At 38.4% G+C, this 144179-nt stretch overlaps 2 protein-coding genes across 9 annotated transcripts in view; both read right to left on the bottom strand.

Annotated features, from left to right (window-relative positions):
- GNG4 (G protein subunit gamma 4) overlaps nt 1-8860 on the bottom strand; it is a 16388-nt gene extending 7528 nt beyond the window's left edge. The window contains exons 1-2 of one of the 3 annotated variants that reach the window (XM_027657426.1): nt 8805-8860; nt 1103-1208 (exon numbers count right to left, since the gene is read on the bottom strand). In XM_027657426.1, coding sequence (XP_027513227.1) covers nt 1103-1208; nt 8805-8842 — 144 coding nt within the window. In that variant the 5' untranslated portion in view covers nt 8843-8860. Of the gene's footprint in view, nt 1-1102; nt 1210-7412; nt 7611-7730; nt 7807-8804 lie in introns of those variants that run through there. The other 2 variants (XM_027657427.1, XM_027657428.1) reach the window with 2 other exon arrangements.
- A 2429-nt stretch (nt 8861-11289) lies between these two features.
- On the bottom strand, nt 11290-99140 carry LYST (lysosomal trafficking regulator). Of its 6 annotated transcripts, XM_027657275.1 has the most exons (54): nt 91208-91306; nt 77436-77521; nt 75408-75493; nt 74446-74644; nt 72024-72114; nt 67738-69826; nt 65741-66770; nt 64648-64809; nt 63844-64000; nt 61236-61453; nt 60405-60471; nt 59473-59582; nt 58008-58431; nt 56747-56891; nt 55786-55959; nt 54239-54399; nt 53478-53668; nt 51724-51969; nt 49980-50153; nt 49566-49715; nt 48813-48950; nt 47557-47755; nt 46205-46336; nt 42958-43603; nt 42294-42471; nt 41290-41459; nt 39646-39876; nt 38608-38774; nt 37981-38133; nt 36605-36796; nt 35908-36086; nt 34687-34893; nt 33218-33394; nt 32634-32710; nt 31286-31474; nt 30448-30593; nt 30277-30373; nt 29590-29651; nt 29178-29233; nt 28038-28190; nt 27454-27698; nt 26663-26729; nt 25606-25762; nt 25071-25211; nt 24471-24688; nt 22889-23119; nt 22007-22196; nt 21002-21138; nt 20165-20263; nt 16580-16719; nt 16215-16312; nt 15048-15204; nt 14766-14837; nt 11290-13431 (listed from the first exon to the last, which is right to left on the bottom strand). In XM_027657275.1, exons 4-54 carry the CDS (start codon nt 74635-74637, stop codon nt 13293-13295), a joined length of 11421 nt encoding a protein of 3806 aa, XP_027513076.1. In that variant the 5' UTR covers nt 74638-74644; nt 75408-75493; nt 77436-77521; nt 91208-91306; the 3' UTR covers nt 11290-13292. The 6 variants fall into 6 exon arrangements, with proteins under 6 accessions (XP_027513076.1, XP_027513077.1, XP_027513079.1 ...); XM_027657276.1 differs by lacking the exons at nt 77436-77521; nt 91208-91306 and adding an exon at nt 99044-99140; XM_027657278.1 differs by lacking the exon at nt 77436-77521 and having other exon boundaries at nt 61236-61447.
- Nucleotides 99141-144179: the final 45039 nt, after the last annotated feature.

Below are 144179 nucleotides of genomic sequence, written 5' to 3' on the forward strand. Positions count from 1 at the left end.
TTTTAAAAATCATAATTATATGCTATTGTCCCCATGCTCATTACATGCAAAATTTCAGCACACAGGATGGATGGACAAACAGACTGTGTTAAGACTATATGATAATTTTAATGTACAATATTTCTAAACTGTCTTACTGAGTTAGTAATCTCAGTTACAAACAGTTACAGTTTGTAACAATTCAGGTACAGTTGTTTGCAGAAAATTGGATAATTTAAATGTATTCCTTTTCAGAGATTGTCAGACTACAAACTGTTCTTACTTGGAGAGACTGGATTTTTTAATGCAAATAATTATTCTCTATTTTCAGAGGCAAATAGCAAAAGAAATTAGCATTGTTTTCTTAAAACTTTCTATGGCATTATTAGGTTTTAGGTGCTTGATTTATTCATAAAATTTTAGCCTAGTGGAAGGCACAACGACAGGCAAGAATAATCCACAGACTATGCTCATTAAAAATGTTGAGAATCTCTGTTTAATAGTGCCATTAGTAAAGATATTTAATCCACACATATTTAGAGGTGTGATAAAATGAAATCTTATCATACAACAAGTTATCAAGTGTGAAAAATCATAACTGCACACTGCAATCATACAAATTTTTTGTGCAATGATGTCTGCACTAAAACAAAACAAATCAAAGCAATTCATCTTGTCTCATCACTGTTCAAAAGTATTGCAATATCTTAAAGACTTATTCCAGGTCTTAAAGAAGAAAAACTGAGAAATCTGAGCTGCTACAGGTGACAAGGAAGAGCACCCCTGCATCTGCCAGATGATTTTAAGTATTTCACAAAATACAACTTCTGACAGACCTAAAAGACACTCACACAGGAGGAAACCATAAGCCAGGCTTTGGAAATCGCTTCACTAGAACCTACCAGTTAGTGGCTCATTTACAGTAGTTAGCAGGAGTAGTTAGTAGTTAGTTATTTGCAGTAGTTAGTAGGAGTTAGTGACTCATTTACAGTACTGAATATTGATTTATAGTTCAACAAGGATTTTTGATTTCAGCTGGTTGAGTCTTTCTACAATATTAAAGAGACACTGTAACACGAGCTAGTCAGTGAATTCAAAATATCAACAATAAGTCTAAGTTTACCTTCATTCTATCCATGTATGCTTCCATTTTTAATTGCTCCACAGCTTTCCTGGCTTGAGATATATTGGTTGTACTGTTCGATACTAGTTCCTTCATTTTGTTTTTCCTAGAAGAGACAAAGTTGAAAACATTTAAAAGTACAGGTAGCAAATACAGCAATCACTGAGAAGACAGTTCTCTGAACCTTAATCAACCCTCACCCACCACATCAACACTGCCAGGGTGTAGGTCACAAATACAGACCAGACACCATTTATTTCTGTCCTCTTGCTCAACAGCACCTTATTGCATTACATATTTGCACTCTCCATCATCAGTACTCAAACTGAATCCTGCAAACAACATACAAACACAGAGCACAGGACCATTACTTCAGTGTAGAAATGGGTGCCCTGGTTTAGACTGCCAACTCAGAACAGCTGTTCACAAACAGACCTTGCAGCCATTGCACAGTTTGGCTCCATGCCCCAGTTACACCTTGTAACATCAAAACAAGTTCAGAAATATGCACAGTGGAAATGAATGTCACACTGCTCTCACTGAGCATCAAAGAGAAATTTTAAGATAGAGAACGAGTCAAAATTCTGACTATCAATATAAGGGGTTTAGAAATTAAGTAACAGATTAAGAAAAATAATGCAGTGGTTTCCAACTTTTTGCTTAGACATGCCTAGCAAATTTAAAGATGATTAAAACCTGGTACAGTACACTGTGCAGGATAGGAATGCATTATTTTTTAAGAGATCTGCAGCTCTTGGGAAGGGACATCTAATTAAGGTATGACAGTGTTTGGGTTTCTTGCATTGCTACTCCCTGAGGGATTAAATCAACTCTTTATCACACAGTCCTCAGCACTGTTACCAGATTAGTCAACATGACCACATTCAGACCTTGAATAACTTACAATATATATGCCAAGGTGGTCTGTATGTTAAACCACCTTGTGCTGACACCACTACATAGCGCTGGTCCAGCACAAGTAACAGTTCCTATTTCAAAGCCATTGGAAGTTAGACTAAAGCCGCATGGAAAGATGATAGGATCACAGATGACCTAGACAGGTCCTGGGCTAGTTATACTATCCAGTAAGATGAGGTGCTGAGGTTTCAATCAGCCAAAACACTCCCCTGTGGTCTTCACCACAAGTGCCACTTGAAGCAAGATTAGTCAAGCACCAAGAGTCAGAAACCAATACAAAGTTTGGCAATGCAAAGGACACGGGGTGTGAGAGGCAGATGGGACATGGGAGAAAAACACACAAAAGCATTCATTTTGTATTGCTGCCAGAAGAGTTTTTGGCTCAAGTCTTTCAAAATGAATACTTCCAGCTTATTTCTGGATAAGAAGCAAACACCTAGAACTACACAAATTTCCCTTCTTGAACGTTGATAGCTTACCTGATCCAGACACTGGGGGATAAGATACAAACAGGAAATTAAGTAGGACACAGGAAATGCTCTTGTAAAAAAAATTGTATATACAATGTCTTAACCCTGTTATACTCAACAGAAGTACATACTCTAGAGCACAAAAAGAATGAAGGAATAACTTTTTAACTGTTTTGATTTCACAAAATACATGCTCCAAGACAAGGCAAAAAACATCTGTTTCTTCTCCTTTCTAAAAATCAGTAACCTGTGCTGTAAAACAAGATAGTGGAATACCAATGCATTGGTGAGCCGTGCTCAACACTCATTTGAAGAAACAAAAGAATCTTATTCTTTCAAGTCTAGTGTAAGTCTAGGCAGGGGAAAAGATACCTTAAAATACATTAATTGTGCTAAGTAAACAAGAGCTTTAACATTTGCCAAGACAAAGAACAGGTTTTTGGGGTTTTTTTGTGCATCATTTGAATGGAACACAAGTTTCCCCCTTGTATGCTCCAATGAAATAAAACCGTGTCAGAACACAGCAGCTTCTTATTTTTTTGACTTTGTTTACAATCTTTTAACTCATATTCTTCATAAGGCACAGGATTGAATACATGTGGAGGAACTGGCTTTGCATAAAATGCCATGTACAGTACAAAAACCCACAACCAACCAACAGCCTTCAATCAATTTTCAGATGTGTTTTGACTTGCAGTGGAAAGTCAAACAGCAGAAAGGATATGAGACATTCACAAGAGGAGGAGGCTCTGAATTACAGCTCATCTCTGGACTTTTTGTTTGACAACTCCCTACCTTTTAAGCATTGACCTAGCCATAAAAATGAGAATAAACACATTTATCTTTGTTTACAAAATGATACTCCCACAAGTATGAATCATTTAAATTTTGTTATCATCTCCACAGCTAAACTCTAATGACCATAAAGCCAAAAAAAGTCAAAGCTAAATCAATCAACAGGGCCCTTTCTACACTTGCCGCAGCCCAAGTCCAGAGGCAAATTGGAAATTTAATATTGAATAAGAGATGTAAATTAAACTGAATTAAGCAACTGAAACTGCTTGAACAGTCCAGAGAATTCCAGATCTCCCAAGCTTTTCTGGCAGTTCATTCATTCAAATCATGCTTAAATATTTAACTACCATATTTCTGGAAGAGCTTCGCATCCATTTAATCTCTACTTTTCATACACACTGCTCTGGTTCAAGAACTTTTTGTAAGAGTGATATCCCCTGTTTCACATTTCACCTACCAAGCTACATATACCTCTACTTTCTCTAACTCTCTGCAAATACAGTACATATCTGTGCATCAGTTATATATGATGTGGCTTTTTTGCAGACAAAACTTTGGATGACACCTGGTTCTGCTCTCCTTAGCACCTATGATATTCTCTAATAACCTGAAGCTTAACATTCTTTAATGAAATGAAATATTTGCTTAGAAATAAAGCTCTAGGAAGAAAGACATTTTAATAACAAATCAGGCTGTGCTAAAGGTCATTTTTGCAGACAAAGCTTTGGATGACATCTGATTCTGTTCTCATTAGGATCTATGATACTCTTTAATAACCTTAAGCTTAATATTCTTTAATGAAATAAAATTCTTACTTAGAAATAAAGCTCCGGAGAGAAAAGAAATTTCAATAACAAGAGAATCTATTACACACCCATCCCCTGGAATGTGAGGAAGCCTCCTCCTTAAAACACCCTCTTGCAGGACCTGTTTCCTCTGAAGTGCTTCCTCTGAGGCTGCAGCCTGACAAACAGTTCTTAATCTTTCTCTTAAGACATCTCCTCAGAAACAGTTCAAGTATTCTCAAGGCCTTTAGTCCCACAGGAAGGCACATCTAGCTTTATATTGTACCTGAGGGGCAGTCTGCAGGATCACAGAATGGTTTGTTTTGGAAGGCACCTTTAAAGGTCATCTAGTCCAAGGCCCCTGCAATGAGCAGTAGCAACTTCTACTACAACGAGTTGCTCAGGGCATCCAACCACATCTTGAATGTTTCCAGGGATGGGGCATCCACCACCTCTCTGGGCAACCTGTTACAGTGCTTCACCACACACGATACAATTTTTTCCCATATATCTAGTCTATATCAACCCTCTTTTAGTTTAAAATCATTACCCTTTGCCCTATCGCAACAGGCCCTGCTAAAAAGTCTGTCCCATCTTTCTTACAAGCCCCTTTCAATTACTGAAAGGCTGCAATAAGGTCTCCCTGGAGAGTTTGCTTCTCCAGGCTGAACAATTCCAACTCTTTCAGACGTTCCTCATAGGAGAGGTACTCCAGCCCCTTGATATGTGTGTGGTCCTCCTCTGCACTCGCTCTGACAGGTTGATGTCCATGCTGTGCTACAGACCCAAGAGCTGGTGAGGTAGCAGCTGGGAGCTGCAGCACTGCAGGTGGGGTATCAACAGAGTGGAGTAGAGGGGCAGAATCACCTCCCTTGCCCTGCTGGTGATACTCAAAAGGAATAACTTCTCCCTATTTTAAAATTATCTAAACTCCCTTGAACCAGAAATTACTCAGCTGGGTTCATTCCTGGCTGTGTTTCCAGCAGCCCCCCATTAAGTTAGATCGATATAGACATACAGAGGTCCTGAAAATCACCGTAGTTACAGTAACTATGTTAATGGTCAGACTACACGCAGTCTACGTGTCACTGATGCACAGCAGTGGACCTAGATTACATAGGAGCTCCCTTATCCAGTATATTTTTGTGCAGCATATGGAATTCGTTAGCCTAGTCTCTATTGATTCTTTTCTATTAGGGGAACACCGATCACACTACCAAAGAATAGTGACAGCAGCTACACAGCCTTTTTCAGCCAAGTAGTTTCTGCTGACTGGCACATCATACTAGACAACCGTTTCCTAAAGCATCACTCCTGAAAGCTTTGTATTGACAGCCTCCCAGCCAGATGAATTTTCTGAGGTTTTGTGGCTTTTTAGGTCACTTGAACTTCATCCTTTCTCTGGGTGCAGTTAACGCATGTGCGCTGAAGTTCATCACCTCCAGGGCTCCTCAAAATTGCCTTGTGAAGAGCAACTTTTCTTTATTTGTTTCTACAATTGATTAGATTGTACCCAATAGCACTTCAAAGGCAAACTTATCTTATGACAACCCAGGAAGCTACACAAATATTTGCAGGTATAGCTTGACCCTGCACCAGGGTAAGGAGCGCAACTAACATTTACTAAACATTATAAATACTTATTAGTAAAATGCAGGAGAAGTTTGAAAATTTGAGTAACAGAGAAACAAAATATAATTTTCAAGCTTTTTGGTATGGATTTCAACAAGCAACAGGAATGAAAAGCTGCATGGCAATTTCTTCCCCTCTAGTTCCAAGTACAACCTTAAAATGCAATACCAGAAGAGTGACCTGAAGAATTCAACCTAAAAAGCCCTAAACCAAATTTCTTTCACCAATCTAAAGTGATGAACCTGAAATTACTAAATTAGAAAATCTGGAGTTGACAACTATGTAGAACACCTTCCACATAAGCTCTGCACTTCTTGGACATATAGCACAATAGAAAACGCAATCATGCAACAAAGTCCCATTAGCAGGACATTAGCAGGAATCATCTCTGGACACTGACCTGCAAATCACATACTAAATTGTGGAAGATCCTCACATTTCATTATCCACTTGCAAGAACACAAACAGCAAAATTTAGACACTCAGAGCTGTTTGATAAAAACCTGGCATACCAAAGAAATTTAAAAAAAAAAAAAAAAGAAAAAAGAAAAGAAAAAAATAGAGTTTTACAGTTGCTGTTTAGGCAAGAGAAACCTAACAACTACTCCTGCACTAAGAGCACTAGTTATTTGTGCTAGCATCACTATCCATACAACATGGGTAATTTTCCTCTTTATCTGCAGGTCACAAAGGAGAGGAATAACTTCCTCTCCCGTCTCAGTTCTTACTCCAAGATTCACCACAACTGATGTAGCTCTGTAAACAGAGAGGGCAGGTAAGGAATCCTTTTACTTTCTCTATCTCGTGGCTGCACAAAGAAATACTAGAAAATTACTACAGCTTTTCATTCCATCTACTAAGGAGAGACTTAGTAGTACGAGCAGAAATGAGTAGGTTAAAGGCAAGACTATTGTTCACGATAAGGAAAGAATGTAATTTTCATACCATAAACACGGTGACTTTGAAAGTATATAACTGCTAATCATGTTACTGCAAACCAGCCAAACTCCAGCAGCTCAGTTCTTATCCAACATATTCGGTACTATATTCAGTCCGCCTGTCAAGTTCCAAAAATTCTTGCCACTATGCCCAAATTTTTATTCAAAAATATCATCTTGCTTCTCGGCATTTAAAAAAATCAAAGAAAACAATGGTTGAACTAATGTGACATTTCACAAGGACAATCTTTTCATCCAATATTATTTATCATACAAGGTTATATGCACATACAGCCCAGCAAACTACCAGAGATCCAGAAACTCTGAGGCAGGAAGATGATTCCTGTCTACTGTTTCACCTCTTTGGTTAACTTTTTAAAGACAGTTGTGAGCTTCTAAGAAATGTACGAGGAAATTTAATTATTCCACTTAAACCTTGCTTAAAATGTATTAAACTGAATTGTAACACACAAGGTAGGAAGAGTGCCTCCGGGAAGCTCGGCACTGCATCACCTGCAGTGTTTTTCAAGTTGTTATTCCGAGTTTTCTGTCCCTCTGAGCTGCCCTAATGGCTCTGCTGTGCAGCGGCTCCAAGCACAGCACATCAATAATTATGGCCAGCAGCCGACGGGCAGTAAGTGTTATTCCTCCGGCAGCGCGAGCCAGTCTGCAGGAAAAGCGGCCGCTTCCCCTGCGCCTTCACACCAGGCAGCTGGCGGCGGAGGAACGAGCACACAGAACAGAGAGTCCCCCCCTGCCGCCCGCGGGGTACCTGGACTTGGGGGCAGCTTTTCCACGGAAGGACGTCCCCCGCCGATGCAGCGACAGCAGAGCCCAAAGCACGGCGCCGACTATTGCGGGTACCCGGGAACCTCCGACTGGCGCGGCCACCGCCGGGCGCTGTTTACCCGCAGCCCACGGAACCACCGGGATGCCGGGCGGAGCAGCCGCGGGTTTCCCAGGACACCAGCGCCGATAGCAGCGAGGGAGAAAGCCCCGGCCCGCCCTGCCCGGGCCGCCCCCGCCCCAATCCCTGATCCCGCCCCACCCGGCACCTTCTCCCGCCCGGCGCCTGCGGCTCCCCCTCAGCGTGCGGGGCGGTGGCCAGGAGCACGGGAAGCTCCGAGCAGCCCGGGGAGGCGCCCGGCAGCAGCACGGGCACATGGCCCGCGGGGCGGGGTGGCCGCGGCCCCGGCTGCCACCGCCCTCCCGCTCCGCCCCCCTCCGACCTCTTTCTCTTTACTGCTGCAGCCTCCTCCTGTCCCGTCTCCAGCAGGATTTAGGGATCAGAGGGTCGTCCAGGTATTTCTCAAACAGGATCACAGATCAATTAGGTTGGAAAAGACCTCTGAGACCATCGAGTCCAACCTATGACTGAACACCACCATGTCAACTAGACCATGACATGTCCAGTCTTTCCTTAAACACTTCCAGGGACAGTGATGCCACTATCTCCCAGGGCAATCCATTCCAATATTTAATTACATTTTATGTTAAGGAATTCCTCCTATTGTCCAACCTGAACCTCCTCTGGAGCAGCTTGAGACTACATCCTCTTATCCTGTCACTGGTTGCCTGGGAGAAGAGGCCGACCCCAACGTGGCTACAACCTCCTTTCAGATGGTTGTAGAAAGTGATAAGGTATGCCCCGAGTCTCTCCTTCTCCAAGCTAAACAACCTCAGTTCCCTCAGCTGCTCCTCATCAGACGTGTGCTCCACAGCCTTCACCAGCTCCATTGCCCCACTCTGGATTCACTCCAGCACCTCAATTTCTTTCCTGAATTGAGAGGCCCAGAACCAGACACAGTACTGGAGGTGTAGCCTCACCAATGCTGAGTACAGAAGGACAATCACTTCCCTGGTCCTGCTGACCACACTATTGCTGATACAGGCTAGGATGTCACTAGCCTTGTTGGTCTCCCAGGCACACACTGGCTCATGTTCAGCCGGCTGTTGACCATCACCCCCAGGGCCTTTTCCCACTGGGCTGCCTTCCAGTCTCCACGTCCAGCCTGCAGCACTGTACCTGGAACTGGAAAACTTGCATGACCCACGGGTTTGGGGTGAGAGCCCACACTGCCTGTCCCACTGAACAAAGGAAGGATGAAGGAAAAAGCTGCCCTGAGGAAAGGAACTGCCATGGGAAAGGGGCACTTAGACTCACCTTGGCGGGGTTAGTACATCAGAAAACTTCAGCTTCATAGATCAATATTTATATACTTTTCTATATAAAACCCATACAGGTCAGCAGCAGTTAAAAGTGCCAATTAACATTTTTAACTGAAAAAATTAACATGTTGGCAGGACCATCATCACCACAGTCTCATTTATTTTATTCCCCAGTAAGGTGCTGTTCCTTCTGGAGGGGTGTATGCTGGTCACCCTTTTCTCCTACCTGGCCATCAGCACTTCTTCTCATTCTGTCATAATAGAGCAGAAGCATTTCCAACTCACATTCATTTTCTATGCAAAAGAGAACAGGGAAGAGCCCCATTTTCAAAGGTGACTTGGAACAAGGGCAGCTTCTTTTGAGACTGAGTCAATGGCTCTTGGGGTGGTGGCTTGGTAAAAGGAAATGCAGCAGGAAGAAGGTAAACATTACTAAATAAGTAAGTTCAGAAGCTTCCCCTAACTAGAGTTCCAGAAACTGACTGGAAACCTCATTGGCTCATGCTGCTGCTCTTTCATTCATGTTCAACAAAAGATTCCGTTTACCAGACAAAGAACTTATGAGCTGCTGGACAAAGAGCCCGTTCTAGCAATCAGACAGTTGGTCACTCATTTACACAAAATTTTTACCTCTGGATTCTAACAATTTTATTATTAAAGCTAAAATATGAGGGTGGGGAATGGCTGTTTTAAAATGTATTTTCATAATTACAGAGTCATGCTTGCTTTTAATCTGCAAACTCTTACCTTCCACCACAACCAGGAGTCTCCTATCAGAGTTGGCCCATAGGTTCCGAAGGCAATATCCATACAGCTAACATGAACTTCTATTCCTTGAATTTATATGAACTAGCCCCTAATGAAGATTATATGGCCTTCAGTAATTTGCATTAGAGAATCAAGATTTAATTTTTTGTTTTCTGGGAATGCTAGCTCAAAGCTGGAAACAGTGAGCAAACTCCTGTTTTTACTCAACTGCTTTCTGCTGTGTAGTCTAGAATAGCTTAGAAGTCTAATTGGAGCAGTCACATTTAATTTTTAATCCTTGTTCAAAATTGTGAAATGCACAACACAACCTATTACAGGGATCCAGATGCAAAATCAGTGGCTTTCTGACCCCATTCCAGAGCAGTAATGGCAAATAAATCTCTACACAGAGGTCATTTGTCAGTAGTTTGTAACTTACTACAGTAGCAAAAGAAATAGTACTGTCTGTATGTATGGAGACCTAAAAAATATCCACTGGAATATTAGGTAAGGCAAGCAGAAATTTTAAGTAGTAATTGCTTTGGGGGGGTTTTTTTAGGGGTTTTTTGGCTTTGTTGTTTGTTTTTGTGATAGAGTAGCAGCATAGTGTGATTTCTGTTTCCACATTCAAGGAAGAAAAACATATAACCCAATACAGCTTTAAACAAAAGAAAGTGTGAAGAAACTAAAAGGTAAACTAAAGTTAGTAGCAAGCCAGGTGATAATTCCCCCACTGCTCTCTAGAATTATCTCTGCAAAATGCATAGTAAATCCTGCAAGTGTAGTCAAGAAATCCTGGAAGTAGGGAGGGAGAGGACTCTTGCTCAGTATAAGAAACTCTTTCAACTCTTTCTTCAAAGATCAATGTAGTTTAAATGCAAAAATGATCTTTAAAGTTGATGTTTCAGAGTAAAAGTTGAAAGGTATTTTTAATTTCTCACAGAAACTGTTTTTCCAGCAGAAAATTGCCTCATTTAATTCACTTCACAGATATCAGTTCTCTACTGATTTTTTTTTTTTTTGTTTCTCCTATTCGTTGTCATGGGTTTGCCTAAACATCTCTAAATGCAAGATCAGGGTTCCCTTTTTCAGTAATGGTTTAGAGACTCCCTCTCTCCACCACGAGTAACAATTTGAGTATTGCCTCCCCTTCTCTTTCTCACCAGGTCTCTCCACAATCAGAACATAAAGGTCTGGGTTTACCACAGAATCCTGCAAGTGGTATCAGGTAGACAGGCCTTGCCACATGAACCTCTCCCCAAACCCTGGCTTCCAACAGAGAGAGCCTTGCATCCTATCAGATGCCTAACAGACATCCCAGGCTCCCAGTTTCCACCCATCTCTCAGAGAAGCCAGAGAGGAATTCCTTTTCTGCCTTTTCAGTTCAGACAGGTTTTCAGGGACAAGGCAGCAGGAAGGAAGGGGAATGTCTCTGCTTTGAGAGACATCACTTCATCCAAATTCTAGTCATGCATCCTATGGGAAGGAAGGACAAATGCACACGTGTGCAAAGTGATACACCTAGAGTTTCCCACTTCCCGTCTTACACTCACCACCTTCAGTTCGACACGCACATGACATAGTCCATAAATAGAACTTCCCCACCTCATGAATTTTAAAATAAGAAAGAATTTCTGAGAATCACAGAAATTGATCTGGACAAAGGTGTGAAAGATCTCTAAAAGAGAAAGGTGCAACTGAGCCAGAACATGTTTCTAATAATCTCAAAATTATTTGGTATAAAGATCTGTTTATTACCCGACAATGTGACAGTGTATATACAAAGACAACGTGGAATGTGACATTTACAGGAAATTTCAGTACATCATGCACAGACACTATTGCAATGTTATTTTAATAGTTCCAGAATGTTAAGCTGAATAAATATTCCTTGCTTCAAAAAAATCATTTTTTACTTTTACATAAAAATATATAATATTGCACTCTTTACAAGGCCAGCAATTTTGCATATTGGTTTGTAACAAGTGGAATTCTACTTTATAAAAAATAAGCCTTTGTGAGCAACACCCCAAACCAGGGAGCACAAAAGCACCCCAAAACCACAATGTTTGTCTTTTTTATCTTAAACAAAGCACATCACTTCAACATGAGCCAGGAAGCTTTCAGCTCTTCGGTCTGTATTAGGACCTTACGTTACATTTAGATAGAGAAAAACATGACTAAAGCCATCCCATACAAGGCTGCTACAATATACACAGTTTAAAAGTCAATTCATACAGTATGTAGCCACTTGCTTAACTGAACCAAGAGGAGACTTTATGTCATGAACTATGAGAACACATTTCTTAAGTGTTTCTAGTTTGCGAAGTTCTTCAGCCGGGAATTTGCAAGAATTTCAGAAGATTGACTGGAATATTCAAAAACATGAAGATTTTTTGTGTGTGTGACCTTTGTCACAACTTGACAATTTCACATACAGTGTTTTGAAAAGAGATGAACTTTAAAAGGAGATGAACTTCAAACATGAGAAGGTACAGCAGTTTGACTGTATGGAAATTGCAGAACACGTCAGGGATGAAAAAGTAAAGCAATTTAAAAGAAAAATGTAACTACATCAGACTTGTGTACCATTCTTGTTTTACCATTTGCATGACTAGTAGGCACTCATTCATGGTGTCAGGTTTAGAGGTCTTCAAATCCATCGCCTGAAACACTAATTTTTCATCTGACCCAAGAATTTAATTTGTTAAGCCTTTTACAATGGAGGCTTATTTCCCTCCTCAAAAAAAAATAGCACCTAGGAATAAATAACAAATTTGCACAGTGTATCTGTGTAAACCTTTCCAAGTCATCTGATGCCTATGAACATTGATTATTCAAACAGTTAGATTCAAACATTTTGCAGTGTATTGAATCTCAATGACACTAGAACAGAAGAACATCTGTGCCTTTAACACCTCTTTACAGAGCTCTGGAAGATAAGCTGTGTGTGTTCATAATAGATATTCTGCCACATAATTGCAATAGCTAACTATTACAAAGTTAGGGAGTTAACTCTGCATTGTGATCTAACAATTGTTTCATGATGCTATGAGCTGTTGACCCGTCACTAAGACAAATATTTTATTTTTGTCTGTTGCAAAGACTATTACATTAATAGAGAAGATGTCAAAAGTTACAAATATAGAGATAACAGAAATTCAATTTTTAGCATTACAATACCATAAGATGGTGCAAAAAGCACCTACTAAGTTCTTTGCTTCTCAAAAAAAGCAATTTTAAGTGGTCTTTGATTTTTAAGTTTTGGATTGCTTATTCCAGAGCTAACCATACGATGCTCAACTAATCAGATATACACATGCTGACATTTGAATAGATATTTACAGAACTTGATGCTGCTGATATTTTACAGCCTAAGAGAGGGAATAAGCATAATCGATTTTTTAAAATCACTTCTGTCCAAGAAGCGATTTAAAAATTACTGCTGTGTTTTTACATTGCAGCATTTTGACTTGTATGTTAGAGCATTTTTGAGTCATTTTGCTGGTATTGGAGAATATGATCAGAGCTTCCTGCTGACCTGAATATGCTTCAAGTTTGTGCATGCACATATGCAATTTTACAGCCACCTTAGACTGTTCTTAAAAAAAAAAAAATCTGTTCAGTTATTCTAGAGACATTCAAAGTACTCCAAAGTCCAGTTAAATAAGAGATTCTATAATATATTTTAGATTTAAAGTGCATCAGAGACATAAGTTAGCAGCAAAAGTAGTCATCACCCAGCCGCGTAGCTGCTAAGGAATGAATAGAACATGGGGAGCTTCAAGCGCTGCTGGTCCTTGCGACACCAGGCTATGACATTTCCATCACTATTGGCTGTGAACAAGTGATGGCCATCACAGGAAAACGTAAGGCTGAAAAACAAGAAGATAGCCTACTTTTATATCAATTGTGGCTATTTAAAATGCTAGAAGACATTAAAAACCCATGAGGGTTTAGCCAACAAAGATCAACTGTCCAGGGAGACCGATACCTGCTTACTCATTTTTGTAACCAAACAGGCTGAACTACAGCTTTGGCCAGCACTTCAACATTCCCCACAGCTTACTGTGCACTTCTTTGCAGTGTCAAAGAAAAGGGCAAGATCAGTAGGAGCATCCTACTCTCCCTGGGCTGTACCCCTTCTGGTTCTGAAAAGAAGGCTTTTCAGCAACAGAGCTCAGAACTTGCTTGCTGACAATTGCAGAAACTAAATCAATCAGATTTCATAGCACAGCACTAGACTTCTGTTCAGATAAGCATTTCTTGAGCTATGACAGGGCTAGTAAAGCCCTTCAGTCATGCCATGGATAATGTTATAGAGCATGAAGGTCAGCATTCATCCTGCATTTAAGCAGGGAACTTTAAATTATTCAATAGCTACTAATTCATTATCAACAAGCTTTGTGAATTATGCTTCTTAAGGAAGGCAACAAAGACAGTAACTGCTATCAGACAATCTTTTTCATTTCTAAAAAAAATGGTAGTTTAGATTTTAAATATTTCAGCAAGGGTCAAAACAAATTTTTTCATAGTGATTTGTTACTGCACTAGCATTAAGATGATAAAATTCTGCCATGACTCTAAAACCTCTGTGCAGACTACTGTACCACTGGGGATATCAAAGATTCAATCCTTTCACTGTGTTCTGAAAACACTTTGGCATGAGAATAATTCTGCTTATATAAACCAAGGGGACTCAGAAAACGAACTACACAAGCACTCCAAAATGGCAGCTTCCAGGCTCCTCTGAGTTTACCCCTTTCTCCACCATTTCCCTCCAGTTTCAGAAAAAAATGGTGAGGGAAAATGCAGTGTTTTCATTTAATTCTGAGGAAGTAACATTCTGTTTATTTAAGTCCAGCAAAGTTAAGATCATCTCATTTTAACACAGATTCTGGGGAAAAATATTAAATTTAAGAATAAGAAGAGTAGCTATTGTTCAGTTCTCAAGGGAATCCTGCTAATTTCCATCTGCCAGCAGCAGAACCTAGTTATTACTGTCATTACAAATACAGTACAGTTGTGCTCATTTTGCTTTCATGAATAATTAGTAGGTTTACATTGCTCTTTTTAGACATGGGTGTTTACCTCCTGTTTGCACATCAAATTCATGTTCAACATTCAAGACTATTTTGTTGTGGTTTTGTTTTTTTTTCCCCCCCAGGAAAAAAAAAATCTGTTTATTATATGCTTAAGATCTTTTTACCTTACAATAGGTTTGGCTGACTTCGAAAATGTTATTTCTCGTACTGGCTTCAAGTCCCACGTACTCCACAGTCTGAAAGAAAGTCATTTTTCTTCACACTTAATTTTACAAATATCTCAGTGATAAACATAACCTATTTAGCAACTAACAAGACTGCAAGCTGAGTAACAGCTTGTCCATCTTCTTTAAAGCCAAATATCAGCATGATGTTTGGCTATATGCTCTCAAACTGTAAGCCTAAGTTACAGAGCATTTTAATAAATAAACATTTCTAATACTTACCTTACAACTCCATTTTCAAGGCCCCCTGCAATCACGTTGACAGACACACCTTCAGGCTGATTAGAGAAAGCAACAGAGCAAATACTTTCCCTGCAGTGTACGTGTCCAACAAGATCACCATTAACTGTCCAAAGTCTCAAATCACTACCTCCTCCAACTGCAATAGAACACAGCACGGGAGTATTAAAAAAAAAATAAGTCTAGACCACAGATAAGCCTATAATACTTAAATGTTCTGCTGCAAAGAATTTAACTTCTTGAAAGATCATAAGGTTTAAATGACTGAATGATGTGTGCTACAGCAAACTACTACTTCATCCCTCCTTCTGTGACAGGGAGCACACAAATTACCAGCCACTGCAATAATTTAGAAGACATCACATCATACTTATGGAACATTTTACTTACAAAATGCTATGTGAATTTACTTTGTAAATGACCAATTTTCATGTACTAATAGAGAAGGCACTAAGATGGAATTCATACTAGTGACTTTAAGCATCTGTTTCTTGTACCTTGGCTTGCATTTTAAGCAAAATACTTAAAAAGTAGCAAGCACAGTTCTCTTACCTGGTTATCTGCCATTATTTGATTCTGTCAAAGAACTAATAACCCAATTACTGCTTTGTCTTAAAAGGAACTGAAATTCACGTCCCTTACTAATTAAAGAACATAATCTTTTGCAGAAAAAAATGGTTTGTAAGCTACAGAAATGGAGTTCATAGTCTCCATGTAAGTTTAAAAACTAAATATTACATTTCTGAAAACGTCAGAATCATTTCCCCTTGTCCTTTAATACCCTTTGCCTGTGCTCTGTAATACACTGTACTCCACTGAAGACCTGTTCCTTTGACAACAAACCTCTGTTAAAATGAAAGCAGTCAACTTCACAGAATGTGGGTCGCCCGGGAATCTGTTGAAATTTCAAGTCTCCTATGAAGAGATCAAGCTATTAACTAGCCTTTGTATCTCTACATTGTACTCAAACTCCTGCCTAATCATTTGTGAAGCAATTTCTATGTTACTACGTAAAAAAAGCAAAACATTGCTTCTATTTGACCCAATGCATCCATGATTAATACATGCTCAGTAGCTAATTTAATAACAAAAGTGTCATGGTTTATTTGGTTTGTAAGTCAAAACAGCTTTCTTGACTGACAAATATACCTGAATCACAAACTGTTGCAATATCACCAGTTGTTTCACTAGCTGAAACGGCAGTCACAGGACTCTTGTGTCCAGCCAGACTCTGGACATAGCACAGCCTGAAGAAAACAAAGGGAACAAGCCTAAAGTTCAGACTCACACACAAAATAGGTTCTTAGAGGAAAATATTAAAAAAAGCTATATTAATTTCAATTCTGGTATTTTTCATATTCACTGTAGAATTTCAGCCCTCCATGGGAAAAAACAGTAAGGGTTTGACTTCACAGAACAAATTCAATTAGCTTTAAAAGGGCAAAGATACCCAAAAGTTGGAAAGCCAGTACTTATAAGAAAGCTAGTGGAAAGAGTTACATATATACTTGTACCTGTTCAAATCCCATATTATGCAGGTACCATCTTTGCTGACACTTATCATTATACTGTATGGTTTGCACACAAACAAGCTTGTTATTTCTGCTGTGTGTCCATACAGATGGACTTGCGACTCCATTTCTATCTCTGAAGGCTGAAAAACAGCAAGACAAAACAGGAACTCTCATGAAAAAGAAAATTAATGTCTCTTTCTGAAAAAGATAAGCCTAGGGACAAGTTTAATTCTTGGATTTCAAAAAGTGGATATCATCAGTTTAGCAACTGATGTTAATGCTTTATTATGTTTAATGCCTTACAATACGGTAAGACAGATATCATTAACGTTCAACTTTTTGCTTCGAGTGCTGTAGTCTAAGTAAACATTTTGATGTGATCCAATGAAATGAAGACTACAGTACTTCTGTCTCTATTACACACCTTGAAATTGGCTGATTTGTTTTCTGCAAGACTGCTATTTCCACACAACAGTGAAACAACAGTTCTCAGTATTTTAGCATCTCATGGAAGCACTTAGAAATGTAAAGGAAAACCTAGCTCAGCAGTTGTCATTCTCCTTACAGTAAATTAGTAGGAACTTCTCAAATTGGTGCCAAGTTCTTCAGTGACAACAAGTTGGAAAAACATGCAGGAAGTCAAGTGTAAATCTAGAAAGTGTTAGCACTTTAATAAAAATCAAAGCAGCAAAATTTAACACCAAACAACACTTCTTATTTGACTTATATAATTTTAAATGATTCAGACTTCCTGAAAACTGGCTAAGTTGGAGGAGCTGCTTAATCAGAATACTAATGCTTTATTTAAGACAACTTGCTGTACAGGGATTAGAATAATCTTTGTAAAAGAACAGAACATTTTTCTGCTTGTTTTCTCATGTGTCAAAGCATATCATCTGCATTTTTGTATGAGGGTACAGGATGCATACAGCAGTTCTACAAAAAAAAAAATTGAAAGTTGAAACAGGAGAGAAAAATATACATATGCTCAACTCACAGGTTGCAGAAAATCTGCATGTCTTTCTGCACTAACAGGGACAATATAATCTATGTAACACTGCAAAAAGTAATGAATTTTGACTACAGGAAGACCTGCTAGTTTGCTCTTGTTACTGAGCATCTAAATAAGACATTTATGAAAGCACCCAGCTGTCATTCTCAGAACAGTGTGGCACCTCACATATAAAAATCCTTCTTAAATCCTTGTTCAGTTTAGAGAAAAAAAATTATACCAAAATTTTTCCATAACAGCAACAAATAAGACTTGTGATTTTATGAAGAACTGATTTTGATAACCCTTCTACTGTGCTCCTCCCATCAAGTGATGCTCTTGATCTGCCTTTCAACACTTGAACCAAAAGCAGCCTTCACCTTTAGCAGCTTCTCTCTTCAGTACTAATAGCAACACTTTATTGATCTTCTTTGCAATGAGATATGCTGGAATTTTAATACAACTTAATACAATTGGTTTAAAGTTCTAAAAAGTTATGAAATAGTTATCTCATGCCTGAAGCAATGTCCTGTTTTTACTTACCACCTGCTTTTAGATGACAACCCCTAAAACAGTATCTAGATGTGGGAAAACATGCACATAATATATCTACCTTTAAATAGTTCTTTCTGCTGGTTGCCCTAAATGACTGCTTGCAGCACTTGAGTGGAAAATTTAAATGATTCCTTACCAGTTTTACTCAAACAGATCATGAAAGTGCTCTTTCTGTTTGCAAGACAACCCTAACAGTCAGCAAGTGAAGGCTGGAGTAATACGTACAACCAGAAACCTGTGACCAAGGTTTTCCTGAAGGTATGACATTGCCAACAGGGATCACAGTTTCAAAGCAGTACCTCATTGGTTTTTGACCATCATAAAGGCCAGGAAAAACAGAGCACGTGAAGCATACTGTGGAGCCATTTTTGAATTCTGACTGCATGCCTTTGAATTCCCATATCCAATTAACAACATAGTATCTGCTTTATGCCTATGCATTGCATTTATACAAATGTGAAACAGGGCAAAATAGTCACATTTCAAGTCCTGCTCTATAACAGACAGTTCACTTCACCACTGATCAGCTGACAGATGGATACAGAGCAGATGCTAGGAAGCACATTTGCATTCCCTGCAGCCCTGACTTGGGTAACTGACTCAATTGATTCCTACAAAATTGGCACAAGGTCAGTCTGCCTGGGGCATGTAAAATTGTCAGTGCTGAGAAATTCAGCAAAGGTGGTCTCAAAGACAATAACATCTGTACGGCTGAACAAAAGTCAGTTGTTTTTAGGAAATAGAAGGAACTGAAGAATTGTAACCTCATTAACTGGAGTTCCTTTTCAGCTTTGCAGAAGGCAAGTACGTTGCATTTGTATTTTTAAAAATTTTAGCTGGAATTGAAAGTCTCATTACAGGTTATTTACAAGCTGACTATTCTTGTGAGCAGCTAAGGTGTCTGACTTAAGATCAAACCGACTGAAATTTGCAGGCTTCAAGCTCTACTTCATTTTTTATACTCTAAGTGCTGCTGAACTCAGGAAATCTGAGTGACAGATCACCAGAAACTGGAGGAAAGCCAAAGAAAAGAAATAAATTCTTGTGTTTGTGCTCTTCTTAGTCTAAGCATCTGCTGTTTGCCACTAGTGAAAAGAGAAAACTGGGTAGGTATAGCAGATTATACCAAGGTTCTTCTCCAGCTCACGCTAATGCAGTAATTCAAGAGCACTAAGGAGTACAATACCACAAATGTGGTAAATTTGCCAATATCTGTATCAAGCTAAATTTGAGAAATCAGCTTAGTTCATTTGTTGCTATGGGTAATCCTGCAGATACACCTAAAATAAGCTGTTAGGAAAGTTGTATACTCTCTGTTAAAACTATGAAGATTAGAAGTTACTGCTAAAGAAAGACAGATAGAAGCTTAGAAACTCAGTCAAAAATCAGATGATTGAGTTCTATTTATGCTTTCATATCATGCTTATTAGAAAACAATATCAAGGGAATTTCTAGTAGTCTCAGTATTTTCCACTAACACATTAAGTAATGCAAGATACGTTCTGCCTTCCCTCCTCACAGCTTTTCCCCTTGGAGAATATGACAAAGTAAAGAGGCTTGGTGGTTAATATAAACAGTGTCTGAGATTTCATCCTGGCTCTCTGTGCCTTCTGCATTTGAATTGTTATTTACTTTGGGGAATTGCATTCCAAAGTTTCAGTTAAGGCATGAAAAGGCTCTGTCTCCTTCACAGAAAAAATTACTCCTTAATGCAGGGAGCTTTACTGTGCCAGAGAGCTTCAATTTCAAGCCCTGAAATGAATATAGTCAGAGCTGTGTACGTAACCAGTTATTCACTTAGATGATGAGGGCTGATTAAAGGCTAGCAGTATGTGAACAAGAGCTTAAGAAAAGCACACAAACATGCTGAGATATCAAAGAGGATCCTTCAAAAATACATACAAAGAAAGCACATGACTTTTTTTAGCAATTGTCTAGAATATAAGCCAGGCCCCTTTTCTCACTTTTCCTATTTAAAAAAAGACTAATAGCAAACACACCTAAATCCTTTAATATAAATTTTATGCAATGTAACTTACCGTACTGCTAGTGAATCTGTTCATATACGCTGTGATGACACCAGACTTACTACCTGTGAACAGCTGACAACTGTCTGGCACCCAAGCACAACTTGTTACCTTGGAAATACAAAACAAAGCCAGAAAAAGTTAGAACAGAAACTATTCTAACTGCTGTTTTAATTATGCCATAGCATTTGGTCAAACTGATTCTTTATTGGTTATCCTAAGAAAAGCCACGTAAAATACCTAAGTTAAAGAAATCCAAGAGTTAAAATATAGCTGCTCTAGGTTATATTTGTTATTACTTAAGAAACCAAAGAGAGAAATCTTATTTAGCCTGGAATTCACCACTAGTGAGCAGTGAGCTAGTGCAGACTTCTAGATCTACAGCCACATCAGCCAAAAACATTTTGGCAGAATCGCACCAATCACTGAAGTGTGACGGAGTTTATGCAATGTTCCCTAACAATCTTTTAAATAATCTTTTTCAGAATAATCCTAAACTATAGAGGAGTTCTGCTTCTAACATGAGGCATCTCTGATTTTTTTCTGTATTAGTTTTTCCTAGCACACAACTTTTTAAAATCCACAGCAATATTCCATAGGAAGGAAAAGCTACAAAAATCAAATGCATTCAAAAGGAATCTTTACCTAGTACAAGAAAACACCCAGGAACAAGATACAGTGGAGCCATGAGGAACACATTCCAAAGGAAATCAAAAAGATTAAAGACAGTTGTGTTTGGATACTCATCTCCAAGAAAAACAAAAGCAAGATGACCTACTGCCAAGTCAAGCCACCACTTAAACAACCAACGTTAAATCAAAGACTAAGAGACTGATTTTTTTTTTTTACCTGATGGAGTTGTGAACTCTGTATAAAATTTACTGGAGGTTCACTTTGCTTGCTTTTCAGTCGTAAAATATTATCAGCATACCCCCAGCTCAGGATAGCTGACCACTGAATATCAGTACTGTGCATGCTTCTCACACCTGAAGGAAGACATATAATATTGTGTCATATATGCAAGCAGACTTGACCACTTTACTAGCCAACAATAAAAATCTCAGACTCATGTTTTATCTCGAGCTAGAATATAAAAAACCCTCAAAGTTTCAAAATAAGATACTTTCTCTTAGGCTATGTAATCTGTAATGTATTATAAACAAATAGACTTTTCAGAGACTCCATAAACATTCAGTCTTCTCCAAAGACAGTTTGCAACCTGGACAATGCTTTTTTGAAGTGCTGCATATCTTGAGAGTGGAGAAAAGGGTAAAAGGCTAGAGAAATTACTGCTCATAACTTCAAGGAGAATGTTACTTACTTTTGTTGACTAAATGTGAAGCCAACTGTTTTTAAAAAACCTTCACTAGTACACATTACCATAAATACAAAAGAGGTTATGAGATAGGAATCCCTCTGAGAAGTTTGTCTGAAAGCAGATCATCCTTCACCTCTGCTTTTTCACTGATAACTTTCCTCATTCTCTGCCTCAAAAAAACATGCCTTAAATTTTCCTTCCTGTTGCCACATGTGGTTTTTCATCTGTTTTTCAGTTCTTGGACTCAATCTGCTGGCAAGTTCTAAAGTTAAATCCTCATGCTTCAGTCACGTTAATGGAAAATATTAACTTAATTATAGAATGCCTCTACTGTAGTACTGAAAATTACAAGTCAAATACACTCTCCAGGAAAGACACCACACACACGGAAACTGTTAATGGATTTATAAATTAATCTTTGGCACAAGCAACTAAATTTGGGAAGTTTGCTGGAAAGCAATAGTAGCATTAGATTTAATTTTTTTAATTATTCATTTTGTGTGTATTGTGCATATAGAGAATAAACAAATTCATACCTTGTTCCTTGCTATATATCATCAATAGGCAAAACTTGCTGGACAAACCACAGATAGCTTTAGTTGGTAAAGCCTGGAGAGAGCCAAACCTTTCTCCATGTGGTTGGCTAAAGCAGACAACTGGGTCTGGAGCACTTGGGGAACCAACATATTCTCCCCACTTTAAGCCTTTTATCCATGGTAATGGACTCTAAAACAAGCACAGATAAGGTTCAAATTAAAGATTTTTCAGAAAAATATTATTTCATTAGTATTGAAGAATGATTTATATCACTTTCCCATAAGCAATCGTATGGTAAGAACAGCCGAAGTATTCTAAAAATACTAGAAAGTCAAGTTCAAAGCACTGCAGTACCATCACCCAAACTCTCTACTTTAAGGAAGTACTGCTACTTCTGTAAGGGCAGAGATAGCAACCTTGTATTTCAGGTAGTTTAGTGAAAAATACAGATTTCTCTAAATGCAAGGATTCAGCTTCTCACTGGACTTTAGGGAAAAAAGTGTCTGAAGCAAAGAAAGTTTAATTGTCCTACAGGCATTAAAAAGCAGAGGATGGTAGAAAGCACAGTATGTGTTTGCCTACTGTAGGTCTGCATACAGATTCCAGGATTCATCACTGAAAGTATAAAACTGGTTAAGTGAAATGCTTTCCAACACCTTTTTTCCATAACCAAAATAAACTCAGATCTTAGTTTGACACAAAAATACATCACAAATGCATGAAAATAATTTTCATTTACTAATCAGTTATTAATTTTGTGTATTTTTTTTACAGTACAGTATAGGTAACAAGATGTAGTTTTAGGAAGGAAACTGTAAATCAAGGGTACAACAATTACAGCATATGAATATTAAATTATCTTGCAAATCAAAATTACGTACTGGATAGATTATTTCTTTAGTGTGTTCTCTGGTTTCTCTGAAAGCAAATTGCACTAGTAATCCCATGGCAGCAGGAAGTTCTCCTTCCATGATAAGTCTGGATCCAGGTCTACTAACATGTGCTGCATGGAACAGCTGACGAGGTGTTTGCCCATATGTTTTTATCATTGTTTCAAGGGCTCTCCTCTGAACAGGATCTTCAACAGCAGAAACATCCATCCCAAAATAGGTCTAGAGAGGGGGAAACAAAAAAGGGGAAGGGTAAGAATAAGCTTGTCAGGTTTATCTTTGGGAAAGATTTTGCAACACACACAAATTCAGAGGCAGACTCTTCAGTTGTTTAAGACTTGGACCAGAAGCCATCCCACAATGGCTGTGCTGACTAAAGAGCCACTGAAAACAGTAACCTCATCACAGCATCTTTACTGGAAATAACTATCACTTCAAGATTTATCATGTGAGCTGCTCCTGCATATATGCCATGACTAATTTCTGTTGAAGTGTTTTTTTGAGACCTTTATGAATCTGTGCAAAACCAGACAGGTTCCTGTTGATAAATAAAAAATTGGAAGAGTGTTTTCTGTACCTCTTTTTAAAGAGTATATAAAAAATAAAGCTCTGTTTTGGGATAGAGAGTGTAAAAGAAACCTCAAATTTCAAGAGAGTGGAAATCATTTCCTTCTTCAATTTTTTTTGATGCCTCTCTAGTTGTGCACCACACACTCTTCCTCAGTCATGCTGACAAAAGCCTTGACTTTTTATTTCAAAAAACAATGAACACACAAACTTAATATTTGAAATTTATGGTACTAACTAAGTCAACACTTAAGCACAAAAAGAGGAAAAAAGGAAGCAAAGCATTTGAATGGTTACTTAAAAAAGCCCCCACTACTGTTTTATTAGCTTTTTCAAATGCAGAACAAACACTAGAAACACGGAACACATTTGAATGCATTTAAAACGAGGACCACCTGGCTGAGCTAACCTTGTGATAGTAAGGATTAAAGCTAAATATAATTCAAGATATCCATGTTACAATTAAGTAGTGAAATTCTGAAAATCTTTAAATGAAGACTTATTTGAAATTGAGTTTACTGTAGGGAAAAGGGCTCATAAGAGGGACAGAGGTGTATATGAACACAAGGTGTGTATGAAGGAGAGAACACAAATAATGAGCTCAGGACAAAGGGAACTATTTTAATCATATCAAAAGCTGCAGCACCATCTGTCTCAATGAAAAGCTTTTGAATGAGATGGAAGCAGATACACACAAACACAGTAGCACCTGTATACCACTGCAAGACACTGCAAACAACTATCCAGGAAGTTTAAACCCCAGACCCGATCACTCCCCATGCCTAGCTCAAGGCAAGAAAGAGGAACACAAATTCACCAAGTCTCACAACACTCCCTGGGATCTATATTCCACATTGAAACAGTTAAAGCCTTTTCTTATTCTTCAACATTTCATGAGAGAGGGATCTTGCTTCATGTTGCATGTTTTCCAAGCAAGTCAGACTGAACTTTCTGCCATTAAGTTACTAAGGGCAATGAACAAACACACAGCTTAACAAATACTTACTGCAGGATGAAAGACGTTAATAGCCTGAACAGAGGCCTTGCCTTTTTGCTTATAACCAAACACCAAGTCAATCCAGTGACAGATTGTCTGGGAAACATGGTCAGACTCCAAAGCCTGACGATGAATCAAGATGAATAGACGAGGATCATTACGAGCCCAGGGTGGAAGATTGACATGGTTAACTCTGTCACCATTTTGACGTACTCCAAAATCAAAACCTAGAAAGAGGGGAATGAATATTCCAACACTTTAGGTGACAGTAACTTCAGAAAGGTTTTTATAGGGTTCTATGAAAGTAAACCATTAAGCACAATGATTGCTGATCAACGAAGCAGCATCATTAACAAGTCTCTCCAAAACACATTCAAGCTGTACATACTCATTTAAATGGAAAAAATCAGAAAATAGGAAACTCCCTGGCCCCGCTGACATAATTATGGAAAAACTTAGCTTAAGTCCTACATAACAGCTTTTTTAGCATATCCGCAAATTTCTCCCATACATCTACTGTTTAGCATATTCAACCAAGGGATATAAATGTTCTCAGGCTCAATTATACAACTGTTTTGAGTATACAGTTTTGTTGCCCTTTTAGTATACCTTCTCTATTAACTAGAAAGTCGGGAAGGTAGAAAAATTCTGGTATAAGCTCCTTCACATCAGTCATTGATTCATACGAAGAGAGTCGCCAGGTTGTATTTGTAGAGTGAAAAGTTCTGTCTGGGATGTCAAAACTTTGATCTGTAAAGAAATCCAAACCGAATTTGTTACATCAATGCTGGACACTAACAGTTGCTTATCTGCAACTTCAAGTAGTTATCTGCTCTCCAGTTAGCTGAGAACATTTAGAATTCTTTTATCTCAATTATTATGTGTTACACATGGACTGCAAGTCAAATATAGGTCAGTTTTTTATGCTACAGAAACTAAGGTATAAATGTAAGATGTACAGCTTTATGGTCTAGCTTGATAATTTCAAGAATGGGTCTACTGTTAAAGCATACCAGATTTAATTTTATAAAACGCAGTTATTTGGAATTGAAAAACCATGCTGAATAGGGTAACGTACAGTGTTCCTGGGTCATTGGAACAAGGCCCAGATGTGAAAGGCAAGTGCAAGCAAACATAACCTTACCTTGATAAGCTAAAAACATTTTAGTAAAAGGTGGCAGCCTAACTAGGAAATGAAGCACAGTTCCACTGTTGGAATAATGAGATCCGTAGTGATATGGTTGTACAGGGGGCATTGGATCATCCTCTCGTGCTCCTTTACGGTATTCTTCTTCCAAGTACTAGAAAAACAGTAGAGAAAAGAAAAAAAATCACAAACCTCCTACTTTGATAAAAAAAGAGCTTGCTTAAATTGCTTAGGAATAAACCCTAAAAATGTTACAGAAATGTACATTTAAAAGTTATTTTGAATAAAATATGTCAATATTATGAATAGAATATGTCAAAAGACATGTGATCTCTTTTACAATCCAGTTACATATCAGCCTTTAGCCAATTCAAATGACCTATTTTCCATTATTAATTAATTCTGCTTTTCCCCACTGCCCTGCCTCTTATTTTCTAATACAGCAGAGTCATTGTATAGGCTTTTCAATACTAAATGGAAAAAACAGTATTTGCAAATAATACACTAGACTGTGGTGACAGACATAAGTTTGAAAGTCCAGCTGCAGATGCTTTCATTCCTCAGCATGTTGCTTTTTCCTACAGCCTTTAAAACATTCTAAAGAGAAAAAAAAAATCAAAAAGCGCTACAATCATAGTAGGGCATGTTAAAATAACAGTACTTGAGGGAAAACAGCTTTTCTGTTATCAAACAGAACAAATAGCTACAAGCTCCACTGAAGTAATTTCAAATAAACAGCAGCAAGTTATCCTCCTGATCTTTAGGGATCTTTAAATATATGCATGGTCATATGTGTAAGGTATTAAATTCCTCAGCAGTATCACATGGAAAGACTAAATTAATTAATGATTGCAGTTACAGGAATAAACACAACTTCCAAGCATGTTATAAAACAATTTCCAGGAAATACTTCCTGGAAAATATACTGGAAATAAGAATTCTGTAGACATGAAATCCTAAATTTGTAGTTTCTTTTTCCACCTTCAATATTGGTTAAAAAAACTAAAGCCACCATACACAGGACAAAGGCAAGAGCAAAAGTTATCCAAATTACCTTGTAAGTATCCACATAACGATCCTCTTTTTCTTTAGACTGCACAGCTATTGGTTTGACCAGATTTCTGCAACAGAAGTAGTACTGATATCTTGTAATTTTTATAACAATATCGATTCATACCATTTAATAATGCATTATTAAGAATAACACCTTTAATATCATGAAAAGGATAAGAAAATGTAATAACACTTTTCAAGACAGTACAGAAAATAAAAAAGCCACTTTTATTTAGTGCTAAAGACAAACTCGGATCCACAGCACACTAACAGGCAAGAAAATGCCAAGTGCCTCTGTCAACCCAGAAGCATCCTATAAAGACAAAGACTTAGTGCACACAAATGTTAATCAACTTAACAGAAATTTATTAGGGTGGGACAATTCGCTCAGATCCATTCACAATGAAGACTATGATTTTGTAATCAAAAGTACCTGGCCAAGTAATTTACAAGATTATTTCCTTTTCTATTTAATTTTTGCTAATTGACCTGGAAGTCTTAAATCATATGAATTTAAACATACAGCCTTTATTTAAAACTGTGGACTATACATATCCTATTAAGACAGTGTAAGTCCAATACATTGCATTTGAATCTAGACACCCATTTTATTTCAATATCCAAGGTGAAACAGCCACTTATTGTAAAAAGCCCAAGTTGTTACGGATGAGGCTTGTCCCTGAATAGTTCCATTCATGTATGTGTGCAGTTTAGTACAATGAAGTTAAAAAGCTATACAGGATGATCAGTTCAAGTATTTGGAAATAAACAATTCCAGACATTTCACATTACCTATATACTGATGGATCATTTAGGTCCAGTGTTTCATTGGTGTAGTCAGAAAGTATAAAAGGAAATACTGGATATTGCATGAGATCATTGAAGGAACGGCCCGCATGTTTGTTTAAATGAGTCAGATATTCAAAGTTAGTAATCTGTCCTGTGCACCACAGGTGGGTCAAAGCAGTAATGTTTCCATATTCCAAAAGGTTAGGCAAATTGTTAGTTAAGATGTTGTGGTACACATCATCACGGACCTAGAAGAAAATACCATCAATTTAATCATACAATTTAAAAAGCCTCAAATTACCAAGATTTCATCAGTTTCCCTGATTTTACAGATTCCCTCATATCTGTTGTAATGGAATAATGTTTAGTATTACTAAGATTCTTTAATGTCTTAATATACCAGAGATGTGTTACAACATGCCTGTGATTGTCTAGAAGTCTAGCTGAGCCAAGTTCTTTCAAAGGTATTATGCAGAATTTAGTTAGACCATGCAACAGGCCTCCTTAAAAACTAATGCATGAATATATATGTTACAAAGACACAGTAAAACCCTTTGATATATTACTATGCATTGGTGCCACATTACCTTTGTATTATCAAAAGCCAAAAGTAAAGTTCTGCCATTTGTAAGAAATATTTCCACAGCGTTATCTCTTAACTGCCACCAGCGCTTATGAACTTCCTTAATTTCCTCATACGTCCAAGAAAATGATGCTGGTTCAGTTTCTCCATGAAAACTCTGTAGAATTTGCAATTAAAAAAATTATTTTAAATAGCAGATTTTCCTAACAAGAAACCCTTCAATGCAGTCAGTCTATAACCATACAGCAGATCATAAAGCAAACTGTAATTTTTCTGCGATGCTTTAAGACAATGTTGCGATTTTACTCATTTACTTTCCTCATCCTCCACTCTCCTCAAGGCAGTGGGCAGAATATCATGCATGCTCCTCAGCTGTTCCAGTTCCCTATCTAACACTAGCAAGCAATGCCATATTTTTACTGGCACTTAAGCTAAGATATTAGACAGCCAGAGCAAGCATAGCTTTATCATGAATCCCAATTCTGACAGTTCTGTGAAAGACAAAGCAGCAAAACAGCTGGTAGCTTCTTAAACCACAGGACCTGTGTGTTTAGGAGATGCAAGGAGGAGGTCTGTAAAAACAGATTAAAGCTTTCAGTAGTATATCCCATATCTCAATTATTTTTCAATATCTGTTGGAGGTACAAGTAATTTAACCATACAAGTCTCTGTATATCAGAAGGATTAGGCCAGCTCCAGTTTCCTCCATGAAACAATACTCTTGTATAGATTAAAGGAGAAGCTAGAACATCCTATAAAACATAACATTAAAGAATCAGATGCTGTGAAGCACTTCCTAGTGCTCCAGCTTCCACTAAGGCAAGTTACCTCAGGTGCAGATCAAAGCAAACTCTGTGCACTGATGCTGATGAACTCAGAGCAATGGACTGCAAGGTGCAGAAGCCTCCCCACATCACCCCTTCATCATTCCCTCCTAGACCCAGGCCCACATCTTTCCTGTTTTCTCCTATCACCACTGATTCCAGCCAGGGGAAAAGAAGCAACACTGAAACCAAACTAATCAGTTTGGTTTGTCCAGAAATCTTTAAATCCAGTACTCCAGAAATCTCAGTGACAGTAGACAAAAGCCACTGTGGTTCTAGTTTGGAAAAACTAAAGCTGGACAACAGGCTCTAACACTTACCGAATTTTCAATTGTGTCTGAAGCATTATCTTCAACAAAATACATGCCACATTTTCCTGTAGCAAAAAATAGTTGAACAAAGGTACATGATATTACTATTAGTATAATGCATCTTAGGGTTATATAAACAGTATCCAGCAGTAAAGAATACTAAGAATAGTACCTGGGCAAGACAGTACTTGACAGAAATATAATTGTCTCTCAGCAAGTGGCCTGCAATCTTAAAAATTAACAGCAGTCCAAACAGCACTCATGCAAACAGTAGAGAAGAAAAGCAAAATTGATCTATAAAGTATATAATCTGTAAGAAGTCAGGCAACAACTCATTTACTTAAAAATATTAGCCAGCTTTATATATACAACATAATCTTACATCAAAAATGTATTTATGAAGACTGAAAATTCTACTTACCTAATAACAGTTCACCAGCGGTCTCTCTAGAAGGTGCTACGCTTATACATCTTCGATTAACTCTGAAATATTTCAAAGTACATTATTGCTTAGGGATTTATGCACCTTTCACCACACACCTAAAACTAACAAGCCTCAAAGGCTGCAGCTGAAGAAAAACTGTTCAACACCATGACTCTAATGGTTCAAATCCCAAAGAGAGAAAGAAAACAGAACCTCAGCTTTCTAGACTTGGACATTAGTGAATTTGGACTTATTTCTTTGTGTGCTCTCTGCAGTTCTTTTAGGCTGTAGTTGTGCCTGTAACAGGTGGCAAATTGACACAACTGCAGAGCTGAGTAACACAATGGTAAAAGCAAGACAGGATGAAAACACAATTTGCTTTTGAACACTAATGGAAAGACCTACCAGATCTTAGATAGGGAAGGCAGGCAGTGCTACTAAGCGACAAATAAGTTAAGATATGCCACCAGGTTATCGCACAAAAGGACCATCTGCATATCACTCTAGTTGGCATTTGGTAGCTCTAGTCTTTTGCTTTTTAGTATAGCAGAAAGCCTACTATTTTTGACATCTCATTTTTCACCTAATTTTTTTTTTAATAATTATTTAGACAAAAAAAGTGACAACAATTACATTGGATTGGCAGAAGGCAGGAAAAGGAGGTAAGTGTTATCCAAACCTTACCTTATATGCTCACTTGCAGCTTTGTCCTTTACAGTAGAGGAGTGAGAAGAATGTGTTTTGTCTTCAAATAGGTAAGACAATGGAGTTTTTATCACACCTATAAAGAAATCACAAATAAGGCACTAGAAGTCATTACAATTCAGATATGCTCCTAGAAGGTGTTATAATTACCTTCCTGTTTCTGCCTGTCTGGGAGAAGGTACTTGTTTGGAATAGTTAGGTAGCACCTCTGCAAGCGGCGCCTCTCTCTGTTTGGGCCTTCTGTTGGATCCAGTTGCCAAGAAGTTGGGTAATAGACTGGGTCATACCAGAGTGCTCTGTGAAAAAAAGTGTTAAGAGTTTGACAGCAGAGGCAGTATACATGCTTATTCATTCTGTTCTTTAACTAGTAGAAAGGTAGAAGTTGCACAGTAGTACACTGGGCAATTATTTCTGGAAAAAGTATCAAAAGACTCAATTTAGTTTATTTTCACGAGCTATTCCACTGACTGACTTCTTACAAGCTACTACTGTAAGTCTGTTCTTGAAGTTATAAATTCTGACAAAAACAGCGATACAATGCATCCAACACTATAAACATCACATAATACTAGTTCTGCAATGATGAAAATACCATAGTTTAGTTTTTTGTTAAAACTTAGCATCTTTTTTCACTAATCCACGTAGAACAAGAGTATCTAGATGCTAGTGTGAAGAACATTAGCAAAAAACTATTTTTCTACTCCATCTACGTAATTCAAGATATGAAAACTTTAGGACACTCTTCATCGCATCAGACACAGCAAAATATATCTGACAAAACAGCATGTCTAAATGGCATAGAAATACTACTTGGCTACTCAACTGTTCACCATAAAATCAAGTATTTTACAAGTTTTTAACTCAGATAATTAGCAAAAGTAATTCTAATTTTAATATCACCTCCATTTCACATGCCTTTAAGTAGAATGCGAAGCACACGTCAGGCATTGAGTGTCTCTTTGTTTTTCACTGAGATGAAGAAACTTACCGATCATGGGTAAGCTGCTGAACAAGTTCCTGCCAATGTCTGCTGGCACTTAGCTCTGCCTTATACATCCCCCTGATGTGCTGGATTACTTTCTTCCTTTCCATTCCTTGTGACAGAGACACAGCTTGTGTGATGTCTCCAGCTATTTTAGAAATGTCTTTAGATTTTGTATCTAGACGTTGAAAGAGACTGAGGAACAGTTGTATTTTAAAATGTGAAATAAACACACTGAAAAAGCAAGGCAAAACACTAAAATGCCTTATAAAATACAACCAGCTTGGCAGTTATTATCCATAGTTCTTGTTACATCAGAGGCAGAGCAACTTAGCCTATGTAATGAGATGCATGAACACTTTCTGCTTCTTAGCCATCAAAAAACCTCTTACTTGTGGCCTAAAACAAGACAAGCCAGTCAGAAAATCAATGACTATATATTAGCATGCTTTACTAATTCATGTATACTCATTACAATAAAAATCTGGAGTAAGGACAGTAATTTACCACTGATTAAATCTCCTAAGTCATTCGACATGAAGTCTTAACAATTGTCTGCATGGACTTGACTGAGCTGACCTTTACAGTTGCCTACATTAAAGCACATTGTGTGTGCATCTCAAATCTGATTTTTATGGCATAGCCTGAAATGTAAATTAATAGAAAGAACTCTTAGATCTACCACAAGATACTGAAATTTACATTACACCAAGTAGCAGCAGTCTACATAGCTCACAAAAGTATTCAAATAGTCTGCTGAATATAATATTTTATTCGTTGAAGACTGGGATCAGTTTTAGGGACATTTAATTGCACAGACTATGGCAACAGCAGAGGTGATTGGACAGACACAACAGCCATAAAATTAAGGGTGAAATGCCAAAGCTGTAACAAACCAATTTGGTATTCTGAGGTTCACACAATACCATTTATTATACAACCTATCTTAAGCTCTGCCAGGGGAGATTTAGGTTAGATATTAGGAAGGAATTCTTTACAGAGGGGGTAATCAGGCACTGGAATGGGCTGCCCAGGGAAGTGGTGAATTCTCTGTCACTGGAGGTTTTTAAGATGAGACTGGATGTGGCACTTAGTGCCATGGTCTAGCAACCACGGTGGTGTCGGATCAAGGGTTGGACTTGATCTCAGAGGTCCCTTCCAACTCGGCTGATTCTATGATTCTATCAAAATGTATATACCTATATATAACAGTAAAATTAAAAATCTGAAAGCCAGTGTTGTTGCTAATTTGAAAAAAACATCTATAATAATCATACAGGCAACTTTGCAATGGGAAGTGCCGAACAGAGAACACCTGAGGGAGTTTTTGCAGCCCCTTTAAGGAGGTACTTACTTCTGCTGATTATTAGCCATTGTCTTCTCCCAAGCAGCTTTGTTTACACCTTCTTCCATCTCATATTTCTTCTGATCCTGAATGGAAGTTTCATACATTACTTTCTTTTTTTCAGATGGATGAAACAAGGAAGGAGAGACTCAAGGATATGCCAATTCAAAAAAAGGAAGACTGACAAAACTGTTCAGCTGATATCTTCACAGCATTTAAAACCAGTAAAGCTTCATTTCAGTTACTGCCATCTTATTATATCTAAATATAATTTTTCTTTTTGCAAGAAATCATAAAAATTCTTGACAATGAGAATTGTAAAGATTGTCAATGAGAATTCTTGACAATCTAGTAGTTTATTATGAACTCCCATCTTTGCCTAGGTTAAGTAATATGTTTAATCAAGAAGCTTGTGAGCTTACTGTGAAATGTTGAGTATATGTGATAGAAATATTTAGAACCCAAAGAGAATTCCCAAAAGCATAAGCCATGCACCAAAGAAAACCACTGTCTGCAGTTAAACTCTGATCCCATATAACAGACAATTGTCTTAAATATACCCAGTTTTTAAAGCAAAATTTTTATTCACGAACCTCTTTCAAAGCTTTTAATAAATCTGGTTTTGGTCGTGGGCTCAGGGGAATGCATTTATAGCCACAACTTTTCAATGTATTCATGAAGTCTACCACTGCTCTTTGTTGTTCTTTGGTCATTCCATCGCTGTGATTGTGCATTAACTCATATAAATAGAGCACTAATTTAGGCCCATGCTAGAAGATGAAAAGAAGGGAAGAGGGGAATATAGATGTATGGTCACTCATTTTCACAATACAACATTGAGCAGTTTTTTTCTTCCACTTTTATTCCCTTTTGTAGTCAGACTGCACAGATTTCTTCTACTAATTATTCTCTAATTCAAAGAAAATGGCTGCTTTAATGGCTAGAGACAAACTTTTATAAAACTAGAAAAACATGCTGAATTTAATCTTCACGTGATAAAACTTGCCCCAGCATCTTGTCACTTTTCAAATGGCTTGCAGGAAAGCTAAGTTTCTTTTCCCAGTACTCAGCTCCCGCAGCCTTGTGTATACTTCAGGAAATATGTGCCAGAGACTTCTAATTTTGCCTGCCAAGAATGCTACACTTCATTTGATTAATCAAATTAGAGCTGACAGATAATGAAGTTAAACAGACACAGGCCATAAATGCACTCAACAAGACACTCCTCCACAGAAGTCCCTGCTAGTACATCAGCTCTTTTCTTCCTGATGAAACTGTTAATTTATTTGAATAATGTATATGTGATCAGAAACATGTAAGTGCCATAGGCTAATCCAATAAATACTTTCTCTCCTTAGTATAAAGGGACTCAAACTGTGGCATATATTAAATAATTTATTTCATTCTTGCAGTCCTGAAGGTCTCAAATAGCAACATTCATACCCAATTTCTGACCATGGCTCTAAGAAATGCGTTCTTTCAAGCTTGCACTGACAGAGTACAATCAAAAAAGGGGTTTTTTTTATAGGGGCAGCCTATTCAGCTATTTGACATAAGAACAAGGAATATACAATTCCACTTTCAGAATAAATGCTAAGTAAGAAAAGACAGAGTACTGCTTTGTTTGAGGACTGACTGCTTCGGAAAATCTAGTTGCAGTCAGGAAGTCTGCAGTTAAGGAGTTCCAAGGCAAGAATAATTCCTTCCTTAATCTGCTTTTTTAGGGTAGTACCTTAACTTCTAGCTTCCTCAGTAAAATCCTTCACGTTAAAACTAGTTAAAACTAGTACCACCTTTGTTTCTGCACTGCACAGGAGATGCAGTGTCAACTACAGAGTCAACATACACAGACTTAATCCTATCTTGCCTCTTACAAAACTGCCTATCCTCAGGATAATACAGCAATTGCAGAAGTATACAAACACATTTCATATAACTTAATTGTCATTACACTAAACATTGCTAAAACAGCAGTGAACAATTTTAGCCACATACAATTTTAAATTTAAACAAAAAACTGAACATAGGTTTTAGAGACTTCTTTCAAACATCTTGAGCTTACTTGCAAAGTTGGGCTAAGACAGTCACGCAAAATCTCTTGATGGTTAACTTCAGGTACTATCTCCAAAGCCTGCTTTCTCTCTTGCAGTGGCCTTCCTGGAGACAAGCTGTGCACAAGAAGCCTCCCAAGTTGTGTACGGAATGTGTCCTTACATGACAACAGAATTCTCTTCCACTGCTGTTTTGGTGTAGTCATTCTGCCGGTGCCCTAAGTAAAAGGGACAACTTTTTAATATTACAGGGTTAGGGTTTGTTTTTACCAAGTTTTTCACATAACTAAAATGAAACTTATTTTGGTAGATAGATCTTTGTCTCTATGTGCCAATATTAGGAATGCAACTCCTAGCTAAACTGGATATTTAGTCAGAGGGACTATACAACAATCCAGAAAGTGAAAATTGTGATGTAGAGGGTTTAAAAATCGAAGGGTTTTTTTAATTGTTTGTTTTAATGAACAGCCCTTCTACATTAATCCCTAGTTTCTGAATGGATTACCTCAAATGATTAGAATTCACACATTGGACTGAGGTGCTTGTGCTCACAAAAAGAAATTTGACATCTTTGAAAAGTACTCCAAGCATGGCACAATGGAAAGATAACACACCTATCAAGCCTAATTTTCCTGAACTAGAAAGAAACTTAGGTAGAACTACTTTTATAAAGGCAACCTAAGAGAAATAAAGAGGCAAGAAAGAGTAAGTTAAGTTTTCCAAAAAATTCACTTCATATTACCCAAGCAGAACTTGATCACTTTGGAAAGGTTGACAAGCTAACACCTGTTGTCTAGAAGAGAAAACTCACAGCCCTTTGGCAAGAATTGAAAGAAAAAAAGCTCTCCTTCCCAACTCTAAGACATACTATAGACACAAATTGCTCAGAGAAATTCTCCACCATCTGTGGATGCACAGCAGATCTTGTTTTATAGGCTCCAGCAAATTTAAATGTTGAGGTTTAGGAGACCAAGCAAATTTATAGAGTACATAGAAGTCCATTTAAGTTTTGTGTGTTCGTTCAATAAGAAAAATTTTGCTAAATGTAAAGCTCAGAACAGATCCACTTATTACTTTACAACTGCAGAATAACTAGGAAGCTGAAGAGGGTTTTTAATGCCACAGTTGAATGGAGAGGCAGTAAGAACAACATTTATGGACAGAATACATTAGGCACGAAGAGTTCCTAATAAATGAACCTTATAAAATATGCTTTACTGTGGACAACTTACAATGGATACTTTGACTCCTTCCACCAACATTTTGACCATTTCTTTAAGAAAAGGGTTTATTCTGCTAGGCAGTTCTTGTTGGCTTTCTTCTTCAGGAACTTCCAGCTGGGATGCAGAACGTCTGCCTTGACTCGTGTTTTCTGTTATACCCAGTACATCAAGGCATTCTTCAGTAGGTGCTTAAAATTTAAGAGGTACATATTGATCAGTACCATCTAAAGCAAGACAATCCTATGATCCTTTAGTTGGCATTAAATCAAATACTACCTTTACTGCTGCTATATTTACCATTCTTACTCTCTCTTGCTTCTGCAGAATTTGAACTAGCTCTCAAACTCATCATGTCTTGCTAAAAAATATAGCCATTTCATAGAAACATGCAAACATGTGTTTTGAGAGAGCAGATGCTCCCTTTGGCAGTTAAATCTTCAGGTAATAATTGAGGCAGTTAACACATGAAAGGACTAATGTAGAAATAAAACAACTTGTTCAGTTCATTCAGATAGAAACATTATCCAGATTGTCAGTTACATAATACTGAGAGACAAATCACAGAGAATGACGCTTTGTGGCTAAATCCGTAACATTTGTGCCAATAATATGACTGTCCTCTCTAACACTTCAGCAAGAATCCATTTTTATATATCGCACTACACTGGCTCTGTGAAAACAGAAAAAACCCAGAAAGAAATCCTACCTAAATAAATGAGCCTGTTAACAGCTAGAACAGTCAGCCTCTGTAACCTTTGTGCAAACTCAGGCTCAGTGGCTTGGATAGGATTTTCTTGGCTCATTCTCCGCTGCATCATCATGTTGAATTCCTCACTTGCTAGTGAGCGCATTTTCATCAGCAGAGCATCAGACTGTGCAAGTGAAAACTTCCTTGAGCCTTTAAGGAGATAAGCATGAACAGAATTCTACTAAAAATGTACAAAAACTCAATCACTCAGCAATTGCTTTTATCCAAAGACTTCACATCATTTAAGGAATCAAAACATTTGAAATACATTAATATTAAAGGCTACATAAGTGCCATTGGGTGCCTGTCTTGGTTTTAGTTTTTAAAGCTATTTAAAAATATATACAATTCAAGTGATACCATGAAATGAGAATCTCAAGATCAGCTTTATTGTACAACTTCCATATTTTTGTGTAAAACAGATTCAAAAACATTACTTTTATTCCTCTTTTTACTGTATAACTACGATGAAGAATTAAAAATTAGTAATAAAACAAAATACTGCATATTGGGAAGCACAACTGATGAGTTAGATATATCAACAACTTAACAAACACATTTTGTACCATACCCATTGCCACTAATAGAAGTATAATTTTGAGCTAAGAGTATTTCTTAATTTTGTTGAAATGAACTGGCAGGCCTTGACTGTACTTCCTTCTTTTGAAATAACTATTTCTATTTATCTTTAGTGTCTTACCAGATTCACTAATATAAAAATACTTTCACTATCTTTACCAGGTTGATAGAGAGGGCTTTCAAAAGCTGACAATTAAGAGAAACATTCCCGTAGTGAACAGGAGATAAGCATTTGCCAGGTTTTTAAATTATATCTTCTATGAAGTCTTTAATGTAGCTTCATTTATATGAAACATACAAAACTCAACTTCCAGCCAGAAGACTACAAAACCTTTACAGAATGACTGACAAGCTATCAAATACAGAGAAACTATTACTGCTACAGCTAGAACTGCACAAAGGTTTTACAAACACAATTACAGTGGCATTTCCAACTATAAATTTAGAGTGGCAGGTATTTATTGCAGGATGGTCACTACTTAGAAGTTGAGCAACAAAGCAGACCCCACATCACAGCTATGTTAGTTACATGGACTAACACAGTTAGTTACTTGATTTTAGCATTACCTTACTGTGAGGTTATTAAAACCACCATGAATTACTTGAAAAAAATCTTTACTAAGCAACTTGTGAATGTAAGAGAATCCCAAAAGAAGATAATATCATCATGAACTAATGAATCATCAACTAATCAACTAATCATCAACTAATAGACAGAAAAGAAAGTACAAGAACGCTACACTTCTGCTACTCACCTGCAATACCTTTACGCTTCTGAAACATTGTACGATGTGGTGCAGAAGGTGATGGGGCTGAACTGGCCTGCTCCTGAGCATCTTGGTTTGCTGTGGTTTTTATTAATTCAATGGCTGCTTGAAGAACTCTTAACTGCAGAACAACTGCCATATCTATAAAGAGGAGCATACAAAGCATACATGACATGCTTTACACATCCTTCAACTATTTTTACCAGATGTTTAACAAGTAAAAGAACACAAAAAGTGTCAAGAGCTGTAAGACTCTTGATTTCACAGAAGTCACCTCACTATTCCACATATACAGACACTACACAATTGAGTTCTCATGGAAAAGCCATTGAATTTGATTACTCCAAAACAACCTAAATGAAACTGTACAGAACATTTCCATTTAAATACCCACACACAACAAACTTTTGCAATTACTGTTTTTTCAGATAAGCAGGATACACAGTTCTTTATCACAATGCAGGCTCCTGAAGAAAACTATTACTTTGAGAACCACTTAGAGAAAGAAGATCCATCACCAGAAAACTCCCCCTTTTCCCTCAGCAGAAATAGGAATTTAAACAAAAGTCAGTGGGGAAGTAGTCCCATGATCCCAAAAATAAGAAGATAACTTACTTTGCATCCTTGCATTTTTACTATTTTGAAGATGACCCAGCAGCACCATGAGGTCTTCAATAACACGAAAATATTGAGAACCTGAGGAGCTGCAGGCATGAATTGCAACTGCTACCAGCAGCTGTTGTATATCGCATGCAAGTAACTTGTAGTCATTCAAGGGAATGCTGCAAACAAAGTTTTAGTTACCAGAAACATGACAATTCTAGTAGATTGTAACTTTATAAGATGACCCATTACTATTCCCCATGCTGCTTCCACCAACCATACCTATTAGTATGTTGTACTAACATAAAAATGTTACTACTGAAGACTAGAACATTATAATCTTTCTTTAGTGTTAACTTTGGCAGATTGGATGCCTGCAAATTTGAGACATTCTAACAAGAGTGTAACACAGTTTTATTGGAAAAGTAATGACATATTATCAGATTTCTAAGTAAAGAACAAATCTAAAATTCTGTATTTTTCAAAAAGTATATCAGTATATAGTTTTGTAACCATGTTGAACTAAAACTATATCGGGTGAAAAGGAAACTTTCCCATTTCTTCAGGATACCACCTAATGAAATAAAATAAAAAAAAAAATCTCTACTGCATAACCTTTCTTAAAGTACAGAATCTTTTTAACTAATAAAGTAATTTAAGTTACTCAAAATCTCAAATATTAAATCACAGGCAGTACAGTAGAGACTTTTCTGCAGTTTTAATATTGGCTATAGATACAGTAGAATGCTACTATCTCCTGTTTGGTTTTATTAAGAAAAGCATCCAAAGTGCAGACAGTGGGACAAACTTGCATCTTAAAATGTCATTTCACTTGACAGTTTAAGATATGGAAAGAACATTCTATATTCTGCTGTTTGAAGTGAATATCTAAACATTAACTTACAGGTATAATTAAAGCTGAAAATCTCAAACCCTTGCTTGGTACGTTCTCAGACAATTTTAGCAAGTAGAACAAATTGAAGGCAGTAATTTCATGCTAGCCTTAAGGTTGTAGCTAGACTATTTGATAGGAATGCATACAATACTCACTTGGTTTCCAGTCCATTGAGAGCAGCCAGAGTATTACACAACACATAGAGCAAACCATTATCAAGCAGAAGGTCTGCGACTTTTGAGCAGGAATTTATGATTTGCAGTAGAAGACAGAAGCAGTTATGCAGCAAAACGTTATCATAGAGAGAATTCTCTATAAGACCCAGAACAGGAATGACACACCATTTTTGAAAGAGTCCAACATTCTTGACATCTTCCAGATCAAATCTATTAACAGAAATATACGTGAGTGACATCCTTAAAATACCAATCTGATAAATGCAACTAATATATGCAACTGGAAAACCACTCTATGCTGGTATTTTGGCAAAGGTATGGTAATTTCCTACATTTAACTGCCATAACAATGCCTGTCTACCAAAGAAAATAAGAACAAAATAAACACCTCAAAGAGCCACAAAGAAACGATGTGCCTAAAAAGTATATCTGAAGTTTTGACTAACTACCAACTGTCTACAACATAGATTTCATGAAAATAACAGGGATTTTAATCAGTGTAGAAAAATGATGCATCACTTTTCCAATAACGAGTATTACAACTGGCACAGAATTACCGAGAAAATAAATACAGCTTGTCATCAGTATAATAATATACTGACTGACAGCAGGTTTGATATCCTGTATCCATTACTGTTGAAGTTTAATTAAGTTTGGCACCTTCTGGCTTATTACAGTTGTAGAATTAAAAGCAGTGCTTCTGACCTTATCTTACTTGTGGACTAAGAAATTGCATTACTATTATAAGGTTATCAGCCCACCACACAACTATTATGCACAATCCTAAAAACCTGAGACATCAGAACTATCTTTCCAGCCCCGTAATAAATCCTGAAAAAGTAACAGTTCTCTGCTTTGGGGCAAGTTAAGGAGCCATATTTAAATCTTGCAGCTAAACAAGAATAATTTTTGAGGAGTGAAGATCAAGTCAAGAGGGAGAAGCAATTCAGCTACAAATCCTGCAGAGGCAGCAATCAAGAAGGAGCTTTTCCTAAGATTTTTGCACTGATTATACTTACACATGTGCTCCCTGTACCATCATTAAGTGGTCAGACTAATTCTAAAAAAATATCATTTACTTATATAATTGTCTCCTTAAAGGTAATCTCCTTTCCTGTCAATATGAGGTGGTTTTTTAGTTCATGGAAATGGTGTATCTCTGGGATTTTCCCTAAAAGAAATAGGGATTTAAATTCAGGGCCAAGCCAAGGAAGCAGTTGTGGCATCAAGCTTTTTGCTTTACCACCTACCAAAATCTAATAGCAGAAGTCTTGTGACTACTACTTAAAACTTTTAAGGATATCAGTAAGTTTCATGTAGGATCAGAAACAACAGGGAGAGTTAAATTACAGGACATTTGAAGTGCTAAGGCCTCTGAGGCACTCGGAAAGTCTGAGTGTTTACAAGATCCCATCTAACAGCATTCATCAGATAAAGTTGCTTGCAGTTTAAGGGCCCTACAATAGTCCTAAGAATTTTAATACATTTAAGTGTTAAAGCTACAAGCTTTAAAAACATTTCAAAACTGTTTTGAAGGAACTTCTTTTATGGTTGCTGACCAGCAAAGTGCACTGCTTGTAGTTCACATATTGCTACAGGATGTAAAAACACAGCATTACTTACTCTTCATCCAAGCCAACAGAGCGGCCAAAAAGCATTTCCAAAAAGCACTCTACAACTTCCTGAGTCCCCTGATGAAGATAGAGCTGGTTGGCTAGCAAGGAGAAGCCACGATTCTTTAAGAATTTCTCCTTCTGCTCCCTCCTTGCTCTGTTGAAATATGCATCCAATAACTAAAAATAAATGCATAATTATGGTGTAAGACTTAAATGTTTAATATAACTACCCTGAAAGTTAATTTGTTGTCTGACTTGAACAGTTACAATCCTTGTTACAATCGACATCTTATATTTTTGATCTGAAAGCTCTTAGGCTTTTAGTTAAGTTTGAGGGAGATGAAATCACACACATAACAGTTAGCAGATGGATACATAAATACACTCAAACTTTTTATATTTGTTAAATCTTGCACTTTGGTGTGCATGCAAGTGCATGCATGACTTTTTTGTTCTTAATAAAGCCTTATAATCTTACTTTTTTTCAAATTAAAATACAAATCTACTCAAAGTTCTACATAATGTCATCATACAGGAACACTGTCTTTCTCAATATTACAAAAATCTCTGAAAAGATTTTGAAGCCTCAGGTCCATTTTCAGTCAGTTATGTAAGAAGTAAAAGCTTAGCTTGCACTTTAATTTAATGTGCATCCTGTGTTTTGTGTTGAAGAGACGGTCACTGACTTTCTGCATTGTTCCTTCCATTTATATTGTTAATGCCATCATAAGCTCTCAGGGCCTCTGTCTTACATTATAGACTATATCTATTCAAAGATTCTACATTTGTGGGTTTTTTGGGTTTTTGTTTGTTTGTTTGTTTTGTTTTGTTGTTTGTTTGTTTGTTTTTGGTTTTTTTAAATCTATGGGGTAGAAACATATCTTAAAACTCAGAAGTAAACATAGAAAAGTGAAGAAAGCTGAATAAAAATATTAACAAAACTTCATATTTGCAAATGTTAACTATGCAAGTTCACATCTTTTCAGCAGAAAACATTTTATATGGGCCTACTTTAATGACTCCTTGTTGTATGAGAGGAGATGGGTGGTTCACTAGAACTATAAGATAATCAGGTTGGATAAGTTTGTCCATCACATCTTCTAGCATGATATCTGGTAGGATTAGGAGCACTCCACGCAAGAGATCATATAATCCACAACAGATAAGCACAAGATAGTCTTCTGTACACCTGAAAACAGAGGAATATGTTTTATCACTGATTATTGTCTACAACAAAAAAGATTAAAACAGTGCATAATTGCTAGCAATTCTTGGGGGACAGGAGGAAGAAGAAATTTGGAAGAGACATCATTTCTGCAATACTCCTACTACCAATCTTCATTAACACTTATTTTTGGATGGCAGATGGCAAAAAGGATAATCTGACCAGAAAAACTTGCTTTATTTTTTGTGAGGTACCATAAAAAGTTCCCACTTCTACTGTACATAGCAAAAATATTGATTTTTTTAAATTTGCTATGTAAAGAATGCAAAAATTGAAACAACACAACATTCTATGGACTAAAAGCTTAATAAATTTGTGTATGACAGTGTATGAAAAAATTCCCTTAATTTTTAGGATTGAAATTTTTATAGAATAGTAACCAAGAGCAAGAACAGTGAAATTAAAGCTCATATACTGTGCAACTCTTAATTTATTATTTTATGTGCTTACCTGTCATCAGGGCTTTCAGATGGTTTTGGGGTATTCTCATTAGCTGAAGAAAAAGCAAGACTGTCCCAGTCTTCAGGAAGTACATTCTTGTCAGCAAAGCTTGGCCAGCGAGCAATGGCTGATGATGCTCCAAGAACAGAAAATGCTAAGCCCAACCCTGCAAAATTACTCTGGCCCTTCTGAAATGAAGGCAGTCCTTTTAGATTGTCTGGACGACGTAGCAATGGCTCAGCTGCACCACCACCACCACCTCCACCACCTTCACTGCATTTCAGGTCTGCATCTGCTTCTTTACTCTCAAATGCATTTTCAGATAACTCTACTTCTTTTGCAATGTCTTCAAATGTTTCAGCAGATGTTAGCTCTGAGTCACAAACTGTTTTTGCAGACTCACAACTGCTAAGAAGCTCTTCCTGTACTCTTCTTATGGTTTCAGAACTTTCTACAAAACGAGTTCTGTCCTGAAGATCAATGTAGTCATGCTCCCCAATAAGCAGCAGGTCATCAGTGCTCTTTCCCATTCTTTCAGTTAGTCGTTTTTGGTGAACTTGAGGTGAGGAAGTAGGCGATGCTGGTAAGCTTTTAGAAAGCCTTCCAGGTGCCTGAGAGCTTATTTTCTGCTGAACACTAGCCTTGGAAGTGTTCCCTAGAAAAATAAGGATATCTTTAGCATTCCTTTCACATTAGAAACAAACTTTTCTCTCAATATTAGACTCCTCATACATTTAGAGCTGTGGTGACCTAAGTTAATTTTATTTGCAAAACTGACAACACCTGATGTAGCTCAGATTTGGTAAATGAAGTAAACTACTATGGAGCCATATATTTAGCAAGTCACAAATCTGAAAGAAGCATAAAATGCAAAATAATTTTTGACAATATATTGGGTTTTCCAGATTTAAATCATGGTCCTCTCAACTAACCCTCAGCAGGAATTTGTATAGAATCACTGAGAATGGAGGTTGTCTAGACCAGACTCCTTGCTCAAAGCAGGGTCAAATAAAACAGGTTGTTCTATTTGGAGCTTAGTGTAAGAGGTCCAATCTACCAACATGTTTCAGTGGACACTGAAATACTATTCACCAACTCATTTGCACTAAGGTTTTACATATACTTCAAGTTTACAACTAATAACTGCATATTTTATTTAATAATGCTTCCTTTTAAGTGCACATTTTGACCTGAAATGGTCAAACTTTCAGAGCACACTACACATGTCTTTCATAACTAAGTTTTAAGAGGGAAAGCAGACTGTATACCAGATTGGTAGAAGCAGTTTTCTGTTATTCTGGGAAAAGGAGACTTTGCTTATTCAGAAGTATTTTGAAAACTATGCACCAGTTAGTACTAACGCAATGATGATGCATCAGGAATATAGTTTTTATGAGAATATATACATAAAACAAATATGTGAATATATATACACATACATACATGTGCCAACATAACCAGACCAAGCTGGCCTTCAGACAATAGAAAATATTTATACAGTTGCACTTATACACCTGCAACAGTCTTAGAGCCAATCTTTCACACACATTAGCAGGTAGTGCAACAAACTGCAAACCCACATACAGGTAGCAGGTTATCCAACGAGCTCCCAGTTTAAGATATTTTATAGAATTATAGAATGTTAAGGGGTTGCAATGGACCTTACAGCTCAGCTAGTCCAAGCCTCCCCTGCCATGAGCAGGGACACCTCCCACTAGATGAAGTTGCTCAAAGCCTTGTCCAACCTGGCTTTGAACACTGCCAGGATTGGAGCATCCACAACCTCTCTGGGCAACCTGACAGTAAAACATTTCTTCCTAATATCTAACCTAAATTTCCCCTCTCAGTTTGTACCCATTACTCCTTATCCTACCACTACCACAGTTCCAGACAAAATATATAAATTTATAAATTATACACATTTATAAGTAAATTTAGAAATTCAAATTCAGAACTACAATACTCAAATATCCATTTTCACACACACACACAAAAGTGTTGAGTATTCCTCTAGTACACCTGAATAATCTCTATTCAAGAACAACAATCTGTACTACTTATATAAAAAGAGTATTCAGTTTAGAAGAATGAGATGTCATATTATCCATATGGGAAAAGGACTAATTCCATATGCAGTTTAGTACTGTGATCTGTTCTTTACATCACTGCTTTTCTAAACAGACACATGAATAAACATTGTTTCAAATGAAGTAGTTGAAGACTCAATTTCCTTTTCCAAAGCAAAGCAGCAACAAGACATCAATTGTAAAAGGTATTACACTGTAATAGATAGAAGATAACTGAGTCACACAAGATGTGAAATATATAGCAGTTAATTTAGAGATCAGTAACTTTTTTCCATTCCTATTTTGTATATATTGGTGAACTTAGACTATGAATTTTTATTTTGAATTTATTTCTCATTGTCAACAAGCTTAAATAAAGGTTTAAACAGAAGTGGTGTTTCAGCTTTTGTTTTTCAGATGATATTTGTTGATTGCCTATGCAAATCTGTAAAAAGTATGATTAAAACTCTAATTCAATAATAATGCAAAAAACATCCCACTGACAGGACACCAACTGAAAAAAAAGTTACCAGATTGAACAAATAACTTCACTGTATTTCAGCATCTATAGCAGAGGAATTCAAAACTGATGAAAGCAGTTATCTTTACAGACCTCAACCTGTTCAGCATGCTATCTGAGACTGTTCCCAGAAAAAGATTCAATTTTAATTTATATAACCAAGGTATCTTGTTCTTCATAAGATATACTTTCCCATCCTCTGTCATGTAGGAACAGTTTCTATACCTACAGTAGAACTAAATGGTAATACTTTAATATCATATTTAGAACAGATAAGAATTATGCACAAATAAAGAAAAGTATCAGCTTAACACTTCCTCCCCAGATAAGATAGTTGCTTATGGTTCACTACTTCAGCTGCTGCCTGGCTAAGGCATTCTCAGGCATCTTTAGCAGGTCTGTTCAACAAATGAGATGGTTCAGCTTATCTGGTCCAACTCACTGCCTGAGCCATCAATGTGGCAATTTGTCTCAACTTAAGAATGAAGAGCAGTTTAGGTAGCATGTTCAGTTCCATCCTTCCTACTCTACTGTTCAGGTATCAAGCTCCAAGGGACAGGGGGAGGGAGCTCTGTAAGAGATACCTGTGGGAAAGTAACACTTTCAAGCACTCTGGTCATTTGCCAAAAGATTGTGTCTTAACATCCTTTTTTTCCCAGCATTGTTTTACCTTCCAGTGGTAAAGCTGTAAATCCAGTTGGAGATGTAATCACAAATGCAGAATTGTCTACTGACTTCCCACCACTGCTGGAATTTCTCAGGTACCTAAGTGATTCAACTTTCTCCTGGAAAATTTTGCCATCTAGAAAGAAAAGGGAAAAAGTTAAATAAAAGTGTTTTATGTTTGCATTGTTGACATATTAGACTCGTAGTAGTCAGATTACATTTTGAGCGGATCACTGGAGGCTAACGAGAAGAGCTCAAGTGCAAGTAACCTAGAAAAAGCACTTGAACATCATTTTTTGGATTAGCAATTCAACTTTAAAATTTATTTTAGAACAATGAAAATATTATGATGTACTAAAGCAGTTACATTTATGGACAGTCCTTGTAGGCATACAAGTAGTGATAACTGACTTTTTGTCACGTCAAAAACAAGTGACTGTTCTCAAACAGCCTAGTAAGGCTCCAAGTATCGAAAAGTGCATTCTACTCTTACTCAGAATTTTACATCAGTTGGTATTAGAGGATAGATACATATAAATACAGCTGTGTTGCGTTTGAAACTGATTACTAAACCTTGAGGTACACAAGAATCTGCAAAAGGAGAAAATACTTCAAAATTGGATGATGCTTTCCAGGTTCACATAAGTTACGGCTAAGGTTGCACAATGCTAATATTAAAGTACGAACTGTTTGTAATTTCTCATTTTTAAAAAGAGCAAGAAAGAGTTTTTTAAAGTTCATATCAGTCATTTTGCCAACATGATCATCGAGTACAGATATACTAAAGAAGCTGTTGTTCTAGGTCTGCATCCCTCAAAGCCCATAAAGTACTGCCAGTAACTAGTAAGAACTGATAATGCCTGCCAATGACATCTTGTAGTGCAACTGATCGATTGCTAAAAATGCCCCTCAGGCCTTTTATTTTTCCAGGAATTCCATAACAGTAAACAAGAAAGTAGAAATTAAAACAAGACTATATGCACATATTTCTGAAAAGTTTCATTTACGAGCAAACTAGATGTTGTTCTCCAAGTTCACCCAAGACAAATGTGTCCACATAGGTAGCTAACATTATGCATTCCATTTAGCAGCACCAAACTTTAAAGGAAGTTAATGGCATAATCACAGAGATATTACCTATGGCTGTAGACAGAAGAAAGCTCTCCAAGTAAGCCAAGCAAACAAAGTCTAACCTCTCTCAGAAAAATAAAAGTAATTTACAGTATTAAGTCCCAAGAATTCAATAATTTTTTTATATATCATTACTAAAATACAGCAAAGAGATTTTTTTAGATATTAATTTATGACCAGATTTTTATCTTATTGCTTACTACTAGCTAAATGTGACATATTTACCTATGTGCAGGGAAAAGTAGAAGTTAGTAGGATTGTGACAAACGTATGTATTAGTGGGAGGGTGAACCGCTAAGAGGAAATTGAAGACCAGCGTCAGCAATTCCAGGTCGGGGGGAGAACCAAGCACTTCTTCAATTATTTTCACAAATGACCTGCAAACCTCCCGAGGTAGGGATGCAAGGTGCCCTTCTTTATGCTCCTAGAAAGGAAGAGTAGTACAACTGTAAGTTACTTGTATTTTTAATTTGACAGCAATTGTCTTTTTTTTTTTAAAATTGTCATGCTGTAGTAAAACAGATAAGAAAAGCAGCTCAACTAATAAAGTTGTATTCTTTAAATTGAGAGGACCTACTGTACCTACTCAATGTTATCCAAATCCAGCCTACTCAAAATCCAGACGGAAACAAGGTATTGCAAATGTTATGCAAATTGATTTTTGGAAAACTAAGATGTTCAGCATACTACACTAATCTGTATTGAAATGTTGGAGCCCTAGGACATGAATCACCATTGAAAATATAGGTTATTGTCATTGTATTACATATTTACAGAGAAATTAATAGTTGCCAATACCAACATTTCAAACATTAAAAACTTTCTGAACAGTGCCACACTGGGTTTTCCATATTTCCACTTCAATAGCCATTTTTATAAACATACACATTTGAGATTTCATTGATAATTGTATTTATAATTTCTGCTTGATCAAGCATTCTATAGTTTGATGCTGGCTAGCTGAAAAAAAACAAAAATTAAAATAATATGGATTTTAGAAGCGGACTTAAAGAAACTTGTGGGAAATCCTACTCTAAGGTGACCATAGTGATTAACTTATTCCCAAGTTCTCTAATTTTCATCTCCTTTTTTATACCCAAGCATCTTAACTGAGACTGCTGCAGGAAAAGACTAAATTAAGCTAATTGAAGTGATTTTTTCCAAAGGGAATGGTTTATATAATTTCATCTTCCATTCCATCAGACCCCCAAAACTGCCAAACTGTTGTTGCCCAATTTGAGTAGTTTTTTTTAAGCAAGATACTAATTTTCCCTAATGTGCAGAAAAGACAGTAAATACTATGAAACATTCTGTATCTAGGCATTGTTGATGTAAAATGATACAGTTCCTTACTAGGTCTAGAAGCACAGAGGACCGTCTACTGAAGTAGCTTTTTCTACCGCATTTAGTCTCTTCTCTACCCTCCCCAAATTAAAATGAGTATTTACCAAGCACAAAGTAGGATTTTAGAGTGAAAGTACCTGCAGAACCTGACAAGTTAACAGGAAGTGATGTACCACTTGAGCTTTCAATAGTTGCTTAATGTTAAACATCTGTTGGTGATGGTTAGCTCTGATAAGGATTTCTAGAGCTGCTAACAGAGTTTCCCAAACACCTTGCTGAAAAACAAAAAAACCCAGAAACATCACTTCAAAAATACATTTGTCAGTCTACACACTGTGAAAAAAAACAACAAAAAACAACAAACACAATGAAGTCAAGTTAGTTTTGCATCTAAGATGATGACTAAATGACTACAAATGGTAAGTCAGAACTAGAAACTACCAGAAAAGTTATGTTCATACAAAACTAAGTTTATTTTAATGACTAAGCTACCACCAAAAAAACCCTTCAACTTCCTGTCTAAAATTAGTTTTGTATATTATTTGCTATATTAACACTGGATGGTTATTTTCAATAGTTTAACTCCAAAAGAAAGCAGGTCTTTTTTAGTTTTAGCAATTTCTCCACAAAAAAAAAATCATCAGTTCAACTAACAATTCATATGCATACATCACATTTACAGACTTTAATATATAAGGCTACTTGCATCATTGATATTGGGAGCTTAATGCTACTAGCAGCTATTCAAAGAAAAATAAGGACCATTAATTTTAGAAAATTGTAATAATACTGACATGTAACTGGAGAAATTAATTTCTTACTCATAATACCTTTTTTTTTTTAAATATTGAATTTTAGACCTGAAATATTTCCAAAACTAAAGTACTTACCTTTGCTTTAGACCATATCTTCCAGTCAAGCAGTAACTTTTCTAACAATTGAACATCTTGAATAACTGCAGTAGAGTCTGCATCAAGCTGGAATTGTCCATTTTCATTTATATAGAGAATCTCATCACTGCAGCATCCTTCAAGGAGAGTCTTGAAAAGGGAGAAATTTTTTTTAAGTGTCATAATCACAAAGTAGTACAGTTGTTCTATCCAAATTATAACAAAAAAGGTAAATCTTTAAAGAGACAGCATACTCCCAATAGGGAAGACATATATACCTGGTCAACACCAAACTTGCTTAAAATCACTGTTCTGCCTCTAAAAACAGCTTCAAATGTAAAATTAAAATCACAGAGAAGTTTCTAAATTTGTGCTAATGTTGAAGAAAATATCAGGTTTAAAAGAGGACTCTACCTTCAGCATGCAAAATCCAACAATGCATTTTGGTTTGATCAACACTCGACGAATCATAGAATAACCATTACAATTGTCCATCTCCTGTATTCTCTGTTGATTGTATTTTGTCAAAGATAGTATAAGTTGTAGTGCTAAAGCTTGAGTGTCTTCAGAGCTGCTAATCTCTACTACCTGAAGAAAAGGCAAATTTATAAGACGGTTAAAGTGAGAAACATTTAGAAAAAAAAGAGTTATAAATACTTTTTTGTATTCCTAAATCATAACTTCTGGATTAAATCTGTTTTAAAGAGCTTTATGTTATGTACGTAGCCTTCATTTTTTTCTATGTGTGTACATTCAGATATATTTGCTAAGAAAATAGAAGTCCCTTTACAAGAATCCTTTTCCGAGAAGAAAGTCTGTTCCAAATAAATTTAAAGTAGAAGGCACTTACCATACTACAAAGTCACAAGGTCATGAAATACATAAGCCTCTAATAAGAAGAATCTGTTTGCCCTGGAAAATTAGGTTTCTTAAATGTTTAAGGAAAGCTTTAAAATAAGGTTCCTGAAGGTCTAGACTATACCTGCCTGTAAGTGTCAAACATTAAAGTTTTATTTTATCCACAAAGAGACAAGCAATTGGATAGATGAAGACCACAAACCATTCTTTTCTCTTTACTTTCTACAATTCTTGAATCCCAAGAAAAAGCGAATAGAATTTCAACCAAAAATGAACAAGAATGAAATCTCACATTAATGGAACTTCAGTTTCATAGCTTCTCTTGCCACATACCTGTTAATTCTGCTGCACTACACATTTATAGACAGGTATACCTGTATTGCCTGACATCTGATCTATTGTCTTCTTGCTTTTCTGATGCAAACAGTCCATGTGCTACTGATCTGTAGCACGTACTTGGCATAAATTCACATAATAGAATAACATGGATTAGGATTTTCTCCTCAGATTTCATAATCAATGGTAAAATTACAGCAGGCAGTGTCTTCATAGCCATGATCTAATGTGCATTTATTACTCTCCATATATCTTTCAGAACCATACCAGAGACACATAAATCAAGACAAGCTTTAGGTCTACAGTAGTATTTTGAATTAACTATAGTACTTCAGAGATTCCTGGCACAAATATTAGCCTTTCCACATAAAGGTCACATTTAAGTAAGTAGTAATGAAGTTAAGGCTCATAGCCTTACTATTTTTGAAATTACATTTTCTCTTACACTGGATAAGTAAGCCTTTGAGTACAGCTGAACAGTTATCTCAAAAAGCTCTCATGATTTATCAGATAAAAATAAAGCTTTCCACACCATGTAGTTTCACATTTATTCATACTTGCATTGTGAGTATTCTGCGGTTAAACTGTTAAAGATATGCCATGAATTTAAGTGCTTCAAAATCAGAGACCAAAAATATGATCAGCTTTACAACACCCCTAAAAATAATCTTTTTTGACATTTGAAAGTCCTATTTCTAAATCAAAATGTAACATGCCATCTTACATATTAGCAATATTAACTAAAACATTATGCAATAGAATTAGAATTACATTTCCAATTTAAGACAACCTGTGTGATACAGTCTGTTATGGCACAAGTATTTTCCACAAGTTTTAAGAGAAAGGCATCACATGCAACCTAGAGAAAGGTAGCTAGAATAATGAGATTTGCTACCCAAGATCCAAGGAAAATTTTATATGGGAAAACACATACATGCAACCCCCCCTCCTCCAGCCCCCTTACCCTAGCAAAGAGGAAAACAAATGCACCAGTTCCTCCGATTTCATGTAGTATACCCTGAAGAGTTTTATATTCAACAGGCTGAAGTGTTTTTAGGTGATGAGAGTCCAATACGTTGCTTTGAACTTCTTTCAAACTGAAAGGTCTCTGAGAAGGTACAGTTTTCACTTGACCTTTCAGTCTAATAACAGGTTCATATATGGTGTACTGACCAGGGCAGCATGTGGTATAAACAACAGCAAGACTCTCCTGAAACAAGAGAAGTTTAAATTTTTTTTCTAGAAAGTTTAATACAAAAATCCTCACACATCCAGGACACAAAAGCCACCTAAAGCAAGTAGCAACAACTTCAGCGGTTCATTTCTACTTTACCACTAGAATGCTCTGAAGTTGCGTGTGGACCACATGCACTAAAAAGCAACAGGATTCCTAAATCTTAGAAAATTTATGCAATACCTAAAGCACAGAAAGTTAAGAAAGCACTAAAAAATTCCATCAAGGATCCCCCTCTTATCGCCTATAGAATGACAACTGTTTTGCACAAAAACAAACTATTGACATAGATAAAATAAAATGAGCATACAGAGGTATTGGGTAAATTGTCTCTTTTTCTAAAGTGGCAAGTCCAAAATAGAAAGTTATAGGTTGCTTTTTAAAAATTTCTCTTTTTTTTTTTGTTTTAAGTTTATCCTTTCATCAGCTTTGCCATAAGAGGAACTCAATAGAAGAAATTTCATCAATGAAGAGACTTAAAAGCCAAAGCTCCTACAGAAAGTAAACAACTAATTTTCATAGAAAATGTAAAATTATCATATTTGGAAGGTTATTTAAAATAGAGAAATAACTTCATTTAAGGCACTTGTATTCTTTGCAAAAGTGCAAAGATTAATTCATCACTCAAGCACATGGTTCTTCTCTCTAGCTACTTGGTGTTCTGTAAGGCAAAATAAGCTTAAAAGTTGCAAGACTGCTTTGCTAAGCTTTTACTTATCCCATTCATTCCTTCTTAACCTATTCAAAATTTGGTACCATTTACAAGGATCATATTCAGACAGAATGACCCTTTGCCTACGAGATCAGAAAAATCCCTCTACTGGAAACAATTCATACAGCAGGAGTTACTAGTGTATGAATTCCCAAAATACAGCAAGTTCCAAAAAGCTTTATTTTATTCTTTTTTCTAGTGTCACTGTATTTACACCTGCATCTGGCATGGTTGTTTCAATCAGGAAAGGTGAGAAAAGCTAAGATCTGCCAGCTGCAGAATGACTTTTCAGCTAAATTTGATGCAAACTTACTCCCTTCAAAACCTTCAAAGAACTGGGATGAATTCTTTTGCTTCCTCTTAAAGCCAGATAAAGCCTCCTTTCTCCTCCTCTCTCAGTTTTAATGTTAACAGGTTAACTAAGCTGTCCTTGACTACCTTTACACTAGTGGAGGGATCCTCTCTATATATCCATCCTAGACCTTTTGGAGGCACCTGTTCATGCAGTACAATTTAGTACGCAGTATTATAGATGCTGGAACATCTAGAAATTTTCAGAATCCAACCTAAAGCAAGATGAAACAGCCACCCTGTGTGGAGTTCAACTCCCACTGAAATAAGTGGGAAGAACCCTGTAGTGATTTTAACAAGAACAGGATTTGCTCCTGTCCGCTTTGATCAAGTGAAGCGCTTTGGGAGACAGCAGGAAACTTGTTCATAATTTCTTAATCATTTCTAAGAGATTAAGAACCATTTTTAAGTAGAAACTTACAATTAAAGGCCCAACATCCACTTCCTTTCTTGTCATGAAGAGCTCCTTAACTTGTTCACATTGTAGAATCTCTTTACTTATGTACTTGGAGCAGTCAGTCAACGTTTTGCCATATTTACAAGGCATTACAGATGTGAAGTCTGGCCCACATGTGTATAAGTAAAATGCTTCCTCCGGTCCAATATTTGCACCTAAAATCCAGAAAATGATCTGTTAACTCTTTACTATACAATAAAGCAAAATTCATTTCTGACACACCACAGAGCAGTAACATCAGTAGTTTCAGAAAAAAGCATGCTTAACTCAGCATTCAGTGGTTCAGATTTTGTTTACTTTTTAATGTGCTTTAAGTAATTTGAAGCTAGTAGTTTAAAAGCAGGTAAGTGAAACCAATTTTCCAGATAAAAGAGACTGAGTGCTTAAAAAAAACAAACAAACAAACCAGAACAAACACCACTGTCTTTCCATCCCCTATCTCAAGATATAATTTAAAGAAATTTTAAAAACCACTAAAGTAACTATAATTACCAATTATGTCACTAAAAAGAAAGCAAGAGAATATGGCAGAAAAGCACATTAGGAAGTACCCAATACTGAAACATTTGCCTGCTTTCTCCCTGATATAATATGATGCTAAAGAATATATCGTTGTTTTTACTGTAAAAGCTTGGCACATTAAAAAAAGAACTAAATAAGCCTTTGATCTTGGAGAGAGAAGAGGAAATGAAGACTTATTCAAGAAAAAAAGCATTCAAAGGTACCATTAAATAGAAGCAGATTTCCAAGATTCCATCTACCCGACAATCGAAGCAATTCTTCTTGAGATGATGTACAATGTCCAATCATGCAAAATGTTTTGTTACTGTCAGATGATAAGCTTGTTTTCCTTGGCAGTGAGAAATCTAAATCAATATCACATTTCCTGAAAATATACATAAACAAACATGTTTAAATATTAAGAACTGATCAAAATTGCTATCTAAGATATTCAGCTTAGGTTTAAAATTCATTTTAAATATTTACTAGATGAGAAGCCATGCTGTCACATCAACATTAAATTACTCGAGTCCTCTTCAACTTCTAGGCACCTTAAAACTCAGTTACATAATGACATATGTATTCAGATACTGTATAGAGCAGAATAGAGTTCCAACTAGGGTTGCCATCAAGTCAGTATTTCCTGGATCTGAAATTCCTTCCTTCCTCTGACCTCAAAGAAGAAACATATGTAACACTATATATGCTTCTAAAATACCATGATTTTTCAAGCATTTCTACTCTTCCTAAGAAGTCGAAGGCCTTTGACTATGCCAAGACACAATGAAAACTGTGGTTCACATATGCTGGAAAATACCACATTGAGGATTTGCTTATACCAAGGAACATGGTCAGAACTAGTGTGCTGCAGAGCCAGGGGCAATAAGCCTGATGCTTTCAGAAAGCATCCAAATAAATTTATGTGTCATTACATAAACAGAGCAATTAGACTGTAAACATCATCCAAAGCTTCCTGAAAGAGCCAAACTACTGGCAAACTAGCAACTATATATAGAGGGGCCTCAATAACTGCACACATGCAGAACATTGTAGTACTTTTAGCTTCCCCCTATGTCTCCATATTTGGACTTTATTGCATACCAGCATGTACAGACTGAACACAGCCTTCACAGTCTGGACTTTAGGAAGAAAGCATAAAGACAGATATTTAATAAATACCTTTTCCTCTAACCAATGAGTAATTCATGCAGGCACAGGCCCACCCAACCTGGCATCAGGTACCTCATCTAGGAGCACGGACCTTAGCTTTGCAGTTGAAAAAATTGTACTTCCAATTGGCAGTTCAGATTTTGTTTGAAATATTTTTTAACTTCTCACCTCTCCATTTCCCTCAGTGGAACAAAGTTACTGCCTTCTCCTCTTAATTACTACTTTCAACAACATCGCCTGTACCTGAGCTATACCTCCTTAATGTGAATTCTTAACCTAACCAGAGACATTATGCCTACTCCTAACTTCATGCCTTAGCTTATTTTGGACATTACTCAAAATCTTGCAGTACTTACCTCTTTCACTTATTCATGATGAAGAATCACACTGATGTCTGCACAGGTCCATAGTATAAACGGATGATTCTCAAAGGAATCACAACTATTCTAGAGAATTCCTAGCAGTGTAATACCCCCCCCTCTCCTACCCTCCTAGAAGACTACTCAACCATAACTTCAGCTTGTGCCAACATAGTGCTGATATATTCCTACCAGAAAACATCTTTAAAGAAGTATCTAGGTACAACTAATGTATTCTTTACCTCTGACCAGAAACCCACAGCAACAGCTTTCCATGGATATTTTTCTTGCTTTCTGGCTTCTGCAGATATTTTAATGCCAAATGCTGCCACCTGCCCAAAAGGAAAACATTTTCTGGAGATTCTGCCTGTGCCAGCAAACCAGCTTTCATCTCGTCATTTGGATCCATGCATATACTGTGAAAACAAGAGAAGAAAAATGAGTGCGTATGTTTGTTTTCGTACTTGTATTTTAAGCCTCAAGTCTGCAATTTTTGGCCTCAGTTAATTTGAGATTGCATTCCTTAACTTTCACAGGTAATTTTTTTGATCACAAAACTATTTTTAGAGTGCTCAGCATAAGCTAGGGAAGTCCTCACATCATGGTTTCAACTTGTCTGCATAAATCTGCTTATATTTAAGATAAGGATATTATCTCTATTTTACAGAGAAGTTAAATTCAGTTTATTGAAAAAATGCAGGTGCTTTGAACACTGAAATAAAGTGTTCTAAAATTGCAGTTTTAAACCTATTTTAAGGATAGATTACTTATGAGAACTAAATTAGGGCTAAAATGTGTTCAGAAGATTAAAACCAAGACTGTCACAGTAAATATTACATAACAGCAGGTGTGATAACCTACAGCTGCCAAAACTTTTTCCATCTTAACACATTTATTGTGTCATTTCATTAAAGCTTGAATTGCTGCTTTGCATTGCATTATGTTTATGACTGACCTTGAAGCTTACTTTGGGCAGTTACTTATACATGGCTGTGTGAAACATGCAAGCCCAGACCCTAATACTTTAAGCTCACAACCCTGCAGATCTGTATCTAATAGACATCCTTGATGTTGCTCCCTCAGTGTGCAAAACCTCTCTACTATAGAAATTAGTTCTCTACTCTCCTGCAGTATTCTCTGCAGGCTGCTAGTGGAAGTCATACAATATGTTCACAGGACTACTTTTAGACTAAAACAGCATACCGAAATATAAATGCTCCAGTATTCAAGTCTGCCCAGACTTGTATCATCAATGCTTTGGAACCCAATGAAATTATATGAATACAGCCATCTTCAAGAAGTTTCTCTCCCAGACTTAGGTACTCTGTTCCCATAGACTTCGTTTCTTCTAGAAATATAAACGTTTATACACAGTTACAATACAACAATGCCTTTCACACCATATATCACACAAGTAAGAAAAGAAACAGTTCAGGTACCAAATAGATTTTTTTTGTTTAGTTGAGGGTTTTTTTGTTGTTCTTTCCTTTTTTTTTTTTTATAGTGGGCTGACTAATATGCATGATTCTGTTCAGAAATTTGAGTGTCAAACTGAAACAGAGGAACTTGACATTAACTCAGCACCTCACATTTTTTTTTTAGTAATCAAGTAAATCCACTGAGCTGAATACATTCTATCAATGATGCTTTTGACATGCCACATCATATTACATTCCTATGTTGAACTGTCAGTATGCACCAAGAAGTCTTCAGATTTTTCTTCACAAATCATACTACCCTTTAAGCATGATCTTGTATTCAGTATTTTTACTTTACCAAGGAAAAGCACAGACCTTCTAACAACAGCAGCTCTAGTGAGTTCCAAGATTCAGGGTTGAGTTTTCTCTCCTTTTATTTAAATACAGTAAAAGGAAAAGAGTACAGGTATTCCAAGTGTTGTGAATGGGAGACATTTTAAACAAATTTAAGAATTTTTCCTCCTACAAATTATAATCCAAAAGATTCTGTTTAGAACAGTTTGGGAGCAGGTGTCTCTACAAAAGTATAGACAGAATAATATTGTACAGCAATTGGCATTTACAATGGTGCACACAAGGAAAGTTAAGAGGATTTATGCTGAGTTAGCCTGAGACTTCATTATCAATACATGAAACCAAATAAACTTGAGAGCGTTTTTTTCCCATTCGGTTGCAGCATTTAATATTTTCTTAATCATAACATGAAGTAGCATATACACATTTTACTGAAGTTACAAATTCAATGAGAATACTGTATTTCCAAGGAAGCAGACATTAATCTAACTTAAGGATCAGGGCTGCAAATGTTTTATCTGTAAGTATACAACAGTACTCAAAGAAAAATCAGAAATACTACCACTGCTGTTTAATAATATACATCTTAAAAAAAAAATCCAACCTTTGTACATGGCACATAGATTAGTATTATTTGTAACCAGAATCCTCCAGTGCTACCTAAACAGAAACAGAAAGTACTGTATGCTCACCTGTGCTGTCAAAACTGTTCTCTTTTACGGTTATGAGTCTGCTTCTTTTCTTGATTTTTTTCCCCTTTTCTGTTGAATTTTCTGTTTCATGAGCATACTCCAGATGAAACCACAGTGAGACACTGAAGCCATCAGACATGTGTGGCCAACAGTTTTGTCCAACTAAAGGCAAGTGAATTGGGGCTACATGCCAAGAAGAAAGCAGCTGGTGACTCAAGTTTTCACTATCTGCCTCTTTCTTACTCTGTGAAAATTTTGCTCTTTTAAGTAGTCCAGCAGTTTTGCTGTTGGAAGTGCTAGCATGTTTTTGTGAAGAACCACTACTCAAATTCGTGCCATGTAGCACAGGGAAGGCAAGGTACTGTAATGGGTTCATATAAATATTAGTGTCTACAATCTTCAATACACCCTTGAGTAGTATCTCCTAGAAGAAATAAACCAAACAAATGAGAAAAAAAATTAAACTGTTTACGTCACATAGTCAAGTATCATGTAACCAAACAGAAGCCACTCCTCATTTAAATTTGGATTCATGTTTTCCCATCAGAGGTGGACTTTCATAATCAAACTCACACATTTGCAAAGCATCAGGTAGCTGCTTCAACAGACTCTGGCCCAGCAGAGCTTTGGGATTTAGTCCAGGCAGATCAGTTTTCAAGTTACCATGCTCAGAAATCAGCTGAACCAAAGCAGGTGGTCACTGCACAATCTTATCTCACTTTTGTTATGTGCTAACAGATCAATTCATATTGCAACAAAAGATCACACCTTTTACCTCATGTTTGAGGCTGGTTAAGAATGCACACACAGGCCATCAATTTGTTATTGCATAATCAGCAACAAAACTAGTTGAGCCCTTAAGCCAAAAAGTTTCCCTAGTCACTTGGCCAATTATTACAAGCTATCTTTGAAAAATTGACTTGCGACTCCTTGTTTGGTTTGGTACTATTTCAGATGCCACAGTAATGTTTTTATTTTCTTCCACTTGTATTTTGCTACAGACTCGCACACAAACCAGTTATTTCAGCAGTATATCCCACACAAACAGTAGATTCCAGCATTACACAAACCAGCTTACAACACTTTCGAAAGTAATTCCTGCTGCTAAAGCATTCCTGAAATAGTGAGATGCTTTATAACTTCAAAGTAACTGCTTCGAATTTTGCAGTATTAGTGTTCTGTCATCCATAACCACTATGTCAGTCTTCCTCAAGAGGAATCTTGGTTTCTTGTACTGAAGATAGTCCCCAGGACCCACACACCCTTCAAAACCCTCTCTTATCTCCTATGTTCTTTTGTTGTTTTAACAAAGAATTACTTCAACAACCAAATTTTATTTGCTCTGCTCAGTTCAAATGTCACTGATCATCTTATTTCTCAAAATTCTTGGACACAAAAGGATTTCCTTTTGGTTTCATTTTTCTAATAAGCATCTGAATTTTGCCATGTGCTCCTGCATACATACCGTACAAGGTGTCTTCTCCAAAAATATCCTAAGAAGAAGAGTTAGCTCTTCTGCACATGTCTGTGAACTCATCAAGGAAACTAGCAGATCTACCAGCACCATCTGACATGCTAAAAAGAAGAAGAAAATAATATTCTTAAAAGAATTTTTTCTAAAGCTGTAAAAATTCATACTCTATACTATTATGAGGAAAGATTAACTTGGAATTCCAAGTGTTTTGCAAAAACATTTCAAATTAAGGAAGCAATAATGATTACAAGATAAATTCTAGCGAGATTGAACAGTACTTCCTGACACTACCATTAAAAATTTCATTGAATGAACTCAGATAGCTATGCCAGATGTAGCTCCCAAGTTTGCAATGTGGAGTCTGAAAGCCTGGGAACCTAGCATCTAACTTGCAAAGGCTCTCCCTCAAAACCAGGGATCCCAGTCCTAGGATGGGTTTACATCTCCCACTGTGGAACAGCCTCATCACATGAAGCTACCTTAGGGCAAACATTTAATTCTATGCATCCTTGGATTAGCTAGCTGTTTTACAGTTAGAAATAAAACTCAAGACATCATTAAGACCTGTGTTACAAAGAAATTGGAAATAAAAACTTGTGTTGTGATGGAGTGAGAATTCAATCAGCTGCTATTTTTCCAAGCAATGTTTAACACTATCACACCACTGTTTATAATTTTAACTATCATTTTCAGATCTGCCAGTATTTGTTTATATAATATATTTCCACTAGCTCAGAAATAAACCCATATTTACACTAGAGGCACAAGTTTCTTACAACTTAAAAAAGCAGCTGCATAAATTCATACATGCCAATGAACTTCCTTTGTCAACTTTGCATTTGCACTGTGAACTAAAAAAATTTGACTGTGTATACACTAAACTACAAAACCTAATATTTGAGTTACTTGAACCTTTAACTCACCATGAAAACTAGATTCCGTTTGTGTCAATATATTCAGAAATCCTCCCAAAAGGTGTTTAACAGCTCCCTGTTAAAAAAAATACAAGGAAAATGGATATCTGAAGAATAACCTCCAGCTCAAAGAACTAAAATAAATTCTTCCAATCAACTCTTCCTATTATTTTAATGATAATTCCAACTACTTGAAATTATGGATTTTTTTTTTATATTTGCCAATGAACATTCTTTCGTGTTCTGTGCAGTTCAGTTGCAGAAGAGATTTTGAAATTTAAATGATTCTCTTTTGCAAGAGGCATACTCAATTTAGTTATTAAACAAGTGAAAAAAGTTATCTATCAGAAATTCCAAAGGCTTGTGAGGACATCAACATTTGCATAACTCATTTCTAATATTAACTTAGGAAGAATAAAAGCATGAAATACTTTTGAGGTATATGACTCACAATTTCTAAAAGTACATATTCAATACAGGTATGCGTAGAATGTTTACATACATACATATACAAGCAGATATCTGCCTTTTTTTTCTAATGCCCTGACAATCATTAAATCTCTAGCTATAGCCTTAGTGATTGAATAGTCTTGATAAAATAAGACACCTGGGAAACTCAAAAGCTCTGCAGCTCAAATATCTTTCAACACATTACTTAGTTCCTGGTAACCTAAACACAACGCAGTTGACAATATCAGTCATTCATACTGTTTCAGATCTTATAAAATCCCATAACAAGTGAGAACATTTGAGATCACACTATTAGGTAGACTGGTACTATAAAACTGAAGAAAAGATACACAACCTCCAGACTGTTGTCTTTGTTAATAACATTTTTACCTGTTCTATAAGTACAGTGGCATTTCTCTCCTTCTGGCTGATGATTTTCAGGCAGCTTCGGAATACATGAGCAAGCACATCTAAACTTGCATTACCAGCTGAGAGTAAGTTTAATTCTAACATGCAAATTTCAGGATACATTAATTCTCCTTGATTGATGTTTTCTGTTAGGTCATTAAAATAACCTGAAGGACCTGGTTCTCCCTTTGTGTCTGCTCCTGAAAAAAAAAAAACCAAAACAAAACCACTTGTCTCACTGAAACTTACTCAGCTGAACACAAATTACACGATTTAAGCAGAACATTCAAGGACATACTTCCTTCAACCTTCTCATAAGGTACAAACCAAAAGTAGTCACTAGCCTATAAGAAATTAGCATAACCTTCTATTCTTCTTCAGATTTTCCTATTTTCCTGCTAACACAGAAGGGTGAGGATGCAGTTTCTCCCATTACATGCTCTTAAACTATGTGCCTTCATTTCTTGGGAACTGGACACACAGTAATGGTGTAATATGCAATTCATGAAACATGACAGTAAAATCATTATAACAGAGCCTCAAACTTCTATACAAAACTCTGAGCCTGCCAAGAAAGGACATAAATTTAAATTATTTTTCGTTAAAAGTTTGGGAGAAGCAGTTTAGTTATTTAACTCAGAAAACGCATATGACAGAATATCTGCATAACAACCACAAAAGCAAAGCTTAAGCACCTCCTGTTACATCTTGAAGAGAGTTTAAAACACATTACTTAAAATTATTTGGTACAAGTTTCATAAAAATGTTTCATGAAAGTATTTCAGATGAAATTTTTAATTCAGAAATGCTTTTACAATGTTAGATATCTATTCATAAGGCCTAGTCATGCAGGTAAAAAGCAACAGCTTAATGCAGTTCTATTAATCTATTCATACCAGAATGGAAGCATCCAGATGTGTTCAGCACAAAAGAAAAAATTAATTCATGTTTAAAATTAATTACACAAACAGAATACAGTAAGATATGGATACATCAATTGTTGAATGAATATAAAGGGATATGTTGTATAACAAGGAGGCAATCACAAGTCAAATGAAGCACGTGATTGGGAAAAGCCAGTATGGATTCACCAAGGCCAAATCATGCTTGACAAACTTGATTGCTTCCTACAACCAAATAACCTGTTTGGTTGATGTGGAACGGGCAGTGGACATTGTCTATCTAGATTTCTCCAAGGCTTTCAACAGTTTCCCACAGCCTTCTCTTAGAGAAACTGTGTTAGGGCCAAGAGAAACCAATGTGTTAGGGTCGAGACAAGGAGTGTGGGCGGTGGGTGGGCACTGGCTGTCCGGCTGCACCCAGAGGGTGGTGGTAAATGGCTCCTTTTCAAACTGCCAACTGTCACAAGTGGAGTCCCCTGGGGATTGATACCACCTCAAAGATGTTTAATGTCTTCATAAGTGATCTGTCAAGTCTACTTTGATGGAGTTTGCCGAAGATACCAAACTGAGTGGGGAAATGAACGCCTGGGCTACAGGAAGACCTTGACAGGCTGTAAGAGTGGGTTGACAAGAACCTTATGAAATTCAACAAGGACAAATGTAAGGTCTTGCACATGGGAAAATATAATCCACAAGTGCAGCACAGGCTTGGATCTGCCCAGCTGTGGAGCAGCTCTGTGGCAAGGGACTTGGGTATCCCAGTGGACAGCAAGCTCAGTATCAGTAAACAGTGTGCTGCTGCAACAGAAAAAGCCACCAGGATGCTCGGCTGCATCAAAGGTGTCACCAACAGGTGACACAAAGAAATCATTATCCCACTCTACTCTACCTGGAAAGCTCTGTTCAGTTTTGGTGACCACTACGCAAAACAGATGGGAGGAAAGGTTGACAAAACTGGGTTTGTTCAGCCTTGGGAAAAGGCAGCTTAGAGAAGACCTTATCACCATGTTCTAGTTTTTAAAAGGTGCCTACAAAGAAGATGAAGACTCTCTTTTTCCAAGGAGTCACACAGACAAAAATTAATGGGTAATGGGTACATGTTACTCTCACAGAGATTCCATATGGACACAAGAGGAAAGCTTTCCACAATGAGAACAATCAGTCATTGGTATAATCTCCCCAAGGAAGTGGTGGATTCCCCAACAGCGGACACTTAAGATTCAGATGGAAAGGGTGCCAGGCTATCTTGTCTTGACCATGCTGTTGCCAAAAAAGGTTGGACCAGATGATCCTTGAGGTCCCTTTCAACCTAGTATTCTATAATATAATTAGATTATTTAGTTTACACCAGAGAGTTATAATTCTAAATAAAAAAAATTTGAGCATTGAATTTCAAACAAAGTAATAAACATCTTTGGAGCTCCTAGACCATGATAATATATTTGAGCAGCATGACTTTAGAGCAAAAGTCACATTAACAAAGACAACCAAGACAACAGTTTCTGCAATGCTCAGTAAGAATATTCATCATCCTTCTAACTGTAACTGCATCATATTGAAAGAAAAAAAAAGTTGTTATTTCCATCTGTTAAATGTATCTGATGCTTGCCCCGTTTTGGTACATCTCAAAAGACAAACTTTGCTATGTCGCGAAGACAGCTTTCTGTATTAAGAAAGTTCACATTTACCTTCATCCTTGGTTTCACTATCATCAGAGTTACTCTCGCTATCTGCTTCATATCCTTCCTCTTCAGCAAAAACTTTAAGACTACAGCATTGTGATTCTTCAGTTTCTTCGGAAATTTCTCCAGGTTGTGACACAGGCTCCTTTTCAGTGTAATGGGTCTGTACAATACATCAAGCAAATAGACTATCATTGGTCAGAAAAAAAATATATCTTTGGATCATAAAAGCAAATAATTTAGAACCTTACAAATGACTATTTTCTCCAAGCCCATCAGCAAAAGAAACAAATTAATCATATACTTTCAAGAAACTTGAGATACGTTAAGAATACTTCATTCTTACATAAAAAACAATCTGCAAAGACAGATTTTTCATATTAACTATCTGATCAAAAGTTTTAGCAAGCAGGTGGCCAATGCATTAAGAGTAACTATGTTTCCAAAATCACTATCACCATCAACATGCACCTTGATGTTCACTCTAAGGTGATAAGGTCACTCAACATCCCTGTTTGAAGCTTTTCGAGAGTTTGTCACACTGTTGTAAGATGAAAGAGTTAAGAGAACATCAAGTTGACTGAGCTTGCCACTGTTTGGGGCATGGCTCATCTCTGAACAGTAAATGTGGGGACCATATCAATAAGCAGCATTTCACCTACATATGAGAAGCAGAGAATTCATCTTCAACTGCCACAGTAATCAAAAGATATATAACATTTCCTATTGAGTTTAAAAAGACCAAAACAACAAAAACCTGAGAAAACCTTGCATTATTCACAGTTAGACCGGTTAGTTGGTGTTTCATACCTTCTCAATTTTTTCTTCAGAATGATCAAGATCAGCAGAAAAAGTGCCCAATGCAACACGAAGCAGTGAATCAAACAGAGGCTTTGCCAAGTCAGTTTCTATCACTTTTGATTGAGCAAGCTGCTCTCTTATTTCAAGTAAGATATCATCCACACAGGTATTCTGTGTTTTGGGGGAGACAAACATTTTGATTCATGTTACTATGTTCTGGCTAACAGAAGTAGCCTAGTACTTTCATTTAAGAACTTCTCCTTCCACCTACATTAATCTAACTTCTCAGCTAAAGCCATCACACTTCATTCAGTCTCTTAAAATAAGAAATATTCATCTTGTTTGTCACAGAGATTTAACTGGAATCTGCACTTTGAAAAAATCTGGCAAAATGCTGTTATCTAAAATTTGCAGGTAAAAGCACTGTTTCAAAAATAAATGACCTTGAAACAGTTTCAGGTACACAGTGTGCATTCAAATCACACCACAACATTACTAGAAGTGAATAAGTCAGAGGGTGACATGTCCAAGATCACAAAACTTGCAAGTAGTCCAGACAGAACTCCAGTTTTCAGTTCTCTCTTGTACTTAATGCCTCCTGCTTTTGTAACAAACTGCCAAATAAAATTCAAGATAGCAATTAAAACATTAAAGCAATGTAAAGTTGTCTTCTGTGAATTAACAACCTTTTGTGGAACACTGAATTAGTTCACCTCTAAGGCTTAAGCAATATTTTTTTTCAGGTGTCTTTTCAGTACCTGTGCCCTGCAATACTCCTCTTTCTCAAGCACCATGCTGTGCTCAGAACCTTGATCAAAAACTGTGTTACTATGTATAATCTTGCCTACACAGCTTTCCTGCAGCATCCCTGTCACACACATTATCCACTGAATACTCTTTTCAAAAAGAGTACCACTCAAAAGGACCACTACTCCAGCTACTAAGAACATGATTTAACTGTATGCTTTCAGTTCTACAGAAAATAAGGTACTATAAGAAAAGCGTAAGTTTTTTCCCCTCTCTACAAGAACTAAATTCCTGTTAAAATATTATTGTATGTAACAAATATGAGCAAAGTAAGCTAAGGGAAGCTGCGTAGTACCTGGTGAAACATCTCCACTTCCATCTTCTGCATGTTACTTGCACTGTGTAGACAGATGGTCAGCAGAGCTTCTAGAAGTCTGATACCCTGAAGTGCCCACTCAGCCTCTTCTCTTAAAGAAGTCTTTATCCCTTCAAGATTGGCAACTGAAATAACTGAGGAGTGTTCTCTACTCAAAGAGCTGTCACAGGAGACAGAGTCAGGCACCAGCTGTTCCACACCAGCAAGACTGCCAGAATTATCAAGCTCCAGTTGTGTCACCTCTCTGCTTTTAGCCAGCTGAACAGAATCATCCTTGTTGAGAAGCTCAGTACGAGGACTCCCGTGTGAACTTCTGCTGCTTTCACTCAATATTCTCTCCCTCTTTTCTTGCTCCTTTTCGTTAATTTTTCCAAGTTTCTGAATTATCAGAATTAGTAATCTATGGCATGCTTCAAAGCCTCCAAGTCTATGGAACTGTCTCTGGAAAACAGAACTATACAAATAGATGCAACGACACATGGCCCAAATATCTGCAGCCCTATGAATATGTTCCAGTGAGGGCAAAGTAAGGCTTTCCAGTGACAGATATGGTAACTTGTGGCCTAATGGCTCACTAGCTGTACTATCATATCCTGATGTATCTTCAGAGTCATTAGCTGAATCCAGATCACCATCTGCTTCTTTACTCACGCATAAAAAAGCGACACAGAGGAACAGGTTTATTGTGTTGACATGAATGTCTTGGCTCACAAACTTTTTCTTTTTTGGGTAGGCCTCTTTCAAGCCAGCATAAAACTTGCTCAGGCTTTGAGGAATCTCTGAAACAGCATGCTGGCTACAAAGGGAAGCAGGTAAGTCAGATGTAGATTCCTTTTGTTCGCCATTCAGGCCTTCCAGTTCTGGCGTTGCTTGGTCTTTCTGCTGATCACCAAGGCAGAGTATTAAAGTCTCCAACACTTTCAAAGAATGGCTTCTTAATGTATCTAAGTAATTTAACTCAATCATTTGACTCACTCCGTTACAACTCAGAAACAAGTCTCTAATTACCCTGCAAGATAAAGCATAGAAGTTACCTTGCAAATCAGCCACAAATTCATGTAGTTCACTAATTGCTGTAAATTAAAGAGAGGATGAACTCATTCACTGTACTCTAGAATCTCAAGTAAGCATCATTCAACTAGTAGTGGAAAATTCAACTTTTTTTTTAAGATATGATGAAAGAAATACCTCCCTCTAAAATGCAGACCACAAATATGTATGATGTTCAAACCATTAAAAGCATTTAACTTTATTTATGACATTTGCTCTTTAGCGGTACTTCTCCCCCAGCTTTTTCTTAGCAATTGGAGCTAGTAAATATTTTTGTAAATTTCTCTGTTCTGTGATTTCACCAGAAAGCAGAGATTCCTTCTCAAAATTGAAGACATTTTCCTAGCTATATCTTAGTTGTGTGGATGATGTATTTCAGATAGAATTCAGGAATACCTTTCAAGCACAACTTGTTGTGCAATTGTTATGTCAGCATGTCAGTGTCAAAAAACTTGTTTCTCAACTATGTTAAAATGAACAGGATTTTGTAAATTAAAAAACAGTTATTTCAGGACAGGTAAACATCAAGACCTATTTTGAAAGATGGTATAGTAAGCATTCTAGAAGGAAAAGCGAAACAGAAAACTAAGTAGTCTAATTCCCACAGAAAAATGACATATCAGTCTGTTCAACATTGCTGACTAATTTTAGCATGTGGAATGAAGAGGCAGAGAGTATGTCACATTGGACAAAGATTTTTATTTGTTTCTACACACTTTGGCTTATTAAAGACCATAACTCATGAGTAGAGCACCCTCACTTTCTATGGTTTATGGATCTAGGCATATATCTTATCTCACTCAAGCATTTACCTTGTTGCCATTCGCAATATCCAAACACTGCCTAGAGTTCTGATCAGTAACAAATATACAAAGTTACGTACATAATTAGCATGCTTTCCAATAATAAACAGAAAATCAACCAACCTGGATTTAAGCAACACGGGGAGCATCTGCAAATAAACCTGAAGTACTTCAGAAGGCAAATCTTGGCTATGGCAACTGCATGTACGTTTATCAGTTGTACTTAGTCCAAGTTCTTGTTGAGCATGGCAAGCTAGCTCAACTCCTCTCTGAAGTACGGGATTATAAATACAGTTATATAGTTTCCACTGGACCACTACATTTCCCTTTTGAATTAAGTGGCAAATATGGCTTGCAATCTGTGTGCCACGTAGCTTGTCTTCTTCAAAAACAATGTCCTGATAAGCCTCCAATGCATGCCATCTCAACAACATATCTTCAGATCCAGTGCTAGGCAGAATTCCCTGAACTCTGCAAGAGGAACTAGATGCAAGACTAACATCACTAGAGTTGCCCTGCAAGGCATCTTCCAGCTGAGCGAGTTGATCACAGTCAACAGTACATATATTGCATGATGCCTGTATAATTTTTTGAGATACTTCTGCTCCACCCAGTTGATCCAATATAAACTTGTTAAGGATGTTCAGTATGTGCTGCTGAAAGTTTTTTAATATTGGTAACTTGGAAGCATGGAGCAGTGGGACAATGACAGACTTTGGATCCATACAACAACATATTCCTACATTATGTATACCTGAGAGAATCTCAACACAGGTACTGCTCAAAGAAACTTGTTGCAACAAGTGCAAACACTGGTGTGCACAAACAGCAATGCAACAGCATCTCTCAGGATAATGAACTTCTCCATCAGAAATTTCAAAAGGGTTTTTGGAAGTTTGGTTTTTAAAAGCAGATACAGAGAGCCCAGAGAGATCTCTGTGGTGATTCATGAAGTGAGAGTACTCACATCGTCTGTGCCGCTTTCTTGTACACATTGATTGATGGAGCTGCTCTGATTTCACTTTTTTGACAGTGCTGATTATTTTCATGATACTGTTGATTAGAGTTTTCAGATGCTCTGAGGCTTCCCCAGGTACTCCCTCATTCTTTATACAGAGCCATTCCATTTGAAGCACTGTTATTTCAAATAGCTTAAATCCCTGATGCTGTATGAACTCATGAACCAGATCTATAGCTTGGCTAAAGTAGAATGGATTGGAGGCTGCACTTTGTAGGCAACAGATCAAAATCTGCAAGGTGCCTTTTATAACCTCAGGTAGAAGCAAGGTTCTGTGACGATATCTGGAAAATATGTAGTCATCCTGAACTGGCTGTTGTAGTGTTTTCTCATAACCTGGAGAAAAAGGACCAGGTTGCTTTTCCAAGGAAATTCTGATTTTTAATGCTGCTTTAAGTAAGTCTGTTAAATTTTTTCGTAAATTGTCAGGCATTGTTTCTGTATTGCTAATGTCTAAAGCCATAAGATGCAGCACTGTTCGAAAGAGCATCCTTTGGATCAGAGCCACAGGTTCTTCCGTCCACCCTGCAGAAACTACTTCATTTTCTCTGTTACTACTTACATTGCAACAGTCTCCAAATCCTGATAAGAACTCTGTTAATGTGGGCACCACACTGGCTGAAAGAGCAGAGCTGTGATTCAAAGTAATATCAAATTTGCACACTTTCTCTAAGAGAGACAGTAAGACATGGCATAAGTCAAAAGGAGAGTTATCCTTGTTGCTCTCAGAAGTTCCTGCAGCTGGCTCATTCGAAGTCTCTGGGTTTAGCTCATGTGCTGGAATAATTTTGCTGGAATTTTCTACATTAGGGGCATTGGTATTAGAATTTGGTACCACTTCCACAGGTTGGCGATCACTTCTATCTACAAGGTAGCTGTCTCTAACAGGATATGTTAAAAAAGGTTGCAGTAACTGGGAGTGTCTGTGTTTTGTTATTACAGTAGTCTTTTCATCAGAATTTCCTTCGGAATCTGAAGTGGACAGCTGAGATCTTCTTGCATCTCGCACAGAGTAACGATGGGTGGTTTTGCGCAGACGTCCACTTTTTCGAGATCGAAGATTTAGCTTTACAGAAGTCTGAAGAGATGAATGAATGCTTCCATCTAAGTTTAGTTTTTCCTGAGTAGATTTCACAGAACTTGTGTTATTCTCTTTGGTCAGGCATATGTCTACTGTGAAGGGTATATTAAAATCTGTTGGAAAAAGGACAAAAGAACATTAAAGAAACATTATAATACGTAAAGCATTTTTCCTAATTCTATAGTTAAATACTTCCAAATCAAAAACATGTAACAAATTTATATCTTAATAAGTCATGGTTTTGCATATACCTATGTCAGACATTTTTAATATAAAACAGGCAGCAACAACTCATGTTTAGGAGTCATACTAGGTGTTTTCAAAGCCTAGACAAATTAGTTTATTTTCTACCTAGGGTTAGATAAAAATGTGCTAGAGGGTTTCCTAAAACTTTTTGTTGGCACAATTCCATTCTCAAAAAGAAGCATACTAGTGGTAATAAAAAAAGTATATTTCTCTACTTAGAAACAGTGCAGATCTTCAAGTATACAGACCTCAGTCTTTACTTCAGTATTAATTATTCCAAATACAAGAAGCAGAAATAAAAGTAGGAAATTTTAAATAGTCAAGGACAAGAGGGAGACAGAAAGGAATAATGTTTAGGATGCTGAATATTCCTACAAAAGCCAAGACAAAAAAACCCCAACTTTCAAGTATGCAGTATAAAATAGCAAAGATGAAATTTAAATCTGATTCAATAGACAAGAAGATTTTTAAGAATAAAATGCGAGTACTACCGGTTCATTTGTATCAGTAAACTCAAACTATCAAAAAAGTAAGCAGAGAAACAACTCCATATGTGCTTGGATTAAGTCCAATGTTATTTTTCAGTAGTGACAGAACTGTAACGGGATGCTTTGGGTAGTAAAATAACTAGCATAAAACAACTGCAAGCATCCATCATCCAGTAAATTCAAAACCCTAGAATCCCACCTAATAGGTACAAACATCTGAAATCAAGCTGAAAGAAAAGATGCTTCCATGTGCAAGCCTTGTTGTTTCAAAAATCATAGTTGTGATACATAAGAAACATCATCTGCTTTAAAGGCAGGAAATTACCCAGGAGTACTTTACCAAATGAAGGATATTCCCTGCACAGAAAGAAAAAACCTGCCTAATACCAGTGGATTTGTTTCAGTCAAGAAAAAAAAAAAAAAGTACTTAGTACACAACTGGATACATCATGTTTACTGTATCAATGTGAAGAGAAGGTAATTTGTAGATGTAAAAACTTCACATTATGCAATGTATAAACCACAACATCTTAAAACCTATTTACACAACAGCATTTTAAACTAACCCTGGAAAAGCCACTAAGCTCTTGTAGGATAACCAAAACATTTCTTTAATTCCATCATGCTTACAGGAGCATGAGAGAATGATGCAACTGAGAAAGCAGGAAAGCTTATTATATAAAAGCTCTGTGCAACTGACACTCCAAGTCTACAAACATTAACAAAAGCCTCAATTTGCAGGAGTTTCCAACAGCAAAAAACACTGGGAGAGCTTTAGAATAGAATCCTTAGGAACTCCCTCAAGCAGTCAGGTAACTTTATTTATTTCATTCTCTTTGCTTCATCCTCTGGGAGGGAAAAGAATGCATCAGACAAATGTAAGATCCCAAATGAAAAAACCCCAAATCACTGACATTTCCTTGTTCAGTTTTTCCACAGAGTTCAATTCATATAATTCTTTTCATTTCTTTAATTCACTTTAAACTGACTCTTTGGCAGTTGAACCCTTGTGATTTGATTGCTCAATTAGCATATCAGTTTGACACAGAACACGACGTTTTCTAAAGAATCAAGCCTAGTTCTGTTCATAGTCATCTAGTCATCATTATTCCTTTTTTTCACAAGAAAAAGTTTGTCTCATCCTGTCTTTAGTGTCAGCAGGTATCATTTTTTTGTTTCTAAAAAAAAAAAAAAAAAATCAGTATGTTTTCCCTTTCTACTCATCATGAAACCCTTTGCATTAGAAATATCATATACTCTTTCAAATCTCTTTTCCCCCCAAATCACATGAAAAGAAAAAAAATCTCAACATCGAGCTCAGCTACACAGTAACATAAGCATTACTTTTCACATTGATCAAAAGCCTTTACCTTCTCTGCATTGTTTTTATCTTCCTTGTATGCTGATAGGACACTGGTATTTTTGAACTTAAATTCTCTGCAGAATCCACATCTTCATTCCATGTTAGAGCATATGTACTACAATGGGTTACTTTTTTGGTAGAGAGTCCTGAATTCTGTAGTAATGCACAAACTACTTCCTTTAGGTGCTTAATACTGTAAATGATAAAACATACCTATTGCTTTTTCTTCTTGAACAGGGATTTTCCACACCAATGGCAGAAGTGACAGAAGGAGGGTCAGAAGTTCTTCTCGACATGTCAGCTCCTATGTTAGGAACAAAATAAAAAGTAAGATCTTGTACTTTCAAAAAACAGATTAACCTTTATTTTACCAAGCTATTCAGTTCCTATGTCTCTCTGCTGTTTTAAGCACTGAAAAAATGACCTAACTGCAAAGAGTGCTATAATCATGAACTAGAGCCAGTCAGAAAGCATCCAAGATATTTATTATACCTCTGCAACTGTTTCTATATAAACCTCTTCTAATCCCTCTTGTTGAAAGAACTCCTTAGAGAAGAAAACGAGAAAAATCAAAGGCACAGAACTTGCTGATTAATCAAAACCAACATGAAGCCCAAGACGAGTTTGAAATTTCTGTCCTTCCAAAAATGAAACTTCGAAGAACTTTATTTTGAAAGTTTCTACTTTCTCCAAAGTGACATTCCTAAGCAACTGAAAAAAGGCTTACATTTATAACTGATCTTATTGACTTATAACACAAAGGTAAAATTTTATGAGAGAAAAGAGAGAAGGTTATTCAATTTAAAAAAAACCAAAAAACAGAATAACCAGTAAAACTCTTCCCTCCTTTTGGGATTCTAACCCTTATACACTAAGAATTTCAATGTGGAGAAGAATCATAGAAGGCACAGAATTCAACCAACTCCTTTATGCAGTGCTTTGCAGTAAAATCAGAATGATTTCAGCCTTAAAGGTCAAAAATTTCAAAAACGAAAAGTTGGTTTGAGCATTTTGGCACTTGATATCATTCAAGGACATGCAATTGAAGCAACATCCTTCTCCAAAAACTCAAGGTAACAATGAAATGTAAGTGTATGGAGATAAGCACCTTCAATAGTTTTATACATATATATAAAAATAACAAATATATACAGTTATATACATAGTAATAGAGATAGCTCTACAGCTATCTGTCTATATATGTAATAGCTGTATTTTTCTGATAAGGTTATCAATTAAAATGAAAATTTAAAAATAAAATCAAAAACTATTGACACAGTTCAATTAAGACCTGAGAATGAAGCTTTTTCAAAGTCATTCTCCCAACTCTCTTCTCCTAGGGTATTCTCAGCAAGACAAATTAATTGGGAGTGGGAATGAGCAATGCAGCATTCAAAGCATAATAATGAGGCTAGAAAAAGGCAAAATATTAACTTCAAATTTCAGTGGTACACTTCAAAAAAATTTACTTCCCTCATTTCTCCCTGCCTTTAAAAAAATCCTCAGGAAATACTTGCTGAATTGCAGATGCTACAAGCTTTTTTTTTCCCTTCTAATTCAGAAATGGGTTTGTATTGGAGGGGAGGCACATGGAATTCCCCAATTCCTTCTTACATGAAAGCCAGCTGTTTTTCCAACAGCTCTGGTCCTGAAGCATCTATTAACAGCAACTATGTAGAACTCAAGTGACATCTAAAAACCCACAGTTATGTATAACTGTAGTCTTGTGGATTTGCCATTTAGACAATGCACCTACTGAAAGCCAGAACCAAACCAGAAAATCAAACTGTAGTCTTAGCACAAGTCACCTCATGAAGGAAAATCAAACATACAAGATGAATTTGACCAGCAATAACAGCTGACTCCACTTAAGAAAAGGGCTGAATAAACTCAACAAGGATTCACTTGGTTCATTATGTTTAAATACTGGGATATGCAGTTTCAAAGCACATCTCAGCCAAGCAATTGCTTAGTATCTGTCCCACAGTGCTGAAGAGGAAGGAAAGGAGAAAGACAACAAAGAAATGGACATCTGCAGCTACAGGGACATGTGCTAGACTTTCTATATAAAAAATAGTATAAACTGATCATGTCTTCTAAAATACTTTCTCTTTTGAGCTGAAGCTACAATATATTCACTTTATATTATGTCCAAGACCAAGTTACTTAAAGAAAAAAATGTGTCTCATAGCCCAAAAAACTAAAATAAAGAAAATAAAAGGAGTATATTTTAATTTTATTTTACTGTCTTAAACCAGGAGTACCTTCTCAAATTAAAAACTGTCAGTTTGTACTGCAGTAATAAACACTCATTTTTCTTGAAACTTATAATCTATTTCTTCTTTCTACCCAGCTACTGCACTTGAGCTTTACACATGCCTTTTTGATGGTTGCTAAACATTTGACTATCAGCTGGCAAACAGGTATATGATTACCTAATTTTTCTTTTTCTGTTCCTGCTGAAGGACAGAATACTACTGCAACATATCTTTTTGAACTTATGGTCTTTCCAATTAACTCATGCACTCTTTCATAAGAAGGAAAGAAAACCCGCACCAAGAACAACATAAGCCAGACAAATCCACACAGTCAAACCTCAATACAAAAATTATAACCAGTTAAGAAAAGCTATTACCTGATCAATTGTTGAGTTCAGAGTGGTAAGCAAAATAAACCCACGGCCTTGAACTAAGTATTGTCCCAGTGCTGCCATATGAGTTTCCTCTTCTTCATCTTCCCTGGCTTCTGTCCTCTGTACCACTGCATTGCACAGTCTGTTGACATCAGACAAGAATTCCCGTGCCAGTGAGTTACTGGCACTGCTCATGTCTGAGCTGTAAGTAGAGGAAAGTACAGAAATTAACTCCATCAGAAAACACATTCCTTATGGGTAAAGAAGGGAGCATTTCTTCCCTATATCTCACTCCCTCAAAAAGACAGTGTCTGTAGAACTGAGGAGTCAATATACCAATGTAGGGCGGAAGGGAATGGAAAGAACGAAATTAAAGAATTTATTTCAGTGAAACTTTAGATAACAGCCCATGACCCCAAACACTGGCTTTATAAGTCTATCAAGTAAAACCCTGTGGCAGAGCATTCCCTCCCACTGCACAAATGAAAGCTAATGACTTCGTTCCAGCTCTTCTTGTCAGCACTAGTCTATGGAGAAACATTTAAATCAAACAAGACAAGAAATGCAACACTCGGCTGTATAAAACTCCAGAGGATCACTGAAGAAAGCAAAACAAAACAAGAATCAGTGATATCAGCTATGGAAACAAGGTCATTTAATATTTGGAAGGTTAGCTCAGTTGGGTAGAGCACGGTGCTAGTAATGCCAAGGTTGTGGGTTTGATCCCTGTATGGGCCGTCCATTTAAGAGTTGGACTTCATGATCCATGTGGGTCCCTTCCAACTCAGAATATTCTGTGATCTGTGAATCCACATAAACCGCACTTAGTGAATGCTAAATAAGACCTTGGAAGCCAAAGCAAGTTCATTCACACTAATGGTATAGAAGGTTCCTTTTAGTAGCAAAACTGCAAACACTTATACATATAATTACATTCATTGTGGAAGTAATAGAAACATTCTTACCAGAATCACTCTGCCAGCTTAGCACATTTATCTTCTATCTGGGAAAAAAAAGCAAATATCTTCTGGAAATATCACTCTTGGTTCACCTGTTTTTAAAAACAGAAAAATATATCATGATTAATATGCACTTCGTTTTTAAAAACTCATTTTATGATAGTTACTTGAAGCTTATGAAGAGTTCTTGATTTTTTTTTTAGCTTTAAATCTCTAGTTTTCACTTTTAGCTTATGCTTGTGCACAACAGATATTCTATTATAGAGAAAATAATTGGGCATATGAGAAGTTAACATAATAAAATTCATTATTTTTAAAATATAAAATGAGCTAGGTATGCAAGCTTAAATAGTTTCCCTCTAGAAAGAGTATGAATTAGTGATTGCTACATGCATACATAATATTTGAAGAACTTGTAGCTCTAGGTGCAAGTGATAGGTAGTAGGAGAAAGTGAATTATGCAGTCAGGTGATGATGTAAATGCATTTTAAATCTGTCCTTCTAGTCTGTCCTGACAGATTACCACTCTTTATTACATTAAGCACTGGGAAAGATGTAGTTAATAAAAATTGGAAATTACCAATGGCAAACTTATCAACTGGAAATTTATCATTAGGAATACAAAGGGTAGTAACCAAGAAAAGCCTCAAAAACATTCAACTACAAAGGTCTCTAGGTAAGCACTCAGAAGACATTTATTATATCCACCAAAACAGATGGGGACAGGAAAAGAAGAAAAAAGACTAAAGTTTTAGTATTCTCAGATGGCAAGTAAATAAAAACTTCACCTTTAAATTACATGAAAGACTTCCTTAAGAAGATAAACACCATACGTTCCCCAGGCAAGCTCCTAATAATAGTCCTCCCTCTGAGTGCTAGGAAACATGTTTCATCCACAGCCTCATAAAAAAATCAACTTATTGTTTCAGCTAATATTCAAAATTTATTGAAATAGTTTAAGCAGCTAGTGGTTCTACAGTTGCACCAGACTACTAGAAGATGTAGAAATATGCTGTCCATCATGTTTTAGTGGCCTTCCAGTTGAAGCTTCAGTCTCCAGGTTTCCTGCATTGCTTGCATTATTACATGGATTTAACATACATTACCATATTCTATCAAAAGGGTGGATTCCCAACGTCAGTAGTAAGATGAAGTACTATTTTTTTGCCTTTAATGCAAACATATTAAGCATGTCTTCTTAACACAAAAATTCCTTACCCATTCTGTGTTAAATTAAGATGCTCTCATTTTACAGTACAGAAAAAAAATTGTTAAGAAATACCATGCTGGATAATGAAGGACTTCTTTTAGAAGGACTTGTTCTAACAAGTGCTAGCTAGTTCTCAGTTGTACCTATTTCTTCTTCTGCAATTAAGTTCTGAAACAGACTGACAGCACAAAGGTGTCTTTGGAAACAGTTTGTGATATAACCTCATTATTCAACCCACCTTGAAGCTAGAGACAAAGAACGATACAAGGAGAACAGAATTAATTAAGAAGCTTCCAAAAAAAGCTGCCTATGGACAGACAACCTTCTTCCCTTTTGTATTTGCTTCCTGACAAGCGATTTTAGCACTTAAAGAACATTATTTTTAAAGATGAACTCGGTGAACAACTTGCCCTGCTGACGATGTAGCATAGTACACACTCTGTGGAGGTGGGAGGGGCTGGTTGGTTGGTTTGATTTTTGATTTTATTTTTTTTTAATCCACCCCACTCTAAGGTGTCAGCTTGCTCGTCACCCTTCTGTTGTAGATTGCGATATGCTGACACTACACCCTACACAGCATAGAATTTCATCTCCAAGAAAGTATGCCAGGGAACTTGTTTTAAATAGGATCTACTCTACTGCAGCATTTTTCTTTTGTTTCAAGTGACACCTCTTTAACTGCTGTGGTGCCTGGCAATATGGAAGTTGATGCTACACAACCCCCTGTACTTTAAACTTCAGAGATGTTACTTTAACAAGGGAAAAATCCCAAAACCTAAATATTGCATATGAACTAAGCCATATGAGAGCAGAAAGAAACCTACTAGAATGCTGTGTACAGTTCCAATGGGATGTTTACAGTGTTATAGTTCTGGAATACACTGTGTGCCAGGGCTTTACATAGCCAGCCCTAAAAAAAACCCCAAAACCAAAATATCACATTCTTAAATTCCATTTCACTCAAGTTTATTATCATATTTCATAAAAATCACTTCTACTACATAGTATTTATTTATAAAAGGAAAAAAACCCCACAAATCAAAACAGCCATGAATGATCTGACATTCTCCTATAATCTGCCCTCTTCATGCCCATCCTTCCATCATCCTCATAATTCAACCTGTATCACATCTGCCCTCTGGCCCCTTCCTGCACCAACTCTCAAAGGAGTTATTTTCTGTTTGCAGTTGTGGTAGAAATCAATTTCCTGCACCTGAAACCTGTATTTTCTCTGAACTTCTTTCCATTTTAATGAAGTTGCTCATCAACTGAGCAACTTAAAGTGTAAGGCTGCCTTGTACTTACTTCAGTGGGCTTCAAAAGAACTTAATTTTAAGACTAATTTAGCAATCTTGAATACTGAATCAATTATATAGTAAATTTATACAGTGCTAATGATTAGATGGTATTATCTCTAATGTCAGTACAATTTGTGGAAAGAAGAAAATACAACAAAAGCTTAGGGTCAGAATTAATTCTCTGTATATAAAAGTGAACTAGGCCTTTGCTTGATTATGTTTTCAGCAATGCATTTTTCAGAAAGGCTTGGAATTACCAGTAATACGACAAAAAGTAGAAAGTACTAATTTGTTACAGCAACATGGTAATAAAGTACAGTACTAAGGCAAATGAAGTCAAAATCCCATGATGCTAGTTTATTACTTTCAGTAATTGTTGTCCAACAGCTGCAGTGGGACTAAAGGAAAGGCAAAGCATCTGATGGTCTCCAGTTGATAAACAGCCCTAACTAGTGCTCTAATAAACCTACTTCTCCACAACTTTTTTTCTGTTAAGTTTTTCTTTAATATTAATTTCATAGTCTTAGCAAAAAAAGCAACTTCTTAAACCACCTCTATTTTTTGTGAAGTAGATATCAATAAGTATCTTCAAATTGCTCATTAATAGTTACATGAGTCTAAAATAGGCATGCTACTGAGTGCTGTTCATACAGCTGCAGTGTCAGGCTTGACTGTCCAACTAAAACAAGGTGAAAATGTACCTAAGAAGGCATGCACAGCACATAAAAGCCACATGCAAGTTTTAATTTCCCGTAAGTTCACTATGTTATCTTCAATAAAGTAGTCTTGTCTACCAGGTTAAAGGAATATCTTACTGCACTAAAGGAGTGATAGCCAGTTTCATAAGAAAAATAAAATTACAAGAAGCTGTTTTACAGATGATGTAAAGAGAAGTGGAGAACATATAGCTACATGAAGTGGTAATTTATTTACCCGACCTAGTTTTCTGTTTCAGGTAAGAGATAAACATTGGCCAGGCTTGGCACGGCTACAAGTCCTTTTAATTACAGACTGTAATGAAGTTGCATTTTTAGTAGGTAATAAAATTAACACTTAAAAAACTCCTTCAGTTTCTGTAAGAAAAGGTACAATCAAGTTCTTTCTGGCCTCCAGTTCAAAACTCTTTCACTTGTTGCCTAGAAAAAAGTATATGGGAATACAAGTCACCACTGGCCAACAAACACTACATTTATTTCACACAGTATTTATTTCATTTAGCAAATACTTGTCCCAGCCTCGTACTTTGTACTTAATATTTATGCTCTGAAGAACATGCTTGTTACCTCTTCAAGGATTTTAACATTAATATAATTATATCAACCATTATTTAATCAGATTAACTTTGGGGTTAAACTTTCAATTTAAGCTCAAGCTTCTCTAAGAGGAGGACACATGCATAACCAACAGCACCAGCATGTTGTTATTAACACTAAGACACTCCACCTTCTGCAATTGTAGCACAGATTGTCAGGTTTATTGCAGAAACTAAGCTTATCTTGTTAGTAACAGACATCAGTTTTGATTGTCTGTTTAAAGAAATTTGTTAACAATATGACTAACGATTAAATCCTCTGTGCAAACTGGGGAGGAAAAGAAAGTAGAGCCTGAGAGAGTGCAATAGAGAAATATGTATGGCCTGGAACAAGATGGGAGCCACAGAGTTCTTGGTGGAAAAATACAAGTAAAGGCTCAAAATCACCAAAATCAGCATTCTTCCTTTTCTGTTCTTTTGATATGATTCAAAGCTTTACACAAGCTGGAAACAAACACCCAGCTGATATTGCCAAAACAGGTTACACAGCAGGAGCAATGCACAAGACCTAAAGAAAACAGGAACCTGCAATTCAAGCAGAGCATCTCAAAGCTTGAGATGCTTTGATGCCTTGCTTTACTGATGCAAGGCAATCGGCCAAAAGCATAGCTTACAAAACACAGGGAACATTTACTAACCATTCAGCAATTCAGATAGTCAGACATATGCAAACAAGAGCAAAAACAAGACACTTCAAGTTTGGTTCATTCTGAAAACAGACAACACTCCAGCTCTGCAGATCTCCTACTTAATATTTTCCACCACTTTCTGCTCTGTCCTCTGCTATTATTTATTAACTATTTGGGGTTACAGAAGCAGTAAACCTAGTAAAACATACTAAAGCAGTGTTTCTCCAGCCATGACACTGCACATGAAAAACAACCTCTTAACGTACAGAATTTATTGTAAGATTGCAGATACTTATCAATTTTCTTGGCACAGTTCTACTGGTACAAAATCCTTTCATGAAGGGGTTCGGTAAGCAGCTTTTAGCCTTCTGTGTAATGCACTAGATAAATACTATTTCCAAACAAGTCAGAGTCTCTTTACCCAGAATAAAGAAAAAAGCGAAAGCCAAAAATGCTTGGTATGTTTGGATACATAACACATGCAATGTCCTTTTAACTAGCCAGGGAAGTGTGTCAACTTCACAAGACAGTAAACAAGTATTATTTTAATGAACACTGTATGTTGAGATCTTCAGAGTAATGATGCTTCAGTATATACAAGTGTGTTTATGTCTGCATAATCTTACTGAAGCCACTTTTATGTATTAACTCCAATCTCACCTCAGTGGGATGTTTGTCTTGCAACACCTGAAGTTTGAGAGTCCCGCTCCTGCAAGTATCTTAAGCCTTCTATAAGTACATGGTCTACTTATGTTCTGCTCCATTGGTATTAAAACATAATCCATTAAGTTCACTGCTTACACAACTTGAGAATTAGAAAATTTCTACCTCGAAGTGGATGTGAAAGCATTATATCTTACACTGGAAAAAAAAAGACAAAGGAATTATCTGTGCATACTGAAAAACCCACTCTTTAAAGAAATACTCATTTTCATATTGTGTACAGTTAGGAACAGTGTGACCTAGATGGCTAAACTAGCCGTTCCTGATGTAGAATAGGAACGTCAAGGGAAAAAAACAAATAAGATCAGACAAATAATATGCCAGGTTTGGCCAAATGAAAGGAACAAGGTGCTTCCCAAAATACCTATCATATATAGATAGGTATAGATATAAAATCAAGTCAGCAAACCTTTAATTAGCAAATACACCCAAGGCTAGAGGCACTTAGTGGTAAAGTGGCATTATAGCAGGTACAGGCAGGTCACCTTCTCAGAAACAGTTTCAGAGCTGTCATCTTTCTGGATCAAGACCCAGATCTGTGGTGTAACACACAGTGAGAAGAAAAAAGAAAGAAAAAACAAACCCTTCCTTACTCTCAAATTATCATTTCCCATGGATTTTCAGGCCTCAGGCTTTTTTGACAGGTAACTTTTTTGGGCACAGTTTGTTACAGACTACACTTCCAAAATCCGGTCAGTGTATTCTTTCAAAGGTAACTTATAATGTATTTGCTAGAGTTTAATCAGCTTCCAGTGATATATTCTTACCTCTGTTTAAGACTGATCTGCCCACATGACTATTTCTGGAATCTCACTTCTCTAGCATAACTATTGGTTAAACCAGCTCTGAATGACAGAAGCATCACTCAAAGGTATCTCAGATTAACATGTACACATTATTCTTGTTACATACAAGAAAAAGAACCACACCACAACTCATTTTTTTCTGTTCAATCATTTCCAAAGTTCATCTTAGGACATGACTTTCATTAAATAAACTTTGATTTACATTCCCAGTGTTTCTACTGTATACTGCCATTTCATTATTCTGTGGATCTAGCCCCTTAAATGAAAAACCTACTAATGGCCCTGAAATGCACAAGCTTGTCCTGCAAGGGTGACTATAAACTCAAAACAGCAAGCTTCTAACTTATTACCTACAACTAATTATACAATGGCTCTAACTTGTAGCAGCACACAGGTGACTGGAAACCAAGGCAAGAACATTAAGATATAATAAACTGTGTTAAAAAGGTCAATCAAACAGGGACTGCCAAACCCAGAAGAGAGAACCTGGCAAGAAAAGAGCAAGAGATACAGGATCTGAGTGCCTCAAGAGGAAGGCAGCTCATACACAAACTATCTGCAGACTTTACCACCTATAAGGAATGGACTAGAGATCTACAAAATAATGTGTAACATACAGTTTGTATGACGTTTTAGAGGGCTGTAATTCTAAAGGTGAAAACCATAATCATTATTATTATAACAAATATTCTATTTCTGACACCCATCATGATGAAGCTACAGGCAAAACTTAGGATTTCAGCAACAGCCCCAGCCTACCAGGGCCTCACAATTCAGGGAGAGAGAATATATGGCAGAGTCTGTACTACAGTATCATAGAGGCCAAACTACTTTATAATCCAAGCCTAGCAAGCTTTAGGGATTCAGAAGCCTAACATCCCCCTCTCATCCTAGTGCCTCCTGACTGTCAGTTGTCCTCACTCACACCATATCCACAACATACTATATTCTGGAACATGGATGGACAACAGCTTTCCATGTCTTATATGAAATCCCTGACATAATTTCTGCATAGCAACTTTACTTAATATAATTAATTGGTTCAATTTGTCAGGAAAGTAATTTTTAGGAACATTTCAATGAAGTCAATTCAGTGACTGTTTCAATAAAGTCACTTCAGTGACTTTTGATGCAGCTTTTGGTGCACCATAAGCTACTGAAATATTCACAGCAATGAAACACAAATAGCATTTAATCAATATTTAACTTAAACTACAACTTCTTGTCCTTCTTGATTGCAAAGTATTCATATCAATTTTTCCATCATTTTAAAGCCTGTTTATGAAAAGAAACTAATTTCTATTACCTGTTTAATTCATAACAAGGCTTTTACAAGTAGAGTTTATTACGTTGCTGTAATTTCAGGATGCTTAAAAAGTGAATTTGTTGAACTTTATACAGATAGCACCAGCAAACCTTATTCATGCTTAATGTTTACTTTTTGGAAAGTACCATTAGCTTGGGGAATAGAACTAAATGCTAACTGTTTACTCATACAACACACTGTCAAAATCTTTGACTACATGTACAATGAAGTAAGAAAGAAGAAGGGAAAATCTGTTGGTAGAAAAATAGTGCATTTAAATATTTTAGTTTTATGTCATCCCAGGTTTTTCACATATAAATACCTACTTGACATATATGGCCTTCATTTGGAAAAAATATTAATTAGGTTAAGTTTTTTAGGAGTCTTTAGTGCAAAGCTTAAAGAATTGTTTGCTGCAGTAATGACCAATGCAATCTGTTGTAATGGAACAGAGCAAGGCAATACCGATTGCATGCTAAGAAAGCACCAGAGATTAAGTGATCAATGTTAGGAAAGTTTTTCTTGCTAAAATTCAGCAGGTTCTCAGGTTCTGCGTTGAGCTATGAAGATCAATATTCCCTTTACAAGTTAGCAGATTATCAACAATTTCCTCCTTTTGAGTCTGGATGAAATATCCCTGAGATGGTTAATGGCAAAGAATCCTGCAGGCTAGCTACACAAGTGCTTTGGGACAGCTTCTCAACTTAACATGGAATTTTATTTAGTCAAACAATATGAAACACCTGTGAATACATTCTTGTCAAGCCTGAAATCAAGTAAAAAATTAGATGATTCACCTAAGGAGATAAAAAGTACAACACCAATGAAAGACTGGCTCTCAAACAATCACCTACACTCAAGCAATGCATTAACCCTGTACACATGCTATAGTCAAGTTTATGATAAGCTTATGGTCTTGTATCATCCAAAGTCAATAACTACAACATAGTTAGCTAAATTAAATCCATTCCAGTTCACTTAAAATTTTCATATTTCAGACCACTCTATGCAGGCACAGAAAATAAGCATTCCTTACAAGAGGCATGGGGAAAGCTGGAGGCCTTCAAAGATAATCATTACAACATTAACTGTGTCAGAAACAAATATGCTTGCTATTATGCAGACCAGCTAAAACGTCCTGAAGAATATTCATGCTGCTATTAATACCATGAAAATGCTACAGACAAACTGTGTTAGCAGAGCTGAAGGCTAGGATCTGTTTCAGATCTTATCTTAAGAGTCAGAAGCCAACACCTGTGCAAATACATGGTACTAAAGGAAGGAACTGACAAATATTCCAGCACAAGGCAGAATGGAAAGACCAGTAAGTTCTTCCTAAAGAAAAACGAAGGATGAATATAATCTATAAAACATTTAGCAGTGAAAAGGCTGAAAAGGCATTGCTCCCCAGTGAGCCTTGTTCTGAACACTTCTCAGAATGGTAACAAGTTCTTCCCCAAATTAAAATACATACAGTTAATACTCTATATGTATTACATACGTACAGTGTATGTATGTAATATACATATATACAAATACCTTCTTCCACACTTTAGGTTTTATACTTACCGCCCTGACAGTCATGTTGCACAGTAATGACTAAATCTAAATACCAAGACTGACCTCCACAGACTGCACAGAGCAAAATGAAAGCAGCAGTCTGCTACAGCAGGTAAGTCAGAAGTTCTCTCCAGCAGGGAGCCTACACAGACCAGCCCTGCATGACAGACTTTGTGAATACCCTCTTACAATAATCTGCAGTACAGTAGATCAGCAGATAGTGTGGTCTCTGAGACAACTGGGAAAAACACTGTCTTTGTGATCATACTACAATTAAGCAGACCGCTTAGTATCAACCTGGAGATTATTTTAAACAAATGTACCACTCAAATCACGACCTGGAGGACCATACAAAACTTTTTGTAATTTTCAAGATTATACATTTTGATTACACCAATACTCAGAGAAATAAGAAAAAAAATTTGAGCAGTATCTTGAGGAAGGGACATGAATGAGTAAAGGCTGCTCTAAACTGAAAGCTTAGTAAGGATTAAAACTAGAAAGTAAAGTGCTTAAGATAAATTTTGGCATTGTGTCTCAAGTACCCACTACATGAGATTAAGTAAGAGAGGAAGGTCAATGATCAGAGTTTTGAAAAAAAGAGGTCATTAATGGGCAGACGACAAATTCTGCTTCTGAGTCTTTAAAACTGGTCAGTGAAGTTGGCATTTTCTATTAGTAATCAGATGCAGACAAAATAGGAGGTAGCAATTCTAAAAGTGGTAATAAAAAAAATTACCTAATTATCTGGAAGTTTAATACACTGTTATTCCTGTTAAGCTCAGTATGCCAGCTTTTTTACAGTGTGCAAACAGCTTTGGTGGCTTTAGGGAAGCAGACCTCATACTTCCTCCAGGCTTTACAGTAAGGAGGTATTTATTCCAGATGCCCCTCTTGCACTGAACTGGTCTCAAGAAGACCCAGTCAACAATGAAGATAACTTTAGGCAAAATGACTCACATAACATCTCACTTTAGGTAGCTTTTCTCCAGTGGAAATGAAAAAAAGGAACAGTCAGATTTTTAATTTGTTTTAAAAGTTTAAACAACACTCCAAATTAGTCAAGCAGTATAGATTCCAACAGAAAAACTGTAATTGATAATTACACTTAATTACACATAATAATGACTAGGAGTATGAAGTTTCCCAGTATACCTAAAACTCTTTACCCATAAACATTTAACAAAATGCTGAATCACTGGAAAAAAACTCTAAATCTATCCATAACGAAAAAAAAAAAAAGCCCACTTCAAGTCCCTAGACTATAAATGTCTATCACACATGCACACATACAAAAAAAAGACTTTTTTTTTTTTTTACACTGCTGAGAGATAGTTGGGGAGATGCATGAAGTGTGTCAGATGAAGGCTACGTACGTAACCAAGCAGTATTTTCAGTAACCAAACATCATGTGATAATTTTCACTGCAAATGCTAAGAATTTAGCAGGACTCCAATAATCAAGTTGATTTTGTAACTGAAGTAATTTAGGCTTCTAAAAATAGTTCTAGATTAATGAGGAGTACCTTCAGCAGCTGAAAAGACATAGATACACAGCATTTCATCTCTATATCCAGACACATAAAGAGAATTCCGCTTACCTTTGATCTTTTCCTAATTGAAACATACAAATAAAAAATGAAACTACGCACCCCTCAGAGACTCAACTCTCCCCATATCACTGTAAGATGCGAGTAGTACAAGGACAATGTACGCAAAGTTTTACACTTTAGGGCTTTTGTTTTGTTTTCTCTACGGCAAGTCATAAGAATGTTTGTTCTCAATTCTTGGAAGTTAAGATCATTAAACTCTCTTGCCTTCCAACAGAAAGAACAAGAAGGTAATAGACTAGCACTTTTTTGGTTAATTTTAAGACTATTTCAGTGTCTGAACTACTGAATCAACTATTGGATAGAGTTCAACTCTTGAAATCTTATAACAAAAATATATTTCTGGATTTTTATCAGCTCCTGCAACAGAATTATGAACTATCAGGAATGCTGCACTAAGTCTTAAATATTTTCCTTACTAATTCACATTTTTCCAGAATTAAGACATTGAGAACTATTCATCCCTTCAGATAAAGATGAGGAACGAGCAACAAAAACAGTTTAGTTAATACACTAAAGCCTATCCAAATCAGTTGTTTAAAAAAATTAACCAATCTAGTTAGATGTTTTTTGTCATTTATTCCCCAAAAGAACAAAAATCCTTTGTAAATACCTCTACAATACTAAAGAGAAATAGATGAAGTCAAGCGTTTGCTGAAACAAAACTGCACAAAGTTAACATCAGTTTTAATGCTCTCAATGAAGCCTTATTTTGGGCACTACCTAACAGTAATTCCTTCTCATATTTCACCTTTCCAATTTTCTCTAGGGAAAACGAAGACTTTCTCTACTGTCAAAAGTCTAAAGAACCAGGAACTCCCTCATCCCACCTCACACTTCATACTCCCATACTTTTCCATCGAGCATGATGATGTTTTTAACTGAAGCCAATGAGCTCAACTTTCTCTGTGTAGGAAAAGAGGGCAAAGAATGTATAAACACGAGGATTAGCTGAGATTGTCAGAGTGGTTGAGCAAGTATCTGACAGACACAGCCTAACGGCCACTAGTCTTCCACCATCTTTCGCAAACCACCATTCACAATTTGCCTTCCACTTCCCACCTGTTAAATTATCCAGGAAGCAGAGGAAAGCTCTTTCACAATTTAAGTAAGAGCCTCAGCACCACATGGCTCAACCCCATACAAAGTGTCACAGGGCATGCCCCAGATGCCTACAGTGAACTACACAAGCTCAGGAGTGTACAATACAACCCTTTCACTGCTTTCCCACTGCTTGGCTGCTGCAAAATCCCACCCACACCAAGAGCAGGCAGTACAGAGTTACCTGTGGGGGAGAAGAGGACTAAAAAATAAGACAGAGAAACAGAAGAGTGGAAGGCCTGCTCTCCTGTAATACACCAAAGCCACAAAATACATGAGCTACAGAAAATGAACTAAGATTAAATGTGCAGTGGTGACTGAAGAAAAGCTAGTGGAACTTCAGGGAAACATCCAAAACAAAGATAAAACAGAATTTTCAGCACTTACAGTTGCCAAGATATAGCACTACTCTAGGACTTCACTACACTGATCACAGCATTACATACCTATCCCTTCAACGTATGTAAGCTAATAAATTTTGTAGGTTTTTTCTGTCCTACTCTCACTCAGCATCAGATTTAAGTTGTATCTTCACAGAGTGCACAGCATAGTTCCCTAAAAATCACACTAGCAAGACTCATGCTTCTATTCTATTCAAATAGTATGCAAAAAACCTGACTTCCAAGAAAAATGGGATTCTAATCAGACCCCAGGTTACAAACAGGCATCAAAGAGCTAACATATCAAGAAAAGCCTCCCAAGTGCACACTGCATCTTTTTCTCCTTTCCCATTATCACACATGCCAGTATCACTTCTGTACAGAGTGCTCTATCTGGAAGCAAGACTTCACCACGGACTGATTTCAAAGTCCCTGAACACACAGTCGTGTCCCCCCCCCACGACAGCTCAGCCCACCTGACAACTCATGACTAGCAAGAAGGTGTTTCTGTTCCTCCACAGCAACTCTTCCCTTCCTCTTTCTCCAGCACCATATTCCTCCATTTCCTTCTTGATGCAACTCATCTCCCCAGATTTGCAGAAAACTATTTCTTTCAGCTGGATTTTGTTGTTGTTGTTAAATTGCCACATTGAGGGGTCAGGCACTTGTCAATATCAGTAAAGGGAAGGCTGCAGGAGGGAGATTTCCCCCTTCAGCAGTTACAAGCTGCTCAATCAGCTTAGCCAGCTCAGACAAATCAGTCCAGGTGACAGAACAGAAAAGAACCACAGGTCTCTTGTACCTGATCTTGTCCCAGGTATACCATAACCAGATCAGTGCTATCACAGGAACCAATAGCTGTGATGACACCAGTTCAACTACTTGATGCTATGTAAAGGCCCATGAACCTTCATCAAGCAATAATTTGCCAAAGTGACTGACATTGTCACAACTACTCTGAACTGGAAAAGTAAGCAAGAGTCAAAGTAATCCCAAGCATATACATAAAGCCCTCTCTCCACTGCATATTACAATCCTTTTCTAACATTATAATCCAATTTTCCAACAAACATAACAAAAAAGATGAAGTAGAGACATCTCAGGCAACAGCTACTACTGTTCTTAACTAAGGAAGCCCACAGAGTCTGACAACTCAAAAAGGAATAAAATGAGTATTAGTGTGGTCTTGTCAATGACAGCTGTTCAGTGCAAAGAACTGAAATCCACCCGCAGAGGACAAGCAGGCGTGTTCTGGACAGCGAGCACTTCCTGGTGCGGCTGAATCCTCTTACAAAATAATCATTTCACCCTGCATTCCCTCTGCTCCCGTCTGCCCTCAAAAGAAAAGTATCAAAATTAGTTTTGCCTCAGATTTTCTCTATGGGCAACACTAACTTAATTGAAAAGAGACTACCATAACAATGGCAAAATTCTGCAAATACTAAGGAAATTAGATGACAAGCTGAAAGGTGTACAATTTTATATTAATAAGGAAGCACCATGGTCTATTACAGAAATCACTGACAGTAGAAACACAAAACTGATAGCTTCCTGAAGCGGTTGTTCATAGAATCACAGTATTTGCTTACATGCTTCCAGCTTAAATGTAACTATATGAGAACAGCAACTTACTTTCAGTAAGTGTTAAGAATACAGTTTCCTTTTCCAGTTTTTACATATCCTCTGACTCTTCAACAGATTCTGTGCTATTGTTCAAAGTGCTCACAGTCTTAAACCACACTAACAACTGATATGGTGACATATGAAAAACCTAACAGAGACTAAGAGAAAGGAGGAAGCAAAAGAAGCATTAAAAAAGAATCTTAATTAAATGGTTATTAACCTAACAAAAAAGCTTTTTACAATCAATTAAATATTTTTAGTGGAAAGCTGTCTTTGAGTATGGTTAAAGAAATTCACAGGGGAAAGAGAGAGGGAAGGCAGGAAGGGAGCGACATCCGAAAAAACTCCTCTTAAAAAATCTGTGTACAGTCTTACAAACTAAGTGACAACTGACTTCCTGAGGTCTCATTTACTATTACCTTTGGGTTTAGAAGTAAAGCATTGAAAACCATATCTCTTTAGCTTGCAAGATTCTCTGTGCAAAGTACAATGACAAAGAACAGTAAAATACCCTAGAAAAAGATGTGGGTTTTTTTCCCCTCACCTATGACTATATGAAAACAATCTCATTTTTCATTTACTTTATTTTAAACATCCACCAGTAACTCTCAGAGCCACTAAACCACATATTTCCCAAAGCACCTAAGAAGATACTTTCTCCTCTTCACTACTGGTCTGTAAGCCTACAATAAAGGAAAAAAGGAGATTCAAAAATATTTTCCTGAGTCCTTACCACGCTGTAGCTCCATTATGATAAAAGCTCCATGCAGACATGGTCTCCTGTCCAAGCAAGCAAACTGAGACCCTTCCTTCAGGAAGAGTTAAGTGTTCCAGACATATGTTTTCTGCTACCTAGCATAAGATTATGATACACATGACTAAAACAGATGGTTGTCCTACCACCTTGTCAGCAACATTACAATTCTGTTAGTGACACAAGCATGCATCACTTACTCCAAGTTTCTGTAGATCCTTATATTAAAGTCTTACTGATTCACGTGGCACTACAAAGAGAAAAAAAAAAAGTCTCCCATCCAGATTTTCTTCTTCAGCCTGTCTCATTAGATGCTTTTCCAACTCCTAGGCCACCACATGCAGCCACCTGATTCTCTGAATTTCTTCAATTGCTCTGCTTTTTCTCCTACAAGAAGGTTTATTCTCACTGCCAGTAATGCACCTCCTTTCCCTGCCATTTCCCTCACTGCAGAGGTAAGTAAAAGGCAGCTCTTCAGTTTCTTTGGGGATACCACGTAATGTCCAGTTCTCAGATTTTTGTTTTTCCCCCGGGGAAGCATCTTCACACACTCTCCCCACGCTCAAGAAATATCTAGAAGAGTTCCCATCGCTCCTCTGTCCACCCATTTTAATGGATTTTTTTTTAAAAAAAGGGCAGCTCAGGCGCTGAAGAGCTGCGAATGATGTATATTCCACATCTGCCAGCGTTATCGCGTTTCCGTGAACAGCCCACATTTGCTTTTCTTCAATGGTTTATCTCCTGTCTGCAACACACGCCTCGCTAACAGCGACGGCTTTGTGCTCCCGCTTTGCGCCAACCCCTGGCCCAGCGCATCCCGCCGTGAGGCAGAGCACAGGGAACAGCAGGATCGGTCAGGCTGGAAGGGACCACTGCGGGTCATCTGGTCCAACCTCCCTGCCCAGGCAGGGTAATCCGAGAGCACACGGCACAGGATTGCATCCAGACGGTTCTTGAATATCTCCAGTGAAGGAGACTCCACAACCTCTCTGGGCAACCTGTTCCAGTGCTCGGTCACCCGCGCAGCATCCCGGTAACACGGGAGGGGACGGAGGAGAGCCGGCGCGCACCACCTGGATACGCACACGGGGTATTAAATGCTGCCTTACGGCGACAGCCGAGGCCTCCCGTGCGCAAGGACCGCTCCGGGCCGCCGAGCTCCCGGCGCCGGCCCTAGGAAACACGCGGGCCCCGCGCTCGCACCGCCCCTCCCGCCGCCGGCGGCCGACGCTGCCCGGGAGCCCCGGGGCGGGCCGGGCCCCGCCTGCGCCTCCGCGGCTCCTGCTGCTTCCGCCCACCGCGGCGCCGCCGCCACCGGGCTGCTCCGGGCCGCCAGCGGCACCTCCAGCCGACCGAGCGGCAGCCGCCGCTGACAGCCCGTCTGGCCCCGCGGCTCCCGGCGCCGGCCTCGGCCCCGTGAAACCCGCAGCAGGGCCTGTGCCCGCCGAGCTCCCTCCCAGCCCCCCCGCGCTGGCAGTGCCCGCCCCGGCCTTACCCGCTGCTCGCCCCGCCGGAGCCGGCGCCCCCGGCCGCCCGCTCCGCTCTTATTCCGCTGTCACCGTCCCGGCAGCCCATGGCGGGAGGTTCCTGCCCGGCCCCGCCGAGCCGCCCGCCCCCGTCGCTCCGGCAACACAGTGCCCGCCCCACCCCGCGCCTCCGCTCCCGCCCCGCTCCCCCTGGAAAGGCGACTGTCGGGCGCTCCTGGCAGCGCTGCGACGAAGCCGGGGGTGGCGGCTCCCTGTGCTCTCGTGGCCCCGCCGTGACAGCGCCCGGCGGGTGCCACATGGGCAGATCCGGGCTGCAGTTCCTGCTGGGGAACGGAGCGGAAGGGTGGTCCCCATCTAAGGGCTCAGCCGGCTCAGACCGCCACAGCCACCCCCTCCCCGGCTTTAATGGCAGCATCAGAAACGCTCTTAACATGCGTGTCACGTACCTGTTCCCATCTCGCCCGCTGGCGTCTGGCGCTGCCAGACTGCTGCCAGCCGCTGCCCTTGCTGTGCTGCGTTGCCTCGCTGGTTGCAGGACGAAGGGCTCCGGAGGGTTTGCGTTCTGCTTTGGTGTTTGCTTAGAGTAAATTCTTGGAGCAAGTTTACGGCTGCAGAGCTGGGCTTTGGCGCTTTGCAGGATTGCCCAGAAGAAAGGATTGCCCTGAAAGCTGCTCGATCAACTCCCTGTCAGAGCTGGTTCACAGGCACAAATAAATCAATAGTATACCTTGACTCCATGTCCCTGCTTTTGCCTGCTCCAGGAATTCACCTTGCATGGCCAGGTGAATTCCTGGAGCAGGCAGGAATTCCTTCTGAAAGTGGCAGCAATATGTTTCTGGTGATGTTAACAAGCACATGTTTCCTATACTCATACATGCCTTGGTTTGGCATAACCATTCTGATTCTTGAAATCAGAAAAATGTACATATGAAGGGTGCACAAGTGTAACCCTCTCACATCCTTACACCTTTCCCTGGTGCATTGGCTTCCTACTCCTTGACCTCTGCTACCTTTCCTGATGAGGACTGTGATTGCATTTCAATTATCATCCCAGGGCCTGCTGGCTACCTCAGTGGCATTTTGTCTTTGTAAAACTTAAGCCAGGCTGCCTGCAAGGATTACACGGATGGGCAGAGTAAGATCTTGGGAATGCTTTAAACAGCAGGATCCCAGGACCCACCTGCCAAAGTCAGTTTAGATACACACGATGTAACAGCAGTTAAGTCTTGCAAATATAAACTTTGATCTGCTTGTACACCCTGCTTCTTGTGGTCTTTCCCATGGAATTTATTTATGGCTACATTTCTTATTTTTTCCCTTGGCATCTGCTTTTGGCTGTTGTTCATGCTGGTCCTCATCTTACTGACCTGTCCTCGTCAGATGGGTACTGGGTTAAATGGACCTCTAGTCCAAGCCAAGAGAGCAACCTCCCTGCAAGGACCAGTTTGTGCAGACCCCAAGAGAGTGTCTTCCTCCAGAAATTAAGCACCTAGGCAACATTTCTGCACTCAAAAATGGCTTAAATCCCTTGAAAAAAACAGCCCTAGGGAAGTGCCACTGGTATTGCAGTAAAACCAGGAAGGGCAAGGAGCCTGACACACTGCTTTGCTGCCAAACAAGGTTACACAGCACAGGCACAGAGCTGCAGGCATGGGAGCCCCAGTGGCACCCTGTGCCCCCACTTAGGTGCCCGCCCTTGAGAAGGCCAGATCTCAGCTCAGAGAGACAAGTGGCCTTCAAGGGCACCCAGACCTCTTCATTGGCCACAGAGAACTTTAGGGACTTAGGGAAAACTGGTTCATTCAATGCCCTGGAGTTTAGATGCCAGTTAGTTGCTAATTCAGGCAGACTAAATCCTACTTTTAAGCCAGTTTATTTTAAACTCCTGGAGAACACGGTAGGATTTGGTCCAGTCCATCCAATCTGGCACTTCAGCTGCTGGAGAGGAAAGTGAGCCAAGATTCCCAATCCTGAGCTCAGGCAGTTGTTGCCCTGAAGCAAGCCCCCTAATAACACATGAATCCACTCTACTTCCTGCAGCAAGAAGAAAGAGAAGTCTCTTCTACCTCTGAACCAGGGCTTCCTGTTTACTGAAAAAAGAGAGATAACACTATTTTATCCTTCTTTCAGATCTTACAATTGCCATAGGATGACTGCATGCATGTGTCCCTCCTCACTGCTGACCGTGGCCTGAAAACAGAGGTTTCTACTGGCCCCTCCCATGAAACTTCTGCCTGCCAATACCTCCAAGGCTCTTTGCTGGTACCTCAGCTGCTGCCTGCCCAGTTTTCCTCAGTAGCAGATGTAGGGCAAAGCAAACACCGTGCCTGACATTTACACATTATTTATGGTTTTCTCAAGGAGACCAGTGAAACTCAGCAGCCAGTACATTGCTTTGTGTGGTTGTACAGCAGAACTGTAACAGCAGCAATGAAAATTAAGTCAATGACTAGCAGTACATCAACTCACCCTTGGAATATTAGCTTTCAAAGTGCAAAGAATAGGAGCATTTCAGATTGATAATATAAGTTTTACTGAAAATAGGAGTTTTCAGATAAGAATCGGCCACCACATACAAACACCAGAGTGAATTTTTACAAGGTGTTTACTAAAATCTTCATGGGGGAAATTAGCCATGGCCTAAGTTGAAGTGCACTGAAGCAGTTACCATGTGTGCACTAAAAAATGATTATAAACTGTTTGGACTAAAAATATTGTTGAGAAAGATAAGTAGGTGCAATTAAAGATTTTATCAGAATTATAATGTTGTTCTCACTTGAATGCTTCAAAGTACAACCTGTCTTTCAGCTTATGCAGATGCTTTTTAATTACAGTGATTAAAGCTCCTGCTACAGATATGACACCATGCCTGTTGTTGTTTTAAATCAGAGTTTTTCAGTAAAGTACTAAGCATTCTGAATTCATGTATGTCAATGTAAATTTGCAGCAGTCCATGAAAGTTAGTAGAACGACACCAGTTCAAACCACAGTAACTTTCAGTCAAGTCTGGTTCTTTGCATCATCATTGGCTCACTGATAACTCACACTATCCTACAAACAGTATCTGAATCTCACTTGAAATCTATAAAGTTATTAAGCAGAATTCTTCCTGAATTTCTGCTGCAATTCTCTCTCTTTTGCATACATGGAGAAGATAATAAGATGGAAAACAAGCAAGAAACAAGAATAAAAGTGGTATTTCCCTACTGTTCTCCTGGACAATAGAACGAGCCCACAGCAACTAGACCTGCACAGGTCACACTGGTACTCAGATTCTTCAGTGTGTGGTATTAATGTTCACAGAGAGTGGATTGAGATCAATAGTCCCAAAATTTTAGCAGTCAATGAGCGACTGTCTGTTCCTGGAACTTCTTAAGTACCCACTGCACATTTTTCATAAGGCTCCATCTAGTCTCATCAATAAAGTTTCATCTGAAAGCATTACAAAGGGAATGTAAGGCCTAGATTTTGTGAGTCATTTCTACAGTCTCATTCTCTCTCCTTTCCAATGAGTATTTACTTGTCTAGGAAAATTTACCTATGTTTTAGTGGTATAATAAAAATAATATTTAAAACTGTGGAGTAATAAATCTAATGAGTGAGCTGTCTTGAATCCAGGATCTTAAATCAGAGACATTTGTGGAAAGGGTATCTTTTGTCAGCTGAGATGAGCAGACTTTCAGCGGGGAATGAATAATGGTCTGTTTTCCCAAGGAAGAACATTACTTCTTTTTTCCCTATGCTACTTTAAAAAAATCTTAGAGTACATAAAATAGAAAAATAGTTTTCCCTTGTGGAATCACAGAATGGTCTGAGGCATTAATTTAAAAAACACATACTGGTCTAAGTGTGGGTCTACCTATATCTTGAGGAGAAACAGTTTGTGAGTATCTACTCATTTCCAGATCAATGTTGAGGAGATAGCTGTTGAATAAACTCAAGGATGAAAAATCCAGGCTGGACACTCTTTGTGTTTTCATTCTTCATGTTTGAATACAGTGGTATAGGATAAACAGAGAGAAAGCAAAGGGGGAATTAAATGTTTCCAAAAGGAGCTTAAAGCACAGAAGTTGTGGGAAGCCTTTCCTAGTTATTTGTAATCCTTCTTTAAGTTTTCCTGCTGCAAGCAGGGCTTGATTGCCAGTGATGCTTGATTTTTCATTGCTGTAATTCCTGGTCAGCGCACACTGACATGGGGATGTATTTACTGATGGTTCTAGGTCCCATTTCCAGAACAGAAGAGCAGGTAGCCAGATAGCCAGGTGGAAACACACTGTATGACCCCTAAATTTGTCCAATGTCTAATCTAGATGAAAGAAGTAAATTATTTTTATTATCAGTTTTGAATCAGTGAGTCTACTTCGACCAGCCTTGGCTTTTCCATTTAGATGGAATTCATCAAGTTTAAAGCTTACTCAAAAACAGCTGAGATAAATCACTAGTTGCAATGTATGCTGAACTAGAATTAAATTGCATTTAGTGCAGTTAGTTTGAATAATGTAAGAAAATTTGATTTATGTAGAAATAATTCCCACTACAAAGAATGACACAAGCCTAATGAGAAACGCAAATGGCTTAAAAACATTTATACAGATCTTTGAGCTTTAATTTGCACCTTATTACAGCTTGTAAATGTATGAATTACACCAGATCATGGTCTCTTACAGTTACACATTGTCATGTGTCTGTAACAATGTCTGAAGACTCATGCCTGTTCTGTAGTAAACAGTCAAGCAAAGGATATGCTCTTGAGCTGAGTCAGTTCAAGAGCTGAAACTGAGATGAAATCTCAATAAAAGCATGCCAGGCTGCAGTTTTCCCATGTCCTTATTAGGTCTATTGTTGTCTTTAGCCGGATCTACAACCCATGTGAAAATACTAGAACTCCTTATCTTCCTAATCCACTGCAAAAAAGTGTTGCTCATGGTTTCAAGACTCTTTGTCAAATCTCCCATCTGCTTCTTTTGTTCCATTTTGAAGAGTCACAGACTATTTAATAATTTGTTCTGTACCATTTGTTTAACTTTCTTGCCCTTCTTTGAACCTTTTTCTTGTTCTTTGTACTATGAGAGAATTAGAGCTGCAGACAATACTCAAGATGTGAGTTTGTCATGAATTTCCTGCATATTATACATATCTTTTCCTCTCTATTTTTTCCTTAATAATTCCTAATGCTATATTCCCTTTCCTCCTCTACCACTGAATACTGAGTTGACAACTTTATAAAACTGTGTGTCATAACTCAGAGACTTCTGTCCAAGTGATAGGACTTCTCTCTTCAACACTTCTCTCTCTGCATGTAGTTAGGATTGTTTTGACTGCAGGTACTTTCCTTTGTTGTTATCAACATTGGGGTTTTTTCTGCCATTTTAACCCAATAACTTACAGCTTGGAATCTTTTTGTTTCCAGCTGACTTTCCTGATGGCTGCCTAGAGTAACTTGCCATCAGGAAACTCTCTCACCTCAGACTATGCTTCTTTTTCCAGATAACTTTGATGTCAAACAACACAACTCCAGGGACAGATTTCTGGGACTTCACTGAGGACTTTCCTCTTCTCCCTCCTCCCCAGAAATTTCACAGAACCATGAGATATTTTTTTCTACAAAATTCATATCAATTTTTCCTAATTATATCACATATGTTCATGCACCTGCTAACTACATTACATAGTATATTTTCTACCAATTTGTAAAAATTCAATATCTGTAATTCTTTTTTTTTTTTTTAAGGCTGTGCCTTTTTAAATTTCATGAGCTTCATTATAGTCAGTGGAGCATTAGAAAGATTCAGCAGCAAAATTTTGTCTTTCACAAAAAAAAATCACTCTAGGTTGATCAGGTGGCTTTTTGTTTGGTTGTTTTTTTAAGGAAAATAGATAAGACAGATCATCCACACAAAGTTGTTAATCACAAGACAGTGAATAAATTATGAAGCGCACATAGTCATTTTCTGGCAAACTGACTATGATGTTTACAAATATATTAGCATTATATAACAGCAAATAAACCTGTTTGAAACATTTCTGCCCCTGCATAAGACTCATTGCATTTCTGCCTGTGATTTCTGACCAGCAATTTAATAATTTTTTTCCAGTCTAGTGGTTAATTTCTCAGTGAATTTTTCTTGCTGAAAAAGGAAAGGTAGTTCAGTAAAGACAAGTGTTCCAATGCTCCATATTCAAAAACAACTTTCTTTTTTTTTTCTTTTTTTTTTTTCCCCCTGATTAGAGCATGGGGTAACTCCATCTCCAGAAGCAGTAGCTCACCTTCCACGAATGGATTGCTAAGCAGCATTCAAGGTGTTCCTTACTGCTGGTAAAGCAGAAAACAATCACAGGGATGCTTTCAAATACTCCTCTGGTGCTGGGAGCACTCATAGCTGCTTTCTCCCTCCATTCAGGAGGTACAGGTGTGGTGTCAGGGGAAGGTGAGGGACTGACTCAGTGCCTGTTCCCCACCAGTCACAGTGTTCATGGGAGCTCACGTCATCATTGCAAACAGGATGTTTCCTTAGAGCTGCTCTAATGAGGACAAACTGCTCCCCCCAGCCCAGCAGCTCTGGATACTTTTGTATCCCTGTTTCCCTATTGGTAGGTATACCAGCTTCAGCTCTGGCACAGTAGGGGAATCTGACAAGAAGAATGATGACGCTGGGCAAGCAAAAGGGTGCAAGAAAGCCAGCAGGGATGGTACGCAGGGTTTCCATCGCCTGCTTTGGAATAAACCCAGCACATGAAGTAGTCACTGTAATAACACAGCCTTTGTGCTTTTCTGCTTTTCTGTCTCAAGATTAGGATTTCTGGGCAGGCTCTAGCTCCAAAGACACAACGGGGCACAAAGCATGCTCTATTTCAGACACTGTCATTTCCCCACAACCAGCAACAGCCTGAGCCTTTCTGACAGTATTATGTTAGGTCCCTTCCATGCTCCTCTTACTGTGTTTCTGTTCTATTCTTTCTCCAGGTATCTTGAGCATTGCTCCAAACCATGGATTTGACACTATGATGTAGCATTCAGAAAGAGAAAATGCTACCGATTCAAGGTAAGGGAGTGAGCCACTTTTGCAATTTTATGTAACTCATTTGAGCTCTGTAGTTATTTAGTTGCATTGAATAATTCAGTGCGGAGGCTGTCTGAAGTGCAACAGCCTCTTTGTTTCCTATGAAGGGTGATGCATGCTTGTAGGGCTTCAGACATCTATCCAGCAACTGGCACAGACTTTTTTAGAAACAAATGCATTTATACATTCAGAGACTAGCTCCCAGCACCCATCCAGGCCCTCTGCCAAATCTTCTCTTTTTCACAGCATAAGGCAAAATCCTGTTCACAGTTTTGTCAGCATTACTCTACCGCTTTCAACGAAGTCACTCCAGAGTCACACAGGTGCAAATGAATTTAATATAATCTTTAGTGTTTCACCAACTCAGCACACACCATCTTAAACCTTCTGCTCCACCTGGTCAGTGGTTCTCCCCTGCCTGCTGACCTGGCACACAAGCTGATGCACAGATACCAAATCACAAATATCAGTCCGCAGAGAAATGTCAAAACACGTGTGACTCAGAAGCTAGCCATCCTGAGTCCTCATGCCAAACCTCATGAGAGACCTCCTTGCTAACCTGCACCCCAGGCAAATGCCCCAGCCACCTCTGCTCAGGCTGATTTTCCTGCACCTCCTTGCACAAGAAACCTGACTACCACCACTCCATGATGAGGAATGACCCTCCTTGGGGACCTTCCTTTTTCACATCAATCTTCCCCGTTTCCATACAGCTTACCCTTCCCTTAGAAATTAGACATCATCATAAGGAATAAAAACTGCTTAAAAACCTGTAGAGCATACCTGTTTCCTCAGAGAGTTGCAACTAAAAAGCAAAAGTGCAATGACACGGAATTACATGGGCATACTCCTCCTGGGAACTCATCCGCTAGCATTTGACATGGACTCAGTCAGAGAGATGCTGCTGCATCTGCACAAACTGCTGCAGTGAAACCTCGGAGCTTCTGTCAGACTGCTGGATGAAATCGCAGCTTCCTTGCTGGTATGCTCCGGCTCCCTTTCAGCTTCACACAAGCAGCCTGCCCTGCAGAGGTATGGAATTCAAAAGCTGCTTCGGTTTGTTTTTCTTTGAGTTGTCTGCAGTGCTGCTACAGAAAAAAAATAAAGGAAAGGGAGGAAAGAAAAAGGATTCCTTCAGGCTTTTACTGTCAATGGTGCAGGAGGATGAGTGAACAGTGCAGACAGCTAAAAAGATTATGCTAAGTGGTGCAAGAGGCTAAAAGCTTTCCAATATGTCATTCCATTGTTTGTTTGAATATTGTATATAGACATATAAAAAGGGAACAGTTCGGCCTTAAGGCCATATTCATGAACTGAGACAACTGTGTGAAGAACTAAAAACTCAATGCTGTTCTGCCAAAGAGAGTTTCAATAAGCAACTTGAACTGATTTTCAAAATTTGTTTCTGGTCTCCAATTGGTGTTATTTCTCTAAACACAACATTAAAAAAAAAAAAAAAAGGGTGATCAAACCATGCAATCAAAATCTGCACATACATCTCAGAGCCTGCAGTTTTAGAGGTGTCCTTTTGAATTTCCATCTGCTAGGACAGCAAGGGCAGGATCCCCTTATTCTAGTCACACTAAAGAAATCATATTAATTCTAAAATACCAAATTACTCGAGCTAAATGTGGGTGATCCTAGCTGCATAGGCACCAGCTGTCTTACGACTAACGCTGGTGAGCACGCTTCAGCTAAACGTGAAGAGATCCAGAGCCATAAACCCTTGAAGAAAGCGATCTGTGAATGTGCTGGCAGCAGCCAGGTGTCAAAAGCACAGCTAAACCTGAGAAGTCACTAACTCCTTATGAACCTCCCTGAACTGTCATTGTAATATTTGTGTTTCTCATGAAGAACTGATGGTTGAGACTGCTTCTTTGAGCTTTCCTGACACATATTACCATGTCAATTTACCTATTAGTCTTAATTTACTGAATTACTTATGGCTTCTCCTGTCAGTGTGATATGGTCTAGGGATTTATCTCAAATATTTGCTGGGCATATTAGTTTTTTACTTTCTGTGTAGTCACAGCTACATCTCAGGGCATGGTTTCACTAAGCCCAGGTGCTGGAACAGGAGTGCTCATGCTTGTCTGATCTTGCAGTCTGCTGGATCAGCCCACTGACCCAACTGAAAAACAATCCGCTATTTTTCTAGGACAGGTTTTCAACCAGATCGGCTTGCTGACCTCTTTGATGACATAGTCATGAGTACTCTGCCAACAAAAGAGAGAAGGGGGACATGCATCTGCAAAGTGAAAGAAAATGCCATCCATTTTGGTTTCAGTCTGCATGTCAGTCTCTTAAGGTTCTCCATGAAGGCAAAGTTCACCACACGCTCGTTGAACAGTACAGGTCCTGGCCAAGCACAGTGGTATCATACTTGAATCTGCATTTATAGTCACCAGATCTACACCACCTTAACTTCAGAGGATTTACTCCAAATTTATACTTATCAAGAAATCTCTGTGCAAGGAGCAGCTGGTATGAAGGAATAAGACACAGATCACCACCAGTGCAGTATTGCTGAAAACATGTAATCACTATTTAATTTGACTTCTCAGTTTTGTCAAGCTCTTGGAGATTCTCCAGATGTAAAATTCCTTTCTATTCTTATACCAAGAGGAAACGTCTTCTCAATTTCAAGGAGACAAAACCCAGCAGAGGAAGCTACGAAATACTGTGCCACTATAGCAGAGTTTGTCTGACACAGAGACCTAAAACAATTCCTGCATTGTACTGTAGTATCTCCATGTCATAAGATGACCAAGAAAACTGTTCATACATCTGCCTGGGCAATTGTAAATATTTTAATGTCTCTTTACAGTTTTGCTTGGCAGTTGGACACCTACATTAGGCAGATGAGGCTTGATCTTTGTTTTATCTAACTTCTCTCCACAATAAATTAGACATGCAATCTAAACCAAAATTCTTACATGATCTGTGGGGAGAGATAGTAACCTCCAGAAGGCAACTCAGTCCATCCTAACAGAGGTATGCTGCATAAGTGGGGTCAACTGGCCCCTGAAAATGCCACTTTCCCTCCTTTGCCACTGACAATAAAAGTAGCCAAGGTCTTAAACTGAAGAAGGAAAAGAACTTATCTGGGCTCACTAAAGGACAGATTTGAACCAAAGAAAATTGATATTCATGAGGAAAAAGTGGGCTGTGAGGGTAATCTAGACCTCTGTCTAACCTATGCAGAGATCTGTCAAAAACTGGCGCAAGCCTATTTTCTCCTAACTTCTTGAGCTACCCTTTACCTGTGGAATGGGAAACCAGAACATTGGAGGCCTGATTGTACTTAGGCAGCCAGGAAGTCCCAGGGCTGTTGCAGCTGGGAAGAGGGGTTGGGAAGAGGGGTCTCCTTTCTCAGGTATGTGACTGTTGTGGGCAGAGGAAGCACACAATGAGCCAGAGTGCAGAGGTCCAATGCCAGGGTAGAGTTTAGATCCTGCTCCCCCTGAGCATGAACCCAACATACTGGAAGACAAGCACAACAACCTGATGAAGGTCCAGAAGTCTGTAGCACTTGGAATTCTGGAAGTGCTCTTCTGGCAGAGTGAGAGTGTCAGGCTTACAAGTCTATATGCATGTTGTACTAAGTCAGTTTGTCACTTCCTGGCTCCAGTCCTGGTAGGACAGAAATCTTACCACGAGTACGATTTTAAACAGACATTGCTGCTCAGACAAGAAGGTAAGTTTGTGTAATTTGGGAACAGAAAAGCCTAAATGCTGCATGCACTCAGCACTGAAACAGTACCATTTCCAGGGCCTGTGTGTGTCACAGCTGACGGCAATGGAGCCTGAGTGTTGGAAATGGCTCCCTCCAGGCAGAGCAGGTTTGTTGCTATGCTATTTCTGAGCCCTCTGCTTACTTCTATTACTGGAAGGGACTTACGTTTGCTTCTAAATCTGTCTCTATTGATTAGCATTTAGTAACTGGCTGTATGGCTTAATATAATGATCATAGCTCTTGCTCCTTTTATTATTCCTGATGTGCAGAAGATTGTTCTTCTTTTTTTCAGTTGAAGGATGTTCCTGTTAGCTTAGCTTAGCACTGTGCATACTTTACAATCCAGGGTATTTAGAATTTTATTTTGAAACATTCTACACTGGCAACAAAGAGAAAACGAAGTACATATTACTCATTTTGAATGTGCTTATGAATATCTACCAGAACATTACTGATGTGTAAAATATCACATCAGGTTTATTGCACTAGGTATTTTGTTGGCTCTCTGTGTTACAGAAAAGGTGTGATTTTCCCACAAGTATATTAATTACACTTAAAAATTACACTGTTTGTAAGTCTATGCCTTGGCTGAAAAATAAAGTTCTTCTTTTATCAGAGCAGTCTGTCAATATTTGCCTTTAAAGATATTCATTGCAAATATCACATTATAAAATTATCATTACCAGACAAGCTATTAGGTTTTGTCTATAGTAGTTTTCTGACCAGGATATTATACTTTTTGTGATTATATCTCTAAATAAGTTTCGCTTAGCTCATTCATTCCAGCTCCTTTCCTGAGGAAAACTTGTTTTCAGATGTCAATTATTAGTTACAACAATTTATTCAACTATTTTCTTTAACAATTTCTACTACTTTTCATCCCGATAAAAGAGTTTACTTGTGTTGAAAACGTAAATTATACACAAGTGGTCACTTTGCTGTAGATGTTCAGTCAGATGCTCAGCAAGATGGTAACAATAGTGCTAGTGTAGTTCAGGGGACAGAGAATATATGGACAATTATTGCATGCCATGTGTCCACTCATGTGATATTCATGCTCCAGCCATTTCCACAAAATCCCTCTAACATCTTCTTCATGACAGATCAGGATAGGTTATGGTTCTTCAGAGTTTGTTGGGGAAGAGGATCAGACCAAGTTCCTATTGAGGTTTCTCAATGGGAGGGGAGTTCATCTACCAGCATTTCCAGGAATGTTGCTGTATTATTTGCCTCTGCTTCCAAACACTGCAGCAGTTCACGCTGCAGGTCTCCCAGCCTCAAGCCACTGTCTGTGATATTGCCTAGGGTAAAATAGAAGTTTCCAGGTGGCCACCACTGTGATCCTTTTAGAACTGCAGAGCTGTGGTGTAGTGGTGCCCAACTCCTAATGAGAACACAGATATACTCATTTCCCCATCCAGCAGTTTTGCAGTTGCTATTCTTCATTTTGAGACCTAAGAACATCATGTTTTAGTCAGGGTCAGGATCTAAAACAGGTCACAAAGAACTGTTTCTGATGCAGCACTGAGCCATCTGGGCAGGGTGCTGCTAGAGGGTGCCTGATGACAACATCATGAATTCTGGGAGCCATCTTTGAGTCTCTGGTTCTTCCTACACAGTTGTATCATGTCTTGAAATCAACTCAAACATCTCTCAGCTATTCATGACCAGTAGGAAATGAAAGCTGGTCATTCACCTTTGTCTCTCTTCTGAGAAAAGGACTTTAAACTGGTGTTGATACTGGAGGACTGAGTGGAGTAGCCCCACAGATTATACATGCAACAGGGCTCCTGTTTGAAAACTTTGGGACTCGTGTCCAAGTCACCATAACTATAAACAGAACGGATATGAACACCATGGAGACAGAAGAAAGAATAATGTCTTTGCAGTGCATAAGGGGGGGCAGTTTTGCTTACACTGATGCTGACTTACCAGGTCAGTTCTTGAATAAATATTTTTCACAAGTTTATGCTGGAGACCACAGCCTCTCCCCCATGGCATGCACGCTGTATGCCAGCTGCTTTAGCATATCCTACTTGTACTGAACACACTCAGGAAATCATACTCTAACACTTTGGATATGGCACCTCAGTAGCACTAATGCTGTCCCAAACAGTAACAACAATGCTAGGACCTTTAAGAAGGCTAGCTGTCTGTTCCATTTAACACAAAATCTAAGAGGTGGATGAGAAAGATTACAAAACTTAGAAGATAATCCTCATATACAGAGTTGATGCTCTTTTAGCAGCAACATAGAACAATTTTTAGTCATCTTTCAAAGGATTCTAATCTTTATCTTGGCAGGATAATAAACAAAACCACAATAACAGGATACACAAATTACTCATTCTGAAGGGCTCTCCTTCTTCAGCTCCAGTGTGAAAACACAAAAATGCAGAATGTCATTTAACACTCAAGAAAGACTGGGGGTGGTATCTTCTGGTCTATGTTACACTGCTCTCACAACAGCCTTCCTATACAGTGTACTGTGTAACAGCTCCTATATTCTGCTTGTACTACCTAAAGAGAAAAACAGTGCAACTCAGTCACAGATGGAGGCTGTCATTTCAATGAAATGGCCAGAATCAAATCATGTACCTACATTCAGGGAGATAAGCATTTTGAAAGGAGATGCTAAGAAGGTTCCCTTCCTTAACTTCACTGTGATCTAAAATAAAAACAAATAGAAATACACATCCCTAATCTTAATATTTAAACAATTTCCAATAAAAGAGGCATTTTGGTCACAGTCTGGTTTTTGTTACTGCTTTTTATTGCTAAAATGGGAGGAAGGATGGTCCTGTGACTATAGTGGCAGGCTACAAGTCAGGAGATCAACATTAAGCTTTTCAAAATTTTCTTCCGTAGCTTTGGTCTCTGTTTTCCCTAGGAAACAGTGAGTGGTGTGCTTACTTAGCCTGAAGGATTGTAAGAACTTTTAAGAATAAAAACCAAAAATGCTGGATTTAAAGTCTGGTGATTGGATTGAATTTTGGGTAACTGGGTCTAGTTACATTTCCAGTAGAAAATCTGACTAAATGAATGTTCTGTATGCATCTGAATCACTGTGACTGCTCATCTTGCAAGAGAGGTTGGAGTAAGCATTCAGTGCTGTACTGATTGACACATGGCTCACCTATGAGATGCCATTTTAAGGTCATGGCCAGGTAAGCACAAAAATGTCAGTTCCCACATACATTACAGGCTGAGTTTTTCTATAAAAATGTGACATGGAAACACCAAGTGCTGTTACTCATGCAGTCTTGTCAATCTATCTGTTACATTTACAGTACAGTACTGCCTGAAGGCTGGACAGTTCAGGGTCCTATTGGGCCAGGTGGGTACAAATAAATGACCTCTTTTCTTAAAGTAGGTTTTGGAGACAGAGGAAGTCTTGCTGTACTCCTTGCAGAATTACGTGCTTCATCTGACAATGTTCACCACTTTGTAGGAATCATAGAATTATAGAATGGTTTGGGTTGGAAGTGACCTTAAAGATCATCTAGTTCCAACCACCCCTGGTGTGGGCAGGGGCAGTTTTCACTAGACCAGCTCCATCTAACCTGGCCTTCAACACTTCCAGTGTTTACAAGGAGAAGCTTACAAGGAGAAAAGCAAACACAGCAAGCTACAGCAGAAAGGGCTGCTGCTCGTAAAAGCACTGCCAGTCAGAAAGTAGACAGCTGTTAGAGTGAATTCTGGCTGCCTGAAGCTGTTGGAAACTTCTGAGAGGGCAGGCTACGGCAGGAAATAAAAAAGCACATTGAATAAATCACTTGATGCTCTGATTAAGAGGCATGGGACTGTGTATCATGTGATAGTTAAAGCTGTAAGCTCCAGCCTTGAAGATATTATTTTGTACACGAGCAGTCTGAATGGGCAGATGGTATTCATGAGCAGGATTACTATTTCCAGCAAAACAGGTCAAACCGAGTCACTTAGAAATGGAATTAAAATGTAAAGATCATTATCTCTGAAGGTGTATGACTTTTAAAAGAGAGTTAATGAATCAGGCTCATTATAATTGCACCATTTTAAACAACAGAGACATTCTGTGTAATAGAGAAAGGTTTGCTTTTGTTTCTTTTCTGTCAGCTAACTACACACTCGTTTTCCAGCATGAAATTTGCCTCCAAATAGGAATTGATCGGCTGACTAGTACTGACCAAAATTACTCATTTTCCTATGTTATCCAATAAGGCTACAGACTGAGTGACATCACATTGTGAGTGAGAGCAAGTGCTACATACAAAGAGTGCTTTGCTGACAGCAACGCCTGCCCTTAAAAGCACTACCCTGCCTCACTTTCCCGTGGCTTTTCTGTTAGCAGGTGCCTCCATGGGTGGTTGACTGCTCTGAGCCAGGGCTTAAAGCAGGTTGCATAGACAGCTCAGGGATGAGACTCTCTGCCCCCTATACAGCATCATTAGGATCAACCACGTGGCAGAGGTGTCCACATTACTTCCTATAGCAACAAGGGGACAACTTTGCTACCTCTAGTTGCCAGCTAGTCTGGAGCAGATGGTAGGAGGAGCTGTTTTTACAAACACAGGTTCCAGCAGCCCTTCAAACTCCTCCCCTGTCTCCCCACACTGAGAGAGGAGAAGTGACAGACATTCCAGGATAACAGCAAGAGCCAGGCAGCTGCTTACAGGGGCAGGATGATAAGCTGATGCAAAGTCCCTGCAAAGGACCAGAAGGTGCTTTTGAAAGGGCCTAAAGGAAGGAGACGTCATTCTGCCTTTTCTACATGAGCATTAGCTCTCTGGGACCATTTCTCACAGACCCATTCCCAGCATTCTTCTTTGCCATAAGACCTCCCCAGACCCCACCACATTAACAGAGTATTAGGGGGAAAACAGTATCTTGTTTGATTTCATGAACATCAAGGCCCCAGGAATTTCAAGTGTTCTGCTTTTTCTTCCTGAACCTGGGTGGATAAGATCCTGCTCAGCTCCCCACAGTGTGGCTAGGTGCCTTTTCAACCCTGGGGCAGCCTCCAAATCTCCTCAGCACTGGCTGACATTGGGCTCCCAAGGCAAGCCTGGGAAATCTCACCTTAAACCCATGTCTTGCCCAGAAGCCTGGAGACAGGCAATGTACAGCAGCCCACTCCAGCATGGAGGGCTGGATGGTGAGAGGCAGCTTGCAGGTACTGGGGAATATGCTGCCAGCCCACATCTCCCAGCACTGCCCTGGCAAGCTGGGCTGGCTGGGGCTGTTGAAGAAGGCAGGTAGCTCCCTCACCTTAGGCAGGGGAGGAGGCAGCAGGCAACAGCCTCACAAACCAGAGCAGAAAGAGGCCACCAGCCTGGGACAGCTCTGCTCTCTTATGAGAAACAGGGTGGCTTGCGCCTGCTCTGCCTATGCCACTTCTGCATCACCAGTCCTAGAAGCGTGAGGAAATTACACCTGGGGCTGCCATCAAGCATGTAAATGCTTGGGCAAGAAAACAAAGAGTATCTTGCTCCACTGGCTGTTGGAAGTGTAGTGTGGAAAAACCATGAACCTGGAGAAGAGCAGAACTGGGGCAAAAGAGAGAGGTGAAGACTTGAGGGAGTTGTCACAGAATTAATTACTCTTTGAAGAAGATACCCATCATCAGGTGTCTCCCATATGAGGCATGATTTCAGCTGGGCCTTCAAAGACAGCAGAGGCCAAAATCACCTTATTACATCCATGCAGGAGGGAGGACAGTACTCTCCTCATACAGCAGATGGGTTGGTTAAGTAACACCAAGAGGGTTCAGATTGCACTGGGATGTTTGTGTAGTGGACACTGCACAAACTCACAGTAAGGCAGACTTTTCTGCAAAGGGCTTGCACTGCAGATTGGTCCACTAGTAAAAGGTAGAAGGAGAGGGGAGACAACTTGCCATCACAATTTTATCTGCATGAGGAAAGGAAGTACAGCGGGAAATCAAAGCTGAAGATGGTAAACTGTGGAAAAGGGCAAGTGAAAGAACAGACAGGGAAGTGGCTGGAAGTGAAAGGACTGGGAGTAAAGGATTGCAAAGAGTTTGGCTTGATAGCAAATCTGCAGAGGAGGTAACCAAGGGACACAGCACAGTCCAGGAGTAACATCAGAAGGTTTTGCCTCCCTGCATATGCTTTAAATGCACTCCCTGCATCAGCAAGCTTTGCCTTTGGTGCCAGGGAGACAGAGGCTGGCACATGCAGAGATGTTTAGCAGTGCGATCCTGAAGAGAAAGATTCTGTTAAATCAATGTCATACCAACTTCTGTGCCAGAAGGTGCGAAGCAAGCGACTATTTTGACTGACTGCTATAAATAAAAGATATAATCTTGGTCCCAAAATAGGGGTATAACTCTTTCTTCAGTGATACTTTTATTCTAAGCCTCAGACTCTCGTGCCTCATTCAGCTACGGGGGCCATGGAGATGAGGGCAGAGGGGCTGCAGCAGTTTGCCTCTCACCTTCTCCCTCTTTTCTGGGCTCAGTCTTTCAGCAACAGTGGCAGTTGCTGGCAACTCTGGTGGCTACCCTCTTTAAAGTTTCAGCTAAAGGACATTTATTGATTCTTTGTCTCTTATATCTCCCTATTTTTCTTTTTTTTTTGTTCTTTTCTTTTTAATTTTATTTGAATAGGTTGGAAAGCAAGGTATATAGAGTAAGAACTATCAAAGGGAAATCAGTGACATTTCTTTCTGGCTCACAGAAACAGGAAAGGTTGTCAGCTTGTTGGCAAATATGCAAAGAACTGAATCTAACCACTCTCACTTGATGTTGTAAACAGGATTTAAATGCTGCATTAGGCTTGTGACTTCTCTTTTGACTTCTAGCATCCATAATTCATTATTTGTTGCATGTGACTCGTCGGTTAAATCATATGCATTATTTCTGCTACATGGTGAGCTTATATAAAACTGGTCTATGAAAAACATCTCCCTGAAATGTGAGCGAAAAGAAACACCTTTTGCAAATGTTGGTAGAAAATAAGAGAAAAACAAAAGTTGTAGCATTAAACCTGCATTATATGGGAAAACTGTGGTTTAAACAGGTTTTAAAATGGCTTTTGGTGGTGTCCTTGCAAACACATGCTTCTTCCTCCCAGCACCCCCCATGTTATCTATGCAGGAATGTCCTGGGAAGGTGTCCTGAGCCCTTCCTGTGATTGGGTGTTCCTGTAAACCCCTTGAGACTTCTAATTGGTTACTCTGTGAATCCTCCTAAACCCTATAAATGTAACATCCCCCACAATAAACTCTCTCTTGCCTCCTCTCCACGCCCGGTGTCCTGTGTCCTGTATCCCTGCCGGCCATGGGGCCACGTGCAGGGGGGGAGGGGGGAGCACCTCTCCCCTCCAGGCTCAGGGCCTGAAGAAACCCCTGAGAAACCCCTGCAGTTTCCCTTTTCCCATCCCTCAAAGCGTGGCAATGGTTCTTCAGATGGAAATGGAACTAGAACTGGGCCAACTCCACGCTGTGGGTGGGAAAAGGAATCCAGAAAAAGTAGAGTAAGTTGAGCAATTTTTACAGGTAAAAGATTGGGAAATATTTATTTCCTTTTTCACTCACAACTTGTAAAGCTATGCCAATTCATGCAGAGAGAGACTAGGCACAGGGGAGGCAAAGGTTGTGTCTGACATCGATAAACTTCTCTTTTATCTCATTATATGGTCAGTTTCTGAGCTGTAATTTGAACTGCGGATCAAGTAAATGTAACAAAGACACAAAGCATTCGTCAGACTTCAGTAGGCACAGGTCCTCAGATTCAGTTTCCAAACTTTCCAGTTTGCGGCTAGCATCAAATATCATAAGCTGTACAACTATTCTTTTAAAAGAGTTCAGTTGCCAGTGACGAATTATAGTATTCAGGCAATTAGGTTTGCTTGCTCTCTTTTGCCTCCTTCTTCCATTTGTCAGATTTTATTGTAAATTTCAGCTTATCTCTTCACAAGCACCTTTATTTGATATCCCCCAGTAGAGAAGCAGCATTTGACAGTTTGGCTTCAGCCTTTCAGAAAGAGAGTTGTTTGAGTTTGCAGACCATATGCTCACCACACAGGTGTACCTTCATATATACTGAGATGTCATCACCACACCTTAATTCTGAAGTGATTCAGAGAGGCCTTAGTGTAAGTACATGCCAGGCCCCATTCAGCAAGATGGCCAACACGCAAATGAAATATAAATAAATGACAAACTGCTACAGCTTCAACTTGCAGAGTGTCAAGTAGCTCTTGGAAAGTGTTTAGAACTTTCCACTTCAGTTAATTTCCATGGAAGCTGAGAGATTTCGGCATGGCCAGAGTTGGTCTGTCACTTGGTAGCATTCAGCTTTAGAGATCAAGGGGAGTGAGTTGCTGCAGAGACGCAGAACTGTGGAAGCTTTGCCCATGGGACAGCTACACACTCAGTAGATACAGCTCTGGCCATGACTCTTGCAACCCGTTGTTTTTCTATGGCAGATAAAGGCATAGGCACTCTAGACTCCGAAGAATTCCTGAATAAATCCAAGGCCATCTCCATCTTGTTTAAAGATTGAATTCTCATTTTCAAGTTTAACTGTCCTGAGGTAAACCCTCCTCTCCTTTATCTCACAGTGCAGACAGTGTGTGAGCCTATAGTCCACTTATGGCATAGACCACTATCATGGCATATAACACTATCATGGCAATAGTGACAAGTTTATAGGCATCAGTACACACAAAAGCAAAAATTTCTACTTATTATCTCTGTTTTTATTATCTGTACTATTTTATGCCAACTGTTCAGGTTCATTGAAAAGAGGTGCATTTTTCAAACTGGTATATTTATTTTAGTGAATATTTACATGTATGTACTCCCATATCAGGTGTGTACATGACAGTCTAAGTAAAATCAGTTTAGCAGACCAAACAGAGCACAAGAGGCAGCAAACATAGTTCTCCAGGCTGTGCTACCTTGCCCCAGCAAGAAACCACATCACCTCCTTTAGTCACTCTCATACTCAGTAACTTTGTAACTTCATTATGGAGACAATTTACAAAGAAGTTGGTGCTTTTATGTTGCTTCTCTTCAAAAGGATTATGTCAGTGTGTCTCTCTAAGGTTAGGGCTCACTCATGTGTTGCTGTGCCTGCAGATTCCAGTGTCTGCAGCAGTCATTTACCTGCGTAGGAACCACTGCAGGATCCGGACTCAAAATGAAAGTAGTGGCCTGTGGGGACAACCTCTGACTAGGACATTCCTCTTCCCTACTCTACTGCATGTTGTAACACTGATTGTGTGCTACACTTCAGGCTGAGATGCTTGGGAATTCCTGAAATGGAAATACAGAGACAGGAGAAACTAGCCACTAAGCGTGAGAAGTGCTGAGAGAGAGAGAGATTTAACAGTGCCCAGTGGAGATGCCCCACTGAACTAATGTAAACATAATAAACAGAAGAGCTACAAATTATCAAAAGGAGTTAAGCAACGAAAAGTGGTAGAAAGCCAAGTAGCAGTAGAATCTCTTAATGCAAAGGAAAACTACTCACCAAACATGCAGTTTGTAATACAAGATGGAGAAAAAGACAAATACCTTTTAAGATGATGACTTGCATTGTATTAGTAATCTTTCATGTATTTTTTCTTACCAAAGATATTTATATACATCCAGTGGATGAAGGATAGTCACAGAAATTATATTGTTTTAAATATATTCTTTGAAGCCAAGTGGTTCTCCTTTGGAAATAAAAAACAGGCTCTAGAAGTATTAAAAATAAAAAGGAGAACTACTTTCCATAAGTCTGCTGTACTCCAGGGTAAGAGGAGAATGTCCAGGTATTTTCAGGGAAAGGAGAAGGTGCCACAGAAGAAAAACATTACACGTGCATTTGCATTTCTAGCTCCTGGAACCCCAAAACACTGGGACCAAGTCACTGGTCACTATGGTTACAGACAGATGTGAAAGCTCCCTTTGAACAGACTATCAGCTGCTGTTGCTAGTGAGGCCCACAGACAGGCAGCGAAAGATGAGAGAGTGGCAGCCTTTCCCCAGCCTGCAGCAGAGGATGCCCATGGTGGTTCAGAGGTCTCTCAAAACCATGCCCTGCTAATTAGCAGAAGTAGTGCTGTAATGTACAGACCATAGCAGGGCTAGCACAAATGAGGCACAGACAGTGGGGTTGTCTGTGAGAAGCTGATCTACTTCTCTGATGCAAAAGCAGGACACGAACTAGGCATTAATATGCAGTCACTGGCAATTTAGGGAGCATCCATAAGCAAAGTAGCCATTTTCTTCAAAGGTGGGGCTGAAATGCAGGTAATGACTGAGTGCCATAGGGCCACATTGCAGTGCAAACCAGTTCTCTTCTTTGCCTGTACTCCATATCATTTAGTGTTTGCATAACAAAAATATCTGGTCAACACAGCAACATGCAGGAACCTGGATGTTCCCAAGTCAAGGACTCTCTGGCACAAGTTATTTCTATCACCCCAAGTGTGGGCAGGCAAAGAAAAAAAATCAGACCTACCACAACTGGACTGAATTGTCCTTATATAACACTGTTTCTTGGAAGGAATCATTCCAAGTGATACTCCCCTGACTGCATTATTTGTCCTGTGAGTCAGGAAGCCTTGCACTCCACTTGTGTCGCTCTGCCCATTTTTCCTTGGGATATGTCTGTGTATGCATGTGGATGTCACACATCATTTTACAAATTGCTGTAGCTGCACTCTCAGGTAAATATATCATTAACAGTTTTCCCGGATTTGTCACTGACTTGGTTAACCATTAACAAGATCATCCTTTTTACAAAGTCAATAAAGTGTATGTAAGCACAAGGAGTGATTTTCTTTCCCTCAACACACCAGGCTCTGGTCTTCAAAGATGTGGGTGATGAGTTGCAGGTTCCTGAAATGTTGTTCCATTTACACACGTGAAGTAGAAATATTTAACTTGTTGTTTTATGCAAAACTTCAAGACCTCTGGGCAACTTTTCTGTACCCCTACATAAATTCTCAGTATGTAAAGAGGGGCTTTGGATATTATTTTTATGAACTATAGTTGTGCTTCTCCCGCTTCCTGTGTGCTCTGGACAGGGAAGAGATAGGAAAATAGTTAATCACTAGCCTCCATTGTAGAAAGCAAAATGTGGGCAAACAGCATGCAGGACAGGCAGGCTGGTAAAATATGATCTGTCAGGAGGTGAATGGGCTGTTTTCCTGAGGAAAGGCATCATGGTGGAGATAATAGAAGATCCAATAACTGAAGAGTAATTTCAGTAACTGAAGTTTTAAAAGAACATAACGTAGTAAGCAAAGATGAGAGGCACATAGAGGGAGAGAAAGCAGTAAGGTATTCTCTGGGAAAAACAAAGCCTGTCATGTGGCTACTCCTGCATGTGAAGGCATAATCTGAATTTTGACTCAGCCCTCTAATCAAAGGGCACTGCCAACTATGTCCAGTGAACTAACAAATGCTGGCTTGTTTTTAAGAATTATTTCTGATAACTCTACTTGCCTAGAAGGTGTGTGCCCTAAAAAAGGGTCCTTGGCATCTCCATGGAAATGAGTAAAAGCTTGACTCATGGACCTTGTCTTGAGGGATCTGTTGAACCCACTCCCTGCATTCTGTCTTGCTTAAGGATATATTTTGGGACACTATAAAAAAGGCTGGGATTTTGAGAAGAAACTGTGACAACTTCTTCCTTGAGGAGAAATCAAACACACGCTTTCAAATCTCATTATCATTCAGTTGCATTTCCCAAGTCTTAAAAAAATGTTTTTCTGCATTGTATGTCAATGTATTGACCAACCACCCAGGGATGAGAACAGAGAGACTTTGGGTAAAGCTACATGCCTTATGGCTTTGGCACAAGCTGACCTTAGAACCATCGAAAGGGGATGGTATCTTCTCCCCTGCCCCAGCTTTCTCTTACTTCTCCTCTCCCGGCCTTATGCTGCCAAAACATCAGACTGCCCCAGCTCTCTGAATGGTTCCATAAGTAGCAGGGGGCAGAAGGGAGAGATGGGGACTGGGCATTGGGAGGATTGCAGAGAGGAAGGAAGACCTCTCCTTCTGCTGGCAGGGAGGTGTTGTAACAGCTTAGTCACCACGTGCAGCTTTCAGTGCTGAGAAATGTGCAAATACATTGGTAAACGCTGGTGCGAAACAAATGCTCAAGGTCACAGGGAAATCACTTCTCCCTCTGGCTGCCTTCAGCTGTCAAATGCCAAAGTAGGATACGAATTGTTGTGAGAGAAGGTTGACTTTCAAGTTGCTGGCTACTCTTCAAGCCCAAGACGATAAACCTCAATTAATGTCCTTATAATTTGCCTTCAAGAGAGTTGTTCTGCCACTGAGAGACTGTACCACACATGCTTCCTGGCCCTGGTTCTCTCTCAGAGAGAAAACAGGTAGTTTTTTTGTACAGTATGTCTTCCCAGCCATAAAACGGACGAGGCATCTGTCATTCAAAACATGATAAAGAAGGTTGAAGGCAAAAAAACCCCCCAAGTCACAAAGATCCATTTTACATCTAGAAGACGCAGACAATAAAGCCTTGAGTCACTCTTAAGAAATTCTTATGCTATTTTTTGACTAATGCATGAAATGATATAATTCACAAGTGTTCAACTCTTATGGATTTTACTAAAAGTTATTTGCTGATTTAGAGTTAGAGATAGCAAAATGAAGTGAAAAAGCAGGGCCTTTTAGAGAAAGGGAAGCAATCAGCACTAATGGATTTATTGCGCAAAAGCCTATGCAGTTGAAAAACTGCGCACGTACACACACATCTGGCTGCTTCAGCTGTTGGTAGGCATGAATACAGCTTGCTGATGCAAAACAGAAGTCTGTATCAATACAATAATTCATTTGTTCATTTTCATAATGTAGATCTCAAGATATTAGCCACAACTCCAGTAACAACAGAAAACAAACAGCTAGGTTTTCCAAGAAAAACTTAAATTTGAACAAAGTTAATCAAAGTCCATGCTGAACAACTTAGCTAATAGATTGGCAGGGCTTACCTACTGAGTTGCAAAGACACAGCTCCAACACTTGCAATGACAACAGCTGGGGTATCGCTGCCAAAAGAGAGAAAAAGCTCATTCGCTTTCTGATCCACGATTCTGGCCCCTGCATGTAGGTCAGAAGTGTGTATACCTTTGCTACCACATATACTCAGCACATTGTCATGCCAACAGTCATCATGGCTAGGCTTCGCGAACGAAGATTTGGGAAGGTTCTATCCACATTTGCTACAGGCACGCTGGTGGCTTATGAGGCCAATACGTGACAGACATATCCGATTGCAAAACGCACAGCAGAAAGACTCCTTAGATGGTGTATTCTGCAAGGTACGGTTCTTTCTGCGTTGCCTTTTTTCCTCGAGAGTGATCCTGCGTGTGTTCTCGAAGGAGACAGCTGCGTTATAGATGGTGTGTCTCCAGGCCTCCCGATTTGAGGCCAGAGTAGACCAGTTATGGTGATCAGTATGGCCAAGGCTGAGATGTTGTTTTAGGGAGTCCTTGTCATGCCAACAGTACATTTAAAGAAAATAACCTCAGAGTTGGAGACACATAAGGACCAAATCTTTATCTAAGAAAACCTAATAAGAAGCAAAGTTTTGAGGAGGCCTTGGGTGGTAAAGTGGATAGAAATCATCAGATAGACTCATCCTAGGTAAATAAACTAAATCTCTGCCCAGCAATATAGACAAGTGCATGTAGGAAAACACTTGTCTAGTGCCTGCAAGGAAAAGGAACAATTAATCTGAGCTCTGGGTGCAGGTACTTGGCTGTTAGGACACAATGTCAGGGCTCAGAATTATTTATCTTCCCTTCACTCTGTTCATTAGCACTCAGCACTTCTCATGTTCTAAGGCTGTCATCTCAGCCATGCCAATTCAGATGGGTTCACCACTAGTTTCACAACATAGAATTTTCTTTCACAAAAGCCCAGCTCTTGCATTTATGTGGTCAATGAAGAAACTCCACTTCCCCTTTAAAAGTTACTCATATCCTCACAGTTGCAGATCAAAGCACAGAAATGAAAGTACTAAAGTCTCAGAAAAGAGAAGGCTGAAAGATAAATTAGTATTCACTATTTTCAGAAACATTTTGAATTTTAAAGTAATTGTTATTATTTTCTACGGAAGACTGATTCATGGCTTGTGGGTCTCTGGTATGATAAGCAGAAGCTTATGTAGCCTTCCTCCCCCGGCAGTAAACAGGGGCTAAATAATTCTCAGTATTCTGAGGCTCATTAACATCACACACAATATAGCAGAATTTTACGCTAGAAAGATAGCTGATGACATGTCTATTTCATAAAACATGGAAATTTAATGTAAGTATATATTTCCCTAAAACTTCCACATTGAACAAATTTGTTTCATGTATACTTCAGCCTGTTAAAGATTTAATTGTGTTTTAAATATCTACAAGGTCTTTATTTTTGTTTGGATTTTTTTTCCCCTAATTGACAGCACTGCTTGGCAGAGATTATCAGAAGAAGGTTTTCAGAAGATTTCAGCCTCTTGTTAGAGACTCTAAAATATAACAATCTCTCTTTAAAAATCACATTAAAAAAAAAAAGCAATTTTGGGGAAAACCCCTGGGAAAGAAATCATTATGCTTTCAAAATTAATGTTAAGAAGTGATCCTGAATAGCAGCTATTAAAAGTAATGATTTCCAACTAATTTTTAAAATTCCTTACAGATTGCACTGTTATGTCCTGATTATGATCACATCATGAACAAATCAGGAAATGTTACAGAAAAAAAGAGTAATAGATTCTCAATTTTAATGGGGAAATTGTATTTTCAGTGGTTTCTTTGCAAAGAAATGGATTAAACGGATTAACAACCTGTTTTGAAAGGACAAGTGAGATTATTTTACGCATTTCTTTTTCTTCTAAGTAGAGGAGCTGTGTGGAGGCATGTCTTGCGAGCGTGCAGTGTCTGGTTCTGATAACAACCTTGGGCACCCACGGAATTTGCCACTTTTAGATCAGTGTGGTACACTTAACACAACAGAACTCATCAAATGAAAAGCAGGATATATTCATCTCAGCACAGAGTGGGTAGGTTGAGATGACTTAAATGAAGCTGTGATTCTATACATGGTACATTTTAATTATGTTATGCTTTGAATATAAAGGAAAACCTAGTTTACCCAACAGTTATGTAACATTTTTCCTCATTAAGAATTTAGTAACAGTGTCATCAAAATCTGAAACTGAAATCACAAGAACTACAGGCAGAAACCCCCCTCTGAAGTCCATTTAAAACCACTAACTAGCTGGGCAATCTGAATGTACGTTCATAGCAGCCGTTATCTTCTTGAGGTTTTGGCGATCAGCTGTAGAAATAAATGCATACTAGAACACATTAAAACAAAAAACAGGTTTGTTTAGGGGTTTTTTGTGAAGAAAAATCCCACAAACAAACCTCAAAGGTGAAAAAATTTCATGAAGGTACAGAGTACATAAGCCTGCACAATCAAAATTGTGTTTAGTTTTCCTGAGGAGCATTTGGAACACTGAAAGTGTCTCCTGCTGCTACATGATTTATTTCCCTAAAAATTTATTTCCTGAATCACAGCCATGTGGGGCTTTACTGTACCTTACAAATCTTGGTTTTATTCATAATTATCCAATAGGATTTGTAGCTTTGGCCTCTGTTCCACCTGAAAGCAACAGGAGCTATGTTATTAATTTCAAGGAGATGCAAGTGTCAGCAGCTTTTAAATCCATAGCAGATACATACATACAAGAACACATCACCTTAAACTCCAGTTACTTAGTAAAATGTTAAGTGTGCAAGAAAATAGTACACCTTTATCTACTCCTTACTTCCTGCTGCCAGTGACAACAGGTACTAACAATACTGACTGCAATTTCCCTTTTTGTCTTAAGACATCAGCTCTTACATTAATACTACCATCTCTACAGAGAACCAGGTACTGTTTAGATCCTGTGCTACTGCCTAGGTTGGGAGGACTTTTTAACCAAGAAGGTTTCAAATCTGAAGTCCTATGAAAGGTAAGGAACTCCATTTTCTCCTGAACAGAGGCTGACTCATCCGATTACTTTGCACACTGTGATTGAGGAAGAGTGGTAACTTCAGTGAAAAAAAACTAGCCAGCTAGTGTAAATCACACATTATCAATGATATATCCAGCTTTTAATGTAATTTTAAAAGTGGTCTGCTCATGCAATCCTAGTGTTCATGTATTAGCTGTTGCAGGAGTTGTCTGTGAGGATAGACTGTTTCATGTCTGTTCCAGAGGGAATATGAGCCACTATAATAAGGTCCAACTCTATTCTTCCCGCCCTTTGGATGATCACATTTCCTGGAAATCTTTTTCATGTCACCCCTTAGTAGTAACTGGAGATCAACCACTGACAGCTTCTGAAATCTCACCTCTTTAGGCAAGCCCATACAGCTGATTGGTCACATTTTCTTCAAGCACTTCTAATGAGCATGGCTCGAATATAGTAAACATTTGAAAATAAAATAGGTTCCAAAATCACAACCCTAACTACTGACCTAGCTTCTGTGACAATTTCCACAGGAAAAATGTGTCCACTCATTCCTCCTTCATTCTGGAGCAGCCAGAAAGAACTATGTTTTGGCCTTCAAAGGCCCAGTATTTTGTCCCCAAAGTTAGGAACTCCAGCCTTTAAAAGCAAGGTTGTGAAAGAGTTTGATATTTACTGATATTATCTAATTTGTTATATACTAATATCAGAGGCTTGAAGAGCTTGTCAATCAGTGGGGTTTTTTAACTCTTAGTTGTAAATTATGGATCATCCTACAGGCTGAAAAATTTTCATGTAAATAATTTTTAATATAAAAAGTTTCCTAATTATTTTTGGAATGAAAGTATAAGAATGGAGTATACTATTTGGTTTCTTTCTAAACAAAGAACAGAAATACCTGTGAGTAATATTATACATTCTGTTCCTAATCCCTGTCTAATAATGCAAATAAATATTTGGCTTTGATCTCTTTTAACTTCTGTTGCTCTATAGGTAATGATGTTGGATGTTACTGATACTGTATGAAATCTGTGAGTTTGTTTTTGCAAAACAGAAAGCAGCTAGTTATGATTTTTCTGCCTTTCATATTTGCTCGGAGTTTTCAATTCTGAATTTTCAAATTTACTTGGAACCAAACACCCTATGATACACCTATTCTATACAGAGAAAAGCCACAGACCATCTCCCTGTAGAACTCTGTCCTTATTCTGAAATTGTATAGATCAACTGCCTCATCTCCAGTCCTATTATTTCTTGATATTATAGAGAGGAAGGACACCCACATTTTATTAAAAAGAGAAATTAATCTGAAATGCATAATAAACTGTTGCTACTGTCTGTTGTGAAGAACTGGAGGTTTTTCACATGCTTTGATAGAACTGTTTATGTTGCTACAATGCTTCTGTTACAAACTCAGCAGGTTTGTTTTACAAACAGATTTGTCTCCAGTTGCCAGCCTGATCCATGAAATAGGATATTCTGCAAGTGCAACTTGCAAATATAACAAGGAAGAGAGCATTTGGCTCTCTAAAAAAAAAAAAAAAACCAAAAAAAAAAAGGCATTAACTGATGTGAGAAATAAAAACAGTAAAAGCAGTTCGTTGTTCAAAGTTAAAAAAAAAAAAAATCTATTCAAAAAGGGGGTTAAAATTCCTTGAGATATTGAAGAGAAGAAACCAGACATATTATTTTGTCAAGAATATCAGCTCCTGATTGTGCCCAATAACTTCTTGCCAGTGGAGGTGCCTTAGGAGTGTTAAGTGTACATGCACAGGCAGGTACATGACCAGTCATACTGTACTTTAATGTGTTTGAACTTTCACTGTTTATCAGTTCAATAATATGTGAATTCTGCCTGGGTTATCTGAGCCCATGGTGGTGAATGAGACCACAGAAGTTGCTCAGGCAGGCAGTTGATCTTGTCACCTAAATAAAACTCCCAAAGGTTTGAATCCAGACCTGGCCAACAACAGTAGCTTGGAGTGAACTCCTAACTGACATCCTTAGGAGAAAGAATAAAGCAGAACTGAGGAAAGACAAAGATCCTGCTAAGATACTGAGAGGAAACCTAGGCAGGAGGAAAGGCATTTTGAAGTCTGAAGTTTTCTGTTCATTAGATCCTTACTACAGTGAACATTTTAATATATCCCCTGGCAAGGACAAATAAAAACCTTGGTATTTTAAGTGGAGGAAAAAAAAGAGACAAGCACAGAGCAGTTTTCAATGAATGATGTAATAAATAAATACTTCAGATATGCAAGCCTGTTCAATCTCCCATAGAGATTGTTGTTACACTGTATATAGGAAAAAGAAAAGAGGGAGGAACGAGTGAGCCCAGGATTTTATCGACCAGGTTTCTAGAAGATTGTTGATGAGACATGAAGACCTTTGACTGTGTATTGTTCCTTTAAGTCCAGCATGTGCACAATTCTGCTCTTCTCTGCACCAGGTAAACAGAAAGTCACTCACTCAACTTCACTTGACTGATTTAGACAGTCTTTGCAGAGAGCAAGGGCTGAGCAAATGTGAATTAGCGTGTTTGCCTACTGCTGTCAGAGGAAATGTCTCATAGATACTGAACTTCCTGGAGCTTCTCAAGAGCCATGGTTGGTAAAAAATGTTCAGCCTTAGAGACACAGGGTGGCTTATCCTGGGATTTTACAAAAGACAAGGAAAGAGAGGGAGTACACTCCAGAGGGGCCACTGAGAAACAAAGATACAGATTTGCTGGTAATGGTCTTCCCACCCGTGCAGGGGCAGACTGACAGCACAGAGTATAGCAGCTCATTTTCCAACTATCTCTGGGTTCCCAGGCTTGTCGTCACTGACGCAGCAGGCAGTGACTCCGTGGTACTTCTCCATCACCAGAAGATCCAGCTGAAGAGGTTCCTGCAGTTATCGCTTCCTCTCCTGTAGAAGGTGAAGCTGTCATGGATACAGGTTCTTTAAGACACAGTCTGAGTCCAGTCACACAAACAGCTGAATCAGCTGCAGCAGGGACAAAGAAGGAGGAATATTTTAAGGCAGATTTGTCATCACACATTTGTAACATGAGGGTACAATCTTAGCTACTCTGCAGTGTAACTGTGCAGCTCTGGAGTCTTACTGTGTTGACATTCACACTTGACAAGCTAATTCAAGATGAATTCTCCTGGATAGCAGTTTATTTGAATTAGTGCTGTAATGGAAGCAAGCACTCGAGTGTTATCAATGAGTTTTGGTTCTTGAGCATGAAGTACACTACGAGGAGTACATGTATTTTATTAAAGCATAAGATTCCTTCTTTCTCTTCCTGTATTCTATGAATATTTGCTTTATCTACAGGCTTTGGACTCCATTTTCATTTACTGTGGCCTACTAATTCTTTAGGTTTTACACACTGCACAACAGATGATACTATATTAAATGTGTTATGCCTAACAGCATGAGCACTGTTAAATCAAATTATGAAAACCTAAGAAAAAAATAGATAAACACACATGGTAGGTAATGCTATTAAACTATTGGACATGGACTGATCACTACAAATGGAGTTACATCGTTAGAACATTTAAGGAAGTAGAATAATGGCCTGATTTTGCTAATCAGTCAATTTCTGCTATGTATGAAGTGGCTGCAGCTTCGTATTCCTTTATAAAAGAATCGTTTTGCAAGATGTACTGAAACTAAAAACATCATACATATTGATGCAAAAGAGGAAAGTATCATGATATATGACATATGGCACCAAATATAACTTGACATGCATGGCTAAAACATAGCCTGCATCTAAAATAAATAGTTTCTGTGCATAACTCCTGGGAATAGCACTTGAGATTATTGGATAGACTGACTCAATATACATGAAATCTACCACCAGATTCTAAAGGTTGCCTTCTGTCTCTTCTTACCCAGATAAATGTCAGGTCATTAGAAATCAGTGTTTCTCTGCTTTGGTGGAAGCACACAGAGGTCATTGCTCATGCAAAACAGAAAACTTCTTCAAGCTCTTAACCATACATTACAGCACAGACAAAAAAAATATTACAAATGCTGAAGAAACATAAACAAAGCCTTGAAATGCTTGGAAGATTCTATTTTCACATGTGTGACATGTTATACCTGTAAGCATAATCCCAGAGTACTACTTAGCTGGACTTCTGTGAGAAGGTGCAGTGGCACTGGAGAGGGAGTCTGAAGGGTCTAGGCAGGTCACAAAGGCTAAAGAGGCCATTATTTGTCTGGTGTTAGATAGGGGTGTCCAAATTGAGAAGTACTAATCTAGTAAATGCTTGGACTAGTTACCGCATGTAAGTTATTGCTTAGATGTTGAATGAAATAAATATTTCCCAGCAAAGAAAACATTACATTTTTGTTTGGTTGGTTGGTTGGTTGGTTTGGTTTTGGGTTTTTTTTTGTTGTTGTTGTTGTTGTTGTTTTTTGTTTTTTTTTAATACAGGGCTTGGCCCAGCTATCCTTGCTGAAGTTGGATACTGAAGTCCTACAAATGCAGAGTCAAAAGACAGCAAGAGAAAGAATGAGTACTGTAGTGTCTCCTGCAGAGAAGAATTCTACAGCAGAGCCCTCATCAAGGGCTGCCAAGTGCCTGCTTTGCTGGTAAGCAACAAGCCTCCAACAGCTCAGTAGAGTTTACTGCATAATTTTCTTTTGGCCATAATGTTTCTGTGGTGGGCAACATTGCCCACTAATTCTTTTTGTGTCATTGAATAGCAAGAAGTGGATAACAACTATCTTCTTTTTCACTTTTCCTCTCTACTAATGGGCAAGAAGACTTGGACTATCTGTGAGCCAGCTTGTTTTCAGCCACAAGAGGAAGCAGAAGGAATGGCCTTATACTCTAAAATGGGAGCAGGGAACATATATATAGCCAACCCCTACCACCTAGTATAGGCAATTTGTGCATATAAAAGCATATTGCTGAAGAAATACCCCAAGACCACTTTTTAAATGAAAACATGTGAGTTCAGAAATTGTAACTCTTTTCTTCCACTCTTTGTTTGCCACATAACTGTGTATACCACCACTGACATTTCCTCACTATCTGCAAGTAGATTTGAATGCAGAGGGCTTTTTAAATTGAGGTTTCAGAATAATATCACAGGAAATTTAAATTTTTAGATATGAAGCAATAAATCAGATTGGAGGCAGTGCATAAAAAAACCTAAAACTTCAGCAACTTGCAAAACACAATTCTACTCAAGAAGGAAATTTTCCCATAAGGTACCTAGCCAAATTTTTAATGACATCAGTAGATGAAGGGAAGAACCTTGCAATTCATCACATCATTATCACATACATATCTGACAGCATGTATGCTGACAGACATGCTACATACATTGTTCAAAACCAATGTTTTCTGTTCAATTTTGTTATTTTCTCCAAGAAAAATAAACTTTAAAATATGTGATACCTGTTACAAATTCAAATTCTTAATATTTTTAGTTAGTAAAAATCATCCAAAGCCAATAAAAAGCATTAACTGTTTTCCTCCCTAAAAATAATAAGCAATCTATTAATATTTGGTACAGTACAAAGTAAATATTATCTGTTTTCTTTTAAATATTAGAAGGATATCCAAATCTCTGAAGACTTCTTTTTTAAAGATGGTGGCTACTTTAATTCTGATTTTTTTTCACCACTTCTTATAGTTTATTAGAGACATACATAGTTTCCCCTTTTTTCATCATCAGCATGACAGTGAGCTGCAACATGAACAATTCACACTCCTAGCTGTGGCTGTAAACAGAGAATGCTGTTGGCAGTGGCTGACATGACCTGAGGAGAACGCTTGCACTCTCGATAAGAAGGATTCTCCTCCATCCTTTGCCGCAGGAGGAAAATTGAAACATGATCCTGATGGAGTGTAAGCAGTGAGAGGTCCTCATGCAAGTGGTTGTTTTAAGAAGAAATGAAACCATGTGAAAGTGGTTGATTGCAATGAACATTTTGTTAATCTAGAACTTGCTTTTAGTGCTCAGTACCATAGCAAGTTTGATACTTCCATTCACTTTGAGAAATGTAAACATAGAGATGTAAATTTTCACTCTTGCATTCTACATTTTAACACTTGCCTGTATTTTTTGTACTGAAAGTTCCCCAGTTTTATTCTCATTGAAAATTATGAAGTTAAATAAATTATCTAAAACAACATTGAAGTTCAGAAGGCAGAACAGAAGAGCTTTCTTGTCCCTGCCAGGTGAGAGGAATTTTTTCTTCCTGAGAATTTTCTGTCAAGTTGGCCTGGGGGTCAGTAGCTCTGGCAGACAAAGCCAGAACAAGAAAAATACTCAACTATCCAGAGTCAGAAGTCCTGAAAATTTGTCACTCTTTCCAGAATTTTACTATAAAATAAAAAACAATTACAGTAAGACAGCAAAAAGGAAGTGATAATTGCAAATCTCAGCAAAGACAATCAGCAACTATATCTGTAGCCTGCCTAGAGATATAGATCTTTACAGGATGTGCCCTTCCTGCATGCTTCAGATGTATGAAAGAGAGTGCTGAGTGATTTATCTTCTGTCAGCTCTTAGGATGAGAACTTAGTAACAGGAGTAATTTTGCTTCTAAACACACAGGAAATACCTGGTGATACTTCCAAAACTGTTAAGGGTTCTCCAGTATCCCAAAATATACATTTTTGGCTGCTACGCTCTATCACAGGATGACTTCAGAAAGGTTGTGTCACGGGTAAAAAGATTTTTACTGTACTACCTTTGAAGTCAATGTTAGCATTTCTATTTTTCTCTGTAGAAATGAGGATGGCAAATTTCTAGCAAAATGTTTCATCCCTTCCAAGTTGAATGTTTTAACAAGAAATGCTAAAAAGTTAAAAGATCAAAAAGCCCCATGCTTTAGGGGCTAAACCAATCCCAGTTCCTAATGCTTAAGAGAGAAGATTGTAACAGAAATGGGTTACCCTCAATCTGTCTGCTGCTGTTCCCCACTGTTAGGGGTGGAACAATGGAATAAAAGGGCAACAGGACTGCACTCAGTATGGCAACTCTTAGGAAAGGCTTTGCATGTATGTGTGGTATGGTTTCACTAACAACTGAGGTAAATCAGTGCCAGTGACATCACACAGCTCTAAATGATGTCCATCAGGCTGCCTGCTTTCCTGCAGGCACACCATCTGTTTCAGTCGAGTGTGCTGGAGGCTTGAGTCAAAGCCCATTGAAGTTACTGGAAAGATTCCCATGAATCTTTGCCTCTGTGACTCATCCTTAGCTTATACACTGCACAAAATGTCAGGCTCACACACTGCACTGTGTAAACATGACAGCTAATGCCTAACCAAAACACAAAACAGCAGTCAGCGCTCTCACACCAACATAAGCCAGGATTTGGTCTGCTGAAACTATCCCAGCTGCAGTGATGTGCAGCAGGAATACGCAGGAAGGCGATAAAACTGAACTGCTGCCTTTTACTGGCATACCTCCAGGAGACAAGAGGACTCTTTCAGAGCTAGAGTAACCAATTCTGTATCTTTGAAGTGATACAACTATCAGTGGGGATGACGTGCCTAAAAGGCAAAACACGGGCCACAGGGGCTGAGGAAATCAAATACCACAAGAGAGGTGGGAGGAAAGACTCTCTGAAAGAACAGTAAGGGTAAGCAGAATTCAATGGCAGTGAATAAAATGGGAAGATGACATAAAAATAGTCAGCTATATTTATGGATTTAAGTTGCCTTCACTAAGTAGAGACGACAGCACTTTTCTCTCTCAAGATTATATAAAGGGACCCAGTTCCCTGCATGGAGCTTCCACTGAAGTCAGTGTGAGTCATTTGTGCAGGCTGCTGGGAAATACGTTCCCAGGAGAGCTAATTATTGCGTATATCATAACGAGCTTGCAGAAGAGGCTTTATAAACATCTGCCACTGGTTCGTTAACTCCAGTTCAGGAAACTGAACAACTGTCAGTCTAAATCTGAAAATAAAGCAGTGAAGGGCCAGTCCTGACAACACCTTCAGTTTCTAAGTTATTCTCAGGTAAAATGTGTATTTTGAAAAGTATGATGTTTTTATCTCCAGTTCCCCATAGGAATATACAGTTATTAAGACCTCTTCTCTCACTTTATGTACAAGAAAAAGAGACAACCAAACGGCCCCTCAAGTGCCTGATTTCACTCTTGGACTTGCATAAAACACAACACTGCACCAGTGCTAATGGTTCAGCAGAACTCAATAGGGTGAGAAACATAAAATTTGATTGTATAAAGCCAGCAGAAGAGAAAGGAGGTTTTATTAAGGGCAGTACTCATGTGTTGCACTCCATACTTTAAAAAGTCTATTTGCCTAAAATTGGACATGTCTGTAAAGCAAATTTACAACTACAATCTGTCCCATCTGCAACGACTAATTTATGAGCCTTTAAAGCATGAGTCTGCTTGTGATTTAGTCAAAAATCTTTGATCAATAAAATCCTTTTATTGATCAAGTACTGAACATGAGTCATATATGGCAATTGAGATCTCTGCCTCAGCATCAGCAACAGAAGAGGCTTTATGACAATCCTGAGCATTTAGCTCTGTTCTCATAGAATAGATACAAAGTTTATTCCTACTTTCTCATTTCAAGAGAGAAATGAGAGGCTACAGGATTTCAGAAATCAGTGAGATGGAAAACAAGGGCAAAATCTCAAGCAGAACACCTAATCCTGAAACAAAACTTTGGGATTTGCAGCCAAAATTTTCTGGATTAGTGGTTCTTTATATGCCTCATACTCAAGAAATTCCTTCTCCTGAGGGACTTTCCTTGGGTGGGTAAGTGAGAAGGTGTCAGGTGAAACCATTTATCTCCACATGATTTGCAACATACTGAGACAATAACATCTCATTATGTACAGCCTACTGAAAAATAGGATTGGGATAAATACTTGCACTTATCATCATTATCTTGTACCAGACAATGGGGAATAAATCAAAATAATTCATAATAAATATTTAACAAAAAATAAGAAAGGGAATAGAGATTATGGGGTTTTTCACAGGCTGACAATGTTTTTCTGAGTCAATCAATTGCTCTGTGAGGACCTTCCTTGTATACACTTTCCTGAAAATGTGTCAGAGGAAGATGCAGCTGCATACCTGCCTCCTGTACAGCTTGTTTTTAAGGCAGTGTAACCTCACACATGCAAAGTGGTCCTCACTCAGCACAGGAAGACAACAGAATAGATTGATTGGCTCAATAGCTATTAAAAAGAAAAATTAAGCTGATTACTTTAGCTGTCATGAGCTTCAAGATCGAGACAGTTTTTTCACTGACTTTTATACAGTAACAAAGCAATTCAAGAAAGAAATGCAGCAAATTTGGAACTTGGTGCATAAATACAACAGAAAATAGACTCAAGGACTAGGATGGCTGTGGATGACAGCTTTTCCAAATGGTTGCTTTAGACTGAGCCACATTACCTTGGAAAAATATGGAACTGAACAAAATATAGTATTTGCTTTTTATTTTGTACAGATACTCTTTGGAGTCTTTCCTATATCCCTGTATTCTGATTGTGTACTAGTGTAAATGAGAAATTGCTCCAAAGAAATCAACTGATACTAACCACAATAGGCAAAATGAGAATGAAGTTCAAAAAAGCAGTAGCTGTATCTACCTCTAGAGCATCTCTAAAACAAGGACCTATGATGTCCTTTCAAACACAGTTCATGGGTGAGAATTCCACTCTCATTTCATCACAAGCTGAAAATCCAGCACATACAGAAAAGCATTTTCCCAGTTTCAGGAAAGTCACTAGTTAGAGTAGGTTTGGTTACAAGTCAGATCTGGCTTTCTCCTTTAAATAACATTAGTAGGTCTAAAATGTTCCAATTTAAAAAGATTCTGGAACAAAAGTATCATTATGCACTGTGTAGCAGGGATCTGAGACCCTTTGTTATATTTTTTACTGCTTACCAATACACGTGCCTCAAAAAACCTAGCAAAGTATTGGCATCAGACATTATCTGGCTGAACTGGAAGAACTCCAAGTCCCATCAAACATATAGCACTGGCTGCACCTAGTATTTTGTGACTGTATTTATAGAACAGGGATATGGAAAGATTTAATCAAGGAAAAAACACCCTTTTATTATGGCTTGACCAATTCAGAAATTATAGTCTGTACTCACACTGCTCAAAGGGTTGTCTGATGTGTCCTGTCTAAGAGAAGATCCCTGTAGCTGAATTTCCCTTTTTGTCCCAGTTCTTTCAATTTTTATTTTTTTTCCGCCTACCATTTGCTTTCTCAGTGGAAGGGATGTAAAGATACAGGACACTCAGCTGAGCTGGGCATACCTGGGATGATGGATGGTGGGAGTAGTTGCCAAAAGCTTGCATGCACTGCAGCACTCCTACAGAAAAACCCTGTGCATGAATGCCATGCTGTGAGATATTGCCTGGATGAGTTTTTTTTCAGAACAAAGCACAGCATCATGGCTCCCCATGTCACAGGGCTCTGAACCAGCCACATACAAATTTCGACTAGGAGTTAGGGGATTATTTCTACCCATCAATAAACTGATACTCTGGAACAGACTTCCGGTTAGGAACAGTAGCTGGAAGAGGCCTAATCAGTTTTAAGATGAAGCTTGATAAATCTTTTAAAAGAATAATAAGACAAGGCTGCCTGCAATTGCAGACAACTGGATTCATTTTTAGATGATCCCTCCAAGCACTAAGCTCCCAGAAAATTGTTAAACACTATATTGAGTTTGCTAAACTGTGTGCAGCATTTAGCCTAAGAAATAGACCTAATTCAGGTCTTGGCTTAAAAATATTGCTATTTCCAAGTGCCATATATGAAAGGCCTTTTGCACAGAGAAAGAAATTGGGTGGCACAATAGTGTTGACAGAGAATTATCTCTGCTTTTCTGAGTTTATATCATCCCTTATTTTCAAATACTTGGGTGACCCTCTTATTATAATTTATCCTTTCATTATTATTTTGCAAGGTGCTAGTAACTACCATCATTATTTTGTGGCTGTACTACAAACCACAAAGGCATCAATTTATTCATTAATTAATAAAACATGCTGTAATGCCCAGAATTACTCCACGTGAAAGAGCTTTTAAATCACTACACTCAGAATTTGGAACCTCTCCCTGAAACACTGGAATGGAAAAAAAAGCTAGGATGGCTATCTCAGTGTTAGTCAACCCTTGGCTCAAGGACAAGTGATGAGCCTCCAGAAGGAGGAGATGTTTTGAAATTTTTGGTTTTTTTGAACCACATTTCCATTCAGTTGGCTTAGCTACGCCAATACCTTTACAATCCCTTCGTGATAAAGAAAGGCGATGAAAATCCTAGGAGACTTGAAAGGCCAAGGCACTCTAAGGTGGGACAATACTGGTTACAACAGCTTCCTGATAAGCACGCTGGTCAGTCCTGAAGAAGCACCACAATTCCTCTCCTAAGGAACATTTTGGATTTCTTTTTTTGTTTGTTTAGTTGGTTTTTTGTTGTTTTATTTTTTGTGGTTTTCCTCCAGAACTGAACAAAAAATTGGAAATGAGATTAAGCCTGTGAAAAATATCTTTTGCAAAGATTCAATGTCAGATGAGTCACAGATCTAGACTTTCTCCCACTGTCTGTTCCAATGGTTCCATTGTAGTCTGGAGCAGCCAGTGACCAGGTACTCCATGCTCAGCAAAGGCTGTGGGGCATGTTGGTAGCCCAGGACACTGACTGCCTGGCATGGCAGCTGATCCCAATAGGCTGCGGGCAAATGGACTGACTGACATGTACGAGAGTGTGGTAGAAGAAAAATCAACCTTTTGGGGTTTGTTGCATGTTTACTGGGATAGATAGTTTCACAACAGGTTGCTTTGTTGGAACTTTGTTTCCCTGGGAACTAGTTAACAAGAAGATCACTGACTGGCCCAAGTATTACTGTTGGCAATTGCCAGTACAGAGTAGAAAAAAAGTTATTTCACAGGTCTGAGCTTCTCTCTGCCTGCACTATTGGAGTCTCTCAGATTAAACCTTAACATTGGCATTCATAATACCTTTTTTCAAGAACCTAACAGCAATCGCTGCAATATATAGTACTGATAAAAATGAACTTAACTCTATTTCAGTCGAGGTATTCAGGAAATTGTCTGAGAGGAATAGTAGTGCCCAGGGACCTAAAAGCTGAAGATTGCATCGGGCCTAGATGCCTTAATGCAGAGTCACCTCAGTAGCATGATAGCTGCTAAGAGCTTTAAGGCAGATTAGTAAAATGATAGCAGCTTCCTTAGAATAGGTGTTTTTCAGTAACCCAGAGGGTGAGTCTGTTTGGCACAGTGCCATCCCAAGAGGTGTGCCTCGCTACGTTTGGCCAGAATACTGCTCATCTCTGTTTGTTCTGCTCTTTTATTGTTAATGGGAGGAAAAGGGTTCTACTCCCAAAGCTAGCTGCTCATCTTCTTCATTCCATTTTCCACTAACATTTTACTGTCTGAACCTTCTGTACTTCCTGATGTTGCCATTGAAATTCACAGTCACCACAGGTTTAGCAGGGAATGTGCAAAGTTATATTCCTTTGTAGTCCAGGAATCACAGCAGAAGTTCTGAAGATCCAAACCCTGCCCAGCCTCCCCTTGCCCCAAGCCCACCCTAGTTGCCACTGCTTCAGGTTTGAAAAGCTCACAGCTGTGGAAAAAGATACATAGTGTTGATGCATCACCACCTAGTGGTATATACTGCTCCCACACGGACTGCCACGGGACAAGCAGAAGTCTGGAGAGATAGCATTGCTCATGCTCTGCCCAGGCATGGCTCCTGCAGCACCTTCGGGCTGCTGACTTCTTGCTGATAGTGGTCTTTCTCCAGGCCACCATGAAAAGCAGCATCCTTTCTCACAATCCCTTTTTTAATTTTTTTTTTCCAAATTGACTGTCCACCCCACAGAGAACTCTGCTCAAACCATCAGTCCCTCCATTACAGACCTGACAGGGCCAAACTTGTGTTTGAACAGAGATGCTAAAGTACTGCCTCAGTAGAAACCATTGCTGTCTGGAACTCAGGTCTGCCTTCCCAGGGTTAAGTAGGCATCTGGGATGTTGATCTGCAAGACGGATTCAACTTTTCAAAATTACTCTGGTCCTTTTTGGGCTACAGCCAACAGCTTCCTAGGCATACACTCTGTGCTTGCCCTCAAGAACAGGACCCTTCAGCCACTGGCTCCAAAACCACCAGCGCCTAGCTTCAGAAGGCAAAAGCAGGCACTAGGACACACTTTCAGCTGAAGAAGGGCTTCTTAACTAACACAGCACTCTCAAAGAAGTTCTACCTCTACTCTTTTCAGAAAGTGTGTGAAACATATTAAGCTAAAGATACTGTAACATTTTATCCATTAAACATCTTTGAAGATATGAGAATGCTTAGTCTGATGCTATGCAGGCACTCAGAAACCAGAGAACAGGGGGTGCCTGAAAACACTCCCCAAAACACAGAAATGAAGAACATCCCACAAAAAACAAGTGTTGAAGTAGGACAAAACAGTAGATCAGATTCTGCTCTCCTGATTTAGCAGTGTGAATATACCATTGCAGAGCACCCATATTTGCTGCTTAGATAAGGCAAGTACTTGTCTTAAATATTTCCTCTCTGACTAAAATTCACCCTCTTTGCTTTTTGTTTTCTAGCTAGCAGATTTTAAAGCTGAAAGTACAAAAGAAGTGTTAACTCTCCCACCAGCTAAAATCTGTGGTGAAAACATGCAATAGTGCAGAGCTCTATCTAACCTCAACATTCCTTGGAAGGAAAGTAGAGAATTCTTTGTAAAATTCTCTTGACCTTTTTTTTCAGCTGATTTTGCAACTTGGCAGTTTTTCTTCATCCAAGGATCACAGCCCACTAATTGGGGATTATAGTGAAGTATTATTGTTTAGCAGTTCTTTATGTAAAGTATTTCTAAAACTGACAGACTGCCTTTTGCATATACTGTGTAGGAAGTTTTCCACTTGTGGAATCCTTTACAAGGTGAATCCTTTTCAAATTCCCAGGGACAGGTTCTACAGGAGTGGGGGAGAAGAGAAACAGCATTTGACATTTGAAATGCTGTACCAACCTTAATTACAATGAAGTATAAACATATTAACAGATAGCTTTCTCTGTCACTTGTAATGGACTGTATAAAAAAAAATACTTAAAAGTCCAGATTAAGCCTACCATTTATGTCTTTGTCCCATGGGCACTATGTATGTTATCTTTTAAACCTTTTGTTCCTTCTCTTAGTGATGCTTATGCCATTTTTACTGTTGCATTTGGATAAAGTCACAAGAGTTGACTTTTTCTGCTACAAAACCCACGTCTGAGACCTTTAAACAAAAAACAAAATATCTGATAGAGACAAGCATTGTTAAGCCCTTTCTCTGTGTTGTACAGGGTCAGAACACAACACCCAGCTTCCCTTTTGAAACCTTCCCTTTTTTCTGTCCAGTCAACCACTCCTTCCAGCCAGTTATATCACCATTCAAGTCCAGAATTGGTGCTGCAAAACTTGTTATCCAAACCAGTTAAACCCCTGCTTTGGCAACTCATCTACTCCTTCCTGATTCAGATGACTCTTCTTCTGGGTCATCCAAATTCCCATAGGCAGTCTTCTTGCTTCTTCCTCTTGTTATCCTCAAATTGAACCCTATCCTGTTGTCTCTACTATATAATTCAAGTCCTCACTTCAAAAACTTTCACAGTCTAGTTCTACTTTAGCAAAAGGCTGATTTTCTATTTCTCTTCCTGCACTTTCACACTGCCTCCCATATTATCACAGAAATATATTTCGCTTGCAAGTCACTAAACCCACCACTGGTATACTTCAAAAGCATGCCCTTCCCTAATGCATTCTCATAACTTTGATCCCATAACAGAGGTAAGCAATGAAGCCTCTGGACACAATTTTTGCCTGGTTTCAGTTCATTTGGCCCAGATCCAACCCTATGTTTGAGCTCAATTACCTATTACACATCTTGTTTAGGCCTGTAACCCTCCACGGACGGCATTGTCATTTTTCTGATGTATTTGTTTTCTCTCACATGCATGTACATGTGGGGTAGAATTTAAAGCACATCACACAAAACTCCTCATTGCATTAAGTTTGATAACCTTTTTCTGGGCAGCAAAGGTATGCTGACAAAGCATTTTCCCAATCTTTAGTTTAGAGAAGGGTTTCAAGGAGTTCCATACGTTTAAAATTAAAAAGGGCCCAAAAATGTCCCATCACCTGCTCCTCCATCTCCATGAATCTGGACTTAGCCCCCACTTCAGAGATCTCAATGAAGAAGATCACACGCCAGAGAGTTTCACGTTTAAGTGAGGAACAGACAGGCAGCAGAGTTATGGCTCATGACCATCTGCCAGTGGAGCACCATCATGGTCAGACCTGTGCAGTCTTCCTCTTCATGCACCTCTCCACATTAGATCAAGGCTGCATCTGCCCTGGTTCCATCATATGGCAATTCTGTAAACCTTCTCATACTCATGGTCTAAAGTTGATCCTGAGAGCAAACCCATGAGGTGAGAAACTATTATTTCCCCAATTTTAAAGCAAAAGAAGTAAGCAAGTGCTATCATCTTTCTGTCACAAAACTACCAACAGAAAAGGTTTGAACACAAGGCTTGGTGTTCAGACTTTGTTTATGCACTTGACTTGCATAAGAACTAAGCCACGTAATATTTCTGAAACTGCCAAATATTTTTTCTCAGCCCTGTAAAAGTTTTACCATGGACAGCTTACAATTCTGCAATTGTAAGCTTACAATCTTCTGGACTTACAGAAGATCACAGAGCAAAGCAGAAAAATCAGACAAATCCCTATGCTAACCCCCAACAAATGCTACAAAACTTTAACCCACACAATGATGCCCTCACTCTAAGAGGCACTAACCACCAAACCTGTCTCCTCTCTAACAACCTCTGTTCAATTGGTGCTAAATACTCTTAAATTCAGAGTGGTTCCTTTTAATCCATGGTTGAAGTACGTAACCTTTATTTCACACCTGTGCCTTAAAACCATCTCCCCATAGCTGTTTGCTCTAATAAATCACAGCTTCCCACAATTCTGAGTACTTTTAAACAACAGGGATGTCAGCAATTTCATCTCTCTATCAGAGCAGTCTGTTCAAGGTTCTCAGCCAAAAGCAGCATCAGAGACAATTTGCTAGAGCTGCACAAAACCAGGCAGCTGCCAGCAAGATTAGGAAGGGAGGAGAGGTCTGGGGCAAACTTCCTGATGTTGTGCAGGAGAGACACAGATGGTGATTGCTGGGTGGGTGGAAACCTGCAGCTCTGTAAGGCTGTGGGTGCATTGATATCACTTCCTAAGAAGGTAGAAAAGGTATTTCAAAGCGCTGGCAGCAAGTCTGGATACAGTGTTGATGTGGCTACTGGGTGGTCCCATAAGGACCGGCTGAGGATGAGTTTCACAGGAGCCTCTTCGCAAAAAGTAAGGGAGTATAGTATCAGCACTGGGCTGTTTGCTACTTGATGCTGCAGACACTTTTTTCCCTAGTGCTAATGAGATTGATTAATAGCGGAACCTAAAATAACCCATTTGTGTTTCCCATATCCAGGAATGTAGAAGATATTAAGATTTTTTAAAATAAAGATATGCTTGAGCTATACTGAACAAATGTTTTAAATTTACTCCATTAGTTACATGGATCTCAACTTTATATGTGGTTCATTAGAGACACTGGATAAAGCAGGACTAAATCTACTGGGATTTCTCATATTAACTGTTGATAGAAGATCTCTCATTTCTTCTGCTTTTATGTGTACAACCTGCCTAAAACATTTACTTCAAGACAGAGGTTCATGCCTCAAGTTTTCTGTGCATAGCCTAAAGCTCTGGTAAAATATAAGAGTCTTTTCATAAAAGAGAATGAGACCCAGCTGTGAAGTTTTGAATTTCAGCCTCTCTTCAAACATGGAGTTTAGACTGGAGTTCAGTTCCTAAACTGCACTTCCCTGTTTGGATGCTGTAAATTAGCTGGTCTGTTCTTTAGGATAGCTCTTTTTTGTTCCCAGCAGCCCCGATATTAGATGCCGATTTCAGACGTTTGGGTTTCCAAACAGTGACCTCACCTTTCACTTGGCTATTGAAGAGTGAAGTATTGTCATACAATGAAGTAAAAGAGTTGAAATACATTGCTAATAGGTGACATCTATTTGTGATGGGAGACAGGTCCAGTGAGAAAGGTATACGCTCTGTATCAGCTTCCCGTACTTGAAAGAAATACGAATTTTTGAGAGGAAAGGGATGATTTTCAATTTTACTATTCTTCTATTTTACTGTATTTGACAAATATTCATCCACAGGCCTTGCAGACTTCAAGAAAAGAAAATACCTATACTGTTCTCAGCTTTAGTAACTACTTTAGTAACTAAGATCTGTATAACTAAGGCTGAGATTTGTTCTTTATTTTTATATTTATCTTTATTCTGCTAAGAAGAGAGGATTCTGTACTATCAGCTGAGAGCCTCCACAACTCATCCATCATGCTGTGCCAGCCAACACAAAATTAGTTACTCAACATCCCATTGGCAGTGTACAAGCAAGTAAAAAAAAAGTAATATCGTATTTCCAAAAATGGGCAAACACCACTAAAGCCTTCACAAATGTTTGTTTGTATAAACAACATCCAAAGCAAACATTGAATTTTCTTTTGAATTTTTAAGACACTGCACTCTCCAATAACCTCAAAACAACTGAATGCATGAAGTTTTAAGCAAATATTAGGAAAAACATGTGTTGCAAGCAACTAAGCAGTACTTTCCTTCCAAAGTTGTTCTTAGCACTGCACTCAAATAGTTCATGCTTTTAAATCAGAGTACACAAAAAAACCCACCAAAAAAAAAACCAAACCAAATCCAACTCACAACAAAAAAAAATCCCATGCACACTTATGAACTAACTGGTTTCAAATGCATTACTGTATTCCACACATCAGACTACTCCTAAACAAGATACTGGTCGATCATACTGATTAGAAAATAATTTCAAATAATTTCAAGTTATTAATATGCTGGCGAGGGATGCAAATTATTAATACATTATTTGGCAAGAAGCTGACATTTAATCCCCTGAGTTTTTGTATCACTACAACAAGCAATTTTTTTGTCTGATCACAGAAAGGTCTTCAGTAAGAAGATTCAATATAATGCCCACCATGAGCATTTGAATAAACCTCACGGAATGGATCAATACAATTGTAATCAGATTATTTTTGATCTTCTGCCACTAGATGGTGTCCGGCTACCTGAGCTGTAACCATACCTGCATTAATCAAAAAGCAACCTTCAGAATTGCTGAATGCTCACTGTTGTGGCTTTTGCTGATATTTTCGGTAAGCTATTTTCAAGAGAGATTTGGCTTTTCAAGTCTTACTTTTGATCTCTGTATGGTCTTTTAAATGGGAAACGATGAAGTCTTTGATGTGGATTCTTGCATAAACAGAAGTAAGGAACTATAGAGCACCTAACTGCAACAAGGAAATGTGGGCCAGGGTTGAAATAATGTAAAATATCCTTTCTAAAAATAAGGGGAAGAACGGAAAGGAGAGTAATGCAAAGTCCAGAGAGTAAAAGCCAACACCACTGTCCAACCAAGTAAGAAACAAAGGATCATAAAAGCCAGTCTGAAAAAATATAAACCCACTGTGTGTTGTGGAGCTTGCTATTGTGATCTTTTATCTCTTATTTGAGAGCTACTGCAGAGCCATAATGTTGTGAGGAAAGCTGCAAGAAAAAGAAAGGGTACAAGAGACTCAAGAAATGTGGGGTCCAGGCACGAATGTGCATTGGAAAACAGCATTTTCTCTTTCATCTTTACTTCTCTTTTACCCATATAATTAAACACAAGGACAAACAGAAAACTCTGCAATGCTTCACTCTGTTCCCAGAGTTGCTAATAAATAAGGCACCAGGGGGCCCCAGTCATTTACTAGCAAGAAAACCAGGGTACGCTAACTCTTTACTTGCTGAAATAGTACACTTCAAAGTCTTCACTTAGAAAGAGAGGCAAAAGAGGAAAAAGCAATAGCAAAGGAGCATTAAAACTCATCTACATAGAAATTTGCAGTAAAATTACTAGAAAATGTGACTCAAACTCAGTTTTATTGCTTGCATGCCAAGTCTCAAAGTATGGTTTCGTGGTGGAAAAACAACAAAAAACCCCTACTTACTAGTGTTACAGTGGGGATGGAGTGATTTACAATTGATTTTAAAAATGCATTTGAGAGTTTTTGATCAGCTCTAGTGATGAGAGGTGTTTAGATCTACCTATGCTGTATATGAAGGAAGTCAAGTCAGTGACGAAACTCAGGAGTTCAGGGCTGTTTAGCTGTAATTTAAGAGAGCACTCTCCTTCAGCTTTTCCTCAGAGTGATATCACATGTGCAAACACAAATGAGACTCATTCTATAAGAGTATTACAAATCACTGCACCCATCACAAGTAGTTTTCAGTGATGTCAGTCAGGTTGCATATAGTCTTTCTCCTACACATCTGGAGCTTGCAACTTTCAGCACATTCAAAGCCATTCAACAGCTGCCTGGCAACTGGTTTAATTCAAAGTAGCTCACATTTTCTACAGATTAACATTAATTTTAGTCTTTTTTTCTTTTTTTTTTTTTTTATAAAACACTAGTATTACAGCCATTTGAGTGCTGTAAGAGGACAGCACAGCAAAGTAACAGGGATCCAATTACAAGCAGACTAAAAAAAATCCCAAACCTTCTATGATGCCCAATCTATTTTCCATTTAAGGCAGCTGCAGCTGGATGTATCTTGGGAGTTCAGGGCAGCACACTGATCCAAGATACAAAGACTAAAACATTGTTCTCTTGCACAACTCTGGGAAGCCTCTCAAATTGCGGAAATGGACAAGCCCCTAAGGAAACTATACTTGAAGGCTCTCTCTTCAGAATTAGTAACTTACCTAGTCACTTGAAATGCTGAACCAGAAATTGCTGTAACTTAGGTGATACTGGGCAATTTTGCACAAAGAAAATGATACCTGAGTCATATACAACATTATGGCTAACCTGAGGATGATAAACTGTATAGTTAGATGGCTATTTAACTGACTACACTAATACAGTATTGAAGTTTAAAACATTGTTTCTGTTATGTAACTTGATGGTATACACTGGCACTAAGGATTCATTTCGGAGACTTGCCTGAAGGTATACAGCACTGAGCAGTATTTTACTGCTGAATGTTTTGGTATCTCATGACTGGACTGACTGCCTTTTAAACATTTCATGAGACCAACAGCAACTCAGAGAGGAAGAAATGTAGAATCTGAAATACAGACAAGAAATAAGATATCTCATCTTCAGCATAGCCTTCTGTCATACATCACTAGTTCTGCATTTTCCATATCCATTATTATATATTTCAGATTATTGTATTAGAATCATTATTTTGTTTGAATTATGCCTTGTTAGTATTTGAAATGACATCTTTAATTTAAATGTGTTTCACAAGGCTCCTTTTCCTTTGACAACATTATTCCTGACTTCGCTGCAAAATAATACTGATCAGTTGGATGAAGGTCCTTCTTGTCCTACTGATCTTGTGAGAAAATGTTTAGCCCCTCCACACACACATTTGCAGCATATGTATCTTTGCAGAAAAGTCTGAGGGCTGTGCTCTTGAACTTTATGATTTAAGACTGCAGCCTAGCAGGTAGCAGAGCTGCTGACCTGATACCTATGTTAATAGTCCTGCTTTTAACCACCTAAACTTTAAAAATTTTCACATCCCACTAGTGAGTTTGAAGCTGGCATATCACTTTATGCCAAACATATATAAGCAGTTATTTGGAACAGAACATCTCTTGATGCTGAACGACACTGGTAGCCATCACTGCTCAGGGAATCCATGAAAGGAATGAGGAGCAGACCCAGGAGTCTTACTCATCATAGATATTGCATTGAGACTTTCGCATCCCCCTCTGCACAGCCAGTTACTGCAAGGGCCAAATTTGACCTAGTACATACCCAGCTCTATAGTTTGACCCTGCCCTATGTCTCGGGCCCAACAGAACTTTAGAGGAATCATTTCTTTGCCTGTCCCACACTACCCTTCCCAGTGAAGCTCCCTCTAAGTACTCCCACCTTTCTGTATCCAAAAGCCTTTCATCTGCATTTTGACAGTAAGAAGCCCTCTGTGTTCATGCCAGTCCTTCCAAAGTTGCAGTTTGGTGGATTAATTCCCCTCTCACATGGAGAACAAATACAGCTCTCATTTTCCAGGGTTTATGTCAGTCCCAGGGCTTTCAATGGAGAGGAGTAGTAGTTCAGCCCCTCCACATTAGCCTGAAGAATTCAAAACAGGATCAGCAAATGCATAAATAGCTATTTTTTATGTTTGAATAGGGCTCCTGCAAGACAGAAATGCCAAGAACCATGAAGAATAACATTTTCAGAATGACCAGGAAACACCCCCCCCCCCCAACTATCCCACCTACCCTGCCACCCGTACCCTAAAAGTAAGCTTCGTGCAAGTCCTCTGCTACGTAAAGAAATGACCTAGACCCAAACCCTTTGCACAGGTGCACAGGGAAATGAAAAGAAGCAATGGTCACTAGTTGCATCAGAGGAAATTCCCACTGGACTTGAGGACTTCAACACCAAAGTGATTCAGTACTGAGATGTTGTCCAGAGAAGCTGCTGCACCTCTGTCTTTGGAGATTTCAGAAGCTGACTGCACCAGGTCCTGAGCAATCAGCTCTTACATGGAATTTGTACCACCTCTGAGCTGAGGACTTGACATACTCCAGAGCTTACTTACAATCCAGATTTGTCCATGAATTTTCTAAGAAGGCATACAGTTAAGACTTGGGAAAAAATAATATCTTGTGTTGGTCTTTTTATTTGCCTCTGGGAGACAAGATTATTGAGGGTCATATGTATAAGGGCTGAGGTTCTAAAAGAAAAAGTTATTTTTGATAAAAATGTATGAAAAAACCTCTTATTGTGTGTTTCTTAACTGTTGTACATTTGTTGCTTATTAAAAAGATGTCTGAAGGACTTTTTTATATAAGAACTTGCTCATTCTCCCTTTGTGATTGTTCATTCAAATAAAAATCAAGTTCAAAATGAAAGAAATTAAAATTGCATAACTGTAGGAAGATGAATTTGTCACAGCACCAGAGAATAAAAACAAAGCTAAACTTTCTAGCTCCACTAGTAATAAAATACCGTACGAGAACAAATGTACAGTTTACAGAGGTTTTCAGACCCTAATGTCATTTCTCACAGACAGTCAATTGGGCAGACAAACTAAGAAACAGACAGACAAATATGACTACTGCCAACTTGTGCTTGAAAAGTTTGGATTCCAGAGAACACCCAGTGAGGACTGAACTTTCAGAGGGAGCACCTCCCCTGAGAGAAACAATTTCCTCCTCTCTGTCTTAATCAATGGCTAACATTAAAAAATTTTTACGGGTAAAGTCCAGACTGTCAAGTTCATAAAATTAATCACTAAAATCTAACAGATGAATGAGTGTAAGTCACAGACAGCTAAGGTGAAACACATGAAGATGACAGCCATCTGTCAGTACTGAAATTTTCCCACTGCTCCTCCACATCTATGTGGAGGAGATACATCATGCTGAATGTTTTTGGCCCAGGATTAAATTCACTTTATTCAATTGATACAAAGGCCATATCAGACTTCATACTCTGCCTTAATAGTTGGGTGTAACACAGTACAGGACCTAGCAGACATGACAGGGCCTAGGTTGAAACATCTATTAAAAAAAGCCATTGGTTTTGCAGGTTAGGGTCAGTCGAAAATTTCACTGTGGTCTGTCAGCATGACAATTGAGTAACAAGGCATATAAGCATAAACTCATTTGTTTTGAAGAAATCAGTGCCATGGTTGCATTGTCACTTGGGATACAAGAGCCCAGAATTATACTCAGACTAGACGAGAATGAAATAAGATATGTGGTTTGCCATTTCCCCATATGTGTATGTTTGAAAGGACAATAGACCACTAAGATAAATGATTAATTACAGTGCAATCAGTTAAAAATACATAAGATACATCTTCCCAAACGTTAATAACCAATAAGACAGACAGCCTGTAACACAATGCAATGGGGAAAAAAATCTCATTCTTACAAATACATCCAGAGGGACCTCTAGACTCAAGCTGCTGGATAGGTTTAGCAGCTTGTTAGAAGACTATTGCTTTGTTGTTGTTTATTATTAAAGAGATCCCTGTGACACACTTGGTGTACAGTTAATGTGCACAGCAAGCCACAGCTAGAGGATCTAGAGCTGGAAGAGGTGGTGCAGGTGGGTATTAGAAACCATCTTGCAAGTACCTGCTTAGGGGAGCAGCTGCACAATGAAATGCCAGCAGTGGTTCACCAGGCTATCTGGGGCTGTGCCAGAAATGAGGGAAGTCATGCTCAGCAGCATGTTCCCCTCTGGTAAGAAGCTGGATGGACTATTACTCTCTTCTGGCTTATCTACTTTGGTTTCTTATCTGCATAAAGCAGGGAAGAGAGGTGGAAAAAAAATCTCATGCACTTGGGTTTTGTCCTCAAACAGAACAGGATCTGGAATCCTATGGTTTATCCCACAGTGTTTGAAGTGCCTGGGATATTATGGTTCTAGTGGGAAAGGAAAAGGCTGGAAAGGTTTCCAGAATCCAATGTAATGCAGCAACTCTGCATCTTAGTCTCTCTCACCCTATCCCCAGCAGTGCACTGCTGAACTAACAGACTGCAAATACACAGTATAACCATCATTTTGCTAATTGCTCCCCCTACCTCCCAAACTTCACACACATCTGCATCCACTGCAATAAAATCTTCCTCTTTAGTTGCTTTCCACCACATTTTCCCTTTCTCTATAACCCTGGGTAGCTCCTGGCAAAATTTACACTGTTATTCCCAATGTTGCTGTGCAAGTTACTGGGTCAGATCCAGAGGCACCACATGGCATACCCCATTAACATCTGTACAACCAGCCATTTTCCTCATCTTGAAGGTCCTGCACTTTACAGCTCCACTGTGTGCTTCCTGTGTGTTCCAGACACCCCATCAAGTAGGAAACACTGCCTGCCCAGAGTGAGCAACACCACCACAAACCGAATGGACTCTGGTGAATACTTAAAACTAAAAAGCCAAAGGCTGAAACTGGTTACTTGTGGGAATGGCAGTCTCTCTCCATTTATCAACTCCAGAATCTTTCTGGACAAAAAAACCCATTAAGTTACTGCAACCCCATCTGCTTTGCCACAAAGCAGTAGGGAAGCCCACTCATTGCATTCCAAAAGCCAAGCCTTTTGTTTGTCAAACAAAGCTCCAGACTCATCAATATGTACATTTGTAGGATGCAATATAGCATATTTATTGACATGGTATCCTAAACTTATTTATAAGACAAAGGACAGATTTCAATTACAGTAGAATTTAAACAAAGAAAGTGATTCAATCATTCCATGAACAAACTGCTGCCAAATCTCCAGCTGAGAACTCAGGTTCTGGAGGTACTATTTCTTTCTTACAGGCAGGCCAAACAGGGGGCTTCTCACAACTGTATTCTCTATAGCAATATGTGTTTCACATCCTGCTTCCCTCCACCCACGGCAAGTTCTCCAAGGAATACAATGTGAAATCCTACACAAAAAACCAGTTTGCATTTAACCATAGGTTAAAGTGATGCATTGTGACACTGCCATTGAGGGGTCATTATCCTCTAGTAATCATCTGTCATTCTTAATCATACGGCTGCAAGTTAAAAATCTAATACTTTGTGACAAAACTGTGCAAGTGGATAATGCAGAGTAAGCAGTTTGTCAGCTTGGAAGAACGCTGGTCAGGATGCTGAGTTTTAGAAAGCTACAGTGGATTTTTACCATGAGGAGAGTTATTTACAAGATAAAAAGTGAGTAAAGTTGGGATTTTCAAACACTCTTTAGAAGGAAAGGTAGCCAAACCATATAATTAAGTCATCAGGAAGCCATTACTATTTTCAGTAGTTTCAGTTTTTTGCAACTTATTACAATATTGGTAAACATAACTAATAATAGTCTTACCATTAAGTACTACTGTGTGTGCTGGAAGATCTGAATGTAAGCATTTAAGTAAACATTTAACTTATCTCTGCAATAACTCTAAGAAGTATTTTGTCTTTTGTTGAACCATTGAAGCAATTGTTCTCCTTTCCTGGAAATCTACCATTTTTTGTAGCAAAAAAATGTGAACAGTTGTTACACAGAATCATTTCTTCAACCAGAGACGGACACGATTACTAATCCCAGCCTATTATAATAATAAAAACTTAATGTTAATTATTTAATAAAATACATCCTTTTTCCATCACCTCTTTAAAAAAAAGCATCATGCACAAATAAATCTGAAATTTACTTGCTCTTGAGGCAAGACCACAACAATCAAACACTAATAAGCAACAGTCAGGAAAAGGAGAGAGTAGTTAAATTAGACCCAGGTCATCACAAGAAAACCCTGTCTTATAAAAAGATACTGTTAACTCTCTATGGTTAGAAAAAGGAAACTGAAAATTCACATTTTCAGCATTCAAAATACTTGTGAACTTTTAACTGAATAAATATGATAGGCATAGTAAAGATATCTTCAAATGGTTAATGCCAAATCTCATCAAGGGATCAGATTCCTGGCCAGGCCATGATTAAAATAATGAACTAAACAGCACAGGTCATTTTAGTGACCAAAGATTTAACAAGATTCAATGAGAAAGCAAGCATATAGGAATAAAGAACTCCAGAGTGCCAGGACCCAGAGACCACTCCAAGCACTAGCAGCTTAGCTGGTCATTCGAGGCCAACCAGTTGGCAGAAGGTATGAAGAAAACTTGAAGGAACTTCAGCAGAGGCTCATCCTTAAACAGCTCTGTTGGGAGGCCTCAGTGAGGGCAATCCTCTTTCCCTTCAAGGCTATGGCTCTCACCCTGGTCCTCGCCTGATCTGTGCCACAGCCATGTATCCCATTGATTCAGGTCCTGGCTAGTTTGCCAACTTGACTGCAGACCTGCCTCACCACTGTGGACTTGGCTGGCAATCATTGGTCCTGGCCACTATATTCAAACCTGATTATGATCTATGATCCTGACTCAATTTCCCAACTTGACTTCGGACCTACTCTTGTTACTACAGACTTGCTTGGTAGTCTGGTCCCTGGGCTGAATCCAACTACCCTCACTGGCACTGTCTCCCTCACTTGGGGTA

Source organism: Corapipo altera, unplaced genomic scaffold (assembly GCF_003945725.1).
Source record: "Corapipo altera isolate COAL_440 unplaced genomic scaffold, ASM394572v1 2c, whole genome shotgun sequence".
NCBI lineage: Eukaryota > Metazoa > Chordata > Aves > Passeriformes > Pipridae > Corapipo > Corapipo altera.

Coding starts and splice junctions, on each gene's coding strand:
- LYST (XM_027657276.1), bottom strand. CDS start 74,637: ATGAGCAGTGCCAGTAACTCACTGGCACGGGAATTCTTGTCTGATGTC. Junction 66,771..67,737: donor CCCGTGTTGCTTAAATCCAG/GTTGGTTGATTT, acceptor TTTATCTTGCAG/GGTAATTAGAGACTTGTTTC. Junction 38,775..39,645: donor CTCAATGGACTGGAAACCAA/GTGAGTATTGTA, acceptor CTTTGTTTGCAG/CATTCCCTTGAATGACTACA.